The 124,746-nt window shown below is 39.0% G+C and overlaps 11 protein-coding genes across 12 annotated transcripts; 7 read left to right on the plus strand and 4 right to left on the minus strand.

Annotated features, from left to right (window-relative positions):
• The first annotated feature begins 296 nt into the window (after positions 1-296).
• Positions 297-4,225, plus strand: LOC141793716 (uncharacterized). Its single transcript, XM_074674558.1, has 6 exons — positions 297-345; positions 464-784; positions 2,786-3,142; positions 3,227-3,349; positions 3,526-3,572; positions 3,649-4,225. Exons 1-6 carry the CDS (start codon positions 303-305, stop codon positions 3,784-3,786), a joined length of 1,029 nt encoding a protein of 342 aa, XP_074530659.1. The 5' UTR covers positions 297-302; the 3' UTR covers positions 3,787-4,225.
• Positions 4,226-27,816: 23,591 nt separating this feature from the next.
• LOC141793798 (uncharacterized) lies at positions 27,817-29,537 on the plus strand. Its single transcript, XM_074674666.1, has 5 exons — positions 27,817-27,859; positions 27,939-28,259; positions 28,527-28,874; positions 28,959-29,089; positions 29,171-29,537. Exons 1-5 carry the CDS (start codon positions 27,817-27,819, stop codon positions 29,306-29,308), a joined length of 981 nt encoding a protein of 326 aa, XP_074530767.1. The 3' UTR covers positions 29,309-29,537.
• Positions 29,538-40,991: 11,454 nt separating this feature from the next.
• Positions 40,992-43,286, plus strand: LOC141793175 (uncharacterized). Its single transcript, XM_074673665.1, has 6 exons — positions 40,992-41,053; positions 41,171-41,500; positions 42,266-42,625; positions 42,733-42,855; positions 43,008-43,069; positions 43,164-43,286. The coding sequence occupies exons 1-6, from the start codon at positions 41,011-41,013 to the stop codon at positions 43,284-43,286; spliced, it is 1,041 nt and encodes a 346-aa protein (XP_074529766.1). The 5' UTR covers positions 40,992-41,010.
• Positions 43,287-44,855: 1,569 nt separating this feature from the next.
• LOC141793176 (signal-regulatory protein beta-2-like) lies at positions 44,856-47,107 on the minus strand. The gene is made up of 4 exons (XM_074673666.1): positions 47,065-47,107; positions 46,639-46,959; positions 45,943-46,299; positions 44,856-44,875 (listed from the first exon to the last, which is right to left on the minus strand). The coding sequence occupies exons 1-4, from the start codon at positions 47,105-47,107 to the stop codon at positions 44,856-44,858; spliced, it is 741 nt and encodes a 246-aa protein (XP_074529767.1).
• Positions 47,108-48,443: 1,336 nt separating this feature from the next.
• Positions 48,444-49,886, plus strand: LOC141793177 (uncharacterized). Its single transcript, XM_074673667.1, has 3 exons — positions 48,444-48,486; positions 48,628-48,945; positions 49,498-49,886. The coding sequence occupies exons 1-3, from the start codon at positions 48,444-48,446 to the stop codon at positions 49,884-49,886; spliced, it is 750 nt and encodes a 249-aa protein (XP_074529768.1).
• Positions 49,887-53,077: 3,191 nt separating this feature from the next.
• On the plus strand, positions 53,078-55,213 carry LOC141793178 (uncharacterized). Its single transcript, XM_074673669.1, has 5 exons — positions 53,078-53,120; positions 53,246-53,566; positions 53,955-54,311; positions 54,398-54,514; positions 55,152-55,213. Exons 1-5 carry the CDS (start codon positions 53,078-53,080, stop codon positions 55,211-55,213), a joined length of 900 nt encoding a protein of 299 aa, XP_074529770.1.
• A 927-nt stretch (positions 55,214-56,140) lies between these two features.
• On the minus strand, positions 56,141-59,697 carry LOC141793710 (uncharacterized). The gene is made up of 6 exons (XM_074674550.1): positions 59,655-59,697; positions 59,158-59,490; positions 58,729-59,073; positions 57,105-57,218; positions 56,919-56,983; positions 56,141-56,292 (listed from the first exon to the last, which is right to left on the minus strand). Exons 1-6 carry the CDS (start codon positions 59,695-59,697, stop codon positions 56,167-56,169), a joined length of 1,026 nt encoding a protein of 341 aa, XP_074530651.1. The 3' UTR covers positions 56,141-56,166.
• A 5,349-nt stretch (positions 59,698-65,046) lies between these two features.
• gask1b (golgi associated kinase 1B) lies at positions 65,047-74,503 on the plus strand. The gene is made up of 4 exons (XM_074674394.1): positions 65,047-65,929; positions 68,398-68,615; positions 71,506-71,732; positions 72,971-74,503. The coding sequence occupies exons 1-4, from the start codon at positions 65,047-65,049 to the stop codon at positions 73,176-73,178; spliced, it is 1,536 nt and encodes a 511-aa protein (XP_074530495.1). The 3' UTR covers positions 73,179-74,503.
• Positions 74,504-95,120: 20,617 nt separating this feature from the next.
• Positions 95,121-99,826, minus strand: tstd2 (thiosulfate sulfurtransferase like domain containing 2). The gene is made up of 9 exons (XM_074674314.1): positions 99,603-99,826; positions 98,631-98,923; positions 98,408-98,516; positions 98,162-98,281; positions 97,883-97,988; positions 97,611-97,726; positions 97,203-97,361; positions 96,880-97,018; positions 95,121-96,733 (listed from the first exon to the last, which is right to left on the minus strand). The coding sequence occupies exons 1-9, from the start codon at positions 99,768-99,770 to the stop codon at positions 96,504-96,506; spliced, it is 1,440 nt and encodes a 479-aa protein (XP_074530415.1). The 5' UTR covers positions 99,771-99,826; the 3' UTR covers positions 95,121-96,503.
• Positions 99,827-99,937: 111 nt separating this feature from the next.
• Positions 99,938-108,475, plus strand: ncbp1 (nuclear cap binding protein subunit 1). Of its 2 annotated transcripts, none has more exons than XM_074674313.1 (23): positions 99,938-100,124; positions 100,742-100,830; positions 100,926-101,026; positions 101,108-101,264; positions 101,342-101,449; positions 101,695-101,816; positions 101,932-102,001; positions 102,113-102,328; positions 102,412-102,509; positions 102,603-102,666; positions 102,755-102,865; positions 103,106-103,170; positions 103,281-103,343; positions 103,454-103,528; positions 104,881-104,984; positions 105,112-105,234; positions 105,655-105,757; positions 106,434-106,527; positions 106,651-106,754; positions 107,102-107,219; positions 107,308-107,448; positions 107,687-107,800; positions 107,903-108,475. In XM_074674313.1, the coding sequence occupies exons 1-23, from the start codon at positions 100,091-100,093 to the stop codon at positions 108,014-108,016; spliced, it is 2,388 nt and encodes a 795-aa protein (XP_074530414.1). In that variant the 5' UTR covers positions 99,938-100,090; the 3' UTR covers positions 108,017-108,475. The 2 variants fall into 2 exon arrangements, with proteins under 2 accessions (XP_074530414.1, XP_074530413.1); XM_074674312.1 differs by having other exon boundaries at positions 99,941-100,124; positions 107,305-107,448.
• A 322-nt stretch (positions 108,476-108,797) lies between these two features.
• slc49a3 (solute carrier family 49 member 3) lies at positions 108,798-121,784 on the minus strand. The gene is made up of 10 exons (XM_074673281.1): positions 121,372-121,784; positions 118,007-118,165; positions 116,724-116,940; positions 114,886-114,962; positions 113,585-113,722; positions 112,348-112,464; positions 111,961-112,113; positions 111,689-111,846; positions 111,419-111,522; positions 108,798-111,214 (listed from the first exon to the last, which is right to left on the minus strand). The coding sequence occupies exons 1-10, from the start codon at positions 121,534-121,536 to the stop codon at positions 111,048-111,050; spliced, it is 1,455 nt and encodes a 484-aa protein (XP_074529382.1). The 5' UTR covers positions 121,537-121,784; the 3' UTR covers positions 108,798-111,047.
• Positions 121,785-124,746: the final 2,962 nt, after the last annotated feature.

A 124,746-nucleotide genomic window follows, 5' to 3' on the forward strand; every position in this document is an offset into this window, starting at 1 on the left:
GTGTGTGTGTTTCTGCGCATGTGTGTGTGTGTAAAACTAGTGAATTTCTATCATTGTGTAACAACCGTGGGTAATTTCAGCGTAACAAAGCCAAATCAAAGCTTTGTTACACAAGACCAAAAGGTCCAGAGATGGTGAATGGTTTTACTCTTCTTGAAATCTAGGACAAAGACTGAGAGCAACAGGAAACGCTCTTTAGTTGAAGGTGAACTATAACCAATCAGATGCCTTTCATGGTTCGACTTCTAAGGTGCAGGTTTCACTGAAAAACCAATATGTTGCATAATGCGGGCAGAGTCAAGATGGTTGTGTTGTGGCTCACACTGCTCTTTCTTCAAGAGGGATGTAAGTGTTTCAACTAAATATGGTCCTATTATACAACAAATGTGGTATTTCATGTGATTGTCTTAATGATACAATGCATGTCTTTTATTTTTTCATTCACTGCTTTCTTTTGTTTCAGACACAATGCCTCGAGTGACCTCAGTCCAGCTGGGCGAACCGGCCATTCTGACATGTGTTTCTCCTGATATGTTGAGCGGTAGACTCTTCTGGTACAAACAGCGTGCAGGGGAAACTCTGACATTAATTGTGAGGCTGCAGACACACATCAACCCGGTGTTTGGAGCAGAGTTTTCACCCTCCAGATATGATGTTAACATTATCAAGACCATGAGTAACCTGACCATTCTGAAGACCATTGAAGAAGATGAGGGGATGTATCACTGTGGAGTCTCAGACTGGATTGAAGTTGACTGGAGTGGGACATACCTGTCATTGACAGGTAAAGATGTGACAAGTGTTCCTGTCATTTTCTCCTTTTTTTTTCTCGACCATTTAAGGCTTAAGAGTGGCACACATTGTTTTCCTGAGTGCACAACGCTAAAGTCTTTCTTCTTTTTCTATTTATGGTGGGTGACACTTAATTTTTAAGTACATTACTGTCACCTACTGAGTTACCAATACTACAACGTTAAATCACACAAACTAATCACAGACTTAAAACTCTTCTCTACAAAGGTCAAGTGTTGGCTAAAAGCAAATCAGAAATGTGATCATTCTTAGTTTGCCGAAAAAAAAAATATATATATATTTATTTATTTTGAACTGGTTTGTATAATTACTTGTTCTGATGTGAACATGTATTTTATTGTTGTTTTGTAAACTTTTTGAAATTATTTTATGCTGTTAAATATTGTACATTTTCTGACTTTTAAAGGCCCAACTAGGGACAAGAGTTGGAAATTAGCATTTGCTATAAACTCTCTGTGCAGCACATCAGATTCATACTTAGTGATGGAACTATGTTAAACTGCATCGTCCCTATTAAATAAATTCAATTCAATTCAATTCAGTTTAATAAATATCAGCCCCTTACATTTACAGTGAGTAAATGTAAGTAGTAGGAAATAAACACCCGAGATTCCTGACACTTCCAGTTTTAAGAGAGGTGATATCCATCTCACAGGACTATGTTTGTTTCCCAAAAAATTATCAAAGTCCATTTGAACCACTTCACCTTTTTCAAACAAAAGCTGATAATACGGAAGTGGTGTTTCCTTCAGCTTTACTTCTGCTCTACAAAACTAAAAACCAGTGAAGCGTATTCCAGAAAAGACCCGACAAAAAAACACGTACTTTCAAGGACATTCATATTTAGAACAGAATAAAACATTTTTTTTATTTTTTTGTCAATCTTGACTTGTATTTTTATTCCTTGCTTTACTTCCTGCCTCTCATAGTTAACAGTTATCCTTGGTTTAATTTTGCATGTGTCGAGTCCTTTATCTCAAGTTCACTCGTCCTCATTGTTGGTGTGTTTTCAACATGAATCAGTTTAGTACTTTGAGCTTCTTGTTGCTGTTATATAAGTAGCAGCTTTTTTTTTACTTATCCCTCAGTTTCCCTTGTGCTGTTTATCGGTAATGGATTTAGCATGTTAACTACTATTCATCACATTTCCTTTGTTTGTTTTATTGTTTCATTATTTCCCCAGTCCATCGGCTTCATTTTTGACTTTTTTCCTCTTTAAGTGTGTGCCTTTGGAATTAGTTTCACACATATCTCGTACTCTGGTTTAGGTTAGTGTATATATGAGTTGTGCCTTCGCTTTGTCACATTGTCATCAGATTCTTGTTGCATTCACATGTTTTTCGTGTCAGACTTTCCTCGGGGTATCGCCCATTTAAAAATGCGGTTAATTTTTTTTTTTCCTTTTAGTTTTATGTTACATAATTCTTAAATATTCTGTAAGAGGCTTCTTCTTCTTTGTTTCATTACTCAACATCACACTACATGATCAATAGAATTGAAGACATACATATATATATATATATATATATATATATATATATATTTATCTGCCAGATACATTACCTTTTTCCTCTGTGAAAAAAAATCAAAATAATTAAAAAAAAAACTCTTCATTTGCTTCATTTAGAAAACAACAAGGGTATGAAACTGTCCTTAGTCTTAAAATAAGAAAAAATAAATCTTATCATTTTAATAATTGAAAATACTCGAACTTTCTCTCAGAAAAAAAAAAGAAAAAAAAAGGTTGTTATTAAAGAAGTCTAAGCTCAGCTCAGCTCAAAGTCCCTGTTATCCACTAAGAAAGAAAGTGGTAGATGTAAAATCTTTACCAGAAATAGCAGCTGAGCAGCAGCTCAGCTGACAGCGTCCACTCTAATCCTGAATCTACCAAAGAATGTTGAAAAAATGCTCAGGTTTGAAACATGAAAATGTGATCGACCTTTTTCACTTCCTAATCTCTTTCCCACTGCAGGAAACTCTCAGAGGACATCAAACTTGACTGTTGTTCAGCAGCCATCAGTCATCGAATCTGTCCGTCCAGGAGCTTTGGTGTCTCTGCAGTGTTCAGTCCTCTCTGACTCTGAGAGTAAAACATGTCCAGGAGGTCACAGTGTGTTCTGGCTCAGAGCTCGATCAGATAAATCTTATCCGGACATCATCTACACTGATCAGAACAGACGTGATGAATGTGACAAGAGATCTGACGCTCAGAAAAGCTGTGTTTACCACTTCTCTAAGAACGTCAGCTCCTCTGATGCTGGAACTTACTACTGTGCTGTGGCTGCATGTGGACGGATCTTATTTGGAGATGGATCAAAAGTGCAGATTGGTATGACAATACGTACACAGCTGGAGTTGATATTTCTTGTCTTCATTACGTAAACATAAATTTAGGTTTTGTTTTTTTTTTTAGAGCAAACAGCAAGTCCTGAGTTGACAGGGCTGGTGATAACGATGGTCTGCCTGGTCATTTCTGTGATAGTTAATGTTTTCACCTGCTTCCAAAAGCCCAGAGATGAATGCAAAGGAGATAAAGGTAAGAGTTGATGACCAAACAAAAATATGAAGTTCAAATATAAATTTGGACAATTTTTTTTTTCAAATGTTGCGTCTTCTTTACTGAATTTACTGCTGTTCAAAGTCATATGCAATACTACTCCTTATTACTTAATTCCTAATAATTAATCTATTTACTTTCTGTTTCTCAACCAGCTCCTGTTGACCTGCGTTTTTACAGAGGTGCCCAATTCCATCAACAGGTAACGTTTTAAAAGTAGGTATAACTAAATCTATATATTATATATTTTTAACTTAGTCATTTCCTTTTATTCTCAGATGGATGACGGCACAAAATTGTACTCTGCTGTTGTCTTCACCATGATGAAATCTGAGAGTGGTACAGCGAAGGATTCAACTGCAGTGGCAGAGAGGAGAGTCTGTGCAGCTTTGAAAGCTTTTGGGTTGAGATACTGAGTTGATGCATCTGTTTTTTAATCTTTTTGTGGCACAAGATCTTACTAGTTTTGGTGTGTTTAAATCTAAATGTGTTAGCTGTATTGCACAGTATAAACAGTATAACCTCACAGGAACAACACTGTTGATAGTGTGTATCATTCTGGCCCAATACATACAATAACATCCAGAATATTAATTTCTTTCATGTAAGACACAGCTATTAAACGTTTTATATTGTGTTCCTACATAAAGGCCTTCATTTTGTTTAACAACATGCTCCTGTGTAGCTTGTAAAGTTCATTCTAGTACCATCATTTATTACCGCCCACAGCTACCTGTATGTTATTTGAGCTCAGCTTATAGTATCATTGTGAGAGTAACTCAGAATAACCATCAAGCCTTGTTTTATTAAAGGACTGTAGGATTATGGTTAACATGGACTTTAGAGACTGCATTATTGCCCTCAACATGTTAAAGATGGTCTGGAAGGCTTTGCTGCATCCTTATATGTTAACTGAAATAAGTGTATAAGTTGTCCAAAATTCCGATGTCAAAGCTATCAGGTTTTGTATGTCTGTGACTTATGTAAACACATTTACAAAAATATTGCACAATAAGCAATATCGTCATTATTTGTGAATATAGTGGTTTAATGGTTTTGACTTGAGCAACTTCGTGATAAAAGGTGATATTTCTCCCCATTCTTGGCTGTTTTCTCCAATCATTGTATTTGCTCCGTAAAAAACACATTTTTCTCTTTTTGGTGTTGTTGAAATTTTTCTCTTTCATTCATTTATATGGCATCATCAGCACCAAAAACCGTCCCAAGGGAGCATGAATTCATTTATGGCATGTCGTCAAAAGGTTTGACACCGGTCAGGTAAGTTCAGCAATGAGAAGCAAGATCTAGACTTTTCTCTAAAAAAAAAAAAAAAAAAAAAAAAAAAAAAAAAACACTTGGATTTATTTTGCAGTAATGGTTGACACTGGAGCTGGACTGGTAGAAAGAAAAAAATATATATGTCAGAGCAGAAGAAAGCAAAACAGGAGAGCGATAGGGCACAGCCAAACCACAAACTAAGCTGTTGGTTAAAAAAATGTTCATTCCAACCCACATGCAGCAGTTATTCTGCAGTGGTCTGTTCAAACTTGAGATTCTATCAATAAAATGAAGAATGAGGTTACATTCAATCAGGAGATTCTTATACATCAGAAAGAGTTATGAACAGATTTAATGAATAAATGCAAAGAAAGTTTGGCAGTAAGACTCCATCAAGCATTGAGCAAAATAATCAATTTAAGGGTAACAATAGTAATGAATTATGAATATCCCACGATGGAGTCTAGACAATGGTGGTGGTGGTCACAGTCTTGAGAAGGCTGGATCTGGGCTATTCGGTGAGGACTGTGGGCTGAGGACTGCGGGGCTACAGAGCATAACTGAGCAATGGAGACTGGGGGTGGCTGGGTACAAGGAGGGTCGTGACGAGAGCCTGAAAGAAAGCTGAAGGCACTAGAGACGGTATTTAAACTTTGACAGCTATGAAATGAGTTGCTTACTATTGAAGCGGAGTCACTGATTGGATAGAGAGAAAAGTTGACACGCCCCCTGGTCAGCTGATTGAGAGAAGCGGGAAAGAGTGAGTGAGGGACCTGAAGAGTGTGAGCACCCAGTCTTCCTGACTGAACTTTCGCTAAGCTTCATTACAGCCATGTCTTAGAGCACCAGGCTGTAAGTGACAGGAAACACATAGTCTGCTCACCCTCTGAACACTAAACCACAAACTGAGTTTACAAAGTTTGATTGTGGTCATGTTTCAAACAATACCTCTTTGAAAAACTAAGAAAAGCTTCTATTGTAATAAACATGATTTACTGATTCTTTGATTGTTGATCATTTGAACAGGCTGTAAGAGTAACACTGCCCCCAGTGATCCACAATGATAATAAAAGTCACCGTGTAACATCCCACTCCGGTCAACAGAGGAAGTGAATGATGGCTCCTCTTCTCTCAACAAGTATAAGTAAAAAAAAAAGACCAGTCACTGAAAAATATGAAATTAGTCATCATAGAAAAGGGAGACCATACCCTTTATTTACTCAAGATAGGTTTTCGCTGCTTTTTGTTCACTGTTACTAAAGCATGGGCCAGGCCGGTAAGGTCTCATGATGGCAATGAGGAAGCTGTGTTCACACCTCAGTTTGAAAACTAACTACAACTCAGCTAAAAGTTTCCATCAATCTTCTTCTTTTTTTTTTGTATGTGGTTACTTTGTACTTGAACCTTTGTGCATAAGACAACAAAAGTACGAGTTTCAGTGTGGCAGAGGCATTAGAACGAGGTTAGATTGAAGCTAAACAACAAAATGTATCAGTCTGACTCAGTTATTTTTTTGATCTTACAGATCAAAAAAATAAATGAGTATTAGTTTGTGCCTTTTAAAAATTGTTTTTGTTGTGTTTAACTCAACTCTGGTATCCTTACATAAACTTTGAGAATTAAAGCTGTTTTTCTTTATCTTGTGTTTCCCCACCAGGGTCACTTTAAATTAGTTTTTTTTTTTTTTTTTTTTTTTTCTGAGATAAAATCAATGAGTCAATTTAAATGCTTGTACAAAATAAGAAGCACAGACTAGCTCTTTGCTGGATTTTGCAATGTATTTACTCACTGACATGATGATGATTAGTTTACCGATGCAAGCTCACACAACAGCCTGACTTCCTATAGGCAGAGAACAGATTGAGGAAACAGGATGTTTAACACCCCAACAACATCCAGTTAAATCTCAGAATAAAACACTCTGGGCTCTAATTTTGTAGACCAGGCACAGGCGCACCTGCCCTGCACCGGCCTTCGCCGTGTGCACAGGGCGTGACCGGAGCACTTTGCAAGTTTCCTGCAGTGCCAAGAGAGGCGCAGTCAAGGCGCAGAGGAGCGCAGAGGAGCGCAGAGGAGCACAGAGGAGCGCAGAGCTGCGCGTCCACGCCTCCCTCCACGCAAATGGCAGAGAGGGAGGAGAAAAGCCGTGAGTGGGTTTACCACAGCCGAGCGCTGTTTTCGCCAATCAAATGAGCACCTCTCCTCACCTTTAAATGCCCTGCGGCCAAGGCGCAGCGTCTGATTGGTCTGAGTGATCTCTAGCACCGTGGAAACAGTGCTGGTAGCGGAGACAGTCAGAGCCGCTGTCCCTGCAGCAGGAAAATGGATAGCGGGGCACATCGGAGGACACGAAGCGCGTCACCGTGTGGGCCAGCTCCCGGGACAGATTTAATCTGTTCCTTTGTCATTAATAGGAGTACAAAATTAAGAGACAGTTACACAGCTGGCTTATCCATTCAGAATACTTTTGATCCACCTGCATCCCTGGTTTGTCATCGCCAAATAGCAGAGCCTTTGGTGATATACTGTATACTCTCCCGGTGTCTCCACCTCATCTTCCTTACAATAATGTACTCCATCTTTTTAGATCACGTTGAAAAATAAAGAGTAAAACAGAGAAATATGGGAAATCACAGGTAAATCCTGAGTGACATACATTTATTTTGTCTCTTTTTCTTCGTCTTTTCTCTCGCTCTTTTCTTTGAATTAAATGAAATGAGAGAACCAGCTTTATACTCTGTATCAGATGTCAAGGCTGTTTATTGTTTAATTGTAAGATGTGCATCAAACTTCCAGCTGCCGTCAGATTAACTTTCCATTATGACAAACGGCATTAATCTGACATCAGATGCGACGGGAAAATTAATATAGATATAAATGTATATGCTGGTTCAGACGGTTATATTAAATAGCGATTACTGTGATTGTTTACTGCATTAAAATGTGCCTGACACTCTGGAAACCTGCCTCTGAGGCTTTGATGACATGTGCGCACATGTGCGCCTGTCACCAAATTACAGCTGCGTGGGGTGCGCTGCGCCTTGCCCTGAGGGTAGACCAGGTTGGAGCTGGCGAGCTTTCAGCGCACTTTTTTGGCACGAAATTGTCACTGCGCCAACATGAATCTGCTGACACCTCCCCCTGGCACGCAGTCACACCCGTCTCTGCGCAGACGGTCTACCAACAAATTGTCAGCACTGGGTGGTGCGCCGCACAAAATTAGCACTGCGCAGGCTGCGCCAGGCTTGCGCCCCCTGCGCTGCGTCACGAAATTAGAGCCCTCTGTGTCGATGCCAGATTGTATTACATTTAACTTCTACAACAAACTGGTAAAAAACCCAAGTCAGCTCTTACTGTGAGCTTTATCACAAAGACAAGTTTGAAGCCTGGTCTGTGAAATGGAGGGAGAGTGGCTGTCCCCTGTTACCCTAACAGATAGATGATTTTAAAAAAGAAAAGCCTGATAACTGAGGGCTCAACCTCCCATTCAAGGGATAGTGTTATAGAGGGGCAGGGATTTATGAGCTTTTTAAAATATTACTCCTAAGAACTTAGTACAACTAAGAGATAGCTGGCTAACTACTAAGTTGTACTTGACAGGAGGCACCCAATAGGTTAACGCTTGCGAGTATTAATTCAGACCTCCTTTTTCCATCAGGACTGCCTTAATTCTTTGTAGCATAAGTTCAACAAGGTGCTGGGAACATTCTTCAGAGATTTTGCTATATATCAACATGTCAGTTTCACACACCTGCTGCTGATTTGTTGACTGAGCATTCATGATAGAAGTGTTGAGTAGAGGGTGGATCCATTCTTTCATGTTGTTTACACCAAATTCTAAGCCTACCATCTGAATGTGGCAACAGAAATCCAGAGTCATCAGACCCGGAGATGATTTTTTCAATCTTCCATTGTCCAGTTTTGGTGAGCCTGTGTGAATTGTTACTCAAGTTTCCTGTTTTTAGCTGACAGGAGTGAAACCTTGTGTGGCCCTCTACTGCTGTAGCCTGTATTAAACAGTATATATACATTATACATGTGGGTTGGAGGGCCCACCGTGTTGGAAAATGATCAGAATCATGGTGCATGTGAGAAAGGAGCTAGTATGCACCTGCCTTGTCCTACTCTGGTGGCTTCTGTTTGCATAAAAAAGAACAACATGGCAAAAAAAATGGGCTTCACAAACCAGTGGGTAACTCTCCTGTTTCACTGTAAACTTCTTTAATACAGTCTATAAATAATACAGGATTAAACTGTTCTCTGAGTGTTTCCTTTCAGGGATATTTATAAAACCAACCATGAAACTTGAATCAAAAGCTGGCAGCTGGCTGTATTTGACATGCCTTGGTTGATGCTGTTTTTCTGTTTCCATTGTGGTAGAACAGTGGAACACCATAATAACAACAGACCAATCAGATCAATTTCTTCTTGTCTCCTCCCACTTGATCAAATTATATCTAGAAGAACCAGCTTCTACGACCAGTCTATTTGAGCCTGCTGTAAGTGAATTTACAAGAAAATGAAGACTGCGTTTTTATTCCTGTTGGTGCTCAGACTGGCTCGTAAGTTTTTGTCTTTTTTGATGTATCAGGTTTCTATTATTGGCTTGTTTCATGTAGTTCAGCACAGAGAACACACTCACTTTTCTTTTTTTTCTAAACACTGGCATTTCTTTATTTTCTTCAGGGTGCACAGTCGGTGAGAACTATGAGACAAAGACTGTCAATGTAGGAGAGGCTGTGACTTTGAGGTGTCCTCGCATATACTCAGGGAGTGCACCACGGTTATTTTGGTTCAGGCTTGTTTCTGGAGCTTTGCCTGAAGTTTTGGGAGGAACATTTACGTTTAATTCAACAGAAGTTAACCAAACTCCCTACTGGACAGCAAAACAAGAACCCGAAACATTTGTTGTCATTCTTAATAAAACACGACTCCGTGATACTGGACTTTACTTTTGTGTTAAACAAACCAGGAGCGAAGCTATACTTTTGAAAGGAGTGTTTCTGACAGTTAAAGGTAGGTTAAATACATGTTCTTCACACATGAAATTCAAGACTTCTCAAAATAAAAAAAAAATACTAACGTGCAGGAAAACATTTTACATGAAGATTCTTGTAAAAATTTTGTTTCCATGAATTCAGGAAAGTGTCCAGTGATTAATCCTTACCTCGAATCATACGCGTTGTTATACCTTGAACTGATCAAACATGTCTGTCTTTGTTGAATTTATTAGAACCAGGACCTACCATCATCAAAGTCATACGGGACATTTCATCTGATCCAGCCCGTCTACGGGACTCAAGGTCTCTGCAGTGTTCAGTCCTTTATGACCCTGACAGTAAACCATGTCCAGGAGAACACAGAGTGTTCTGGTTCAGAGCTGGATCAGAAGGATCTCGTCCCAGCTTCATTTACACTCATGGAAACAGACATGATGGATGTGAGCAGAGCTCTGAGTCTCCCTCCCTGCAGAAATGTACCTACAGCTTCTCTGAGACCGTCAGCTCCTCTGAGGAAGAGACTTTTTACTGTGCTGTGGCTGCATGTGGGGAGGTCCTGTTTGGAAATGGAACAAAGCTCAAAGCTGAAGGTAACTTAAAATTTACTGTCAGTTTTGTCGTGATTTTAGAATCATTTTGAATTACTGTAAAAGAACAGTTTATCGCAACATTTTATTAAAGTGTGTATCCTGCTGATCTCTAATTTCCATTATATGTCAGGAAACAACAAATGTTCCATCAACACAGCTCTGTTTGTGGTTTCTGCTGCTCTGGCTATCTGTCTGATCATTATAGCCCTCCTGATTTATGTCATCAAGAAAAATTCTTCTTTTGACAGTAATACAAATTTTTCTATCATCAATTAATCTTACAGTAAATACCACATCTTGGTATAAATTAATTTAATACATCTTTGGTTTTACTTGATAACAGAAGCCAATGATTCGCACATAAACACTTCAACAGCAAGCACTGATCAGCAAACTCCTGAGGTAAGATTTATGAAGTAACTTTTTACACATTTAGTCTGTTTTAAAATATTTTTCATGTAATTTTTGTTGTTGTTGATCATCCTCAGAGAGCTGAAAGCTCACTGGTTTATGCCGCGCCAACATTTTCTAAGAAGAAGAAATCCAGCAAAGACGAAAGAAGAAAAAAGAAAAGAGTAGAGGACGAGACGATCTACAGTGGAGTCAGAGATGTTGTCACAAATTAACAGTTTACACGCTGGATTAATTAGGAGCTAAAAGAACTTTGTAATAGATGTGTGTGTGTGTGTGTGTGTGTGTGTGTGTGTGTGTGTGTGTGTGTGTGTGTGCGTGTGTGTGTAAGACTCATATTTTATTTGCTCTGTTTGCAGTCTTTGTATCTTTTTTCTGCTGTTCTTTAATGATGAGGTTGGACATCACAACATTGTTACACAATCAGCTCATCAGATTAATGTCTTTTGTAATGTTGCCTACTTTACAGTGGATAAACACCATTTTCTTCATTTTTGACATATGTTGATTTTTTAAACAAGATTTTTCTAATTAAAGCTTTTACGAATCCTTTTTAGTGTGAATTTTCTTAATTTAAAAGGACAACCAAATGTAAAGTGAATGCAAGCATTAAAAAATGTATTTGGGCACTAAACTTTGAGACACTCTCTGCCCTTGAATCTGTTCACCTAATATTTCTCAATGTTTACCCAGCTTCCCCCTTTCAACGAACAGCAACCTATTCACGTTACCCTCATTTTTCTGACTGGGGACTTGGAAACTCTTATACTCAGCTCACTTTCCTAGTTGTTATTAGATTACTTTATTTATGTGTGTAACTTCTATTCCTTGGTTACTGGCACAAACTGAAGGAACAGGATATACCAGCCGAGTCCCAGGGCCTTAGAACGTCAACCTGGACCTTTGTAGACACTGAACCTTTGAGCGTGAAACTCTGGGTTTCCTCCACCCACACAGGAGTGATAAGATGCCACCTATGATGGTGAAAGTTTCTTACACAGCACACAGCATATCAACAGACTTACAGATCTATAATCATATAAACCAGTTAGAGTACTGCCTAACTCAACTTTGTGTATGTTAATGGTAAAAACTGAACATTTTTGGGGAAATTAGAAGGTTATAACAAAAAAAGGAAAATTTCCAATACTAATAATTCTAATGCTAAATACTTAAAATAATTCTACAAACTCTTTTAATATTATTGATGAAGTTAACATCAAATGGATAGAATTATTCATCTTGGCCCATATTAAACACATTAAAATATGTTGTGTGATTAGTATGTTAGACATTTATTTTTTTGTCTTATTCTGAGTAAGACATACATGTGTGGGGATTGCAGTTTGTTTTTAACCTTTTGAAGAGTTCCCTTGTGAAGTCTTTCCCCTCTCTCAATAGGTCCAATCTGGACCTACCATCTGGTTTACCAGCCCTGACAACGTGTTTACTTTACTTGTATGGCACAAGATTTTTTTTTCCCTCTAAATAAGTCATGCATGTTCAATATGCCATCATTTTTGTTTGTTTTATGTAGCTGTGAGGTCATTTTCTCATCTGATCAGAAATTCATTCATTCGTTTTCTAAACGGCTTATCCTGTTCAGGGTTGCGGCTGGAGCCTATCCCAGCTGTCATTGGGCAAGAGGCGAGGTACACCCTGGACTGGTTGCCTGTCAACTGACACAGACAGACAACCATTCACACACACACTCACACCTTTGGACAATGTACAGTGACCAGTTAACCTGATGAGCATGTTTTTGGACTGTGGGAGGAAGCCAGAGTACAGAACCCACGCATGCACAGGGAGAACATGCAAACTCTATATAGAAAGGCTCACCGGACAAGCTGGGAACTGAATCTGTGACCTTCTTGCTGTGAGGCAGCAGCACTAACTGTTGTGCCACCATGCAGCCCCTAATTAGACATAATTCAAAAATAATCTGTTTTATAAATGATGTCTCCATAATCTGCTGCTAAAGTCTTTCAACAAAGTAGAATCTTCCAGTTATTTTTTACATCTGTACTTAAATTTTATTTGAAATTTAATGCTATTTAAGCTTTCACTCTTTTTTCAAATAAGTACAACAAGCCATCGAAAAAAGCTTCTGTAGACAGGAAATCACAGCTTGCTCTGGTGAGACACCAATCAGATTGCTCTCACGCTGATCCCTCCCCATTAAGAAGATTTCTTTACCCTGAATCATTTTATTGTTCTGTCAATATAAGAGCTGTTTCCAGGGGGAGAACATGAAAATGCTGGCTGTGTTTTATTTCCTGCTGATGCTGAGGGCAGCTCGTAAGTACACACTTCATGTCCCTTTTCAAATATTTGTTCGAAGTACTGTCATCCTCAGTCCAAGTTTTAAGGAAAGCAAATCAATGATTGTGTACATGTTAATGTGAAATAATGTCTTTCTAGGATGCAGTAATGATGAGATCCTTGAGACAAAGAGTGTTGGTGTTGGTGATAAAGTGGAAATAAATTGTCCACGTAAGGGTACAGGAAGCCTGTCCTGGATCAGGCTTGGTTCTGAAAAGTCTCCAGAACATTTAGGACAAACAAGCGGTACGTATAAAATGTATCAGAGAGATCGTTTCAAGACCACAGGACCAAAAGGAGAATTTATTCTGCATATTACCAGAGCGGAGGTGGGAGATACTGGACTTTACTTCTGTATAAAATATAATCAAAGCAACCTGACATTTTTGACAATAACAAATTTGACAGTTAAAGGTAAGTAACTTATTTTAAACTTTTTTCATTCTTCACATTACACAACACTTTTATTTAGCTTATGGAAAAAAAAGAGATTTGTTTCAGGAACAATTCCTGATTCAACAAAGAAGTCTGGTTTCACTGCCCCATCAGCAAAACCTGTTACCACTGCAGTCCCTACACCCAGGACTAATCCAGTCAGTCCAGGAAAGAAAACCTGTCCAGAAGAACACGGTGTGTGCTGTTTAGGAGCTGGATCACATCAACCTCATTCAGGACTGAATTCTACTCAAGTAGTCAGTCTCAACCTTACTAGATCCTTAAAGAAATGCAACTGCATATTTTTCAACACCAGCTGTTGTGATGATGGAGCATATTTCTGTGCTGTGGATGGATGTCAGGAGATTCAACCAGGAAATGGATTATACCCAAAGAAAAATGGTAAATGCTTCCTTTTTTGCAGAGTGGGGAAGTTTGGGGTCCTGTCTGAATTGGGACATTTTCTTTAAATCCATATCTTTTAATCAGGAAACTGTCTGCTGCAAGAAACAAATCCGTTGCAATACGCGAACCTGCTTGATGCAAAGTTTTAACCCATTTTTAATAATCAAGTTGTAAATTAGCCTTCTGAATGCAAACCAAGCAACATCAAGGAGTGGTTTTTACTTTTAAGGGTAAAAATAATTTACAGTTAATTTCTAAAACACACAAAAAATCAAACCATGCCTTAGATCTTTATGTCTGCTGGGACCTACTGCAGCGCTGTGCATGTATGTGGACAAACTTCTTATTTGAAGTCGGAGCTTAGCTGGAAATTATGATAGTATAAACAAATGTAGAATTGATAATTCCACAATAAATGTAATTTCCTTTTTTATTTTTTCTTATTTTTCAGAGCAAACAAGTCTTGAAACAATCAGGCTGGTGGCAGCAATATTCTCCTTGGTCATTTCTGTGATTGTTAATTTTGCTTTGATCTTCCTCCAAATTTCAAGAGCAGGATGTGAAAAGTTTGAAGGTAAGAGCTGCTCATTCAATGTGCTCTATAAATCTAAATGTTTTGAAATACTATTACAAAGGTTTCAGGCACTTGTCGCAGCCAAAACCACAAGGTCATGTGCCCTTGGCAGTATTATAATCAAAACTACTTAATCTCTGGTTATAATAAATGATGTATTTTCTTTCTAATAATCCAGCTGTTGCTGACCTGCTTCCTGACAGTCGTGTGCAAATACATCAACAGGTAGAGATTTTAAAATTTGGAAAAACAAAACAAAACATATTTGTTTCTAACTTCGTTATCTTTGTTTATTCACAGATGGAGAAAGACACACTGGTTTACTCTACTGTTATCTTCACCATGAAGTAAGCTGACAGCTGCAGTGAAGGATGCAAAAGCATATCAGGAGGAGAGGGTCTGTGCAGTTTTAAATGTTGAATTTCAGAGTGGGCTTATGTGCTTCATCAGTTCTCGCATTATAACTGCTCATTTTTATGTTTTCAGAGCTTCAAAATATTTTTACAAGATCCTCAACAAAGACCAATATCAGACCAAATATTAAATAGACTATTCACAGCTCTACATCTTTGAATCTGCTGATGGAATATGTCACTAAATGTGGGACAGAAACATCTGTATCATACAAAGACTATATAATAAATGGACGTAGTCTCCCGACATCACCTGTTGTGAAAACTACTTTACTTGGCTAGGTGTGTATGTGACTTCCAGTACATTCGGAGCTAGCCTTAGTCGGTCACTCGAGAAACAGCGGGTTTTAAAAGTTCCCCATTGTCTCATATTTTTTGACCAAAGGTTGCCGCTTGGTTTCATAATGCCATGTATAAAGTTTTTGTGAAATAATTTTAAAAAGTCTGTAAAATGAGGGAAAGTTTCAAGGTACTGTATAAAATTATAATCTATTGTTCTCCTGTTTGTGTGATGAATGTTTCCATGGTAATGTGGATTTTACAAACCAATGTTTTATCATTTTAAAGAGTGCTGTGGTTGACTGTATATTATCATCTAGGTTATTTCATTTTCTTGATTAAAGCTGATTTGTTTTTTTAATTCTATTCTTGTTTTGTCGAATCATTTTTCTGCTAAGTGGTGAAACAAAAAAAGTGCAGTTTGTTCAACACTGACTTACACTCACCATTGAAGGATATATGGTTTGAGGTCTCTGACAGCAGTAATAGATCAACCTGCTGTAAATTCAAACCAATCCTGGATCTGGAGCTTGTGAAGCGAAGCACTTCATTCAAATCACCAGTTCATGGAGGCTGAAAAAGAAAAAAAGTGCTTGAATGCCAAAAAAAGGTTTTCCTGAAGACTTTGGCTACTTTTGTATATGCAAATTCAAAACCACACTCAAAAGCCTGGTGCACTCATCAATGACAAAAAGGGTATTTGACATAGTATGAGTTTCTTCTAACATAAAACTTTATTAAGTCTGTGAGGAAAATGATCCAGAGCAACAGCAGCAGCTTCACTGAAGCACAGGCTCAGTTGACTAAATCTTTTACCCAAAAACCAAACTTGAAAAGAGTTTAGTAAGAATTGAGCTGATATAACCTTTAATGGGATGTCTTCATGAAGTTTTAGCAGAATCATTTACATTAGGGGGTAATGATTTTTCTTTTTCTCTTTCATTTTTTAATTAAATTAACAAATAATGTGTTTCATTTTCAAAAATGCCACCAAAGGTATTGATATATTCATGTTTAATTAATCTGATGATTGACCGTTTATTTGGACATGCTGTCAGTTTAACACAGCCCCCAGTGATACACATTATAAATAAACTGTGTAACATTCTGCTGTAGTCAACTGAGGAAGAGGGTGGGACTAGTGAGTTGTGGCCTCTCCTTAGTTTACAACTATTTTTAAAATGCACCATTTGCAATAAAAACAACAAAAAATTATAAAAGTCCTAATAATGAAGTAAGACTGATCTATACTAACTCATGTAAGGTATTGTACATTAAAAGAACACAAATACATATAACAGTAGTACCATTTGACTTGCCCTTTTATTAGCTAGTGATACTGCAGCACAGGCCAACTATCACAAGTCTCATAGTGAGAATGAGGAAGTTGTGTTCACACCTCAAGTTTGAAGCCTCACCACAATTCAGCTGAAAGTTTCCATAGATCAGTGTTACCCAACCCTGGTCCTGGAGGACCCCTGTCCTGCATGTTTTAGATGTTACCCCACTCCAGCACACCTGATTCAAATAGATGGCTCGTTATCAGGCTCCAGCAAAGCTTGATGACGAGTTGATCATTTGAATCAGGTGTCGGAGTCGGGTAACATCTAAAACATGCAGGGCAGGGGTCATCCAGGACCAGGGTTGGGTAACACTGCCATAGATCATTTGTTTGTCAGCAGTGGTCATTAGTGCATGTGTGTTTTAATGCAAAGCTCTGCGTACAAAAAGACCAAATGCAGACCAATGAAGCAGTAAAAATAACTCTGTGGTGAAACCATCCTTTTTGCTCATGGTTAGAGTGATGGTAAAGACCTAGATCAAACCACTGCAGAGTAAAGCATGTAGACATAAGGTTAGTTGCATCCACAAGACTGTGGTGATTCAAACACTACAAAATAGTGTTCTTCTGCCTTTGTGTGAGGTGGTTGCACACTGACATCAGTCATACTAGTTGTACCTCAATGCTTAGCTTGTTGGTGCTATCTACACTTGAGGTAATTTGTGGATATTTATCTTCCCGTGAATACTACTTTTGACTTGCCAACCAAGCTGTCAGTGAGTTTTTAAAGGTGACATATATAACCCTTTTTAAATTATTTAACGCAGTCAAATGTTGTCTATGTTATAAATCCTCACAATGTGTCAAACAGTTGGTTTAAGTGTGTGTCTCAACAAGCTTCTACCACCCCACCATCTCTTGTGGTGTGCCAACGTGAAGAATTGTGGTGAGTATGCTAAAAGACGTGGCTGCAGGAAAAAGCACAGCCCACCTGTAACTTTTCTGTTTCTGATTCCTAGAAGCCATACTGGAAATGAGGCAGGCTTTAAGGCCCCTCACTAAGCTACAGGGTGCCTGCTTGTCTGTCAAGTGATTAGTGCCTCTGACTAAACAAACTTGTGATCTTAAAATCTTCTAAACTCCAGAGTTAGAAAAGAAAATCAGGTCCCTGTACTCTGTGTGAGGGTAGAGAAGTGAGCTATTCAGACTGAAGTCACTTTTTGTACAGGTCTGTGAACAAGTTTATTTTTGCTGAAAATGTCACTGTTTTAGGCTTGGTGTATTCTCTCACTTTCTGTCGTTTCTTGCACTTCAGGAGCCAGCCTCAAGTAGACAATCATGAACTGCAGTTAGAACTTCCACTTTCACTGTCTCCATTTCTCACAGATAGAGGTTACCAATTTATGTAAATGTGAAATCACAAAATATATGGTCTCCCATTGGGGTTGGTTTCTGTGGACAGGATTCCACCGAGGTGCAGTGGTTGGTACTGTGGCCTTGCAGCAGGAAGGTTGCTAGTTTGAAACCCTCTGCTGGCCAGCTGCTGTTCTGTGTGGAGGTTTGGTGCTTCTTCCTACTGTCCCACTGTCTCTTCATGTAAGCCCTGTGATAGGTCAGATGCTTGACCAGGATGTGACCCACCTTGCGCACAGTGGTCGCTGGGATAGGCTCCAGCCAGTCAGTAGGTGACTAACTTGCTCCTTTGTAAACATATATCCAGGCCTGGAGTGGTTAATTGGGAGGATCTGGACCAATCCAGGTGGGCCATTCAGATTTAGGGCTGTGAGGATTGGTGTCCAGACCTTACACTAGTTTGAGATATATCACAGAAGCTGCTTACGCTCTTCCATATCCCTGGGTCACCCACACTGGCAGCTCTTTTTTCCTCATATGTAGTCAAACGTTACCTTGACCACATGTCTGTGCAGGCTCATGCGCAGCAGTGGTTGTCAGAGGATCATCAGAGCAAGTGCTAACAGCAGCAATCAAGAAACAAAAGTAAGAAAGTGTATAGAAAGTGCAAAAAGGCCCATAACAAAACAGATGACGACAGCTTCTCCACCATTCTCTGGTTCAGCCAGCCTCCACCTCCACAGGGTCCAGGACTGAGCTTATTCAGAAGTCTGTTCAGTCTCTGTCTCCTGGATCCTGTCTGCCCACAGCACGCGAAGCTCCTCCAATGTGGTGCTGGCGTCCGATGTCAGCTACATCAGCCACGTCCGTGAATGGCATGATGCTACTCTGCCCTCTGGTATTCTCACTGTTGCTGGGTTAGCACAGCTGGCTCGTCCATCTTATTGGAGATAGATCTTCAGTCCCATTAACAATGGATGGAAGGACAGGTTGATGTCATCACTTCTTAGCTCTCACCTGAGAACCAACACGTCGTCCTCACTTCTTTCTCCTTACCTTGTGGGAAATTATCTGGCCTTGCACTAGTTAACATTGTCATGCTACAGACTTCTAACAGCTGATCTCACAAGTAAATAATTCAGCTATGGTTACATGTAGGATGTCCAGACAAACACAGGAGCAAAAACGGTAAAAATATCCCTGATAACATAACCAGTTCGGTGTTCATGACCAACAAACAAACCATACAAAGTAATGATCCACTTCAAATGCAAAAATGATGACAAACATTACAAGAAACAGACAAGGAAGAGAGAGCTGTTGTACCAGGCAGCTACTACGGGGCGGCGCCTAGCAAGGGTTGGGCTACAAAAATGAGGATTGACAAAAGAAAAAAAATACAATCTGAAGCAGCCATGTGTACCAAACTTAGTAAGTGTTTCATCAAGACCAGTTCATGGGATGAAAAATTAACTCCAGATGTAGTGGATGAAACATGTAAGGCAAGATGTAAACAGAATATGTGGCCAGCAAACAAACATCCAAGTCTATGAATTGTGTGATATTATAACTTAATGGTATATTTGATTAGTAGTATGATGCAATGCCACATTACTTGACAAGTAAACGTCTTTCTCTGTAGTGCTTCAGTTGGCAATGGTAGCAGTGATTGTTAAGATTAGCAATTAATATAAGCTCTAACAATAACCAAGTTATGGAAATTCCTTGCTGCACTGTAGTTTATTGATTTCAGTGGTAAAAGAAAGTTATTACATTATTTTTTAAATATAATAGGTCATAATCCAAAGTGGACAGGTCCAAGGTGTGAAACTGGTTAGCTGAAAATGAGTCCCACCCTGGCACTAAATCTCATACAGTCTACGATTTAGCAAAACAAAGCAAAACAAACAAACACAAAAACTGTACAACTGTACAAGTGAAGTGTTTCCTTTCAAGGTCAATTACAGAAACCCACCCTAAAACACAAAGCTATGTGCTTTGAGTGTTGTACCTGCATTGACCTGAGATGATTGATGTTTTTCTGTTTCCACTGTGGTAGAACAGTGCAACACCATCTTTATGACAGACCAATCAGATTAATCTGCACTTGTCTCCTCCCACTTGATACTATCATATTTAGAAGACCCAGCTTCTTTGTCCTGTCCATTTTAGTGCTGTCGTAAGTGAAGTAACAAAAAAAATGTGGACTGTGTTTTTATTCCTTACGGTGCTCAGACTGGGTCGTAAGTATATTTTACATTTTCTTAAATGTAGCATATATGTATATTAGCTTGTTTCATGAGTTGTAAAGCACAGGGATAAAGCTTTCTGTCCTCTTCTCTTAAATAGTGAAATTATGTCTCTATATTCTTCAGGATCCACAGTTGGTGAGAACTATGAGACAAATACTGTCAATGTAGGAGATGCTGTGACTTTGTCATGTCCTCAAAATAACTTGGGGAGTCCATCACAGTTGTTTTGGTTCAGGCTTGTTTCCGAAGCTTTACCTGAATTTTTGGGAAGATCATCTGGCTCCAACAGTAACCAAGTTCTGGAAAGTCCTTGCTGCACAGCAAAACAAGAGGCTGATTCTTTTGATTTGGTTATCAGTAAAACACAGCTCAGTGATACTGGACTTTACTTTTGTGTTGGACAAACACAACCCAAAGTTACCATTTTGAAAGGAGTGTTTCTGAGAGTTAAAGGTAAGGAAGACACAAAATGATAACTTTTTCTCGCATATACAGTCATTGGAATTGACTTGAGAAGTTACAATGTTTCATTTGAATTTAGATATTATTATTGAACTTTTATTTTCATTAAGGAAAGATACAGTTGATAGATTTTAACTTTGAACTTAACTTTACACTGAGTAAAACACAAATGGTCTCTTTCTTTGTTTAAATCAAAAGAACCAGGACCTGACATCACTACAGTCATTCGAGACATTTCATCTGATCCAGCCCGTCCATGGTACTCAAGGACTCTTCAGTGTTCAGTCCTTTATGACCCTGACAGTAAACCATGTCCAGGAGAACACAGAGTGTTCTGGCTCGGAGCTGGATCAGAAGGATCTCGTCCCAGCTTCATTTACACTCATGGAAACAGAAGTGATAGATGTACGAGGAGCTCTGAGGCTCCCTCTTTGCAGAAATGTACCTACAGCTTCTCTGAGACTGTCAGCTCCTCTGATGAAGAGACTTTTTACTGTGCTGTGGCTGCATGTGGGGAGGTCCTGTTTGGAAATGGAACAAAACTCAAACCTCAAGGTAAATGAACATTTGTTTTCTGGCAGTTATAACTCTTATGTCAAAAACATGTTCAAAAATATATTAAGTACTGTCCATTATTAAGTCTATTACATTTTATCATAACTTTTTTTTTAACTTCTACTTTATGTCAGGAAACAACTCATGCTTGGCTGACAAAGCCCTGTTTGTGGTCTCCACTGTTCTGGCTATCTGTCTGATTATTATAGCCCTCCTGATTTACACCATCAAGCGAAAATCTTCTTTTAACAGTAATGTAATTTTCATTTTCATCAATTAATCAAACAGTAAACAATTAAGCTGCATTAACTGCATAAACTGTTTTACTATATTTTTAGTTTTACTTTTTAACAGCTGATGATGATTCCCACAGAAACGCTTCAACAGCCTGCATTGATGAGCAAACTCAGCAGGTCAGATACTTGAAACAAACACCAAGAAACAAACTTTTTTCAATTTTAGTCTTCATTAAAATCTGTCATTATATTTGCATATATTTTTGTTGTTGTGTATCCTCAGAGGGATGAAAGCTCACTGGTTTATGCTGTGCCAACATTTTCTAAGAAGAAGAAGACCAGCAAATATGAGGGAAGAAAAAAGAAAACAGCAGAGGACGAGACGATCTACAGCAGGGTCAGAGATGTCACAAATTAACAGTTTATGCGCTGGATTACTCTGTAGCTAAAATTTGGCAGACTTGGTCATGTGCATGAGTCAGTGGTGAAGGGCTTTCAGATGTATGGCCTCTCCAAACAGAAGGCTTTACCGTTTGCTAGATACTCGTCATTCCCAGCCATTACATGCAGACGCTCGATCTTGAGGAGGCATTGTTTTCTGTACCTATACAAACAGTCTGTGTACGTGTCATATATGTGTAACTGTATGATACTGTTAAAGCTCACCATGTCTGACTGCATTGTCACTGTTTATGTCCTTTGTACAAGTGTCTTTGTACTGTCTTTTATGTCGATATCAATAAACATTGCAAGTGTGTGTGTTCTAAATTCTCACTTGGTGTCCCCGTCTCATTTAACAACAGACAATTTACATCAACCTCATTCTTCTGTTCAGAGGACAGCTTTTGGCCTTCTTTCTCAGTCAAACTGAAAACTCCAACATTAAACCCAATTAGATCTTTATCAGTCGACTCAAGAAGTTTTATAGCTTTAATGGATTTTTGATTAAAACTTGTTTTCTATGATTACTGTCAAAGATGGAATGAAAAGACATTTTGACTAAACCCTAAGTACGGTGGCCGGTGAGTGTCAGGCAATTTGCAAAAGCCACAACATGAATGTAAGAGCGAAAACACAAATGCAAATGCTACGACACATCGAAAGTATAACCACAGCAAAAGTTAAAAGAGGTCAGCTATCCCAATGGACACTGAAAAGTTGTGAGAGTAAGTAAATGATTTCCTATTTTCATCCATGATAAATAGGGGTGTCACCTTGTGATAACCCTCGTGGTACTTATATTTTTTTATGTATCAGTAAAATGTCATCTTATATTTAGCTTTATAGATCAGTCATGTCATACTCTTAGCATTATAGCTATATTTATCATAGTTGAAGGTAAAAAAGAAAAGAATCATTTATCATAACAAACCAGCTGACAGCTAGTGGCCACCATACCTTAGGCCTTAGAAAGACAGAACAAAAATTAAAAAGAAAAGAAAAAAAAATGACATTTTGCAAATTCAAAAATATTGTCATGTTCCAGTCCATCAGGACAAAAGAGACAACATGTGGAGCCCTCTACACTCCCCCACTCCCAACAAAAGCCAGCTAAATACAGTTTCACAAAATAAAGCAGCAGTTAATTAACTTGGGGAAAGAGCAATGTCTGAATCAACAAACAAAAATCCTTTAATCCCTAAACTCATCTATGACCAAACCCAACTAGCTAACTTCCAAAAGGAGAATGAAAGCTCTCTCCACCACTAGACTGCTCTTTTTACTTGGCTCAGTTTCAAATAATCACACAAATCTCAAACTGAACAGAGTCTGGCTCTTTTCTCTGAGCAGCAGAGGTGACAGAGAGGGGACGGATGCCACTATAGACAGAGTCACTCCTCCCCCTCGTGCTCCACCAATTCTGCTCTAGTGCTAATCACCCCAGAGGAGCCAATCACGTCTCACAACATACAGTACACACACATGCTCGGAGACACTGTCACAGAGGAAGGAGAGACAGAGAGAGACAAACACAAACACAAATTTGCAGATACACGTATGTCCAGGGGTCATGACAACATGTACAAAGGTCTGGAACAAACATCAACAACACATCTCACAGCATGAAAGTCTCTTCTCAACATAAACCTTCTTTTAGCCTGTGAGGGAAACAAGCCAGAGAAAAGGCAGCAGCTCCACTGAAACAAAGCCTCAGTTGTCTTCCTCTCAGTCCTTTCACCAAACTTAACCACACTTCAGTAAAAACTGATATGATACACCCTTCAAAGGACATCTTCATGAGGTTTCAGCAGGCTCATTTCAGTTGGGGTGAAAAGATTTTACTAGATTAAAAGTAAAAATAAAATAATTAATGGTGTCAAATGAAACAAAAGGTTTTGTAACATTCATGTTACATTGTTTTAATGATTGATTATGCATTTGGACATGCTGTCTGTTTAACATGACCCCAATGATACACACTATAAATAAACACCACAGTGTAACATCCTGCTGTGGTCAACAGAAGCAGAGGGTGGGACTAGAATTAAGGTCTCTCTTCTTTTTACAGCTACAAGAAGAAAAACGAAATTGAAGTACATTTTTTTAATAAAAGTACTCATAGCAAAGTAAGACTACATTTACTCATGTAAGATATTGTGATTTTATTAAACTGTAAAGTCATTTACCTTGCCCTTTATGAATACTGCAGCACAGGCCAACTATCACAGGTCTCACAGTTAGAATGAGGAAGCTGTGTTCACACCTCAAGTTTGAAGCCTCGCCACAGTTCAGCCAAAACTTTCCATAGATCATTTGTTTATCTGCAGTTGTCATTAATACATGTCTCTTTGTGTGTTTAGACCGATGAAACAGTTAAAATATCTCTGTGGTCAAACCATCCTTTTTGCTCATGGTCAGAGTGATGGTAAAGACCCAGATCAAACCACTGCAGAGCAAAACCTGTAGAAAAAAGTTTCTCTCTGTTTACACCCACTGTTCAACTTGTATAGACTTTACTGTGGTGATAAACCTAAAACTTTCCTGAGACAAGGTCTGAGCGTTGAACCTGTTTTTCCTCTAGCTTGGTTGTCCACTCAGGGTCATTGGATAGGTCTGTATACATGCATGAAAACACATTTTCCATTGCTATGGTTAACTTGTTCTATTTAGTTGCGTCCACAAGACTGTTTTGTTTCAAAAACTACAGAATAGTGCTCTGTTGCCTTTTTGTGAGGTGGTTGCCCACTGACATTAGTCTGATTAGTTGCATCTCTGTGCTTAGCTAGTCAGTAATACTTCTCACAGTTTGGCAGCAAACAGAGAGGGTAACACAAGGACATGCGGAGAAATCAAACTGTACAGGGAGCAAAAAAACAAAAAAACAAATCCAGGAACATGAGGAAAACACAAGAATTACCAAATGTGGCGCTGGGGTCAGCCTAGGAGCCAAGCGAGGAGAAAGGGTTGGCCATGGGGTTAAGTGAGGAAAAGGAGCTGGCTGACCTCCCAGAGACTAGGCCTGCTTGGTTGTGCTGACCAGCCTAGTTGGGAGGTGATGCTGGTGGCCTCTTCAGGTCCCAGCAAAAATTGTAAGCGCCGCCCCAGGGAAACCCACCAAACTGGCCTCCCACAGCTGGTGAAGCTCTTCTCTACATGTTATATATATATATATATATATATATATGTATATATATATATATGTATATATATATATATATATATATATATATATATATATATATATATATATATATATATATATATATATATATATATATATATATATATATAGCTGATTTTCAGCTGAAAATGCAAAACTAAATGTATTAAAATCGTGCTCCTAACCCAGCAGGTGACTTGCTTGTTCCCCCATAAATGTGCATCATACAAGCTTTCAAGAATTCAAAATAAAATTAAAAAAAATGTACTCCCGGGGTTACTTCAAGCGTTTCTTTACGGGATCAGAAATCCTAAGACGCAGAGCTGTCTGCTAGATGTGTTTTATGTGCTTTGACCTGTGAGATGATTGATGTTATTTGTGTTCCCATTGTGGTAGAACAGAGCAACACCATCATAACGACAGACCACTCAGTTGAATCTGCAGTTGTCTCCTCCCACTTGATGCGATAATAAATAGTACAATCAGCTTCTTTGGCCAGTCCATTTTAGTGCTGACATAAGTGGACTTACTAGAAAATGCAGACTGTGTTTTTATTCCTTTTGGTACTCAGATTGGGTGGTAAGCATTTACAATTTCTAAATTATACCTGATTCATATTATTAAGTTGTTACATCTGGTTGTTCCTTTCAGAGCAAAACCTTTCCGATCTCTTTTCTGAAATACTGACGTTATATCTTTACGTTCTTCATATGGCTGCATGTGGGGAGTTAACGTGTGATAACAGAACGCTGCCCCACACTGAAGGTAACTAAACAAATTTTCCTCTGTAGCATTTCTAAAGACTTACTTAGAATCTAGTAGAATAAATTCTTGTTATGCTGCTTTTTTTAATCAGCACTGATATTTTATTATTAAAACTTTAAACTCCTCATTTCAACTTTTTGTCAGGACACAACTTGTGTATGACCAACACAGCTATTTTTCTGCTCGCCACTGTTCTGGTGGGCTGTCTGATTGTTATAGCCCTCCTGATCTACATCATCCAGACAAAACCTTCTTGCGAAAGTAATAACAACTTTTTCCTATCATCAATCCAAAAGCTAACATTGAAGCTCTTAATAAACAACTAAACTACATCTTTGGTTTTTAACAGTTGCTGGTGATCAACATAATGACGATGTAACAGCGATCTACAGACGATCAGCGAAGTCTGCAGGTACTTTACACCAGGATGGTTTAATCATAAAGAAACAGTTAGAAAACATTTGTCTTATTATGATGTGTTTGGCATTTTATATGTAGAGAGATGAGAGCTCACTGATTTATGCTGCACCAACTTTTTCTGGGAGGAAGACAATCACCGAAGATGAAAGAAAAAATGTAACAAAGGAAGAGGAGGAGGAAGAGATAATCTACAGCGGGGTCAGAACTGTTGAGACAAACTAACAATACAAACAATAAATGAATCATGAGCTAAATGAAGTTTTAAATGCACATTTATTAAATGTAAGTGTGTGCTTGTATACATTCTTCAGTATTTATTAATGTTATTGCTGTGATTACTGTTTGTTTATTCACCTTTTGTTTATTCACCCAAAACGGTTGCTAGGCGCTACCCAAGTAGCTGCCTGTTGCAGCAGCTCTCTCGTCTTTGTCCGTTTCTTGTAATTTTTTCGTCTCTTTTTCGTCATCTTTGTATTTGGAGTGGATCATCACTTTGTATGGTTCATTGTCGGTCACGGACACCAAACTTTTTGTGGCTTCGGCGATATTTTTTACTACTTTTCTCCTGTGTTTGTCTGGAGATCCTACATGTAACCATGGCTGCATTGTTTACATGCAAAATTAGCTGTTAGCAGCCTGTAGCATGTCAATGCTAACTAGTGTAGGGCTTGATGATTTCCCTTGAGCTGAGGAGGAGGCGGTGAGGACGACGTGCTGGTTCTCGGATGTGAGCTGGGAGGTGACGACGTGGACCTGTCCTTCCATCCATCGTTGTTGGGAACGTGGGATCTCGCCCCGGGGGATGGATGAGCTAGCTGTGCTAATCCAGCGGCATCGTGCTGTTTACGGACGTGGCTGACGGAGCTGACATCGGACGCCGCGACACATCGGAGGAGCTTCGCCTGCTGTGAGCAGACAGGATCCAGGAGACAGAGACTGAACAGACTTCTGGGGAGGCTCAGTCCTGGACCCTGTGGAGGTGGAGACTGGCTGGGCTGGAGAGTGGTGGACGAGTGGTGGACGGGATGTCGTCATCTAATTTCTTATGGACATTTTTGCACTTTCTATACTCTTTCTTACTTTTGTTTTCTTAAATGCTGCGGTGACTCCTGAATTTCCCCTCGGGGATAAATAAAGTATTTTCTATTCTATTCTATTCTATTTTGCTCTGTTATTCATTCATTTGTAGTCGATATCATGTTATGTCTGGAGATAAACAATCCTGGTTTCGGTTTTGGACGTTTGATGATCATTATAAGTCCTTTCTAGATCCATGTGTTGCATCTAATTTCTATTAAATGCAGGGTTTTGAAAACTCATTTCACAATGAAACAACTTTAACACAAAACAAAAACAGGAAATGAGGGGAGCAGAAAGCAGGAGATGACATGTAGCAGGGGGTCATGAAACAGCGACCACTGCAGCCTCTTGAATGTGTGCATGTGTTAACCACCAGGGCCAAAGCCTAAAAAGGCTTTTTGAAAGAGCTGTCAACTGTACTTGTTTAAAAACATTTCATTAAATAGAAATAATCTTCGATGCTTCAGTGTGTTTTTTTTTTCTAAATCCACTGAGAGGTGATTTCTATCGGCGCATCACAGCTGTGAGAGATCTTGGCAAAAATGAAAAAGGAATAAAAGAGGAAGTTTTAGTTTAGACCAAATGTTCATGTGCATCTTAAACTCAAGGGGGAGAAAAAGGGTGACAGGAAATGCACAGGTGATGGTTTTGATGGTCTGACACAGAGGACCAAGTCCACGCCCTCACTCGCTGAAAAACCTTCAAGTGTTCCTCTGAAGACGGAGTCAAAATGGTGGTGTTGTGGCTCACACTGCTCCTCCTCGAAAAAGGATGTAAGTGTTACAACTAGTTTTTTTCCTATTTCATGATTTTCTTCATTTGTGATGATACAACATTTCCTTTTTGTTTCAGACACAATGCCTCGAGTGACCTCAGTCCAGCTGGGTGAACCGGCCACTCTGACATGTGTTTCTCCTGACCTGTTGAGCAGTAGACTCTTGTGGTACAAACAGCGTGCGGGGGAAACTCTGACATTAATCGTGAGGCTGCAGACACACACAAACCCTGTATTTGGAGCAGAGTTTTCACCCTCCAGATTTAATGTAAGCATTACCAAGACTATGAGTAACCTGACCATTCTGAAGACCATTGAAGAAGATGAGGGGATGTATCACTGTGGAGTCTCAGAGTGGGCTGCGGTGACTTGGAAGGGAATGTATCTGTCATTAAAAGGTAATAATTTCTGTAATCCCTTTTTTTTGTACAAATCTACACTTTAGTTAAAGCCATTATTCAAAATGCAAGACTCAATTAACATTGCATATAAGTTTTTTGTTTGTTTTTTTGTCCTTTCACTGACCATCATGTTTCTGAAAGTCAGATTTTTTGACCATTTGTTTAAAACTAGATGACGTTATTTTTAGGAAAAGGAAATCAGCCTCATTTGAAAACTGAGGTGTTATCTACCCTTTTCACTTCCTGCTCTCTTTATTTTGGCAGGAAACTCTCAGAGAACATCAAACTTTACCGTTGTTCAGCAGCCATCGATCAATGAATCTGTTCATCCAGGAGCCCCAGTATTGCTGCAGTGCTCAGACCTCTCTGACTCTGACAATAAAACATGTCCAGGAGGTCACAATGTGATCTGGTTCAGAAGTGGAGCAGATACATCACATCCAGAAGTCACCTACACTGCTGAAACCAGATGTGACAAGAGATTCGACGCTCAGAAAAGCTGTGTTTACCACCCCTCTAAGAACGTCAGCTCCTCTGATGCTGGGACTTACTACTGTGCTGTGGCTTCATGTGGACAGATTTTATTTGAAGATGGATTGAACGAGCAGATTGGTATGATAATATTTAAAGAGCTGGGGTAGATATTTGTTGCGTTCATGACATGATCATTAATTCAACTTCTCTTTTGTTTTTCAGAGCAAACAGAAAGTGTCACGTTAACTTGGCTGGTGATAACGATAGTCTGCTTGGTCATTTCTATGCTTGTTAATGTTTTCACCTGCTTTCGAAAGCCAAGAGCAGAGTGTGGCATCAAAATGTATCAACAGGTAAAGTATGTTCAATGTAGATTCATCTTTAGAGAAAAAATCTGCTTTTTATTTTACTTAGTTATTTCTGTTAATCCTCAGACAGATGAGGATGCACAGGTTTACTCTGCTGTTGTCTTCACCATGAAGAAATCTGACCGTGGGGGTGTAAAGAATTCAACACCACAGAAGAAAAAGAGGATCAGTGCAGCTTTAAAGAGCTTTGAGTTGGTCAAATGAGTCGCCAGGTCTTTTTTTTTTTTTTTTTTTTTTTATTATTATTATTATTGTTATTTATCAGTTATTGGTGTGTGATCTTCTTGTTCAGTTTTAGATGAGAGTTAAAAAAATATTAAAATAACAAAAATGAAAAAGTACACTCATTTTGCAGTGCTGGATACACTTGTATTATTGTGTGTACGTTCAGTTCATGTGTCACAGAAATGTGTTTGTGGTCAGTTATGCAAATGCACACAATGTTTCTTTCCTGGAGCATTAATGTTGCTCTCCTACAGGTCTGAGTGGCTGAAGCTTTTCAACACTGGTTTTAATACTGTGATACTGTCTTATAAGATTTAACCTGTGTTGTTATTTGCTTTTGCTTTTGTTTTTGTATTGTGTTTTTTAAAACCATAATTTGCAAATAAAGACACAGGATAAAAATAAAGTTAGATCTGAAAATAAATGAAGGTGTATGTCTCACTTTATTAGCGTAAAACATGATCAAAAATGAAACCATCAGCAATGTTTACACTCAACAGATTTAGCACTCAGGCTTATTCTCTTGCTCTGACACAAAGCAAGAGTGCTACAATACGCAATTTGTCTACTAGCTGCTTGAGGCTGGCCCCTGACCTACCAAAAACCACAAAACAAAAGAAAAAAATCTTGCAGCAGAGTTCAACATGTTTACAGCCTAGTTCCAAAAAATAAGTAGCTGATTTCTCTAACGGCCCTCACTGTGCGGGGGTGACTTTTTTTTTCTTTTTTTTTGTAACTCTGCTGTGTAGAAGATACTAAGACGACGAGTGTATCAAATCAGAGACACAGCTCAGCAGATTGCAGGCAGGCACCCTATAGCTGTTAGTGTGGAGACTCATAGCCCGCCCCACTTCCAATAAGGCCCCACCTGTGACATCATGTAGACTATGTTCATGTATCATACAGTCTATTGTGTCCACATGAGGGCCTGTGAGCATGATTCAGACTCTGTTTGCAGCTGTCCGATGAGTCAGTCTGCTGGGAACACCTCTTCAAATACAATTTTCTGTTTATGAATTTTCCCCTCACTGTCATGAAATCACCCTCCAGCCATGCTGTAACGTTAATCTGTTTACTTAAAGTTCTTCTCTTTCAGATTCTTATTCTTGTGAAAGGTGACTCAGCCCCACCTTCCTGTTCTTCAGCCACTTCTTTCCTGCACATGCAACAGCTTCACTGAAACACGCAGGCTGCGGTGGGCTGATTCTCTGCCCTTTGACCAAACTTGAGGTCTGTTTACTCAGAAGGGGGCTCATATGAATTTTAACAGGATGTGCAGAGATGAGCTTCATTCTATGGCAACAGGATACACCTATAAAGATAGAGCTTTTCTTGCTTTTATATTTGCTTTTTACAAGCTCTGACTTTTTATTAAAAAGGACAAAGAACAGAAAAAAATAAAACATTACAGATGCATTTTATTTAAGCACATGTCCCCCTTTTTCAAAAGCTGTAGGCCTTGTTGCAGCAATCGCTGTTACAAGTGCAACCTCGACCACCTGCTGCATTAACTCCCCCTCCCTCCACTCCCCACATTTCCTGTCTCTCTTTAGCTGTCCCATCAACAAAAGGCTACAATGCCTTGCAGAAAAATGTATGTTACTACCTAAATATGAATCTATTATCAATTCAGCCATTGTTCCTATGTAAAAGTTGCCTGATAAATAAACATGAGGCAAGGTTAATGTGTAACATCCTGCTCTGGTCAAAATGGAGACAGGGCTGAACGAACAAAAAAAAGACAAAAAAAAAGGCACCAGATTACAGGAAATGTGACAAAATGTTAATGACAAACACAGACTTGACCCCTCATTAGCTTGTTTAAGTTTTTGTGGGAATTGAAACACCAAAAAGTTATTTGACCTGACGTTTTTTATTGACAGTGATACATGCTGACTATCACAGGTCTCATACTGAGAGTGAGGAAGTGAGAAAAGCCCATTCTGTTTTCACACCTCAGTCTGCCGCCCAACCACAACACAGCTGAAAGTTTCCATAGATCATTTTGTTTTTCAGCGGTTACTGTGAACGCATGTTTATTTGTGTCCTTTGGTGCACAAAGGACTAAAGCGTACATCTGTAGACTTCACAAAAATGTATTGGTCAAATCTTTTCTTGACTCGTGGTCAGGACCCTACTGACCATCGTCAAAGCCACAAACCACAATACACTGGTCTGAAGACTAGTCAGTGCAGATTTAAGTCCAGATACAGAGAGCTTATCTTTACTTTCACTCTCTTGCTTTGGTTGTCAAACTGGGCTGCACTTTACTCCCTTAGCTGAATCAAAGACTACAAAGTCCTTACAGGTGAAAAGTGATGTGACAGTCATATGTTCATGTCCCTGAGCAGAACTTCTCAGGTGAAGTGTGTTATGTTTGTCAAACATGAACCCACACAAGTGAATGACAGAGTAGACTTGTCTCTTATAAAGCTAAGCAAATGGTTTCGCTTACTCCAGTTGTAATCCCTTAACTTTGTGTATGACTGTCAGTATTTGACTGCCACGTTGAAAAAGCAAGCTGAATCATGTTATCAACACCCAGAACCTCCTTGTGGAACATTCATTTTGCATCAGTCTTGGCACCCCTGTGTGATGCAGTAACTTCCCCCTGATTCATCCAGCTAATGTTTAAGTAGTAGAACATAAATCCTCTGAGAATATTTTCTCTCAAAGTGTAAAGTAAATAAAAGTCTGTCAAGTCCCCTCCCACTGCTATAAGTTGCCTTAGCTGTCACCAGCCCAGTGGAAAAGATCAGAGAATTTAAAAATAACCTTGCAGAAATAATTTGTCTTCTTCCTGGTGGGGGTTGACTTTCCGTTGTTGGTCATTCTATCATGTTTGATTTAAAACCCAACTAAAACCCCCTCACATGAACTAAAAAATGGTTCACTGAGATCTGTGGTTTCAATAATTCCACTGACTACTTTAAAACACTCTTCATTTAGCGTGTAGGTTCCTCTTGATCTGCATTTGATATGGAATTAGGCATTAAAACAACTCACTGGGCAGCATCATGTGACAATTTACACTTAATCACAAACTAGCTGTAATATACTGTGTTAAAACCTTGACTGTATAATAAATGGACATAGTCTTTGTGATGTCACCCGTCTGTTTCTGAAACAAAGTTTTGATTCAAATCAACCAGAAGTGGGGCGGACTTGGAGTCTCCACGCCAACTGCTATAGGGCGCGTTAGCCATGTGGCGAACTCACAATCAAAATATCTTCTAAAACCAGCAATCCCCAACCTTTTTTGCGCCACAAACTGGTTTAATGTCAGATGATGTTTTCATGGACTGACCCTTTTTCTGCCTCCTCACTGGCTCTTTAACCCTGCCCAAAGAAACTTTCCAAAGATGTTTGTTTTTGGTCCATTTTGCTAGCTTGGGGATTTGGTGTCAAGAGTAGACAGGTATGACAGAAAGAATCCAGTCATTTTTCAAAATAAAACATTGTTCGGAATCAGACTATAAATTAAACTGATATCATGTTAATTCAGTATTTTTTATGTGTGGCCCAGTACCAACTGACCCACGGTCTGGGACCAGTCCATGTCCTGGGGGTTGGGAACTACTGTTCTAAACCACTGAATTAAAAAATAAAAATTCACCCCCTGTGTGCCACTGATGAAATTTGCATTTTATTTTTTTCAATTGTTTTTTTTTGGGGGGGGGGCTTGGTGTGTATGCGGTTTATGGTCTTTCTGTAGCCAGCCTCAAGCAAAATCTCAAAGAACTGCAGACTGTAGGTTGCTGCTTGGTTAAAAAAGAAGCCAACACAGAGGTATTAAAAAAAAGAAATCTGCAGTGCCTAAAGTGACTTGAAGCTGCCCCCAAAATCTGTTGCAACTCCATTAACACACTTGAGTAGAAATGCCATAATTCATAGGAGGCTTATGACTTTAAACTTTAATTATGACTGTACCTCTGCACAAAAAGTGCCTACCCTGCCAGGAGGCACCCTCTTGTTGCACCTCCACAGCTGGTTTGCAGACCTCAGAGCTTGACTGATTTGACTGAAGTAAACTGGAACCGTTGACAAGAGGTCAAGATCCACCTTAACTCCACCTCTTCAACGAGCTTTATAACACTTCTTCAGAAACCCATAGATGTCATCACCAACGACGTCCATGTATCTGAGGTCAAACACACAAACAAACCTCTTTCTGCATCAACTCCTTTGGTGACCAAGCATTTCCATAAATAAAAAAAAAAAAAGAAGAAGAAGAAGAAAAAAAAAAAAGTTTTTTTTATTTATTTTTTTTATCAAGCATAAAATGCTGATGCACAGAACTATTATTATCTATGTAGTATGACTGTAAGCCATGTTTTGTTATTGCTGGTGCCTGTTCAAAGTTAGGTTTGTCATGTCTTCAACCACTTCCTGACCTACCTAAAGTAGTTTTAGATGCTTAACCTAAATCTTCACTCATGACCATGATGCGTCATCAACAATCAACACAAAGTGAGATCGCTTGATGTATCATCAGAAAGAGTCACAACAATGTGTCTCCACAGAGGACTTGTGATTGTGTCGTTTCTTTGTTCTCAGCTATAAAAACCCCAGTGACACATGACACCAAAGCCTGCTCTGGTTTTGTTTTATGTTTTCAGGTTTAAAAGATTGCAGCTATTTCCATAGCTGTGGCGTATGCGTCAACGTTATCAAAAGCCAATCAGGTTGCTCTGACATTGATCCCTCCCCCTGAAAGGATTTCACTCTGTATCATTTTATTGTACAGTCAATACAACAGCTGTTTCCAGGGGAAGAACACGAAAATGCTGGCTGTGTTTTGTTGCCTGCTGATGCTCGGTGAAGCAGGTGAGTACATACTTGTGTGTCACACTTTAAGTATTCATTAAAATACCGTCATTTTCTTACAGAAGTTTAGAAAAGGAAATTCGTGATTATGTAACGGTTAATGTGAAATAATGTCTTTCTAGGATGCAGTAATGATGAGATCTTTCAGACAAAGACTGTTGGTGTTGGTGATAAAGTGGAAATAAATTGTCCACGTAGGGGTACAGGAAGCCTGTCCTGGATCAGGCTTGGTTCTGAAAAATCTCCAGAACATTTAGGACAAACAAGCGGTACGTATAAAATGTATCAGAGAGATCGTTTCAAGACCACAGGACCAAAAGGAGAATTTATTCTGCATATTACCAGAGTGGAGGTGGGAGATACAGGACTTTACTTCTGTATAAAATATAATCAAAGCAACCTGACATTTTTGAAAATAACAAATTTGACAGTTAAAGGTATGTAACTTATTTTAAACTTTTTTCATTCTTCACATTACAAAACACTTTTATAACGTTTATGAGAAAAAAAAAGATTTTTCAGGAACAATTCTTGATTCAACAAAGAAGTCTGGTTTCACTGCCCCATCAGCAAAACCTGTTACCACTGCAGTCCCTACACCCAGGACTGATCCAGTCAGTCCAGAGAAGAAAACCTGTCCAGGAGAACACAGTGCATGCTGTTTAGGAGCTGGATCGCATCAACCTCATTCAGGACTGAATTCTACTCAAGGAGTCAGTCTCAACCTTACTGGATCCTTAAAGAAATGCAACTGCACCTTTTTCAACACCAGCTGTTGTGATGATGGAGCATATTTCTGTGCTGTGGACGGATGTGAGGAGATTCAACCAGAAGGCCCAGCAAACCCAGTATTAGAGGAAAAAGGTGAATGGTTTCATTTTTGTAGAATGAGGAAGTTGTGGGTCTCAGACTTGGCTGATTTTTCTTTTCTTGTGTACCACTGTGTCATAAATTTAAAGTTACTTCCGCAAACAAGATAACTCTAATTTTCTGTCAGCAGCGGAAAATGACACACAGACGAACAACACAGTCCTCCACCTGTTGATTACAGCTCTGGCTATGAGTCTCATAGTTATAGCCTTTCTCCTTTACTCTGTGAGGAATCTAAAGAAACAATACTGTGGTTGCAACAAAGGTAAGAAAAGTCACTTACACATCAAACAATAGAAAAATTAAAGGCAGAAGTCAATAATGACAAAAGCTGTGTTTCTCTCCTATTATACAGTTGGTGTTACTCTGCAGAGTGAAGTAGAAACAGCCCGAAGAGATCAGCAAAATCAGCAGGTGAGAAATGGAGTATAGTCGGAAACTTGAAAGCTTGTTTTTTCTTCACAGTTGTGAAAATGCTGTATTTTTCCATAACTAAACTGCCCTCTATTTATTACATCAGGCAGATGAAGACTCTCTGATTTACTCAGCGCCAACCTTCATCAAGAGGAGTTCAAGCATAGCAGGAGTAAAGGCTGTACGACCAGCGGAGGAGGAAAGTATCTATGCTGATGTCAGGGTCCCTGAGGGGAACTGAAAGAAAACTTCAATCACAGGACGAAGAAAAAGACTTCTTCTGGACACTTACTTATTTTGGGAGTTTCATAAAGAGTTTCTGAGGTTTTTAATGTTTTTCTTTAACTCTGAATTTTTATTCTCACAATTTTGAGATCAAAATCAGATTCTGAATCCTTTTTTAATAACACTGAAACTAAAGTCAAACTTTTCTTTGTCAATTATAAAATGTTTTTCTAACATTTTTCAGAATTCCTTAGAATCAAAATTCTGATTTTGTTTTCTCAAAATACAGAATTTGTTTTACCAGAGCTCAAGTTTCTTCTCTGAGACTTTTTTTTTTTTTTTTGCTTTTTCATATCCTGAGATTAAAAACCAATGAAAAATATTTCCAACTTCTGACCTATGTTCACAGAGTTCATCTTTCTCAGATCTCTGAGTTCACAGTCAGGTTAAAGTTTAACTTAAAAGTCAAGAAAAACCTTTCAGTGGCTTTATCCAATCCACCTCCACAGTACTGGCTTATCGCTGATGAAAAAATGTTTTCACACTCTCCTGGGAATACACAGATGATGTAACAACGGAGTTTACACACCTCTAAAGTCTGGAACTACAATATTCAAATGCTGGTTAACTTAAAAAAAATGCTTTATGTATTTTTATTATTATTATTATTATTATTATTGGAGCATACAAAGCTTTGTGCAGTCAGGGAGTCATACTTTCCATGCTGAGCAAATTTTCTCCATTTTTGTGAGTCATGAATTTTCACACTAGTTCGCTTCATCCTAGCCCCCGACTTCAGAAATGAGTTTACTCTTCTTCAGAGTTTTGTCCAAAATAAAAGTGGTGGTTGGCTGATTTACTTTTTGTGCTCAGTAGAACTTTTTTTATGGAAAAGATATCACACCGGAAAATTAAATAACATGTGTACATCACCTAAGTATCAAAATCCCTGAGTGTATTAAGTCACAAAAAATCCTGTGAGATTCTGAACAAAGTCTTACATCTGTGTTATTGTGGCACATACATTTGTGTAAGCACACTGAGAAGCAAACACAAAAGTTAAAAGCCAGACTTTTTGGATAAATGATAATCCTTCTCTATATTTTGATGTTTTTATCTTGTTTTTAGCTGTTGGCATATTATCCTACAAGAGGATAATTGTTTGGTTTGTAACTACAGACATTCAAAGTTAATAATGTGTACAACAACCTATATACGTGGGTTAAGTGGTTAGTATCTGACTTATTAAATGTTGTCAGTCATTTTTCCTTTAACACTAAATCAACGTGGTAGAACATTGTATGCATTCTCTCATCACAGCTAGTTTGGGGTTTCTTGTTTGTCATTCCTTACCTGTTTCTCTAACAATAAATCCTCAATGAATCAAAATCTGATGTCCTCTTATTTGATTCCTCAGTCTGACATTTCACACAGAAATAACCAAGGTCACTCACTTGTGCTTTGCAAAAGTCACTTCCTCTCATAGCTGTAAGTCTCTGCTCTCTGGTCTCAGTCAAAAATCCATGTCTCACCTCAAGCTTATTCAAAACTGATAACAAAAACCAGAAGACAAGACCTCCTGCCTTGATTCCTTCATCTCGTCACTGGCTCCTGCTTGGGTACAGATATCAAACTCCTACTCATCACTTTTAAAGCTCTTCTTGGACTTGCCCCCACCTACATGATGAACTTACTTGCGCCCTGTGAGCCCAGCCGCCACTTATGGTCTCCGAGAAGATGCTTTCTCTGTTTCGACAGCATTCTTTCTCACTGTAGGTGACAGAACATTTGCCGTAAGAGCCCCTCATTTACTTTAAAGTAAGAAAACCTTTGTTTACAGAGATGATCCACTTGAAGTTCACCTGTTGGTTACCTTTTTTTAAACTATTCAACTTGGTTTTATTGTCCCTACTGTTTTATTGGCTCAAATGTCTTGTTAACGCTTAAAGGTTCCATATTATGCAACTTTTCAACAAGTTAAATCCAGTTATTTTCTGGACTCCTGAGAACAGGCTGTTTCTGTGGGCGTAGCTCTAAATGATAATGAGCTGCCCTGTCCACGCCTCCTTCACAACTTCTTTGGACGAGGGTGTGGCTTTCGCTCCCATACCATGCTGCGGTGTTTACAGAGTGTGTAGATATAAGTCATAGAAGCGCTGCGGTCCAGTCATACCAGTTTGATCCAGAGTCTGACCCAGAAGGAGAGGCGCCTGAAGAAATCCAAACTCCACGGCTGCAGCAGGACGTTTCTGAGTGGTTAGTAACAAATATCATGTGTCTTGATATTTTGCTGCAGTTACCATCAGGTAGATAAAGCTAACATTAGCAGCTTGGTGCTAACCAGAGTTATATGACCATACCAAGCAGAAAGAACTGCTTGCAGCCTGGACTGTTAGTTTTTCGAGGCAGTACCCTGAGGGACAACTATCAAGCAAACTATCAAGCAAACTAAACTGCAGCAGTAACACACACATTAGTGGTGACTGTGGTCTTAGCGTCCATAATAACAGCTGAGAGTGTGTTCGCTACCCTGTAGCGCAACATTAGCTCCGCTGAGGGCTACCGCGACAAGTAGTCACATCCGTCCAAACAAAAGATAACATTGTGTATATAAAGCTAGCTTTACATGAAACATATGTCTATATATCGTCTCTTTAATGTCCCCTGATATTATTTACTAAAGAGTGTTAACGTAGTGTAAGGAAACTAAGTTACAAACCGTAAATTACGTTAGCTGCCATGCTAAAACCATATTCATCAGGCTATCCACTAAGTAAAGCATAGTAAGCAACATAAATTAGTAAAACTTACAGCTCCCACGTCCAAAGTGAAATGGTGAGCACACACATACAATATTTTAGGAGTTGTGGGTGCATCTCCATCAAAAACAAAATTAAGTCACATCGCCTTCAAAACCTCATGAGATGGAGTTAAAATAAGACTTCTGTGCTCTTTTGTGCAGCCAACAACAGAGCAAACGCCGTGCTTGCTCGTACCTTCACCATGTTTATTTTACTGAAGCAGCCGAGCAGCTAAGGTGAAAAACACGCTGCACAGAAGGGGCAGTACAAGGGGCGGGCCTGGAGGAGTTACTTTTTTAGGTTCATGACGTCATGTAGGGCAGATCTCAACTCTGCGTGCTTGAGCACACATGTCCTGAAAGCAAACTTTGTCTGGAGCAAGCAAGAGAAGGAGACAAGAGGATTTTCTCATTTCAGAGGTGTTTGTAGACAGGCTGGGGACGCATAGTATTGTTACAAAACCAGTCTAAAGTGAATTTTGCATAATACGGGACTTTTAATTTCTAGCAGAACCTGACTCTATTTTATTTTGAACTGTTAATTTGATCGGTTTTAAAATAATTTATCATAATTAGTATTATGATCATAGTTATTCTTGGTCCCAGTTTAAATTTGGTCACCATCTTGCATTCAGCTCAAAGTAGTACACATCAGCACAGCTTTCACCAACAGATAGCTATAATTAGTGCAGATACTTTGAAAGAAGATCTGAAAATGAGATGTGGTTCAGCCCTTTGCTGTGCAGCTGGCTTTTACTATGAACAGTGGACAACATGTAAGTTGGTCTGAAAAAATAAGACATTTGTGTCTAACTTTAAACCATAGGCTGTATAAAACATGGACATAGCCTCCGAGATGTCACCCGTCTGTTCCTGACACATAAAATAACGCCAATCCCCAGACACAGCCACATTTGCTATGACGCTGGCTGTGAGTTTCATTTCGAACAGCTACAGGGTGCTTGTCAGCCACGTGACCTGAGCTGTGTCTCTGATTGGACAATAAAAAGATCCTAAAAACTTCTAAACTGTGAGTTATAAAAACATTTACTCACCGTACGGTGTGTGCTGATAGTGAAATCAGTGTTTTAGACCCAAGCTGTTTTTTGAACCAGGCTGTAAATATGCTTTTTAATGCTGTAAGAGTCAGTTTTTATGTCTGGGTGTGTACGTACCTTCCCATCGTCCTGCAGCCAGCCTCAAGCGGACTCTCGATGAACAGCAACATTTAGCATTCAAAGGCTTCATTTTTACCTACTGGATGTTGCCCTTTGCTTTGAACCCATGTTATTTGAATAACATGTTTGTTATTGAATTTCCCTCCGGGGATTAATAAAGTTTGTCTTATCTTATCTTTGTCTTATTTGATGTTTAATAAGCCAAACACACTCACATTCCACTTTCTTTCAAAGTTGATGTTTTAGTCCGACACATTTTTTCAGTGTCTAATCCAAACGTTTTGGCATAACCATAATTTGAATGCAAGATGTTGAAGTAACCAACACTGACTTGTGGCCAAAAGTTTTGAGTATGACACAAATTTTGGTTTTCTCAAAGTTTGCTGCCTCAATTCTTATTGTGACAATCTGTAGATTGCAAAGAGTGATCAGATGAATAGCTTTACATGCAAAGTCATTTCCTGCCTTTTTTACTGTCCATGCAGCAACCCCCACTCAGTTGACAACCTCTCTAACTTGTGGTTTGCAAAGTAAAAGAAATTCTTAAAAACATGAGTAAACAAAGTGAATGCACTATTAGAAGTACAAGAAATCCTGAAAGAAACTATTAACACCTTGTTTTACTACAAGACAAGATCTATTTCAAAAATTGAAATTGCACACGTTCTGTTGCATTTTAAACATTTTAGTAAATATGAATCAATATTGTTTATTGTTTATTAGAAACAGTGTGTTAAAACTTTAAAGTGGTAGTTTGAAATTGAAAAGCCAATTGCTAAATAAAATAAATTTATCTAAATAGTTGATAAATCCTTCAGTAATCAATGATGAGTTGGCTTTTAAAAAAAGTTTCTTGGGCAACTATTTTTCATCTTAGGACATCCGTCATTTGCACCTACATTTGAGATTTATTTGGACAATCTGTAATGCACATTAGCTCTGAACTATATCTCAGGCTGGATACAGTATTCATCTCAAGGGATGTGCCTTTGCTAAACTTGAACATCAGGATTTCTGAAGGACAAAGATTTGTCTGCAGCTCCAACAAAGTGGTGTAAGATGTGAAATATTTAAGTCATTTCTTGCAGTAAAAAGTGGAAACAGCATCAGTTACAGCTGTTGCTGCTTCTGGAGGAAAAAAAAAACACCCTCAGAGGGCAAATGTGCTAAAGTGGAGATCTTGTTGTTGACTGTAAGCGTTGTAAGAGCGGAGCCCAGATCAACGCCTCTGCGGCAGGATGTGCATTCTTGGTTTACTGTCTGTGGTAACCAATCAGAGTCAGTGGCTGGTTTGACCTATCAAGACCATCTCACTTCCTTCACTTACTGAAATATCAATAAGGTTTCTAAGAAGAGACAATGTCAAGATGTTCTTGTTGTGGGTAATGCTGCTTGTTCTTCATCAAGGATGTAAGTGATGCTCCAGTTTCTCCTTATGACTTCAAATACCAGCGGTCCTGTTAAATGCTGCTACTTTTCACACATTGGGCTAGCTCTGAGATATGTTCTACATTTTCATTTATTCAGGCACTCACGTTCCTGTGACCACAGTACAACTTGGAGAACCTGTGACCTTCATGTGTGTTTTACCTCAAACTGAGATAAGCCACCGAGAGCTCAGCTGGTACAAACAGAGGCCCGAGGACACGTTGAGGCTGATAGTGACTGTGCGGAAATCTGTAAAGCCTCAATTTTTACCAGAGTTTTCAGAATCAAGATGGGAGATAAAATATGATGATAATTTTACCAACCTGACGATTGTGAGAACGATCCAAGAAGATGAGGGCATGTATCACTGCGCAGTCAGCGAGTGGATGAGGAAGACCGAATGGAGTGGGACCTCTTTGTTCCTGAAAGGTAATTATTAGATGTGTCTCCAAATACGTTCACTGTAGACTGTGACCTGAAGCTTCACTATGTTCATACTTGTAGGACATATTTTCCTTTGCTGTTATAGGCCTGCTGGGAAAATTTGTAGATTTGGGTTCACTTGGGAAAGATTTGAGTTTTATACAAATATAATTTCCAGTATTTGCAATAATTCTGGAGTAGCAGCCTAATTTTTATTTCTTTCAGTCTTTATTGTTTTAGCTTAAGTGCCTTTGTTCAGAGAGGAAAAGACAGCGGAAAGAGTGGGACCTCTCGCCCGCTCAAGGGCTAGCATCATGGGGTGCAGGCATCTGGAGTGCTAACCTTTATGGTACCAAATAGGAGTCAAAACAACACTGTGTTGAGAGCTCAGAGTCACAGTAGCATGGGTATTATGCATGAATGTATAGAGCAAAAGTAGGAAGTCAAAAGTTAAAACTAAGGTTAAGACTGTATTGTAATGTAAGTAATACAAACCCCTCCGTTTTCCATCAAGAAACTTTCAACTGACCATTTTTATCACATACCTCCATCTGGGATTTTTACATGACAGCAAGGAAGTAGATCCATGACCAAAAGTGTTGCTGTTTAAATGAAGGACTATTTATGTCTACACAATTGAATATAATCATAGCGCTTGACTTCCTATAAACCTCTTTTTGACCTCTGCATGTTTGGTTTTAAGTCAAACATCAAGAATCTCTATTTATTGTTTTTAACTTGTTTCAACTGTCTGATTTTCTCTTTTGGTAGGAAACACTCAGGGAATTCTAAACTTGACTGTCAACCAGTCACCGGCAGTTTCTGATCCAGTCCGTCCAGGAGACTCAATGACTCTGCAGTGCTCAGTCCTCTCTGACACTGACAGTAAAGCATGTCCAGGAGGTCACAGTGTAATCTGGTTCAGAGCTGGATCAGATGAATTGTATCCAAAGATCATCCACACTGATGAGAACAGAAGTGGTAGATGTGACCAAAGATCAAACGCTCAGAAAAGCTGTGTTTACCACTTCTCTAAGAACGTCAGCTCCTCTGATACTGGGACTTACTACTGTGCTGTGGCAGCATGTGGGCAGATTTTGTTTGGAGACGGGATACAAGTGGACATTGATGGTAACTGCTAGATATATGTAATGTAAAGAAAAAATCATTTGTGGATATGAGAGTAAAATTATTGTGTTGACATGATGATGTTTTTTTTCTTTTTTAATATGTATTAGGAAAATTCCTGCTGGAGTCCAATGTGATTATTTTTCTGCTCAGCTCTGTATTGGCTCTCAGTCTGATCGTCATGGCCTTCCTTATTTATGCAGCCAAGAAAAAGAATGATGATCATAGCAATGGTCTGCTCTCTATCTATCTATCTATCTATCTATCTATCTATCTATCTATCTATCTATCTATCTATCTATCTATCTATCTATCTAGATTTCATATTTTGATTATCCTCTTTTTGTTTTATTTATGGATGCTTTCTTTTTCTTCTCTTCTCTAGGCTCTCTTATTGCGCAAAAAAACTCTATTGGTTGGCAAAGTCAATTGATTCAAAATTTAAAGGTAGGACTCTTTTTATGTTGTTCTTTTTCTCCCTCTGAATGACAATTTTTGTATTGATATTGAAATGTATTGTGTTACTCACACTTTGACTCAGAGAGAAGATGTTTATTCGGCTGCCATCTTCACCATGATGAAGAAAGGTGCAGTGAAAGGGGCAGGAGCAGCAGAGAAAGAGAGGATCTATGCCGCTGTGAAAGCTTTTGGTCTTGATAAGTGAGCTAGCAGTTCACTGGTACAAGAGTCTAACAAACAGAAATATGTTTGATGGGTACAGTTTAAGATTCCTTACTGTTATTTCTCTATTTTCTGTACTCGAAGAGAAAATGTAAATTTTCCCTTTTAGTAACTTAAAGAACTTTTGCACTGTCAAAAGTGAAACATTGAAAGTTCAGACCTGGCCTTCCTTTTAGAATTTTAATTGAAATATTATAAATGTAAAAAAACAGAGTCAGGCCTCTTCTTTTAAAATTGCTTTTGTCAAATGAGTTCTTAATTAAAAAAGACAAGTTAAACTCTTCAGTTTGTTTTTGTCCTGTAATGGTTTTATCAACATTTTCAACTTTTTGGAGTTGGGGTTGTCCTGGCAGAGATGTGGCCTTTTTGGATGTCTTCAGATACAGGTTTTCAGATGTTTTGTTTATGTTCTCTGTATTTGCTCTGTACAGACTGTTATACATTATTTTCATAATATTATCTAGTATTGTCTTCTGTTATTGCATAGTTTCAGGGTTGATGTATATTTATCTGGCAGATAGACAGATAGCTTCTGTCTCTAGCTTGTGTCTGTGAGACATCTCCCAGCTCCATGTTGTCTGAAAGATCAAACCTACACTTTGATAGCACATCTCACTGAAACCTGACACCAGCTGTGGGTTGAGACAGTGGTGTCAATCATAATGATGGCCAATTACTATTGTTTAGGTAAAATTAACATCCGTAAAGGTGTAGAAAATGACTGTTATAAAATTGTGTTGCTTCCAGACATCAGGACTCATACTTTTAGGACCAATGCTGTAAACTTTACCTTTGACCTGAATAAATGCTGAACTGGAAAATGGATCCTCCTCTTGTGTTCTTTGGGAACACAAGAAGAAATGAGTAGATTTAATCACAAGACTGTTTCAGCACATGTTTCTGCAAAAGGAAAATAAAGGAGCTTTGTATCTACATATCTACCTAACCTTAGTTTCTACTACATTCAAATTGTGAGACTTTCACTAACACAAGCTGTGTAAACATTGCACATATGTCCCACACCAAGAGATCTTAACTCTAGTAAGTGTTGCACATGATAGTAACATGATTGATCTCTGACATGGCGTTGAAAATGCCACTTTTTGTTTTGAGTTTGACATTAAAGATGATAAACTTTGCAATTGGTACCTGTCTACTTGTAGTCTGATTTGCAGTGCAGTAAAGTGCGATCAAAAGCAAAAGCTGAATCTCCTCCATGCTAACAGGCTAACTGTTTAACCACACATGACAGTGCAGGCTCGTTTCCTCTTCCGTTTCTTCGTCCATGTTGCATGGTTGTTGTCTTTTTCTTACTGCCCTCTAATGGTCTGGCAGTAAAGTACAATTACTATTACTGCATCTCCGCTGATTTGCATCATGTCTTTGTGATTCAAGGCCGAAGTGGAACAGATGAAATGTTCCTGGAATTAAAATTGGAACTATTCTGAACAGCACCTCCTCTCGACCAGTCCTGTGACGCTGCAAAAGCCCGCACTGTGTTGCACTTTTAGAAAGCTCTATGACTGATGCTTCCTTCACTGTGTCGTTTGTTTCAGTGCTCCTTGAAAACATCTGTGAAACCATAAATCGCGTACACATGATCCTTATTCCATATTTATTTGGTATACTGATGCGTGATCAGATTATCTGCAGTGTGTCACTCTTACAATCCAGGATTTTTCAACCTGGTCAGAATCAAGTATTTAACACAGCTGGGTACTTATAAAATCAGGCATTTTAGACAAATTAAGACAGAAGAGGCAGAAATACTCAACCTCTGATTGAAAAGTTTAGATACTGAAGGGATAAGAGCTATTTAAACAGATAGATATATTAAGTAAAAAAAAGAAGTCCGTAACTCAAAAAGGCAGATGTTAGTTTTATTATTTATTTCATTTTTATTAGTTTCAGATTAGGACAGCGACCATGTTAAATGTGGTTTGGTTAAAGCACAACAAAAATGATAGAAATTCAAATGAAGTAAGCAACAAAAGAATAATCTGATATCTGATCAGCTTAATATTTTCTCAGTGACAGAGCAGTTAGATGGTGGGTTAGCATTTAACCTGAGTGTACACACCATCCCCAGTAAACTCTCTCTTCTTTCTGCCTCGTGTTTTTTTCACAGACAAATCCAGAGCAGCGTAGTTCAGGTTATCATCAGCATCAGCCTGTGCAAAAAAAATAAAACAATAAAACAAATAAAATTGAAAACATTAGGTGGGTGTTTTGAGCGTACAGACTCATTGAGTGTTAATACCTATAGTATCACTTACTTGCAGACGTGCATTATGAACTTCTGCTTCGGAATTTTCTCTTTGCAATCCTAGTATAAAAAATTACACCATATAAATATATACATTGTGGATAAATATACCTAACTTATGACTGTATGCAAGAGTTTAGATTAAAACTGATGTTGGTTGGAGCTCTTACCTTTATGTTGGTGAAGTGCTTTTTGTTTGTGAAGGAGTACAGCATTTCCAACAACAGAGAAAACCAAGCACACTATCAATATCCCCAGGACAATCCATTCCAGAGGAAGTGTTTCTACTGGAAAACAGAGAAAGTGACTTATCAGTTGTGATGTTGCCAATATATTGTCAGTCTGTCTTCAAAAACTGTATTTAAAGTCATACCAATGTCTACTTTAACTCCATCTCCAAATAAGATCCGTCCACATGCAGCCACAGCACAGTAGTAAGTCCCAGCATCAGAGGAGCTGACGTTCTTAGAGAAGTGGTAAACACAGCTTTTCTGAGAGTTTGGTCTTTGGTCACATTCACCGCGTCTGTTTTTATCAGTGTAGATGATGTCTGGATAAGATTTAACTGATCCAGCTCTGAACCAGAACACACTGTGACCTCCTGGACATGTTTTATTGTCAGAGTCAGAGAGGACTGAGCACTGAAGAGTCATCGAGTCTCCTGGACGGACTGGATCTGAGCCCGACGGCCACTGAATGACAGACAGGTTTGATGTCCTCTCAGAGCTCCCTGTAAAAAAAAAAAAAAAAAAAAAAAAAAAAAAAAAAAATTAAAAAATGGCAAAAATCACACCAAGAGGTCTACCGACATTGCAAGCAAAACTTATGGAAGGGGACACCAGAGAAAGATTAGAAGAAATAAGACCCAAAAAATAACATTATTAGAAAAACTGACAATTAATAAAAAGTAAAAGTAAATTGAACATTCCAAAAAAATTCTTTTTAAAAATCAGTTTTAAAAGATTTTTCCAAATAATGACACTGAATAAACCTATTGTTCTTGAGACTGTTCAGAGGCATCAGCACGGTGTCACTGAAGTGGATGAAGTCATTCTAAAAACATTTTTACCTTTTATTGACAAGTAAGTTGAACTCCCAATTTTAATTGTCCACTCAGTGACTGCACAGTGATACATCCCCTCATCTTCTTGAGTTGTTCCCAGGATGGTCAGACTGCTCATATTCTCGTTTATGTTTGCATCAAATCTTGAAGCAGAAAATTCCTGACCGTGTTGAGGCACTGAATATTTTTTAAGTGTGACGATTTGTTTCAGCGTTTCCCCAGCGCTCTGCTTGAACCACTGGACAGTTTTGACCAAGATGCCAGGATAAGCGCACATAAAGGTCACAGCTTCACCAACCTGAACTGTTTTTATTGGAATCAGTGGATCTAAATAAGAAAGAAAAGGACAAACATTAAGCACTGTAACACTGGAAACAGAGTTTACGGTAAGATCAGAAAGTTTATAGTCAGACATCATTATTTATTACTTACACGCCTGCTGGAAAAGAAGCAGTGTAATCCACAACACAATCATCTTGACACTGTCCCTGTTGAGGAGACTTCACAATGATTTTTCAACCGAACATGGTGACGCAGACTTCAAAGTCACTCCTTCAAATGCACCTCATAGGTTATCTCAACATAAAAAAACAGTGCATTTCCGACCACAAAACATCAAACAATCCACTCAAAATTACCTTCATGTATCACCAGTTTAAAGGCCTCTGAAACTTATAGTCTAAACATGAATTGAGTGGAGAAAATTTTGATTCTGGTGACTATGATTGAACAAATATATGTGAATAAAAGTAGTGTTTAATGTTTTGAACACACAGTTGGATGCAAACCAACAGTACTGACACAAAGTCAGTATGTTTGTGCTGCTTTAAAAGGAAACACACATTATTAATTCTAAATTTAAAAAAAAAAGTCAATTTTAGGATTAAATGCTAAAAAAGTGATGATTGATCAGCAGGAAAATAAAAACAAATCCCATAGTAAGGCTAAATGTATCAAAAGTCTTCAAACTGATGATACTGGAAGGTAATTTCTGAGTGAAATGCTCAAAGGAGAGCATTTCACTTGACCTGTCAGATTACACCGTCCAGTGGTTCAAGCAGAATGCTGGGGAAACTCTAAAACTAATCGTCACATTAAAACAGATGTAGCACCTGCATATGACCTTGAGTTTTCTGCTTCGAGATTTAATGCAAGCATCAATGAGAGTATGAGCAGTCTGACCACCCTGGTACAACTCAAGAAGATGAGGGGATGTATCACTGTGGAAAAATGAAATGGACAAAGCCAACTTGGAGTTCAACCTATTTGTCAATAAAAGGAAATACGTTTTAGAATGGCTTTATCAGCTTCAGTGACACTGTGATGACGCCTCTGGACATTTACAAGAGCAGTAGCTATATTTATTGTCAGTACTGTCATAAGATTTGATATTCAGAAATCCAAACACGCTAAGGGGGTGAGCAAAACTTCATGCAATAGCAAATAATGACACCATTTTTAAAACTTTCAAAATGTGCACTTTAAACTAAGGTTGATCAAATCTAAGAGTGCAAGATGTATTTTTAATGTTATTTATAATTTAACTTTGTTACTTTAAAAATTGAAATGAAAGTCTACATTTAGGCTAAATGTTTCAGAGGTCTTCAAACTGGTGAGACAGGAAGGTAATTTCTGGGTGAAACGCTCAAAGGAGTGGATATGTTGAAGTTGTGTGGTCGGAAATGCACTATGATTTTTTTTTATGTTGAGATAACCAATGAGGTGCATTTAAAGGAGTGACTATGAATTCTGTGTCACTGTGTTCAGTGACAAAGTCACTGAGAAGTCTTATCATAGAGGACAGTGTCACGATGATTGTGTTGTGGATTACACTAATTCTTTTCCAGCAGGCGTGTAAGTAACAAATTATAAAGTTTATATTGTTTTTTTAAACCTCTTTTCTGAAAGTTCATAGTCTGTGAAACTCTGTTTTTAATGTTTCTGTGCTTTATGTTATTCAATTTCAAATCTTTCATCCTTTTTATTTGTATTCAGATATGCTGATTCCAATGGAAACAGTTCAAGTGGGTGAACCTGTGACCTTTATGTGCATTTCTCCTGACCTGAGAGATTACAAAGTCCAGTGGTTCAAGCAGAGCGCTGGTGAAACACTGAAACTAATCGTCACATTGACAAAATTTATGCTTGTGTATGAGCCAGAGTTTAATTCCTCGAGATTTAATGCAAACATCACTGAGAGTATGAGCAGTCTGACCATCCTGAGAACAGCTGAAGAAGATGAGGGGATGTATCACTGTGGAAAAATGAAATGGACAAAGCCAACTTGGAGTTCAACCTATTTGTCAATAAAAGGTAATTTTTTTTGCTGTTCTTCTACCTTTTATGAATTCTCTCATTTCACCAAGGATCCTTCCAACCCTCTGACCTCTTGTCTAAATGTAATTTTTTGCTCAAGTTACATTCAAGCTATGAACTGTTCACTTATCCATTACATTTTTTACTTTAGCACAGATCTAATACAGCAAGTGTCTATTAAGTGTTACCATGCAAATTATAAAAAGGGATTTTAGATTAACTGTTAAAAAAAAGTCTTAAGATTCAGCTTGGATGTGAAGCACTTTTTGTTTTTTCAATGCTAATAATTTCTAAAGAATTTTTCTTCTTCTTCTTATCTTTCACTCATGTTTTATCGGACTTAAAGCTCGATGTGTTATGTCTTGATGTTCAAATGACATCACAAAAGAATGAATAAAGTCTGCTTTATTCTCTGCCACTCAATTTGTCTTCTGACAGATTTTGTCTTCTTCATCTTTTCACACACTGAAAGACAAAGTTTACACTAACATACCATAAAACTACTTGACATGTGTAGACTGGTTGTGTGTATTTTTTGTTTTCTTACAGAGAGCTCTGAGAGGACATCAAACCTATCTGTTGTTCAGTGGCCGTCAGGCTCAGATCCGGTCCATCCAGGAGACTCGATGACTCTGCAGTGCTCGGTCCTCTCTGACTCTGACAATAAAACATGTCCAGGAGGTCACAGTGTGTTCTGGTTCAGAGCTGGATCAGTTAAATCTTATCCAGACATCATCTACACTGGTAAAAACGGAAGCAATGGATGTGACCAAAGACCAAACTCTCAGAAAAGCTGTGTTTACCACTTCTCTAAGAACGTCAGCTCCTCTGATGCTGGGACTTACTACTGTGCTGTGGCTGCATGTGGACGGATCTTATTTGGAGATGGAGCAAAAGTGGACATTGACGGTGATTGCTTGATATTTATTATGAAGTAATTTGCAGATTCCATTGAGAAATTATTTTGTTGACATTGTGTTTTTTTGTTTTTTAATATGTATCAGGAAAATTCCCGCTGGAGGCCAATGTGATTATTTGTCTGCTCAGCGCTGTATTGGCTCTCAGCCTGATCATCATAGCCTTCCTTATTTATGCAGCCAAGAAAAAGGACTATGATTATAGCAATGGTAGTAAGATAATTCCTATGTGTCTTTTAATTCAAAATTAACATACTTTGTTATCTAATGTTTCATTTATTTATTCATTTTTTTTTGTTTATTGTTTGATCCCAGGCTCTTTTATTGCACAAAATAACAGCAGTGATTGGCGAAGTCAGCTGATTGAAAATTTAAAGGTAGGAATTATTTTCTTTTGTTCTTTGACTGACCATTTGTGAGTTTTTATTGAACATTTCTTGTCTCATTCACACTTTCACTCAGAAAGAAGAGGTTTATTCGGCTGCCATCTTCACCATGATGACAAGACGTGCAGTGAAAGGTGCAAGAGCAGCGGATAAAGAGAGGATCTATGCTGCTGTGAAAGCTTTTGGTCTTGATAAGTGAGTTAGCAGTTCACTGGTGCGAAAGGCTAACATACAAAAACTCTTGGATGGGTAAAGTGAATGATTCTTAAGTGGCAGTTTGTTACTTTCTGTAGAAGAAGGTAAAAGAAAGGAAATTTTAGCTTAAGTTAGTAACTTAAAACAAAATAGACTTCATATCCTTTGTGTTTAAAAAGTGAAAATTATAGGGTTAAACAAGTTTTACACTCAGTAGAAAGTGCAGCATTGACAGTTCAGACTTATCGGTCTTCTTTACATTATTTTAACTTGAAACATTATGTATTGTAAATCAATGTGATAATAATTCTAGAGTCATCAAAGTAGAAGTGAGCAGGATCAGATTTTAGCACCCTCAAAGCACCGAATGCAAATTATTCTTTTCAGTGGTTAAATATTTAGCGATAGGAAGGAGAATTCAGGCTGCACAAAAAACAGAAGGTTAGAGTTCAAGAAGAACAGAGTTGTAATACGATGATTGTAAATGTGAAAAACAAAAAAATACAGTCATAGTTTTGAGATTAACATTACTCTGAAATATTATGTGGGGACCATAGATAGAACTGAAAGTGCCGAACTGTTCAGTACAAAGATGTGTACTTATACACCCTTGTTAGATGCCGTATAGTCCATGTAACTTTGGTAGTTTTTGTGCTATGGGTTCAATATTGCTATTTGAAATCATTTGAATCTAATTTTGTTGTTTTACAGTTGAACTTGCTGTTTTAATATCAACAAGTTTGCACTTCATCCTTCAGATGAGGTGTTTTCCCTTTAACATGAAGAGTCAGTCTCTCTAAGATGCCATTTTTATATAGTCATATTACCAATCTCTTTCAAAATGACAGAACAATTCTTATCTTTGAACATGGGATGTTTTTCAGTTACTCTTTTTTAATTCAAATTGAGTATAGACATGGTAATCAAACTATCATCTTCTGGTTTTATCAACATATTAAACTGCCTCCCAACTTTTTTGAGTCAGGGTAGTACTGGAAGAGATGTGGACTGTGTGGATTATGTCTTTCAGATACAGGTGGTTCAGATGTTTTGGGTTTATCTTTTGTGTATATGCTCTGTACAGACTGTTATACAACAAATTTTGCTGTTAAGAAAATAAAGAATCTTTGTATCGACACATTGATCTTTGATTTTTTTTTTCTTTCCTGTGATCAACATATTTTGAGACTTTCACATAAAAAAGTAGTTATGTAAAAAATGACATCTCCCTTAGCAATGAATATAAACTCTAGTTCCTGTCACACTTCCCATTCTTTCTTTCTTTCTTTCTTTCTTTCTATATTTATTTATTTATTTATTTATTTATTTATTTATTTATTTATTATCTTAGAAAAAAATGAGATTGCTTACATTCTTGGTTATCTTTATTTATCAGTGAAGAAACTCTTACTCAGTGGGTACATACGAAATTATGTTTTTAAGCCATGTGGGAGCAGTACTTTTGACCGTAAATCTGCAGCTAAGACCACTCAGTCTCTTTCATGACACTGAAAATGTGTCCTTTTATTTTCAACTGTGCATTTAAAGTGTAATCAAACAGCACAAGCTGTATCTCCTCCACGCTAACAGATTTTCTGTTATACCACACATGACAGTGCAGGCCTGTCATCTTATGTTGCTTCATCTTTATTGTATGACTTTTCTCTTTTTCTTATCGCCCTCTACTGGTCTGGTGAACAGTGCTAGTGCAACTACCTTAACTGCATCACCACAGGTCACCAGCCTGATTTGCAAAATCTTTTCACAGATTTCAAGCCTGCAGTGGAACAGTGTAAAACGTTCTTGTAAAAAAAGTTTCGGGTACTTGTTGAAAAGCATATAATGGCTGACAAACAGAGACAGAAAAGAACCATAAATATAAACTATGATCTCAAAGGTCGCAGTAACAGCTTTGTGGCTGACACTGATAGTGAATTTCTTGCTAGAGGGAGAGAGGATACTCTGTTCCAGGAGACACCTTGGGGCTGAAGGTTGACCTAACTTGCTTTAGCTTAATCTTACAGTGGGAGACTTAAGGATAAACAGTGAGACGCTTAAATTATCCATGGTAATATTAAACTTCCACCACACTCCAGCCTTCATCCTCACTGTTCATTTTCTGCTTCCTGCCTATGTTAACTGCTCCTTTATAAACCTCCTCCACTGAGTTGTTTCAGGGCAGTGTCAGTCCCTAAAAGTAAGATTTGATATTCAGAAATCCAAACGCTAAGGGGGTGAGCAAAACATCTGGCAACGGCAGATAATGACACCATTTTTAAAAACTTTCAAACTGTGCACTTGAGATGAGGTTGATCAAATCTAAGAGAGCAAGATACATTTTTAATGTTATAAAAAATTTAACTTTGTTAGTTGTAAAATTAAAATGAAACAGTCCACATTTAGGCCAAATGTTTCAGAGGTGATACAAACTGGTGATACAGGAAGGTAATTTCTGGGTGAAATGCTCAAAGGAGTGGATATGTTTGATGTCGTGTGGTCGGAAATGCACTATGATCTTTTTTAAGTTGAGATAACCAATGAGGTGCATTTAAAGGAGTGACTTTGAATTCTGCGTCACCATGTTTAGTGACAAAGTCACTGAGAAGTCTATTCACCAGGGACAGTGTCAAGATGATTGTGTTTTGGATTACACTGCTTCTTGTCCAGCAGGCATGTAAGTGTTAAATAAAGTCTATCTGAATATACATTTTCTGATCTTGCTGTAAACTCTGTTTCACTAATGTTGCTTTACTTAATGTTATTTAGTTTTAAATCTTTTGTACTCTCCTTTTTTTCTAGATTCACTGATTCCAGTGAAAATAGTACAACGTGGTGAACCAGTGTCCTTTCTGTGCACTTATTCTAAGATTTCAGAATACCCCATCCAGTGGTTCAAGCAGAATGCTGGTAAAACACTGAAACTAATCGTCACATTGCAAAGACATATATCACCTGCATATGACCTAGAGTTTTCTGCTTTGAGATTTAATGCAAGCATCACTGAGAGTATGAGCAGTCTGACCATCCTGAGAACAACTCAAGAAGATGAGGGGATGTATCACTGTGGAAAGCTAGATTGGATAAAGCCAACTTGGAGTTCAACCTATTTGTCAATAAAAGGTAAATATGTCTTAGAATGACTTCATCCACTTCAGTGACACTGTGATGATGCCTCTGTACATTTACAAGAGTAGTAGCTATATTTAGTGTCATTGTTTAGAGAAACGGTTTTAAGCTGACTATCAAATAGGTCTTTATTCAAGAACATCTAATTGAAATGTTCAGTTTACTTTGACCTTACATGAGTGTCATCTTTTCACCATAAATCAAATCTGACTGCTCGATCAAACATGATTTTCAACTGAAGTTACATTTAAGCTTTGAACTGTTCATTAATCCTTTCTATTTTCTAAAACCCGCTCATTTTGTCCCCTTTTGTCATTCTTTGCCCACTATTGGTGTGTTTTTGCTGTTTTATTTTATTTTGATTTTTTTTTTTTTTTTACAGGGAGCTCTGAGAGGACATCAAACCTGTCTGTTGTTCAGTTGCCATTGGGCTCAGATCCAGTCCATTCAGGAGACTCGATGACTCTGCAGTGCTCAGTCCTCTCTGACTCTGACAATAAAACATGTCCAGGAGGTCACAGTGTGTTCTGGTTCAGAGCTGGATCAGTTAAATCTTATCCAGACATCATCTACACTGATGAAAACAGAAGCAATGGATGTGAGCAAAGACCAAACTCTCAGAAAAGCTGTGTTTACCACTTCTCTAAGAACGTCAGCTCCTCTGATGCTGGGACTTACTACTGTGCTGTGGCTGCATGTGGACGTATTTTATTTGGAGATGGAGTCAAAGTGGACATTGGTACGACTTCATATACAGTATATGAGGAAAGACGGTCAATATCTTGGTAACATTACGACAGATGAGTCACTTTCTCTGTTTTTCAGTAGAAACACCTCCTCTGGAGTGGATTGTCCTGGGGATATTGATAGTGTGCTTGGTCTTCTCTGTTGTTGGAAATGCTGTACTCCTTCACAAACAAAAAGCACTTCACCAACATAAAGGTAAGAGCCCTAACCAACATCAATTTTAACCTAAACTCTTGTTTACAGTCATTGGTTAAGTAAATTTATCCACAATTTATAGATTTTCATGGTGCAAATTCTGAAGCACAAGTCAACAACGCACGTCTGCAAGTAAGTGATAACGTGGGTGGTAACAATGAATGAGTCTGAACGCTCAAAACACACACCTAATGGTTACTCTTTTATTTGTTTTATTGTTTTATTTTTATGCACAGACTGATGCTGATGATAACCTGAACTACGCTGCTCTGGATTTTTCTGTGAAAAAAACAAGAGGCAGAAAGAAGAGAGAGTTTACTGGTGATGGTGTGTACGCTCAGGTTAGATGCTAACCCACTATCCGAGGAAATATCAAACTGATCAAACATCATGTTTTATTTTTTTGATTACTTTCCTTTAATTTCCTTCATTTTTGTTGTGCTTAACTAAACTGCATTTAACATCATCTCTATGTTCTCATCTGGAACTCTGTGATCAAAAAGACAAACTATTATTTGCATTTTGGGCTCCCAGCATTTTCACACGTTAATATCTTAATAAATTGAGCTTTTTAAACAGCTCTTTGTGTGAACTTCTTTTAGTTTATCTAAAGTAGGTTTTCATCCAAATCTTGCAGTCGGCCTCAGTGTAAAGGAGGTTTACCCCTGTGAAGGGAAGAGTGAGAGGTTACCTTTGTAGGGCTAAAGCGGTCTTGTTCTGACACACACATACACGCACAGACTTTTATGAACATACAGTCATACCAATGTAATGTTTACTATTGTTCATTATATGATGATGATGATGATGATAATTATTAATGTATGTATGTATGTATGTATGCATGTATATATGTCTAGATTCTAACATCTGGCAGACACTGTAGTAGCATTTGGTCCAACCGCAGAGAGAGGAAGTGTATTGTGCTTCTAGTGCTTAAGAGATCTGTATGTAATCTGAAGCACACGGGGGGGGGGGGGGGGGGGATCTTTGTGAGTCTGGCTGCAGCTCTGCCCTCACAGGTCTCCAGAGGGCTGGCTCAGAGGGGAGGAGGTTTGTGGACCAGGGAGTCTAAAAGAGGCCACACCTCTCTAAAGTGTACCAGAACAGAGAAGTTCTGCTGTGACTGCACACTTGCAGTCATAGCAGCAAAATGAACTGGACTTTAGGGTTTAAGAATTGGGTATGGTAAGGATAGCCAGTGTGACTGTGCCCTGACAAGAAGCTTCAACGATAAAGCAAAACCAAATGAAACTGGCTTCTTATCATAAAATAATAATAATAATAATGATAATAATAATAATAACAACAACAACAACAATACTACTAATACTACTTCTACTACTACTGCTACTACTACTACTTATAATAATAATAATAATAATAATAATAATAATAATAATAATAATAATAATAATAATAATAATAATACCCCATTGATAATCTACAAAACAGAAGACACTGGTTTCTTCTCATATCTTTAATGGTCAAAACAATACATTTATGAAGTACTACTTCAACTGCAATCTAACAAGCATAACAAAACTAATTAAAATGTAAATACATAAATATTTGTTTGTTTACCCAGGAGAAGCTCAAATAATAATGCCGTTTGTCCTCCATATATAAACTCCCAGCTGAGAATCCAACAGTCACAGACATTCTCCAACACCAGAGTATAGACAGTCCTGTGGTAACTCACTGGTCTTCTTCAATCTTTGACTTCTTCTTGATGCAAAATTCAGTGCTACATAGTTCAAGGTTGCCCCTTCAGCATCCTGCAAATAAGATATATGACTGTTATATATAGGAGCTGACAGCACAACCATTTATATTATATCGGGTTAATGTTAGATATATAAGTATTTGATGTGCTTAAAGATGCAGTATTTGTATTTGAACATCATAATCTCTCAGACATTAGATGTTTGTTAGAAGAGAAGATTAAAGCTTTGATGATCAAGACTGGTGCTGCTTTTCTTCCCTTACCGCAGTCAACACACTTTTTATTTCTTTCTTTTTTTTTTTACCTTTGACCAAATTGTTCCATAGCCTTCATCTCTTGTTTATTGCAGTAACCCTGACAACAACGGTCCACAGAGCTGAAGGAACCACTTCCTTTAACCCAAACCACAATGTTTACCAAACCCAGCCACTGAGCTTCAGTCAAGCAAAAACAAAACTGGTTTGATTCAGAAAATGATGTAGTACTGTCAAGAGGGGCATCAGATCAGAAAAATACTGTTGGACTCAAAATATTCAACCCGTCTAAAAAAAAAAAAAAAACCTTTTAGCTGTTTGCACACATTAAACTTCCATTTAGCAAAACTTGATGAATCACTTTAACAGGTTTGCAGTTTTAACTTAAAGTAGCCTCAAGGTCAAGATGTGCTGTCATATTTACCTCAGAGTTTGGTTGATCCTCAGCTTCTCTGTGACATTCAGCTTGACTAAAGGCAGATACTTCTCCTTTCAATAAACGCAAGAAATAGTAGTGACAAAGATGAATAAAACACAGCTTTTAAAAACAGTGTTTGCTCAAGCCTACGTGAATGAATTGTGTATATTTGAATGCATTGTGCTGCATTACCTTTACACTGTTTACAAACTGGCCTTTGGCATCTGGAGATAATCAGGGCAGCAGTGACAAATACACAGTAGAGCAGTAGAGTCCCAAGTATGATGTACAGTTCTTTTCCTTGGACTGAAGAAGAATCACCTAGAAACAACATTGGTTTTACTCCATCAATATTCAATTACATTTTTAAAAAGCTCAAAACTCAAAGTGTAGTACAGAAAAAGTCATTTGTTGTGCTAATATCTCTCTAAACTTCACAGCATCAGCATACATGCGCCCTTTACTGACGACTAAACATGTTACTGACAGTTCAAAGATGGGTTTTGTCTCAAACTTGACCATATTAGTCGATACCCACAAAACCATCTGTAATATGTAAATAAAAATTGTACTTCTAAAATATAATCGTGCTTGTGTTTTCTTTATTAACATGTTAGGCTTTGGATCTTTGCATGAAACTAAGAGCACAACTGTCTCACAAGCCTTTTCTGTCATGGTGTTAATGTCTAGTCTTTTAAGTTTGATCCAAGGAAAAAGTTTCAATTAAAGTTTTATTTCAATAAAAGACCAGAAATACCTAAATAATCAACACATGATCCTCATTTCCATTGAAATTGTTCTATTTCCTTTCAGCGATGCTTTAAAGCAGAAATGCAGAAGTAGTACCACACCATGATCTGATTCCTCAGGCCTCCCCTTTATCTTCTTTTCTTCCTGTCCTTAATATTCTACAGGCAACATCATTTAACATCAAACTCAAATTCATTAGTATTGGACAAAATGCATCCCGTTGATGGGGTGGGTCTTGTGAGTGAAACATATAAATAAGTAAAAAGGAATAATAAATGGGTCATGTTTCATTTTATAGTTTAAATATACTGGCATTCTCACAGTGTCTCACACAGTGAGGAGTGTTGTTTATTACCTGCACACTTGTGTTTGAAGGCCCACCAAGTTTAAAAAAAAAAACAAATTTAAGTTTAGAAAGAAACTTTCCAGTTCTCGTGAGATTTTAAGTGCGATATTCTGAAAAACATGTCATAAATGCCTGATGACTGCAAAGTTGCACTTTAAGATATTTTAGCACATTATTTAGTCAGTGCATTGCCCTAACATCTAACTTCTACATCCCTTAACAAACTGCAAACTTTTTATGAAGGAATTAAAAAAAAGTTTGGGAACTAAGAACATTGCAAAAAAGGCACATTATTGTCTCTCACACACATACAGAGAGGAAAAAACAATGAATAGAAGGGTGGAGACGGGAAGAAAAGGCTATGAAAGTACTGCACTGCACTTATTGTGTGGGTGTTTCTTTTCAAAGTTCTACATCTGTACTCACACTTGGAAAGACTTTGACCTTTGTGGCATGTAGCACCTCGAAATGTGAACTTAACTCATAACCCACCACATCAAAAGTAACTCAGTGTTATAGAGTAAAAGTATTCAAGTAGATCTAATGTAATTTTTAAAAATGCAGTTTTGAAAGGGAGAAATACAACCACAAATGTCTTTAAAACTGAAGAAAAATCTTCCTTCTTTTTTTTTTCTTGAAGTTTTTACCTCTGTTCCCTGAAGGCAAGGATATCACAAACGTAAAGGAGCATTACTACTAATTTAAGACTTTAAAACCTACTTGTCTCCACTGTAGTTCCTTTGCCGAACAGGATTTCTCCACATGTGACCACCGCACAGTAGTAAGTCCCAGCATCAGAGGAGCTCTGGATAGTTTTAGAAAAACTGTAGACACAACTTTTCTTGTCTTGGCTGAAACTCTTGTCTTTATGGGTGTAAAGAACACCTGGATGAGATTCCCCAGCTCTGAACCAGTACACGTCATGTTCACCTGGACACTGGGTTCTGGTTTCTTTATGCTTGGAGAGAAGTGAACACTGGAGAGTCACTGAGCTGCCCTCCTTGACCGACTGTGTCTCCTCCGGTGTTTGTTTCACATAGACATATTTCTGGCGAGTTTTATGATCTGTGTGACACACAGATACAGTATAAACTGGTTTTGTGAGTACTAATCAAGAAAAAATCAAACAATGACATGAGAATACTTTACCATTCACTGCCAGGAGCGTGCCATTGATGATATTCATTTGATATGCTGTTCCAGCTTGACAGAAGTACGTTGCCTCTTCCTCTTTGCTTACATTTCTGATTTTGAGGATATACTGAGTATCCTTTCTTTCAAATGTAAATCCCAAGTTTTCAAATTGTTCTTCAAGTTTTACAGTTTGAAAACTTCCTCCTGCAACTTTTTGGACCATGTATCCAGTCTTCAGCCTGTACCAGTAAAACAGCCCGGCTTTATTCTCCGGGACTGAACACACCATATTGAAATCCTCACCTGGTTGAACCACAGTCACAGAGATCTGGTGAGAAATACTTTGACCTTAAGATGAGGGACCAAACAAATCAGGGTTGGGAAACAACACAAGGGAAAGAGTTAAAACTTCCAACAAAGAGCCTGTTTGTGTCAAATTGTTAAATACATTTATTGACATTATCAAATTCCTCATTTGTTTAAAGTGAAAAGTGTCAGACAGTTGTACTTACACACTGTACTGAGTAGAATCATAGCAGCCAGCCTTCGGATCATTGTGGTTCATCACCCTAACACTAACACAACTGAAGTCTCCCACTCAGACGGAAGGTTAAGTCACCAAGTGATCAAGGTTTCCAAAGAGCAAATCACAGTGATTGGCTGAAACATAGAAAATGCATTTCCTTCCTGCAATTTTGCAAGCAAGTGGCCTATTTACAATGAGCATAAACTGAATAGACAGGGCTTTTAGATGACCGAGCAGGTGATAATTCTAAAGCAAGAATACAACTTTAGAAGATAAATATATATATTATTATTCAGAGAAATACATGGATTTGGCTGTCTTTGAAAATATTTTATAGTTTTTGCAGGGGGCTTTAACACCTGTTGTAAGGATCAAAATATATTAAACTTAACTTAAACATAAAAGAGCAAAGAACTAAAAAAAATAAAAGATTTTCTTTTTAAACTGGATCCAGCAGTAATGTGACTTTGTTTTTTTTGTTTCTGGTTTCTTGTGGACCTTTTTGCACTTTCTGTACTCTTTCTTACTTTTGTTTTCTTAAATGCTGCGGTGACTCCTGAATTTCCCCTCAGGGATAAATAAAGTATTTTCTATTTCTCTATTTCTATTTTTTATCAACAACCAAATGCTGAATTTAACCTAACCTTGTTAAAAATAGGATGAGGTGAAGAGGCCGAGTTACAGCAGGCTTTTGGCTATTTTGCATACAGTTAAGTCACACATGCCCTTAAATGGACAAAACGTCCAAGTTTGATAAAGTTTGAAATAACGAGGTATGAAAAAACTCACCCTTACAGCTGAAACACACCAGATGAGTCTGCAGTCCATCTCTGCTCTGTCATGGCAACGGGTCAGATACCTCACCATTTAAGTTAATCTGTCATCTGAAACTGGATCCGTACCGTAGCTGGTCCGTTATGTCACAGGTAATACCCAGCCAACCTATTTTGCCAGACGGGGATCTGTAATGCATGATTTCAGCATGGAAAAGATTGAGCGGTAAAGGAAGTCGCAACCAGAAATTACTTAAAATCACCTAGTGACTTTCAAAATAAACAAACCAATGTCGGAATTTGTTAGTATTTAGCTTGACCACCATGATAATCGGACATGAGTGCACGAACAGTGCATGAAAGCATACAGGGTAATGTTGTCCCAAATCAAACACTGTGGCTTCACACTTACAGAAACTATGACCACATTTCACAACTGTTTACAGCTGGTCTTGTGCTTTCATTGATTGCATCCATCAGCCATTGTTCTGTTCTCTAACCTTCCTCTACAAAGCCAATATGGTGACCGTTGAGTCGATAAGTGTCCAGCGTTCCACACTCAACTTTTTGACTGTTTTGAGAGTGTCAGCAGAGAAATCAAAGTGCACTGGGTTTTTCCATACTGTTAGTATGAACACACTTCTTCACTGCTAATAGTGAATGTAAGTGCAGAACTACACGATTTGGGACACAGCACTGAAATCACCAGGTTTGAGGTTTTACAGCCCAACATGAATAAAGAGTGGCCTATCAGTGGAGTGGGAAGCACGAGAGCTTCTTGATCTTGCGACTCCAGCTGTCCAGCTATGCAGGTTGTCGGACTGAACGCAGTCAACATGTAACGGAACGAAGTTGGACTGTAGACGTATGTGGTGTATGAGGCATCATACTGTGTATGCCACCAGAGGGCTCCTCAGCATCTCATCAGTAAGTTTAGTGCATGTTTTGTCAGCGCCCAAGTGGTCAACGCTGAATGTCAATGTCAGTCCAAAAAAACAAAACAAAACAGAACAAAAAAAACCATCAATTCAACTTGGCAGGACAGGTGTACAGAGTCAACAAGCAAAATCCAAAAAAGAAAACAGGCAAAATTTAACATCCAGGAAAAGGTAATATGTCCAAAAGGCTGGCTCAATGCAGCTGCTAGCACAAATGATCCAATGAAAACAGCTGAGACTGACTGTTTTAAATACTGACAGGTTGTCAACAAACTGGATATGGGTGTGAGCGGTAGGTCGGGGCTTAGGATGAACAGGCAGCACCAGCAGTATCACTGACAGTTAGGGGTGGGCGACACCGGGAATTTTGGTATCGATCCGATACCAAGTAAATACAAGGATAGTATCGTCGATACTGATACTTTTTGCATGAAATGTAATGATCATTGAATGATTTTGTGATTTTGCCTTGAGTTGGTTGATTATGATTATGATTATGGTAAAACACGGCACAAAGATTTTAGGCTATAAATATGCTTTTTTTAACTATCCACAACAATAGAACAACATTTTAACTGTACAAAAGTAATAAAATGATTATTCTACCACCACAATTGTTCAGGGAAAAAAAGGGCAAAATAGCAAAAAGCTCCCTCCCATTTGCACAGAGAGGCTGCAGACTGAGGAAAGTAAAGTAAATTGCTGGACGACATAAGAGAAACTGCAGTATTGCTCTCATCACGCTAGTATGGCTCCGATACCAATACTCATCTTGGTATCAATACGATCTATATTTAGATCAAGACGCCCACCCCTACTGACAGTATCCATTACATTAGGAAAGTGTAAGGCCATGTCCACTCGTAGCAGGTCCTCCGGTAATATTACATTTTTGTATGTTTAGGCCTATTTTCCACACAAAACCGCAGTTTTATGTCCCTTAAAATGATTTTTTCTGAAAACTCCGGCCAAAGTGAAGATTTTGGAAAACTTGTGTTTTGTGGTTTCATGTAGACCCCAGGAAACAGAGTTTTTGGTTCTCAAAAGTCACAGCTGAATAATGTAGGTTCATCTTAACTGGATAGCACAGGTTTCACATCTGAAAAACACTGCCAAATATTGGTGGACAAAAGTATTTTGAAAAACACATCGGGGGGGATATATGCATGTCTGCACTTGTAAATCAACAAGTAAGCCCACAACAGCAGCTCAGTTGTGAGCTGCAGGCTGTGGCTGGCCATTTCCTTGTGGGGTTTTTTTTTTTTTTTCACACCATCATGTATGTTTACTCAGAATTTAGAGGAACGTAATTTACTGCACCATCACAAATTTCATCCTTCATTATAGAATAACTTTAAAGAAGCTGCAAGTGCAGTGCTGGGGATCAGATCTTTCACTGGCTTCCTACCAGGAAGTGAAATTAAAACTCTATTTGAACAACAGTTAGACAAACATCTGACATAGATGTTACTGTAATATATACTGAAGATCAGCTTTTGGCTCTCCCCTTGCTGGTCTTTGCCTTTATTTGAATTTGTCAAAAAACTGTCTTTCTTCTCATAATTATCACAACAAGTATTGAATAGGCAACTTAGCTCACTGCAATTGTTTTTTTGCTTGCATATTGAGGATTTTTAGAATCAACTGAATGCTATACAACATGTTTTGAAAGAAAATATGTTTCTGATTAAAAGAATTAAACTCCTTGTTTATAAGTTATTAAGTTATATTTTGGTTCTCTTGCAGTGACTAAAGAAACAGGAAGCTTGAAAGAACAGACAGTTGATATGTTTCACAGGTAGAAGCGCTAACAGCAATGTGACATTTGCTGTTAACTTTGCACGCGCCTGTTGATGGCCAAACTACTTCAGAGATGACACATCTTTGTCTCATCTCAGGAAACGCGTGAGACACTGCCCACTAGTAGTCTATATGTTTTGAAATATTTAGACAATGACCACACCTGTTTTTGATAATTCGAGTGACATTTTCTACCTGTCAACAATTAAAATTTACAGATTTTAAGGAATCCACTTTGATATAAAACTGTGTTGTTGAGTCGTAGTAGTAGTAGTAGTAGTAGTAGTAGTAGTAGTAGTAGTAGTAGTAGTAGTAGAAGTAATAGTGTTAAAGAATTTTGTTATATAAACACATCATTTTATCCCACCACACAGTATGTGAAACTTCACATACTTCATATTTTAGTTCAGTAAAACATAAAGAAGTCAGTGTCATTGTGTCATATCAGGACGTCATAAATTACTTGTTCTTGTTTTGCAGCAAAAAGGAAAGAATCACAGAAAGATCATTTTTCATCTGTATTCTGGGTTTACAAAACAAAAAGTTCTATGTGAAAGCTCTCAGAAATGGACAGAATGTGACAAAGGTTGTACATCAATGTTTTCTCAGCACTGTGGTATATGCATGTCTGCGCTCATGAATCAACAAGTAAGCCCACAGCCTACAGCTCAGTTGTGAGCTGTAGGCTGTGGTTGGCCATTTCCTTGCTTTTTTCACACTACAATGCACGTTTACTCAGAGTTTACAAGAAACTGGGCAGCCACAGGATACAAAGCAGGGGTACAAGATGTCTGAGAAGGCTATGTTTAGCAAAGACAATGAGAATCTGAGAATCTATAGTTCTGGTTTGCAAGGCTGAATTAACCTTTAGGGCAACTGGGCAGTTGTCCTGGTGCCTTTTGATCTCAATAGAGCTCATAGCAATATGGGTACAAGCAAGAAACGTTTAAATCACTTTTAATAATTTTTGAGTCCAGCTCAGATCATCACTTTTCATGATAATTTTAAACCCTGAGGCTGTGGAGGTCATCCTCCGTGCATTCATTGTTCCAAGGCAGGATGAGACACTGGTTTCCTGCACATGTGTCGTATTGTATTGTATTTTGCTGATTCAATCCAGTCTGTTTTACTCTACCTGTTCTGGCCACTACCACAGGAGGGACCTTAGTGTCTGGCTGTTAAAGTAACTTCTATTCTATTCTGTTCTATGTCCCCAAGGCCAACTTCTGGCTCCAGGCCAATTAAGAATAAACTGAAATTGACCAGCAGATGTCGCCGAAAACCCATAAATGTCTGATGCAGCCAGTAACTCATCACCTTCTTTTTCAATCCTTGCTGAATTATGACATTATGACCTCCTGATGATGGGTTTTTGTCAAACTTTAATTTTTTGTCTTTTTTGGATTTCCTGCTAAAAGAATCCCTTATATTCCTGTAGGACTAATAAAGACTTGGATGGGAGGCGTCAAAATAATAAAAAAAACGTTTGGCATCTTTTAGAGCCACTTTTTTATAACCAGGTGGTTGCTTTTTTTGCTATTGCAGAATGCTTCAATGCAGTGAACTTTAAATCTATTTTTATTTTCTTCAGAAGTTGGCTGCACTCTTTTTGTAAGATAAATTCCATAAAGCATATCTCAGACCTTGATTTTATTTTTCTAACTGTAAGTCGGGTTGTATGAGAAACATGAACTAAAATAGCATCCACATCCCTTCATGACAAGTTGGAGGGTGGTTTCCTTTCCTGTCCATCCCCTGCGCAGTTGTCTGAGTGCACAATGTGGTCATAAATCCACCCTTCCAAAATGAGTTTCCGAGGTCGAGCGCTCCCACTGGTTTGAGTTTGGCGCTATAAAGACACTCAACCATGATAATATCATTAGTTCTAATGGGGAAGTCTCGTTTTCACTGGCTCTGCTTCCCTTTTCTGAGACTGACCGGCAGCTTCCGGAGGTGTCCTCCCTCCAGACGGACTTTGATCATTGGGATCGTTTGTATTATGTATTTGTTTTTTGTGGTTTCACAGTTGGGATTCTCGCAGCAGAGCCAGGACAGAAGGACAGATAGAGACAAGTACAGACACACCCGTGGATTGTACAATCTAGAAACTACTGATGCACTGCTGGACTCTGTCCCCACGCGATCCAACGTGGTGTACATCACCCTGAAGACAAAGCGCCTGAAACCAGCAAACATTCGTGGGACCATCAGACCTAAATTGAGGAGAAAGGTGAGGAGGAATATCACAGCTGGCTCAGCTTTTACGCAGCACAAACACGTCAGTTTGGAGCAGAACGCGGACCAAATCAAGCGCAACTTTCAACGAAACACTTCTTCCTTTGGGGAAATCAGGGATGTCAATTATAAATCTCTGGATTTATTTCATAAACACCTCGCAGATGAGCAAGCAGACCCTATCATCAGTTCTATTCGGATTTACAGCCAGAGGGCACCGCCATGGCTCAGCACACAGGACGTGACAGCCATGCGCTTTCTCGCGGATGCCAAAGTTTTGCGCGTCAAGGAAGTTTCTCACGGAGACTCTTCGTCATTCTTAATATTTGAGGGGGAGACCGGGGATTCTTTGACCGACCAGAAGTACACAGAACGACACGATGTGTGTGGAGGTCGTTGTGGCGTAATCAACAGTCCCGTGGACAATACGGAGGTCTTCGCTTTCCACCTGGATAGGGTGCTGGGACTCAACAGGACGTTACCGGCAGTTAGCAGAAAGTTCAGCTTTTTGCACGGTATGCCAAGAAACTAGGCCGAATATCCCATTCCTTTACTGAGCCTGGATAAATCTAACTGACGTTTTAGATTATAAGATTACTTTACAAGTGAGTTTCACCATACACTGTGAAAATCAAAGGGGTTGTTCAGGTCAGTGGAAAAATAATCTAACCGGAACAGTCGGTTTTCTTATCACCACTGAAACCCTTTGCAGTTAGGATCCAGATTACAAACACCACAGGTCTGTTATCAGATAACAAGAGAACTAGATATTACTACCACTTCCCTCAAGTTTCAGCACTGCTTCATGACAGATTTGGGCAATTTTTGGAGTATATTGAAGTCCATATTTGTTGCAAAAGCCCAAATAAATGTAATTTGTTGAATACATTGTTGGGTTTAAATGCTTGGTTAAAAACATAAGCAAACAGAACAAAGGATCTATTTAATCACAATCTTTGAGGTTGTTGTTGTGCAGTGGAAGAGGGCACTGATAATCTTTGAAGTCATGAACTTTACACTCATCTTTTGTCAGTTAGCATTACGTATGGGTACCTTTCACATTTGAAACAATACGGTACCGATGCCCGGTACCTGGCAATCAGTATCTGTACTCAACGGTACCATTTTTTGATACTTTTTTGTGTTAATGTGGCAAAAAATATAAATTTGTTTTATAATAAAACTTCATTTTTTTCAATTTGACACACTTATTCTTTAGTAAATAACCTTGCAATGCTGTGTTTAAGTCCAGCATGGAAAATTGCCTACTCTTCCACTCTCTCACAGTCACAATAATGCATTTAGGTACCTGAACATGGTACCTTTTGGTTTTATGTGAATCAGTACCCGTTACTTTGACAGAATTTGGTCGGTACATATAAAAGTACCTGTTTCGGTACCCGTTCCTAGTTGGCATGTCCACAAACAGGGCGTCATGAGTGAGGACCAAATTAAAGAAACACAAGAGAACAAAAACCTTACCAAATTAATGTAGCTAACTATGGCAGAATGTAAAGAATAATGGGAGGGAGGAAGCTTATCCTGCAGGGTCATGATGCTGTAAATCTCTTGAATCTCTTCATGCTATCAGTCATAAGTCCCAAAGCAACATTAAACATATCATAACTAACAGGGAGGTCAGAAAGCTGCTTCATGACAGATTTGGGCAATTTTTGGAGGAAATATATTCAATATTTGTGGCAAAAGCCCAAATAAATGTAACTCATGGAATACATTGTTGGTTTTAAGTGCTTGGTTAACCCTTAAGCTTCTTTAAAGTCAAAGTTTTACTTCACAAAACTTTTGAAACTACAGTGAACTTTCAATGTGTGTAGACTTCGAAGAGCCTGTAAGTGTAACAGCTTCAGATTTAAGCTTCCTTTTCCTTCTGATCTCAATCTCACTGCTGGACAAACAACCATGCAATCCTAACCCCTGATGACACAGAATGTGATACATGGTTCTTTACTTCTGTTTTATTAATCTCTTTATACCATTGGCCATTTGTGCTGTTTTCTCAGAGTTTACATTTTTTGTACATAATTAAAGCTCCTGTGAGGAATTTTCCATTTTCATTGATTTTGGCGCCCCCTTTAGACATTGGGAAACCTCTAACATCTTTGTAAATTTTACCCTAGTCATTTTTACAAAAATTAAACTGTAAAACACGTCAATCATTGTGATACACAGACAAGCTGTAACAGGAATGTTTAAGTAGTAAAATCAACAAGCACATGCCCCTACCAGCAGTTTTAAACATTAAAAATTTATACAGGAAAAAACTTCTCAAAGGAATTTTAAGAAACCCACTTGTTTATTAATATATAGGTACTTGTTGGTGCTGATTATTGCTGCCTTGTTAACTGCTTTCCTGTTTACAAGTTTCACAGACAGGTATGTGACTCTGCACTGCTGCTTAAGGCAAATGTCTGTCAGGAATAATTAGGTACATTTCATCTCTGGTTTGGTTATGTTGCTCCAGGAAACATGTCTCAGAGAGTTTATGGGAGTCTGATTTACCAGTCTTTATAAAATAAGAATTAAGAAGACTACTTTGCAAAATCACAGTACACAATTTTGATAATGTTTACAGCACTATAAACAGCATGGTACCTAAAGATTCTTGAGCACACCCTTTGGTCAAAGTGTTATGTTTGATATAAGCAGATCTTGTCCTTCATATCAAAGTAGTGTTTGCTTACAAAGAGAAAACCTATACCCACACACAACATATCACTTACTGTAAATATAAGCTCTGAGTATAAGAATGTAGCTTTAAGATTAGACCCTTAGATTGTCACAAGTTTACTTTTAGAGAAAACTGCAATAAGTCCCAGCATTATTTGATCCGTGTATTTGTAAAGGATGTGTGTACCCAGAATGCTCATGGAGATTTTTCTGCTTAAAGACCACTTTAAAAGCTCACTGTGACTAAGCGGTTGCTGAAACATGATCATAAAATCTGTCCATCCCTCTGCTTTAGATGGTCAGCCCTGTCCGGTGGTCTCATGGGATGCTTCTATCTACCCAGAAGGCCTTGCTGCAGGCTCTTCCGCCGTGAGGTTAACGTGGGGCGAGTACCAGAGCTCTCTGAAACAAAGGTGTTGGCTTAAAAATATCACCCCGAAGCCTGACTCTGGCTGCTCCTCGGTTCATCATTATGAGTGGAGTAAATTGGCTCTGTTTGACTTCCTGTTACAGGTAAAATGGGAGAAAGTAACCCAAAAAAATCGGATCTGATTGATTTGTTTCATAAAATGTTTTATTTGGCATGAGCAATATTTTCCAGCAGCTGTCTTTGATAAAAGAAAAAAAAGTAGGTTTCATATTCTCAGAGGCATTGTCCTTTGGCTGAAAACACGTCCTGTTTCCTGTGTGGGACGCATGTCTGTCTGCTCAGATTTTGGGATGTAGGACACATCACAGGTGAAGCAAAAGAAGTATGGATCTGGAAAAAACACAGAGAATAGGTTCAGTTAGTCTTGGGAGTTGTTGCTTTTATGGTCACACAATATTAGAGCTCCTACCACCTCCAGTTCCCGGTGAAGCAGATCATAAAGAAGTTAGGAGAAATCAATAAGGTGCAGTGAATAAAAAAAAGACTTTCCACAGGAAATACAGCCATCATACAGAAAGGAATTGTTTCACTGATTTATTTGGTTCAAAACAATAGACAGAGCAGAACATTTCATGTCAGGAAAAGTTATTTCCTTGTCCTCAACTGACCCTTGAATAATGTGCATACCAAAGTGACAACAGCCCCAGCTGGAGACTGAGGTTAAATGTGACTGATTGTGTAAAGCCGCTTTTTGTCAGTCACTCAAAAACTGCAGCACAGATTAGTTAGAAAACATGCTGCTGCATAAAAATGTGTCACTTTTATCTTTTCAGATTGTGGATAGTTTGAGGTCTTTTATCAGAGCCATTGTGGAGTTTAAATTTCTTTATTAGACAGATGTGGCAAGAACTACATCTGTATCCAGAAATAGATGCTGGACAGAATAATTGTAATCACGTCAATGTAAAGAGACTAATCCAGTTGATTTCATTTTGTTTACAACAGGAAAACTACAAAAAGAGACAGACACTGTAGGCCAATGCCAGGAATACACCAGATGCATATCCGGACAGGCTCCACTCTGTCTCGACACCAAATCAGATAGGTTTCTATTCAAGTCAATGAGTCGACTCACACTGAATCCACTTCAGAGACTCAAGTCTCCTCATTTTGCCGGATGTTGGAGTTGTCATGCATGAAAAAAACAAAAAGCAGATTGAGTGGGGCAGGAAGTTGTGCATGGGAAACATTGAAAAACGCCAAGGGACTTTCAAAATAAAACTGCTGAAACAGAATTTAACTTGACTATAGCAAAAAAAAAAAAACCTGAGTGTAGCCAGGCCAGGAGTAAACAAGTCTGAGGTTTTACAACCCAACAGTAATAGGGAGAGGCTCATTGAAGGAGTGGTAGTGCAGAAACTCCTTCGTCTTCAGACTCAAATTGTCTGGCAGTCCTGCAATGTGCCAGAGTTGTGAGTTACCAAAGGAGGAAGTACTCAGTCAAGATACAATGTGCGGCGTCGCATCTAGTGTATTCCTGGCATAAGACAGAGAAATCTACAATATTGAAACCAGATATATGGCATAAAAAGTTAACATCAAACATCATTGCAGAAGTGTAAAAACTGCAGTTCCTGAAATGTCCACTTGAGGCTGGATCCAAAAGCCCTGGAGGCCCCATACACACCAATTGTAATAAGACAATCTTAAGGCCTGAAATAACAGCCTACCTTAAATAAAGAAACAAAGAAATAAATAATATTTCATTCTGAATGGCTCATTTATCTGTCTGTACACATTTAACAAGGAGATACAATTTCTGTAACACTTTACTTTAGAGGTCCACAAATTTTATCACACTTAATAATAAGAAAAACTTTTTTTTTCTTATTTCATTGAAATTATCACATAACGTCCTTAAATTAATGTCCAAATTTAGTGTTGCTTGTCACAATTGGTAGGTTACTGTTTTTTCCAGTTTCTTTGAAATTCACTACAAATTGCAGGGTAAGAAGGTGACAATTAGCAAATAATTTATTTGAAACCAAATCACAACCCACCACAAAATGTTTTTAGAAGGTATCCCTGAGTTTCTGCTATTTCCAGAGAAGGTAATAAATAGCTGCTTAGTTCTTAAATACAGAAGTTAGGTTCATTGTTTCCTCTGATAATACCTTAGAAATGTTGAGTGAATAACTTAATTTCCCGATAAGCAGTTGATAGTTAGCTATTTGTTATTTAATTTCACCAAGTTCTTTAGTACCAAGTTTGTTGATATGCATAATTGAGAACACATGCAAAATGCTTTATTTTTATTATTAGGCCTATAATGTTTTACTTTATACAGCTGAAGGCTTCAGGTGTGATATTTACCAAGAGTGGTGTTGTAAATTGGCGTTGCCTGATTGTGATAGACACTACTAGTACAGGGGCACTGCAAAACAGAATCTGACCAGCAGTCATGTGCTCATTTTCACCAAATTCTCATGAATTTCAGGGGGGGGGTTCTAAGTGCGATGTAATTTGCTGTCCTTTACAGTAAAGTGTTACTGAATTTTCTTAGTAGCTCATTAACTTTGAATTGGGATGCTCTGAAGTGACTAATTTCTGAGTTGTTTAAACAGTAATGAAGGTAACAAAGCAACTAAAAAACAGTCAAATCAGTCATCCCAAATGTAACACCTAACAATGATCCAGCTTTATTCGTCTCCACAAACAAGCAATGTTCCAGTTTTAGATGTTGTCTGTCCTCATCTACTCTGTTCTCATGATCCAGTTTCTGGTCAGACTGTAAATATCAACCAGGGCATGGAGGAGAAAAATCTTGGCTTAGATATTATTTATCAGATTTTTAGACATTGCTGGCGGAATCAGAAGCTTCATTATGTTGGTTTGGAGATTGTATTGGTCCATCTGACAGCTTCAGCTACTATAAAAGTACTTAACTAAAAATTCATACATGCCCCATGTCACAGCTGTTATTGTATTCTGAAGCGATTACCTACTCGTAACAAATGTAATCTCTGTTTTTAGATTAACAGCCGACTGGACCAGAGCTGCTGTGGCTTCAGGCCCAGGTTGGAGGATGTGTGTGTTAAGCTCAGACGCCATGCTGAGTGTGTTGACCAGAAACACACACAACTGGCGAACATTGTTCACAGAGGTCATGACCCCAGACACCTAGTCTTCACCAACAACAAGGGGTTCTTCGACCGCAATGAGGACAACCTGGACTTTCGACTCCTGGAGGGAATTAAAGAGTGAGTCTTTGGTTGTTGACAGCAGATGTTTTCCAGATTCTTTTTTACACATGAAGGTCTACATGTGCTGTATCTTAGTCTTGACCACAAAGTGTGTCTGAAGTCTTAGTAAATACTTAAATCGGGTTCACCAAAGTCAATTTTGGTTTTGGACTTAAGCCTTAGGAGCATGTTATCAGTTTATTTCCCACAGATCTGCTTTGTCTCCAAACCACACAACACAGGCCCTGATTTATTTTCATCCACTACTCAGTCTATAAATCATTGAGTCACACCTTCAGAGAGACTGGAGGGAATTTGTGGTTTGGCAAGCAGGCTTTTCATCTTCTTCTGATCCTTGTGATCCAGCTTCTGCTCTGCATTTCAAAACAGATTTACGGACAATATAAGTCTAAAACAAGCTTTTCTCAGATCACCTGAGGCTCAGCTGTCATCACTCACAGATCTTATGACATGGTGTTGAAATCTTTGCTGTCTTTATGCTTTTCACGCTCATTTGTGAAAAGAAAAGAACATGATGGTCACATTTTGTCTCAACCACAAAGTGGAGATGAACATTTCTGGAAAATGACTCAAACTCAGAGAAGTGCACTCAAACCCAGCAAGCAAATGCAACTTTCTGTTTAGTTTATTCAGAAACATCTGTGCTAAACATTGGTACATCTGTCATAATCATGATACAAACACTCTCCCACATTTGTACCTCAGAGAAAACCAAACTTGTCTTCAGCTTTATGCGAATTTCAAGTTTTACTTTTTATTTTTGATTGGGTTGAAGATTCTATCCACATGATAACTTTTTTTAATGTCAAGAAAAAACAACAAAATGTGCAAACTTTAAGCTTGCAATTGTATTTGAGAATGGAGAAGTTTATTTACCTTGTTGCACAACATTTCACCCACACACACACAGGAAAAGAGGATGATACACCAGCGTTAAAAGCTTTTTCCTTGTTCTGAATATTCTTTGTGGTGTATCTACAATTACAGCTCACATTAAAAGAAACATACTGTACAAAGAAGCAGCAATGACAGACTTAACTGCACCTTAGTGTCCAGGTTTGTCTTTTCATAGTGTGTTGTTTTCTTCTACAACCTCAGCCCTGAAAACTGGATGCCAAATGGCAGCATCCGTTAGAAACAATCCAGAAGAACAGCTTGACCTAAGAGAAATGTGCCCTTATTGAATTCAAAAAAGGTTAAACATAGTTTTTGTGACTCACTGTTTGTCCTCACAGGCTCCCAGAGCTTGCCGTGTCAGTGCTGAGGAGCAGGAAGCTCAGAGAGAAGCTACTCCAGTCTCTGTTCCTGGATCAGACATACTGGGAGAGCCAGGGTGGCCGGCAGGGCATCGACAAACTGATCGATGTCATCGAGAGGCGTGCCAAGGTGCTTCTCACCTACATCAATGCCCACGGGATCAAAGTCATCACAATGAATGGGTGATGAGAGACAGATCAGTGTGAATGGTGGAATTGGACGAGCAGTTGAATCAAATTCACTGTGATGTTTAAGACTTGCATTGAAGGCACACTGGAGCTTTATAAAGTCTCTACAAGAATCTAAAAAAAATAAAACAGCAACATATTCAAAAGTTTAAGTAATGGGTGGGTTCTTAAAGGCGCTTAGAGGACTTTTTTTTAATTTATTGTTGACTGCAGTGACACCTGTGGCTGGAACTGGTAGTGTCTTTTTTAATACAACATTTCTTTGTTCAAGAAAACTTTCGGCAGGACAAAAAGTGACATGGTATTTTATTTATTTTTTATGTAATTTAGTGAGGTAATTTAGTTATGTAAAGCCACTGTTTGAAACATGAGCAAACTATGTGAACCTAGCTCTTCATTTTACTGATAGACTCTCAAGTTTGAACAGACCACCGCAGAATAAGTGATGCTAGTGAGGTGGAAGGAACATTATCACAAACAGCTTAGCCCATGTTCTAGCCTGTGCTCTATCATTCTCCCACTTAGCTTTCTTCTATCTTCTTTCTTTCCAACAGTCCAGCACCAGTGTCCACTGTAACTCCAAAATAAACGCGACAAATCTGTTTCTTAAGGAAAAAGACAGATCTATCTTCTCACTGCTAAACTTAGCAAGTTCTCACAGGGCCTTTAAATATCCCCTCATTTCCCAAGAACGTGACAGCGTGTTCAGTACTCTGTCAGTAACCCATCCTCAAGGTCAGTTTCATCTCACAGATAAATACCAGAACCATGATGATGAGTTTATTTTTTCTCCAGCTTTTTTTCTATGACTCTGTTAAAAGATTGATGAAGGACATTTTGTATATTTTCCACAATTCTTCCAAATCTGGTGCTAACAGTGCAAAAACAAGCATTTCAGGTCAATCAAGGTTGTAGTAAAGCGATTTATATATACGATGCTCTTTACATCTCTTCTCCTGAGGCCTTTCAGTGAGTCTGATTTACATTATTTATGAGAGACATGCACTAAATAAGTTATTTTCTTCTCTGCTCTCCTCATAAATCTCTGGAACTGAAAAAGCCTCTTAGCATCACAGACAAGTCACGACTGAGATCAGCTCGCTGTGACTGGGTTCTCACATTTACACTCAACCCTTAATGTTTAAGTTATTTAATTTGTTCACAGTCTTAAAGCATATCCAATGGTTTTAGATCTCTCACCAAGTTGTTTTGAAATGTGTACAGAATGAACTCAAAGTGACTGTACATTATAACCCAGGAGCTATGAGAGAAGTCACATGATGCTACTCGGTTTAAAATGCACTTGTTTCTCACTAAAACCTATATCCATGTCTGCTTTATTTATTTTTGTAAAATATTTTTTTGTCTGTATTTTTGTGTTACATTGATGTATGGTGAATAAACAATCTGTTAAATATCTGATATGTATCATCCAAATAATTTTTAAGGAACTCATGCTCACTTTTAACTCATCAATGAGGTTTTAGGGAGACCTTCCAGTCACTTCTTTCTTCCGGTCATTAAAACATTACTTGTGAGTGTGTTAACCTAACAACAAATAAATAAATGCACCCTTCTCCTTCCCAGTCAGAATCTGTCAAAGCCCGGTCAGAAATAGTCTGCAGCTCTGAAACCCGACCTCGAGCGTGGTGTCTGCCTTTCATGCTGTCGTAAACAGCGAGCTTTGGGCTCTGAGAGTTGGAGTCGACAGGGCTTTGTGGGTTATTTTCTGGTGTCATTCACACGGCTGTTGTTTTAACCCTTCTGCACCCGCATTAGTACGTCAGTCGGGTTCACGCCTCTGGGAACAGGAGGGGTCTTTCAAACAAACACACAGACAGCTCAGCAGCGGAACTTTCTTTCTTTACGTGCATGTGTGTATACGCTCATGTGACAACATACACATAGACAAAAGAGGACTTTGGACATTAATAAAGGTATGCAAAAGCAAGTGTAAAGACACACAGGCATTGTGACCCTGACCTTTTTTATAGTCTACACCACATTTAGTTCTACACTGTGAAACCTACTCACAGCTCTGCAGGTCAAGTGCAACAAGCTTTAACAAGCCTCTAGGTCAGCTCACACAAGCAGCCAAACTTTAGATTTCACTTATTAAAATATCACAACAGAAGAAACTAAAAAAAGTATGCATGTTAGTACTCCTATGAAATAGATTTAATTTTATTTATTTCAAATCATCAATTTAATGATCCTGAAACTGTTTACAACTGAGGGACTCGTTATTCCTTTTGCTACATCCGCACATACAGCAGATTTCCCCTGTCAGAACTCTCAGTTAAAAAAAGTTTAAGACACACTACCAAAGCAGACTCAAATCAAATCAAAAGTAAAATGCTGATAAAACAAATGCTGTGCATCTCTTCAATGCCTCAGAAGAAAGTGCAGATTCAGCTAAATGCTTCGCCTCAGGCAGTTTGTTCCAATTTGAATGCCTTAAGAGGTGGTGGGCTTTTTAACTCTTCCTCTCATTTTGTTTGACAGATTTCGTACACTGGGAGTGTTTCTAATGAGCCAACACACCAGGTGAGTTATTCTGGACCAAAAGTTAAAGATAGAAAGGATCACAAGGTTTCAGAGTCATGGTTTGTCAAATGTGTATATGTCCTCCTCGTGACTGGGTCTGCTGCCTCTATAACACCTCGACATGTTCGCTCTTGTGGAGATAATGAGCCTGTAGCTCTACTTGTCTCTCAATGTGTCGGCTTATTATTTCTCCTCACCTCATCCTCTCGACCTGACTTCAGCTGAACCGTTTTTGTCTCATTCCCAGGGTCAATGAGACTTAAGAGGATTTCTGTTTTTGAGGTAAACTGGAACGGTTGATGTCAGCTCAGCTCAGCTGGCTGCTGTCTGGTCAGACTCCAAACAGGGGAACTCTTTATTCTCGTAACCTTGACTCAGAGATGATTCTCTCTCTGGTTCACCATGACATTCAGAGGTTTCCACTGGCCTTTACCGAACTCTTATTTTAGGAAATATGTGCCTCCAAGCAAGTTTGTTCCAGTAGCTGCATAAGAAATTTATTCATTTGTGTTTTGAACATGTTTCCTATCAATAAACACATCTTATTATAGCTACAAAAGAGCTCTGTAGGTACATCTTGTGACTTCGTTTTTGTGTCCTGGATATTAAATGTAACAGCGTCTTTACAGGTCTCCCTAAAAAATCAGTCAGACAGCTGCAGCTGGTTCAGAACGCTGCTGCTCGAGTCCTCACGAAGACCAAGAAAGTGGATCACATCAGTCCAGTTCTGAGGTCTTTACACTGGCTTCCTGTTTGTAAGAGGATAGAGTTTAAAACACTCCTGTTGGTTTACAAAGCTCTGAATGGACGAGGGCCAAAATACATCAATGATCTTCTGGTCCCTTATGAACCACCCAGACCACTTAGGTCTTCTGGATCAGGTCTGCTTTCAGTCCCCAGAGTCGGAACTAAACATGGAGAGGCAGCATTCAGCTTCTATGCTCCAAATATCTGGAACAAGCTGCCAGAAAATATTAGGTCTGCTGAAACTCTGAGCTCATTTAAATCCAGGTTGAAGACCCACCTTTTTACAGCTGCCTTTTATTAGAGCATTTTAACAAATCAGTTTAATATCTTGTCTTTAATTTTACACTGCAAATTTTATCTTAAAATCTGTTTTTCAAATCTGTTTTAAAATCTGTTTTAAAATCTATTTTAATCTTGTTTGTTTGTTTTTTGTCGTTTGATTTATTGTATCTTTTTAATTAATCTCATTTCTAATTGAATTTTAATTGTTTTCTATAACTTGTTTTGTCTGTAAAGCACTTTGAATTGCATTGCTGAAATGTGCTATAGAAATAAACTTGCCTTGCCTTGCCTTGCCTAAAGGATTTACACTCACCTGTCCCTTGGTTAGGTAAACCTGTTCAACTGCTCATTAACTAAATATCTAATCAGCCAATCAAACATGGTGAAGACCATCTGCTGACGTTCAAAACAAGAATCAGAATGGAGAAGAAAGGTGATTTGAGGGACTGTGAACATGGTTTGCTGTTGGTCTCAATATTTCACAAACTGCTGATCTACTGGGATTCTCTCTCACACACACACACACACAACCATCTCTGGAGTTTACAGAAAATGTCTTGTTGACGTCAGAAGTCAGAGGAGAATGGACAGACTTGTTGGAGATGACAGAAAAAAAACGAGAAAAACTAATAACCACTTGTTACAACCAGTGTCTACAGAAAACCATCTCTAAACACAAAACATGTCCCACCTTGAGGCAGATGGGCTACAATAGCAGAAGACAACAGCAGGTAGTACTCCTGTCAGCTAAGAACAGGAAACTGTGGCTACAATTCACACAGGCTCACCAAATATAGACAATAGAAGACTGAAAAGTGTTGTCTAATCTGCTGAGTCTGGATTTCTGCTCCATATTCAGATGGTAGGCTCAGGATTTGGTGTCAACAACATAAAAGCATGGATCTGTCCTGCCCAAAGACTGTATAAAACATGGACGTAGTCTCGCCGTCACCCGTCTGTTTCTGAAACGGAAAATGAAGCACATCAGCTATAGTGGCCATATTGGTAGTGGCAAGGGCTTCGCCTACAGCCATAGGGCGCCGGCCGTCACGTGACCCTCAGCTGTGCCTCTTATTGGGGGAGCTCGCAATCTTAATATCCTCTGTACGGCCGCGTTAGAAAAAAATTAACCCCCGTACAGTGGGTGTCCTAGTAGTAAAAATAGCGATTCAGACAGGAGACGTTTTTTGAACCAGGCTGTAAATAGGTTAATTTCTGCTTTAAAAACTGCTTTCTTTGGCTTGGTGTGTATGTGGCTTCCGCTACTTCCGGAGCCAGCCTCAAGCAAACACTCCAGAAACAGCAGATTTTAGCACTTCCACATTGTCTCATATTCTCAGACCGGAGGTTGCCGCTTGGTCCTGCCTTGTATCAACAGTTCATGTTACTGCTGATATTTTTCAGGCACACTTTGGTCCCCGTAGTTCCATCTGAGCATGGTTTAAAGCCCACTGCCTGCCTGAGTATTGTTGCTGACTATATCCATCCCTTTATGACTACAGTGTACCCATCTTCTGATGGACACTTCCAGCAGGATAGTGCTCCATGCGCCAAATTTAAGCAATCTCAAACTGGTTTCTTGAACATGACAGTGAGTTTACTGCACTTCATCAGTCTCTATCAAATAGAGTTCCTTTGGGATGTGGTGGAACATGAGACTCATCAAGAATGTTCAGCCCACAAACCTGCAGCAACTGTACAATTATATCATGTCAATGTAGTAAAAAAAATCTTGTCTTTTTTGTACAGAGACCATTTTCCTAAAACAGCCCCAGGCTGTCTTATCTCCAAGAGAGTTCATGTGTAGGACTAGTTTTAAAGTGGGGGTTTACTCTTTTGGGCACTCAGCCTTTTTATCACAGTCACTAATTTCTCTGGCTAACCCTGCTTTGACATTTCCCCATGAGCAGGTCAGTAACTCTTTACAGCTGACAGGTTATGCTGTCTCCTCTAAACATTATTTACAGGCCCTACAAGTATCTGGGACATAACTACTTTCCACAGCTTCCAGAAATGTTTGAACAATAACAGCACCTGGGCCGTCACTGTCTGAACACTGCAAAGGGAGATCAAACTGAAGCAGCACTTTAATGGTTTGATTCAGTCTCTTTCAACACAAAAGCGAGCAGACACAACAAAGCGTTCTTCAAGGTTTTCCTCTGACATGGTCGGAGGGAGGTTTCTTTATTATGCTGATAAGGAGAAACAGAAAGAATGTCAACACATGTCAGATGAAGTCATGTCAAAGCTTGCTGTTTTTACAAAAAAATCCACTTCAGTTTATGCCTGCACGTTCTCAGTACCAAGGCACACAATGTGTATAGTTTTCTTTATGGCTTACGTGTAGGAACATTTTCTGCAGGCACGCTGCCAGAATCTTTAGATCTCATCCCTGCTTTGTGAGTGTGAGAGAGCAAGTCCCAGAAACATACAGAATGAAAAGCTGCATGACAGAACTCAACTAACACATTTGCAATGTGAAAGCCTGGATTCAGACTTTTCACTAAGGGTTTAAAAACATTCAGGCTAACTAAGCTTTCTGATTGAAAGTCAGACCGCAGACAGTTCAAGGCAAAGAACAGTCATGGCAAAGCAATCCTCATCTTCGATAAAAAGGACAGATCTTAAATCTTACTTTTCACTGCAAAACTATGTTGGCTGGTGTAGTATCATAAAAGAGACTTTCAGTCTGTGTGTTTTTGAAATGGATTCATGTTCTTTCGTGTGTGTGTGTGTGTGTGTGTGTGTGTGTGTGGGTGTGTGTGTGTGGGGGGGGGGGTGAGTGTGTGTGTGTGTGTGTGTGTGTGTGTGTGTGTGTGTGTGTGTGTGTGTGTGTGTGTGTGTGTGTGTGTGTGTGTGTGTGTGTGTGTGTACTGTATAGATAGGAAGTAAGCCATCTTTCTTAGCAGCCAGGGGCTCAGCTTTGTTTTTGTTTAAATTTGTTGTTCTCCAAAAACATTTGATGTTTGACTAGTTGAAGGTACTGTGATGTCACAGAGGAACAGAACACTACAACAAAAGACAACCAGCCCAGATGATTAGACCCATTGTTTGAGGACACAAGAGTCTGAGGACGACATGATGTGGCCAGAAAAGAGGAATCAAAATTTTCAGGGATTTTGGAAGAAGTCTGCAAAAGAAGTAGGATCTTTTCCTGAAAGAGGGTACACTGACACCTTACCTACAGCTTTAACAGTCATGGGTTGTTCATGGAAGGATTTCTTTTAAAGCAGGGACACTCAACCAAGGTTAAGAAATGCCTAAATCAGAAAATAGTTTATTCCCCTGCTTTTCTACAAGCTTTTGGTGTTGTCTTTCTCCAGTTCTGAATAGATTCTTTCTTAGCAGCCAGAGGCTTACCTTTGTTTTTGTGTAAAATTGTTGTTCTCCAAAAACATTTCATGTTTGACCTCGCTGGGGTTGGGCTTTCATCCCCAAAATGCCAAGCCAAGGTGCTCAGATCTGCATCTTGAAAACTGGACCCACCAGGAGCAAAAGCAGCACTGACATATACTTCAAAGTGCCCCAGAGCCATAATAAGTACAAGTGAGAACCATTTCTGTTGAATGTCAAATTTCTGAGAAAAATAAGAAACTGGATGCTCAACCCAATCAAACTTTCTTGTAGATGAACAATTAGGAAATAAAGACAACGTGCTATAGCCTGTTGCAGCAGCTCTCTCGTCTTTGTCCGTTTCTTGTAATTTTTTCGTCTCTTTTTCGTCATCTTTGTATTTGGAGTGGATCATCACTTTGTATGGTTCATTGTCGGTCACGGACACCAAACTTTTTGTGGCTTCGGCGGTACTTTATACTACTTTTCACCTGTGTTTGTCTGGAGATCCTACATGTAACCATGGCTGCATTGTTTACATGCCAAATTAGCTGTTAGCAGCCTGTAGCATGTCAATGCTAACTAGTGTAGGGCTTGATGATTTCCCTTGAGCTGAGGAGGAGGTGAGGACGACCTGCTGGTTCTCGGATGTGAGTTGGGAGGTGACGACGTGGACCTGTCCTTCCATCCATCGTTGTTGGGAACGTGGGATCTCGCTCTGGGGGATGGATGAGCTAGCTGTGCTAATCCAGCGGCATCATGCTGTTCACGGACGTGGCTGACGGAGCTGACATCGGACGCCGGCCCCACATTGGAGGAGCTTCGCCTGCTGTGGGCAGACAGGATCCAGGAGACAGAGACTGAACAGACTGCTGGGGAGGCTCAGTCCTGGACCCTGTGGAGGTGGAGACTGGCTGGGCTGGAGAGTGGTGGACGAGTGGTGGACGGGATGTCGTCATCTAATTTCTTATGGACATTTTTGCACTTTCTATACTCTTTCTTACTTTTGTTTTCTTAAATGCTGCGGTGACTCCTGAATTTCCCCTCTGGGATAAATAAAGTATTTTCTATTCTATTCTATTCTATTCTATGTTGTCTTGTTCCAATCCTGAATAGATTTCAAAATAAGCCATCTTTCTAAGCAGCCAGGGGCTTACCTTTGTTATTGTTTAAATTTGTTGTTCTTCAAAAACGTTTGATGTTTGACTAGTTTAATTAACTATGATGTCACAGAGGAACAGAACAGTGTAACAAGAGATAAGCAACCCAGGTGATTAAGAACATTGTCTTCCCAAGTTTTTCTGCAAGAGTTTGAGGACAACATGATGCAGCCAATAACAAGGAATCAAAATGTGATTTTTGAAGAAGTCTGCAAAAGAAGAAGGATATTATTCTGGAGGAGGGAAACTGACACTTTTCTTCCAGCTTAACAGTCAAAGGTTGTTCATGGAAGGATTTGTTTCTAAGCAGGGACACTCAACAAAGGTTGCGAAAAGGCCAAAATCAAAAAACTGTTCATACCCCAGATTTTCTAAAAGCTTTTGAGGTAGAGGGAGTATGGCCAAGGAGAAACATCTAGCGTCCAACTAGAGCTTGTTTGGTATTGTGCTTTGAGTTTCTGAATAATTTGCAGGGGTTGTTTTTCCAGTGCAATCTGGTAAGATTTAGATACTGTCAATTCTAGTTATTTGTCTGTAATTTTTTCAATGCTAGATTTCTTTTTCAATTTTCATTTTCAGGTAAGTTTTCAAAAATGTTTTGTTGTGAACAAAGTTGTGTTTCGGGAAATCATTATGACCTGGCCCGAGGGTCATGACAAAAAGGCAATGGACATTTAAGTCAGTGGCAAAATCATGATTGTTTATTGTTCAACATTTAACTAAGAACACATATGAGATAATTTCACGGGATGAAACTAAGACAAAAGGTGTGCCGGATGCTGCTGAGGTGTGTCCTGATGGAATGATAGAAGTAGCGTATCGCTGGGGTTGGGCTTTTATACACAAAATGCCAAGCCAAGGTGTTCAGATCTGCATCTTGAAAACTGGACCCACCAGGACAAAAAGCAGCACTGATATAGACTTCAAAGTACTCTAGAGCCGTAATAAGTGCAAGCGCCTCATTTCTAATGTTTGAGAACCATTTCTGTTGAATGTCAAATTTCTGAGAAAAATAAGAAACTGGATGCTCAACCCAATCAAACCTTCTTGTAGATGAACAATTAGGAAATAAGGACAACAGGCTATAGCCGTGTTGTCTTTTTCCAATCCTGAATAGATTTCAAAGTAAGCCATCTTTTTTAGCAGCTAGGGGCTCAGCTTTGTTATTGTTTAAATTTGTTGTTCTCCAAAAACTTTTGATGTTTGACTAGTTGAATAAACTGTGATGTCACAGAGGAAAGGAACAGTGTCCCAGAGAATATTTAAATACCTGGAAGAGGAACTTTTGCATGATGCAGTTTTAACCTGGATAAAGCAACAACTTGTGCTAATAGTAAATAATTTTTGAAGGGGAATTTTTGGTCCAAGCAGCTAATATCTAGCAGAGCCACGTTAGTATTCATTGCAGCCACTTTAGGGCCAGAGGATCACACCCCCTGAGTACTTGTTCTTTGCCTGTTTTTGGCCTTTTTGTGAGGAAAATTCTTCAAAATTGGGAAATGACAACAGGCTATAGCCATGTTGTCTTTCTCCAGTTCTAAATAGATGCCAAAACGAGCCATCTTTCTTAGCAGCTAGGGGCTTAGCTTTTTTTTGTCTAAATTTGTTGTTCTCCAAAAACATTTGTTGCTTGACTATAGTTGAATGTACTGTAATGTCAAAGAGGAACAGAACAGTGTAACAATAGACAGCCAGAGCAGAAAATTTGAGAAAAAAAAATTTCCAAGTTATTCTGCAAGAGTTTGAGGACAACATGATGCAACCAGGAACGAGGAATCAACATTTCAGGAATTTTTGAAAAAGTCTTCAAAAGAAGTAGGATCTTTGCCTGGAGAAGGGAAGCTGACACATTTCCTGCTGCTTAACAGGCAGAGAGTTGTTCATGGAAGGATTTCTTTTTGAGCAAGGAAACTCAACAAAGGTTGAGAAAAACCTAAATCAGAAAATTGTTTATAGCCCTGCTTTGCTACAAGCGTTTGAGGACGACAGGACATGGCCAGAGAGAGAGTTTGAAGAGAGTTTGTTTGGTTTTCTGCTTTGAGTTTCTGAATCATTTTCAGGATATGTTTTTTTTTATTTTTTTTTCAGATGCAATCTGGTAAGATTTGGATGTTATCAATTGTGATTTTTCGGTAATTTTTTCATTTCAGGATTTCTTTTTCAGATATCTTTTCAGGAAGGTTTTTTTTTTTTTTTAATGTTTTGTTGTGAACAAAGTTGTGTTTCAGGAAATCATTTTGACCTGGCTCAAGGGTCATGACAAATAGGCAACAGACACATAAGTTCATGGCAAAATCATGATGGGCTTTTTGTCCAACATTTAACTAACAACACATATGCGATGATTTCACTGGATCAGATATGTCCTTTTGGAATGACAAAGGTAGTGCCTCACTGGGTTTGGGCTTTTATACACTAAAATGCCAAGCCAAGGTGTTCAGATCTGCATCTTGAAAACTGGACCAACCAGGAACAATTGCAGCACTGACATAGACTTCAAAGTACTCCAGAGCCATTAAAAGTGCCAGCACCTTCTTTTCAATGGTTGAGAAACATTTCTGATGGACCTCGGGGATTTTGAAAAAAGAAAAAGAAACTGGATGCTCAACCCCATCAAACCTTGAAGATGGACAGCACCAACACCAGTATCTCTCACAGCCAGCTTAAAGGGCTGATCAAACCTGGGCGCCACAAGAATAGGAGTATCACCAAGAGACTATTTTCTGAACTCCATCTGGCAGGCTATGGGCCAAATCAAGCTTACCTTTGGGCTGAACAAGTCAGGAAGGGGGAAGCCAAGGCAGAAAACCTTTTTTCTGAAGCACCTCATCTGACCAACCATCGTGGTTAAACAAGAAACCCCTCTCCGGTTGTATGTCAGAGGAAAAGCCTCAGTGCAATCCACATTTTATCTGCACAGGCAGGACCTGACCTCCCACCACTTTTTCAGAAGTCATGGCACCATGACCTTCCCGTACTCACCTTTGGACTAGTTCAGTGTCAAACCTGCCTCCTTCAAGTGACAATACACTTCACGCAAGTGTTCCACAGGCTTTAACCATGACACTGGACAGACAACCAAATCAACTGAATATGCTTCATGAAACTGAACAATGGACACAAGAAGTCCAACTTTGTCAAGAACCTGAACCCTCCAATGTGATCCACAGAGTCTTCCATCCTGGGAAGAGGGTAACAGTCAGGTTTTGTCACACCATCTAACTTGCAAAAGTCTGCAAGATACAATTTTTACCATTAGCAATGTCAGCAAGCAAGCATAGGGAGCTCCAAGCACTAGTCCTGGGCTCAGCAATATTATGCTGCATCATATACTCCACCAGCTGCTGACACTGACAGCACTTGTCTGGATTCACTCCAAATAGATGCTGTAAAATCAGCAGTGAATGTTTTCCAGGATGGCACTTCTTAATGCACTGGGGCCCAGAGAATATATTAATATCTGAAAGAGGAACTTTTGCATGATGCAGTTTTAACCTGGATGCAGCAACAAATTGTGTTCATAGACAATGGTTTTGGACTGGGATTTTGGGTCAAGGCAACAATTTTTCAGCAGAGTCCTGGTTGATTTTTATTGCAGCCACTTTAGGGCCAGAGGATCACAGCCCCCGAGTACTCATTCTTTGCCTGTTTTTGGCCTTTTTGTGAGGAAAATTATTTAGAATTGGGAAATGAAAACAGGCTATAGCCATGTTGTCTTTCTCCAATTCTGAATAGACTATTTGTCTAAATTTGTTGTTCTCCAAAAACATTTGTTGCTTGACTAGTTTAATGTACTGTAATGTCACAAAGGAACAGAACATTGTAATAAGAGACAACCAGACCAAAAGATTGAGAAAATAGTTTTTCCGCATTATTCTGCAAGAGTTTGAGGACAACATGATGCAGCCAGGAACGAGGAATCAACATTTCAGGAATTTTTGAAAAAGTCTGCAAAAGAAGTGGGATCTTTGCCTGGAGAAGGGAAACTGACACATTTCCTGCTGCTTAACAGGCAGAGAGTTGTTCATGGAAGGATTTCTTTTTGAGCAAGGAAACTCAACAAAGTTGAGAAAAACCTAAATCAGAAAATTGTTTATAGCCCTGCTTTGCTACAAGCGTTTGAGGACGACAGGACATGGCCAGAGAGAGAGTTTGAAGAGAGTTTGTTTGGTTTTCTGCTTTGAGTTTCTGAATCATTTTCAGTATATATTTATATTTTTTTTCAGATGCAATCTGGTAAGATTTGGATGTTGTCAATTGTAGTTTTCCTGTAATTTTTTCATTTCTAGATTTCTTTTTCAGATATCTTTTCAGGTAAGTTTTTTTTTTTTTTTTAATGTTTTGTTGTGAACAAAGTTGTGTTTCAGGAAATTGTCATGACTTGGCTCAAGGGTCATGACAAATAGGCAACAGACCCATAAGTTCATGGCAAAATCATGATGGGCTTTTTGTCCAACATTTAACTAACAACACATATGAGATGATTTCACTGGATCAGATATGTCCTTTTGGAATGACAAAGGTAGTGCCTCACTGGGGTTGGGCTTTTATACACAAAATGCCAAGCCAAGGTGTTCAGATCTGCATCTTGAAAACTGGACCCACCAGAAAGAAAAGCAGCACTGACATAGACTTCAAAGCACTCCAGAGCCATTAAAAGTGCCAGCACCTTCTTTTCAATGGTTGAGAAACATTTCTGATGGACCTCAGGCATTTTGAAAAAAAAAAAAAGAAACTGGATGCTCAACCCCATCAAACCTTGAAGATGGACAGCACCAACACCAGTATCTCTCACAGCCATATTAAAGGGCTGATCAAACCTGGGCGCCACAAGAATAGGAATATCACCAAGAGACTATTTTCTGAATGCCACCTGGCAGGCTATGGACCAAATCAAGCTTACCTTTGGGCTGAACAAGTCAGGAAGGGGGAAGCCAAGGCAGAAAACCTTTTTTTCTGAAGCACCTCATATAACCAACCATCGTGGTTAAACAAGAAACCTCTCTTCAGTTGTTTGTCAGAGGAAATGCCTCAGTGCAATCCATATTTTATCTGCACAGGTGGGACTTGACCTCCCACCACTTTTTCAGAAGTCATGGCACCATGACCTTCCCGTACTCACCTTTGGACTAGTTCAGTGTCAAACCTGCCTCCTTCAAGTGACAACACACTGCACGGAAATGTTCCACAGGCTTTAACCATGACACTGGACAGACAACCAAATCAACTGGATATCCTTCATGAAACTGAACAATGGACACAAGAAGTCCATCTTTGTCAAGAACCTGAACCCTCCAATGTGATCCACAGAGTCTTCCATCCTGGGAAGAGGGTAACAGTCAGGTTTTGTCACACCATCTAACTTGCAAAAGTCTGCAAGATACAATTTTTACCATTAGCAATGTCAGCAAGCAAGCATAGGGAGCTCCAAGCACTAGTCCTGGGCTCAGCAATATTATGCTGCATCATATACTCCACCAGCTGCTGACACTGACAGCACTTGTCTGGATTCACTCCAAATAGATGCTGTAAAATCAGCAGTGAATGTTTTCCAGGATGACACTTCTTAATGCACTGGGGCCCAGAGAATATATTAATATCTGAAAGAGGAACTTTTGCATGATGCAGTTTTAACCTGGATGCAGCAACAAATTGTGTTCATAGACAATGGTTTTGGACTGGGATTTTGGGTCAAGGCAACAATTTTTCAGCAGAGTCCTGGTTGATTTTTATTGCAGCCACTTTAGGGCCAGAGGATCACAGCCCCCGAGTACTCATTCTTTGCCTGTTTTTGGCCTTTTTGTGAGGAAAATTATTTAGAATTGGGAAATGAAAACAGGCTATAGCCATGTTGTCTTTCTCCAATTCTGAATAGATTATTTGTCTAAATTTGTTGTTCTCCAAAACAATTGTTGCTTGACTAGTTGAATTTATTGTGATGCACCAGAGGAACAGAACATTGTAACAAGAGACAACCAGACCAAAAGATTGAGAAAATAGTTTTTCTGCGTTATTCTGCAAGAGTTTGAGGACAACATGGTGCAGCCAGGAATGAGGAATCAACATTTCAGGATTTTTTGAAAAAGTCTGCAAAAGAAGTGGGATCTTTGCCTGGAGAAGGGAAGCTGACACATTTCCTGCTGCTTATCAGGCAGAGAGTTGTTCATGGAAGGATTTCTTTTTGAGCAAGGAAACTCAACAAAGGTTGAGAAAAACCCAAATCAGAAAATTGTTTATAGCCCTGCTTTGCTACAAGCGTTTGAGGACGACAGGACATGGCCAGAGAGAGGGTACAAAGAGAGTTTGTTTGGTTTTCTGCTTTGAGTTTCTGAATCATTTTCAGGATATGTTTTTTTTCTTTTTTTTTCAGATGCAATCTGGTAAGATTTGGATGTTGTCAATTGTAGTTTTCCTGTAATTTTTTCATTTCTAGATTTCTTTTTCAGATATCTTTTCAGGTAAGTTTTTTTTTTTTTTTTTTTTTTTTTGAAAAATGTTTTGTTGTGAACAAAGTTGTGTTTCAGGAAATTGTCATGGCCTGGCTCATTGGTCATGACAAATAGGCAACAGACACATAAGTTCATGGCAAAATCATGATGGGCTTTTTGTCCAACATTTAACTAAAAACACATATGAGATGATTTCACTGGATCAGATATGTCCTTTCAGAATGACAGACGGTCATGACAAATAGGCAACGGACAACTAAGTCAATAGCAAATCATGATGGTTCATTTCTCCAACAATGAACTTACAGAGCATAAGAGGTGATTTTTCTTGAGAAAACCTAGATAAAAGGTTTGCAAGAAGCTGCTGAGGTGCATCCTGGTGAAATGACGGAGGTAGTGCCTCACTGGGGTTGGGCCTTTTATCCCCAAAATGCCAAGCCAAGGTGCTCAGATCTGCATCTTGAAAACTGGACCAACCAGGAACAATAGCAGCATTGACATAGACTTTAAAGTGCTCAAGGGCCACAAGAAGTGCCAGCACCTCCTTCTCAATGATTGAGAACCCATTTTGGTAAACAACAAGTTTCTGAGAAAAATAAGAAACTGGATGCTCAACCTGGTCAAACCTTCTTGAAGATAAACAGCACCAACACCAGTGTCGCTCATGTCCACTGCCAACCTAAAGGGCTTATCAAACCTGGGCATAACAAGAATAGGTGCATTCACAAAAAAAATTGTCAGCTCAAATGCCAACTGGCATGCTTTGGGCCAAATCAAGCCTACCTTTGGTGCCATACCAAAGTATGGCACCATGGCCTGCCCAAACTCACATTTGGACTGGTTCAATGTCAAACCTGCCCGCTTCAAGTGACAAAACACTGCACACAAATGTTCCACAGGCTTTAACCATGACTCAGGACAGACAACCAAATCAACTAGATATGCTTCACGAGATGAAACACCAGACAGAACAACAATAATCAACTCCTGAAAGGTGGCTGGTGCATTACACATTCCAAAAGCCATGTCTATTTACTGCAGAAAGTGATCTGGTGTAACAAATGCAGAGATCTCTTTTGTCTGTTCATTCAAAGGGACCTGTTCATAACTTTTCAGCAAGTCCAACTTTGTCACAAACCTGACACCTCCAATATGATCCACACAGTCTTCCATTCTAGGAAGAGGGTAACAGTCAGGATTTGTTACACCATTTAACTTGTGAAAGTCTGTACAGAGATGATTTTTACCATTAGCATTGTCAGCAAGCAAGCATAAGGAGCTCCAAGCACTATTACTGGACTCAGCAATTTTATGCTGCATCATATACTCCACCTGCTGCTAACGCTGACAGCACTTGTCTGGATTCACTAGATATGGATGTTGTTTATTCGGCATTGAATGTTTTCTAGGTTGGCAATCCTGGAGCCGCCGTAAGCTGTTTCTGGCCTTTTGTAAGGAAAATTCTTCAATATTGGGGAATGACGACAGGCTATAGCCATGTTGTCTTTCTCCAATTCTTAATAGGTTCTGCATGATATGGCGGCGCTAACAAAAGCTGCTTGTTGAAAACAGATTTATGGACGATCTTAAAACCAGATATGACTATCAGGAACTGCTCTGGATTGGACAGGAGGTCACACAGAGTGTCACTGCTGATTTTTTTTACTCACACAACATCCCAACGGACATAGCAAGAACTCCTGTGTCCTCGTGGATCACCATGCTGGCGGAGAGGCAATGTAGGCGGAGAGAGAACGCAGAAGCGGGGCTGCAGGGCCGGAGTGCTTACACGGCTAAGCACCCCTTACCCCCCCCTTCTCTCTATACTTCTCTCTCCTACTCTCTCCTCTATCTGTTTCTCTCTAACCCCAACACAGTCGAGGCAGATGTCTGTCTAACATGAGTCTGGTTCTGTCCGAGGTTTCTGCCCGTTAAAGGGAAGTTTTTCCTTGCCATTGTAACTTGCTAAATGTTGCAAAGTCCTGTACTCATGGTGGATTAAGATAAGATAAAACTCCTTATCTTGTCTTGATTTTGGGTTTCTGCTAATAAAATTTTATTTGGGTCTAGACCTGTAAATGTTTTTGTAAAGTGTCTTGAGATGACGTTTGTTATGATTTGGCGCTATACAAATAAAGACTGATAAATTGATAAATTGATTGATTGATTGATTGATTGATTGATTGATTGATTGATTGATTGATTGATTGATCTCCGGAGGCAGCTACACCACACCCTGCGGTCCAGAGCAACTCCAGCCTCACACTGGAGAAGCACGACATGAGGTGCACACTGCAGGGGGGGTCAACCTATGGAAGGCGGCCGGACCTGATGGTGTCTCTGGACGGGTACTGAGGGACTGCGCTGACCAGCTGGCTGGAGTGTTCACTAGAATCTTCAACCGGTCCCTGTTCCAATCCATTGTTCCACTGTGCCTGAAGTCCTACAACATTGCCCCCCTGCCCAAATAAATCAATGGCAAAATCATGATGGTTTATTGTCTGATGTAAAATTAACAACATATAAGAGATGTATTCACTGGATAAAACCAAGATTAAAGGTGTGCCAGACGCTACTGAGGTGTGTCCTGGTGGAATGACAGAGGTAGAGCCTCACTGGGGCTGGGCTTTTATCCCCAAAATTCCAAAGCCCAGGTGGTCAGATCTGCATTTTGAAAACTGGACCCACCAGGAACAGGAGGGGGAACAAGTGCTGTCAGCTTAAGCACTTCATCCTTAAGCTGACAGCACTTGTCTGGATTCATTCAGTATGGATGTTGTTTAATGCTGAACTTAACATAAATCCTAACTCTTCTTTACAATAACCCCAATCCTGAACCCACTTTACAATAACCCTAACCCTAAACTAAATGTTACGGTTACAGCAAGGGTTACAGTTACAGTTCTGGGTTAGGTTCAAGATTAACTGTAATTCAATGCAATACTAACTCTTAATTTTAATCCTAACACTTATGCTGACCCTAACTCTAATCCTGACCTTAAACTAAATAGGTTGGGTTAAGGGGTTAGGTTAGGGGAAACTGTCTCGATGATTCCCCCCACTTTGTCCGACAACTGGGTGGTTGAATGGGGAATCAAAGGAAATGCACTGGCCGGCGCCCCTCGTTCATGACTCTCTTGTCCACTAATCCTGAGGGGGTTCTGCTTTGTAGGTTTGGGTAAGGGTAGTGTTTTGGTCAGGGTCAGGGTCTGTGGCTGACTTCAATCTGGGTTTGTAGAGGCCGGTGCGGGCTCGGCGGTGCGTGAGGGCCTCCAGGGGGGCTTTGAGCCAAGTCAGTTCGGGCCGGTAGCTGGCTTCGAGCTTTGTCCAGGAATGTGAAAACCTATTTCTAATTGGTTATCAAAAACCCGCGTCTTCCTACCAGGGGCGCAAGGTTTTTCCAGATGAGCTGATTGGTTTAGTCCGTGGAGGGGGGCTTAAGTTTGGGCTCCCCGGGACCCCGTGGAGAGCAAGGCATGGGTGTGAGGGTCAGGTCCGGTGGAGAGCAAGGTGCAAGCTTTGGGTTGGTATACCTGGAGCGAATGGTGATCCGGTGTGAGTTGTACTAGGATTAGACTTAGGGTTCGGCTTAGGGTTACGTTAAGGTGAACTAAGGTTAGGGTTAGGTTTAGACCTGGGGTTTGGGGGGGTTAGATTTAGGCTTGGTTGGGGAGGGTTAGGTTTAGGGTAGGGGTTGGGTCAGGGTTAGATTTAGACCTAGGGTTAGGGTTAGGTTTAGGCATGGGATGGAGAAGGTTAGGTTTAGGCTTAGGTTTAGACCTAAAATTCGGGTTAGGTTTAGGCATGGTTGGGAAGGGTTAGGTTGAGGGTAGGGGTTGGGTTAGGGTTAGATTTAGACCTAGGGTTAAGGAGGCTACCTGTTGAAAGAACTAACTCTTGGACACCTCTGGTTGAAACACAGCTAATGTTCCAAAGTGATGCTGTTTTCACTGCTGTAAATATGAGTTTAGTTTTATCTGCATTGAGAACAAGTTGCAGCTGATAAAGCTGATCTTGAAAAAGCTTGAGCTTTTTAATCTGTCTACTCAGAATGTAGCAAATAAAAAAAAGGACTACTTGGAAGTACTTTTTTGGTCATGTGAGTTTTACTGAATGAATGTTGAGTTTATTTGCTGCACAGAAACCAGACTTCATTCAATCTAAAATATCTTTCAGCTAAAGTATCTTTCAGGTAAGGAATGAAATAGCCAGAGGCAATGCAAGGACCCTCCATCTCAATAAAGCCATGACCAAGAAAAAGTTCAAGAACGCGATGAATCCTGGATCAACTTGACCTCAAGGTCTGAATTGGAGACGGGTTAAACATAGGGAAATCTGATTCCAAGCAGTCTGAGGGTTCATTCATAATGTGGGGTGAGATTTGATGCGAGGCAGTGATAGTATAATAGCTTCGAGCATTACCGTGCCGGCCAGCTTCCCTTCGTGCAGATGGCAGGTTAATCTTTGACTGTATTCAAGGACGGGTATATTGGGAAGCAGAGTGTAGAGGCTCCTGCCATCTGCAGATATAAATTATTGGACTGTGGCATGTAACCAGAATACATTATCATAGTTGTTAATATTGATGATTTTGGACCAAACATCCAGGTCACAGGAAACAGCTTCCTTTGCAGATTGATCAAATTCAGTTTGCTGCACAAAAATTTCTGTTCCCACATGAACCCTGAAGATTAATGAATAAGAAACATTTTCACAAACGCATAAAAAGTAACAGAGTATCATACCAGCCAGGGGTTAGAGAAGAACATGTCCATGAACTCTGAGACAGTTGTGGTGGTGGATTAGAGGGATGGGTGCACGCTCTAAAAAAACGTGTGAGGGACCCCCATGGCCTGGCATCTGAAACATCTGCTCCCACAGATATACGGAGCAATCACAGCGCTGTGGGCTGAATATGTCACATTCTATATTTAGAAATCCCGTGATGAGAGGGGTGTGGAGCTCACAGCAGACTCTGAATGGGACTATTCAGGAGGTTTAGTTGAACAATTTTAGGCATTACATGCTTGGGAAGTTATGGTGTTGCTGTTATTTTTAACGATTTCAGTTCAGGAACCAAAATTAATTAGATTAAAACAGACTCAGTGCTGGAAGTATTACTGATAACTCTGTGTTTCTTAGTTTAGAGTTAAAGTATCTGAACAGCTCAGCAGAAAAGGAAAAGCTTTTTATAACTCCTCACAGAGAAAGTTTCAGCTCTGCTTGGCTGAGTCTTGGGAGCACGTGATGTCCACCTCTCTAAACTATCTGGCACATGAAGCTTTCATCTCAAACCAAAATGACAGGGAGCATGATCCAAGTGAAAATCATTAGCTACCAATTTTCGAAAAGCTCTTTTCCAAGTCACAAGTATTTATAGTAAGAATGCTGGAGAGGGAGAGGAATGGGACTTTTTGGCTGCAAAACGCTCCAGCAGTGAATGTGACTGACTTTTTATCTCTCTAGAGATGAGCTGTTAAGTTTCAGAAGTAGAAGAAACAACTGCAGATTGGTTACTGATTTTAATGCGAGGGTGTCCAAACTTTTTCAAAGAGAGATTGTATATTTATCAAATGTGTTAGTAAGATATGAATGCTTTATGTGTGATTATTTATATAGGTGATTCTGGTAGAAAAAAAAGGTATTAGGTGGCGTCATCATTACAGACTTATGTAGCAATCATTTGATTGTCTCTTGTTACCAGATGATAAGTGCTGCGTAAACACCAACAAACTCTGCTTCTTCTCAAGAGAAATGTTCTCCATTAGGGGGCAATATGTAGTAAATATGTCTGGATTTTTTTAGGTCAGGATCTGGATTTTGTCAGTTTTTTTTTTTTTATATTCAGACTTTTTTGATCAGCAAACACTTAAAGCTCCAGGTATTTTTATCTTGCATTCTGACCTAGTTTAGCTAAATACGTTCATTTAAACATTTCATGCGTAAGAGTTCTTGAGTTTCTGCAAAATGTACAGAGCCCTCAACTTTATACAAGTAGCCAATGCACAGTTCAAATAGTTTTTGAGCTGTTACTAAATAACTTGGGATTTGTTTGTGTACTTGACAGAAAATGTAAATGCACACATAATTTACTGCATGATTAGTTTCAGTGACATAGTAACAGTAACATATCAGATTCAAGTCAAGGTTCAAACAGCTTTGATTGTCTCCAGAGATGCACACCCCTCATGGCTCCACTAACAACTAAATCCTTTGATTGAGTTCTATTCAGGAGCCAGAGACTCAGCGAGACCATGAACCAGCCGTCTCTGGTGACAAAACACCTTAGCAAACACTTGAGAACCCAGACGAGAGGAAAAGACAGAAAAACAACCCCCTGCAGCACTCACACTGCTGAAATGATTCACTGTGAGAAACTGACTGAATATCCTTCTGACGTACTGACACAAGCATGAGCAGCCAGTGAGCGTCGGTGGGAACTGTCTGCAGAAAGAGGCACCAAACATTCCTCACCTATCCCATTCCTCATTCGCCTGTCTGAGGTCAGAACTGCCCCTGCAGCCATACTTTCAACTTGGCCGAGCTATACAAAGATCTGAAGTCATACATGAAGTATTTAGTGTATATTCTATACCATGGGGTGTATGAGGGGAAATCAAAGCATGCCTCAGGGTCATGACAACTCAGACAACCTCAGCGTGTCCAATAGCACAGCAAAGAGTATCAAATAGCATTGGTCTCTTCTGCTGAGAGAGTAAAAACAGAAGTTGTAAACTCTGTAGCAGACTGGCCTGCTTCTAGATCAAACATTAATTCACGGCAGGTAAACATCCCCAATTAAGCTCATCTAACAACAGGCAGTTTAAAAAAGTATAAAATAATCCCTTTTCCTTTTTTTACACTGTTAGTTAAAAGGGCATGCTGAGGTTATTCTTGTGTTATAAGCACCATCATAACCTGATCTGGCAGAGGGTTTTAAACCTTTTCGCTCTGAAAAACAACCCAATTATATGTCATAGTGAACAACAGTCAAGGCACATCTGGGTCATCTCCTGATCTGACAGAAGGTACCCCAGGTGTGATTGTTATCTCTTCCTCTTTCCTACCTCATCACTCCTTGATGATGAGATATAGGTACCACCATGTTGTCCATCATGTGTGTCAAGTCATGACATGAATCGAAGCTCTGTGATGAATGAAATGTGAAACATACAAAGCTTAGAGGCTGACCCTGAACAATGAACACCTGTAAGAAAAGGGAAATATAAGCATCACAGTTTGCACTTCTTTGCCATTTCTCAAAGAATCCTTTGATATGGGTTTATTAAAATGACTAATAGAGGAAAAATAATTTTGGTATTAGAAATGGAGAAATAAGCTTCAACATGCGCATGACAGAAGCAGATGTTGAAAACTGTCTTTTTCCAGAGACAGTGCCGACTAGCACTGAAGCAGTGCATCATGTTGATGAGAAACTCTTTTAAAACTGTATTAAAAGAAATTTGCTCCATCATGTCACTCTGAGACTTTCATGCCCTCCATATAAATCGTCTTCACCTCTCCGGCCTGTTTGCAGAGGGAAGAGGAAAGAATGTGTCACCGCTATGGCAACTCTTAAAAAAACGAAATCTTCCCTGGTCAGTCTGACCCAATCCTGCAGGAATCCAAACAGGAACAGCCTGGTCCAGCTTGAGCGGAGAAGGCCAAAGAGGAAATGAGCAGGAGCAGCCTCGGGTGTGGTGTGTTCATGCCCAAACGTCTCCGGCCTCACTGGCACCATAGGCCAAGAAAAAGCTGATCAGACAGACTTAGTTTGTTTCCAGTTTCCAGTGTTTTCATGACCCAGAAACAGAGTCTGATTGAAAGTTAATGAAAAGGGGGTAGCTGCAGCCATTCTAGAGACTCCAAATTAATGGAAACATCATCATGTTATCCTGAGGAAACAAGCTGTATTTTCTAAAGATGTGAGGGTAGATAAGAGATAATCCATTTTGAGCACCTTATGTGCCACTTCAAAGCTCAAAACTATCATTATTAATCAATGAATATTGCAAGATTATCTCCAACAATGGTAGTCACCATGAAGCCTCAAATACCCTGCAGACACATTAGATGCATCAGCACATGCCCTAATGTATCTCTATACCTCAGACCGTCAGCTGATTGGGCTGTTCTGAGGTTTGTACGGGAGACACTAACCAAAACTTCCTGAGTAATGTTTAAATCTACACCTGAAGAAAGTTTGTTAGCTGCAAGAAGTGGTCTAGTCATTTTAAAAAGCAGCTCTGGTGACCTCTGGTGGTTAAATGTGGGGAATGCTTTTCTCATAAATAAATTAAGGGACTTCTAGCAGCAGTTCAGACACAGAATCTTTATGCTGACAGTCAAGATGGATTAATAATAATCAATCCAACTCTATGAATTCTTAAAAGTATAAAATTTTACATGTTAAAAACTGACAGTTGTTTCCATACAACAACGACATAAATGTTATAATGAAATTGTAGATTGTACTTAAAACACATAAAGCATTTTTCCACCTGTTCTGGGTTTGGTTGCAACAGTTCTCCCAAAAACTTGAAAATGTTTTTAAAATAACATTTTAACCTGAAAATCTTGGTGTCGCGGTTGCCAATTCTTTCATTCTAATGTTACATGATACTTAGATATGACAGTACTTGGAACCAAACTGTCAGACACAGTAAATCTGGTAAAAAAAAAAAAAATGAAAAAAAAAAAAAAAAATTACAGGAAACCCTGAGTCGATCATGTTTGTACATTCAGAGAAATATCTTCCTTTTTCTTTACATTTTGCAGTGAAGTGCAATCATGTCCACCTTGTTGTTATACATCCTGAGGGATTCTGGGGCGTCCACCTGTGCACTCACACTCTTCTTTATGATCCTGAAGAGTGGTGGATTCCTCGCTCTGAGTCCCTCCTTTGGTTTGGCAGGTGGGGCAGCAGGCAGTGTGTCCCGCCCCTCTGCAGCTGGGACAGGACAGAACCAGCTGGCAGCAGAACTGGGTGGAGCAGAGCTTGTACTGGTCCCAGGGAGAGCCACAGTATCTGCAGTCTATACACAAACACAGTTTTTCATTTGTTTGATTCACTGATCTCAACAACTAGTTGGTGTTAGGATGTATTAATGTTTTTATAAAATGTCATTGGTTGCTAAATATGATTTAACATGCTGAAAATTAGTTTTGTGAACATTCGAACCTGAGATGATGTCATTGTTGGAGGAAATGGCGTATCTTTCGTCAAACACAAAAAGTTTCCCACGGTAAAAACCGTCTGGAAACTGCTCCAGATATTTGTGGATTCCACCTTTTAGTTGGTACACCTCCTTACACACATCCTATGGGCAGGTCAGACAAACATTTTCACAGCACAAACTGATTGTTTTTCCTTTTTTTTTTCCTGATTAGCAATATGTCTGAAGTCAAAGCAGAAAATGACTGAACAGTTCCCTCTTGTGGAGAAACAGCTAAATATGAGATACTTTCAGACACTTTAATATAAAAATTGTCATGTCAGTTTACTTTTGAGCGAAGATAGGCAGAGCCACGTTCACAGCGAATCCCTCCTGTGCAGTACATCAGAACCTTCTTGTCTCTGAACAGCTCGAGGTTCTGGTCCACGTAGTCTGGGAAGTAGCTGAATTTACGGATATCAGGGGCCAGACATTGTTGAAACTGTCCCTGAAGTGAAAACACTCGTGTTTAGAATGACAACTAAAGCTGTTTTATTGCTGTTATGTTTTGAGAACTGCAAAGAAAAAAATCAGCTTTCCCTACTGAAGGTAAAACTCTGCGTAATTTTGTTGGATATCTGAAAAATCTCACAAAATATAAATCTTGTGTTTTTATAATTGGAATTCAACATTCAACAGGTGGTGTTGACGCACAGCACAGTTAAGTTACTTACTTAATATGCCATAAGTTACTTACAATTTTACTCTCGTAAAAGTTGCGGCAGTCCAGGAGTATGGTGTCATTGTTCAAGTTCCCTTTGGACAAAAGAGCCTTCACTTCTTTATGAAATTCCTCTGGCTCCAAATGAACCCCTAAGAGGTTTGACAGAGTTTAAACAACTATGGTACAAACTTCACTGGCTCTGAAGGAACTTATGAACACTTTTTAATGCCAGTCATTATTTACAATACTACTGAGGGTAAATAATAAATTTTTATGTTTCTCTTTTTTTTTTTTAAAGTTCATACCTGCCCGTTTGTAAGAGACAACGTCAGGATCCACTCCCATTGGGACAATTTCCTTATAAACTCCCACCCTTAGGTCTGTAAAACACTCTGCACCACCATCACTTGTCTGAACACACAAACGTACAGAGAAATTAAATTAAATCTCACAATGCACAAGCATGACAACATAGTCATTTTAACAAATGTTTGGTGCTGTAAGTGTTTTCCCTGAAAACTTAGGCTTCAAATTTATGACTGAATCACAAAACATCATGACTTAAATAACTGATCAGACCTGACCTTAAAATCCTCTTCCTTCATTTTGAAAACATGGTGTGAACACATGGCTTTGACATAGAGGTCCGTGGCCGTGTTAGTGCCGCCAACTGTTCCATTGATGCCTTCAGTTGCCACTCTCACCTGGAGAAGACACAATGTAGTATTTTCAATAATTCAACAAACATTTCTTTTCAGATTCATAATAGCATGTTTTAAAATCTTTTTCATGACAAACATCTTGCATCCACAGTAGATAGATTTGTTCACCTTGCCAGTTAAATGAAGTTTCTCACATAAAGCTTTTTGCCAAGCACAGATGACATGTGGATCTTCCACTTGGCAGTAGTGATAATAAAGAAGAACCTTCCCTGGCCCCCTCAGTAAAAAATAAACAAAACAACAATTAGGGACTTAATCTGGGTTTCCATCTATGACAATACATACATGTTAAAGAGGAAACTGAACCTGAAAAAATAAATTTGAGCTGTACTTTTTAAGTCGTTCTTCAGAGATGTGATCAGTTTCAGGTATCCATGCAGAGATGTCCACAGTTTTAGTCTCACACTTGCGTGTGTGATGTGTTTCAGCTTCCTCTTCTTCAAGCTGCTTCAATAAATGCTCATATGTAGCCTGTGCGAGCTGCTGGATTTCAGCATCATGAGTCCTGGCGACATGCTTGTGAATGGCAGACTGTTCACTGAAGGTCTCACCACAGCAGCACCAAAATGGGTTTCCTTCCTCTGGGTTGCCGTCCTGCTTTGATGCCACAAAGGCGGCAAATGACTGCGGAGAAGAGATGGCAAAACATATTTTTTAATCAGATGCGTTTGAAGGGAAGTAACAACACAGATGTGTTGTTGCTCCTTCTTGTCTAATATTTCATGGAGAATTTTGTCTTTTAGTAAAGAGCTGAAAAATCCAATGTAGATGTTCTTTTGTTTTACATTGAATAACTGTATGAGAACCAATATAGTTTAATTTATTTAAAGGTAAGGGGAAATTTAAGCACAGTGTGGTTATTTACATCCTTGCAACACCTTAAACTCAACTATGACCCTTTGATAAATTATAACCACCTGATCATAATGTGTGTCAATTGATTATATCCCTATAATGATTATATCCTATAATGTTTCCCCAAAAGAAACACTGATTTTGCAACAGAAAATAAATGTACAATGGCTCTCTTGTGGAAAAAAACAAACAAACAGATGATGTGACCAGTATTACTGTGGGATTTCTTTCAAAATATTCAATCAAGATGCTACACTTAACTAATAACAGTGGCTTTCACAGGGTATGACTGGGAATTCTACGGTTTTGGAAAGTGATAGGAGGCAATTTCTCTTTTTCATTTGGTATGATATGACCCTCCAAAGCTTGCTCATGTTGGTACCTGATCACAAACCACCAAAGCCATATGTGTCTCTTTATCAGTCAGATTTTGAGAGTTGTCACCTACCTTCCTCCTACAGAAGCTGTAATATCTTCTTTGTGATGCAGAAAGTTGCCTTTCTTGCCTGAGTCCATTCGGTTTCGCAGTGTCAAGCGCTACGTCCAGAAACTCAAAGTATGGGGTGTCATTTAGTTCCATGTTCTTATCAACTTCACAATCGGTCTTAATACACATCTAATTTAATCTCTTTTTAATTTGACGTCTAATTGAGTTGAAGTACGACATCACTGACTGATTGGAAGTTGATAAGTATTAAATATATAGCCTAAAGTATGCTCTGTGGATACATCCAGCAGTCGCCAAACGTGCAGCAGAAATTAGACGACGCGATTTCCGGTTAACCCCCGCGTAACCCGGATGTGCTTCACTTGAATCGGACGCTATTATTTCTCTTGCACTAGCTTTTCGCGACAAGGCTTAACTCAACCGAGTTACCCATTTTTGCTTTGTAGTAACTTTCTTATCAAGTAAACCTGCAATTATAACGACTCAAAATGTCTAGGAGACGACACAGTGACGAAAACGACGGTGAGTAGACTTTAAGTATGTAAATCAGCCGCTGGGCTAACGGGTGGAGGCTAGCGACCGTTAGCGTGTTATGGTAACGTTAATTCACGCATGCTGATTGAATGATCATTTCACAAGGCCGGTACTTAAAATTTTAGTATTTATCCAAAAAAGCAAAAAGTATAAATCATTTGAAATTAATTGTATTGATGTTGATAGCATACGAACGCCAGAAATCATTGAAAACAGCCGACCGGTGAATGAAAAGTAGCTAGTGTTACAATTTATTTGTGAACGCAGTTTGCTGCTGCATTCATGTATGTTGCTTAAAGCTGCACCTTGCAAAGAGGACGCCATATAAAAGATTTAAAAAAATCCAGAAAAGCTTCTTATTGGAAAACGTAGAAGTCACACCCCCAGCTGCAAAGAGTGGAGGGACCACCCGGCTTGTCATCAATGCTTCCCTAATATTTGCAAACATTTCCCTAATGTAATGGAAATATCACGTTTCATAGATAACCGATATAACACACAATCTTTAGGCCAGGTAAGATCTTAATGTGTACATCTGGTGAAGTAACTCTTATATGTTTATCATTCCACTCACTTCTGATTATGTTGATAACTCATCCTTTCAGGAGGTCAGGCGCACAAAAGAAGGAGAACATCAGAGCCAATAGAAATTGAAGACCGGTTGGAGTCACTGATATGTCGTGTTGGGGAGAAGGTAAACATACCAGATATGTCTCACTATGGTAACTGCTTTTACACAACTTGCCTTTTCAAATCTAGCACATACTAAAGTGCATCATCTTGTTACAGAGTACATCATCTCTGGAGAGCAACTTGGAGGGCCTAGCAGGCGTGTTGGAAGCTGACCTTCCAAACTACAAAAACAAAATCCTGCGCATTTTATGTGCTGTGTAAGTTCAGACCTACTCATTCTTTACACTTGATATGATCTGTGTTTGTGTAGTCGGTTTGACTTTTTTTTTTCTCTCCAGCGCCCGCCTCCTGCCTGAGAAGCTGACCGTGTATACGACTTTAGTCGGCCTACTGAATGCCAGGAACTACAACTTTGGGGGCGAGTTTGTGGAGGCCATGATTCGACAACTCAAGGAGACACTGAAGAACAACTTGTACAATGAAGCTGTTTACTTGGTGCGTGGACCTTTTAATGACTGACTAAAATGAATCATATCATTATTCTTTTAACCTTGTCTGCCTTTTTTCTGTAGGTGCGTTTTCTGTCGGACCTGGTCAACTGCCATGTGATAGCTGCTCCCTCAATGGTGGCCATGTTTGAAAATTTTGTCAGTGTTACACAGGAGGAAGATGTACCTCAGGTATGTAAAAGGGTGAAGGTGCAGGGAAAATGTGCTTTGATTAAAAGATAAAAATTCAACAACAGTATTTAACTGCACCTCCTTGAACCTGCCTACCACCTGGCATCCTTAGAAATCATAAAAGAAGCACCAGTGATACGTTATCTTTGCGGTTGATGACAAAAACACCCAAATACAAAAAGGGTGCTGTTCAAGTTTGATAAAGGATTATTTGATGCATGACACAGTCTTGTTTTTCCCCCTAGGTTAGGTCAGACTGGTTTGTGTACGTGGTTCTGTCTTGTCTTCCATGGGTTGGTAAGGAACTTTATGAGAAGAAGGACGTGGAGATGGACCGACTTCTCAGCCAGATCGAAGGCTACCTCAAGTACGATCAAAACCATGTTTTTTTCTTCATTCTTACTCTTAAATCACCTCTAAGGAATAATTACGTGTTTATGACTGGGATCTTTATTTATGTTGATTTTCGTTTTAATTCCAAGGGGCCGAGTAAAGACACATGTCCCCATGCTGCAGGTGTGGACTGCAGAGAAGCCTCATCCACAGGAAGAGGTGAGAGATGGAAGGAGAACTCCTTTGTTGTTACAAGTATAACTCAGGTGAATCATATACTCAACAAGGACCCTGTGTGGTAACTTTTGTCCCTTTCTGTCCATCACTCAGTACCTGGACTGCCTCTGGGCTCAGATCCAGAAGCTGAAGAAGGACCGCTGGCAGGAGCGACACATCCTTCGTCCATACATTGCTTTTGACAGCGTGCTCTGTGAGGCTCTGCAGCACAACCTGCCGCCTTTCACTCCACCAGGCCACATGCCTGATGCCCAGTACCCTATGCCCCGGGTTGTCTTCCGTATGTTTGACTACACTGATGCACCTGAGGTAGCTTCAAAGAAGTTGTGATTCTAGTGAAGGCTCCATTTATGTTCTCTTGTGCAAAGTTGATAACATTCTACATCCTTCAGGGTCCAGTTATGCCTGGCAGCCATTCTGTGGAGAGATATGTCATTGAGGAAAATTTGCACTGCATCATTAAAACTCACTGGAAAGAGAGGAAAACATGGTGGGTAAAAAGATTAATTCAGTTTTAATTTGTCATATTTAAAGGAGCATGTTGAACAGAATTGTTTTAACCTTTCCTCTCGTCACTCCTCAGCGCTGCCCAATTACTGAGCTATCCAGGGAAAAATAAGATTCCACTGAACTATCACATCGTGGAGGTATGATCATATAAAAACTAGTTTCTGAGAAGTATTCATGGAAATGTTGAAAAACTGAATCATAACCTGTGTCTCTCTTTCTCCTCAGGTCATCTTTGGAGAACTGTTCCAGCTGCCGTGTCCGCCTCACATTGACGTCATGTACACCACGCTGCTCATTGAACTCTGCAAACTGCAGCCAGGATCATTGCCACAAGTTGTATCCTTGATTGCCCGAGACCACACAGTTATTTAACATTCACACATCTTTTCTCCCATGTTGCAATTCTACTCTCTGTTTCATGAAAGTTAGAATTGTTGTTTTGATAAACGTAACTGAGAAGCTCTGGGGACAATGATTTGAAAAGATTGGAAAACAAAGTAAACAAAAACTTTAAAGATTTAATTGGGGTTAAAGGCTATTGTTGATCATGACTTTGCCTTAACAGCTAACTAACAGTTGGCTCAAGCCACAGAGATGCTTTACATGAGACTGGACACCATGAACACCACCTGCATAGACAGGTGACTAGCACAGCTCCACCTTTTACATCAAATGGATCACTGAATTAAAAAAAAAAACTTAAATCATAGTGTTAATTTTCGTATGTTTTTGATTTTTTTTAAATTTCCAGACTAATCAACTGGTTTTCTCACCACCTGAGCAACTTCCAGTTTCGATGGAGCTGGGATGACTGGTGAGTGATGCTTTAGAAGCCAGAAAAGTTATTTTATGGTAGTCTTTTGCACCTGTGTTGAGCAGATAAAAGATGTGCAAATCACAATATGACTGTTTTGTTTTTAACAGGTCTGACTGCCTGACAGTTGATCTGGACAAACCAAAACCCAAGTTTGTCAAAGAGGTTCTTGAGAAGTGCATGAGGTATCAAAGCATCATCTATGTTTTCTACACATTTAGCACTCAGTCCTTTCATTTATGGCATTTCCTTCAGTTTAGGGAGTATTGCAACTGAGGTGATATTACCGGTGGTAGAAATAAAAAATTAATGTATCAAAGTATCTGATTTTTTTTCAACAAGATTTTTATTCAAAAATTGCTGCTTCTTTTTTTTTTCAAATCTAAGGACGCGGTCACACTGGCCAATCGTGCCGTGCCTGAGCACGCTTCAGCCCTAAAGCACGTTTGGAAAGGCCAGTGTGACCGCAACTGTGCCGTGCTCAAGCACGATTCCCTTCCGTGCTTCGGCACGCTTCGAAGAGGTGGGCTTCGGCACGGTTTACTTCATGCACGAGCACAAGCACGCGGACAGCGCGTGCGATCCATTACGTATAATCACCGCGAGCGCATCTCTACACAGTCATTTTAAACAAAGCAGGGGTGTTAGAGGGCTGTGTCGGGCCAAAACGACTTACCATAAGCCCAAAAGTCTCTAAAGTTGTAGCAGTGCTCTCTGTGTCTCATTGTGCTGACTCTGATGAGATCGCGCTTCATGTAAACAAATGCTTCATGTTGGCGTAGGCGGGCTGTGCGCGTGTGTGATACCCGCTAAATTCTGGTTCATATTGGGGTAGTGTGACCGCCGGCCGTACTCTCCAGCTGGGGCACAGCAGGGGGGCAATCGTGCTCAAGCACGGCACGTTTTGGATGGCCAGTGTGACCGCATCCTAAGTCCTTCATTTTAGTATTTGTTTGTAAGCTGGGTTGTAACAAAACTGAGATGTCAGATTCCCTGAAAAAATCTTAAAAACTAACTTCTGAAAATATGACTCATAATACAGTCAGTAGACAACATCATCATTCAGCTTTTTCTCATGGTCTGGTGTTAAAAAAGCAATCTAATTTGGAACTATAAAAGAATCGCATTTTAAATTGAATCGGCACCCCCAAAATGGTAAAAGAATCACATCGGGAGAAAAGTATAATATCTCATCCCTTAGTGATATGGTAGCAGAAGACACCTAAACGTCCAAAAATGAAACTTAATTATTCAAAAAGTTTGGAGAAGGTTGCTTTGACTCATTATCAGAGCACTAACTGTAGAAATCTTGATTGTTTCATAAAGTTCATTTATTTGGGATTTTCAAATTCTAACTTTATGCTTTGTTCAGTTGATTTTTTTGTATTTCTCAACTTTTTCTGGTATACAATCCTCTGCTCTATGAAGAAACTGAGCATGACTGATATTTTTCCCACTCATCATATTATGTTATTTTTCTTGAGTGTTGAAACTTTCCCTCAAACTTAAACACATCTGTTTCCTCCTCACCTGGCAGACTTTCATATCACCAGAGGATAGTCGACATCGTTCCTCCAACATTCTCAGCACTTATCCCAGTTGAACCTCAGTTCATCTTCAAATATAATGAAGAAACTTCTGGTAAGAATGTGTTAGATTTTTTAGTGTGTGCTTTTTTAATTGCACAACAGTAAGGGTCAAATAAGCCTGAATTTAAATGTTAAGGTTCAGGGATGAATACATGGACTAAATCTCTTCTGCCTCACAGCTGCATTACCAGGCTTTCCAGCATCAGTCACCGTCTCAAACGCCATCAAGAACCGAGCATCCACTGAAGAGATTCTGACCATCCTTAAAGAAGTGCCCAACCCCAACCAAGAAGACGACGATGGTTTGATTCATTTGATTTCTCTTTAAGGTTCTGTGTTGTGTGATCATGCCAGAACAATAACTTTCAAAGTATTGATGGCAAAATAAGATGTTCTTCTGAATCTCACCGCTTCAAAAAAAAAACAAAACAAAAAAAATCTTAAATTTTATTTTATATAAAAAAAGATGCTTGATAAAGGATGAGTTTTTCAGAGATCACCTTGAGCAACCTTTTTGTATATGTCAATGTGTTGAAGGCACTGCCTCTTGTTTCTGTTCCCAGTGGGTGGACGGCACAACCTGAAATCTGCCGTCTTCTGCATTCTAATGATTCTGACATTAAGCTGTTATCAGACTGTCTCGTTCTTTGGTTAAATACCATTTCAACATGTTCCCAGTATTTTCTTCCTCTTTATATTCCTCTCTTGTTCTCTCTCCTCAGACGAGGGTGAGAGTTTCAACCCCCTGAAGATCGACGTGTTCCTGCAGACTCTGCTCAATCTGGCAGCAAAATCCTTCAGCCACTCGTTCAGTGCCCTCGGCAAGTAAGTTTGCCCGGCGTGAGAAGAACCCTTTTCTTTCACTTCAGGAGTTTTCAAACTCTTGAAGAATATACCTAAAAAGTGAAATCTGGGATTGAAAGTTTTAAGCTTTCTTCACCCTTTGCCTGGAGAAATCTAAAGTATAGAATTACATTACCTCAAACTTAGTTTCTCTACAAGTTTTATGCACTTTTAGTATTTATTTTTAAATACTATTTATTTTTCATTTTAGTATTTACATTCTCTTTGCATGAGCCTTTTTAATCCTTCAGGGTGGGTGGCTGCTTTTGTGCATGAAATGTGCCATATCTACCTAAAACCCTTTTTGAATTCTTTTAAACCCAGGCTTGCTGAAAGCTTCTGTAGTACCTGACCAGTCGAATGTTTTCTCGTTTTTAAATCTAGTTTGCAAGTTTGATCAGTTACTGATTTCCTAGGTGTCCCTTTGAAAAGATATGTTATGGCACAAACCTAGCTTAATAATATCCGGAAGTTATAAGAAAACCACAAAAATACATAGGAAACAAAAGTTTTGTTTTAAGTTTTAGACAAGCTCTGTCAAACCAATTACTGACCAAGTGAAACTATATAAAGTATCTGCTTCTGCACTCTGGACCACAAAAGCTTGGTACCTGATGAAACCAAACGTGTTTGCCTCACCTCAATCTAACCCCGCCAGGTTTCATGAAATCCTGAAGACCCTGGCAGACAGCGATGAGGGCAAACTTCACATCCTGAAGGTGGTTTACGAAGTGTGGAGGAATCACCCACAGGTACTAACAACACAGAGAGATACATTACGTAAATGATTTCAATTTACATGTTCCTTATGTGAAAAGTTTGAGTTTTTTATCTTTGAGTTTGTCTGGCTTAACATGAATATGAATGTCTTACAGATGCTCTCTGTGTTGGTGGACAAAATGATTCGGACGCAGGTCGTAGATTGTGCTGCTGTTGCTAACTGGCTCTTCTCTCAGGACATGGCTCATGAGTTTACCAGGTGAGATGTCAGGTATTAAATAAATCCAAACTAAATATGTAAATAAATTAAATATGGGCAGAAGCTCAAGTGGTAGATGTGCACCCTATGCATAGAGATGTATAGAGTTCTAGTCAGCCTGGGTGCACGTCAACCTTATACTCTCTTCTTGTGTTACCTGCCTTTCAAAAGCCGAAATAAATGGGCAGGTATTTACTTCATTGAAGAAATTAATTTGAAGTTTTCACGAGCGTAATTGTAAAAATAATTCCTGCACATTTTCTGACAAGGTTATCGTTTTGTTGCATTGAGAGCTCTTTTTTTATCTCCATCTGCTTCTGTTAAATATAACGTTCTTTCCTGCTCAGACTTTTCATCTGGGAGATCCTTCACTCCACCATCCGAAAAATGAACAAACATGTCCAGAAGATCCAGAAGGAGCTCGAGGAGGCCAAAGACAAACTGGAGAAACAGCAGCATAAAAGGGTGAGTATGTCCACTGTGCTACGTCACCTATTTGCATCAATCAGTGTTGAAGAATACAAGTGAAATGTTTTTCTGTCTTCCTCAGCAGAGAGATAGTGGTGATGATGAGGACATGGACAAGAACAGCGAGGATGAGGAGGGTCAGCTTGAGGAGCAGATTGAGAGGCTACAGGAGAAGGTGGAGTCGGCTCAGAGCGAGCAGAAGAACCTCTTCCTTGTTATCTTTCAGGTACTGAAGGGAGATTGGAGAGGTCTCAGTCTTTGACAGCAGGGGTTTTAAGTTTGAAAAAGTTTCCTTCAGCAGTTGAGCAAACCTCAAGTGGGGAGACTGTGGCTTTGACAAAGAAGAAAATCAGACAAACTTGGCTGATTTGTTTTGTGACTGAGAGATGTTGTTGCATGCACAGCCTGCTAAAAGCAGCTTTGAAGAAGTGTTTGCTCGGCTTTAATTGTTTCCTTTCCTGCAGCGTTTCATCATGCTGCTGACGGAGCACCTGGTTCGCTGTGAGACGGGCAGCGTCGACATCAGCACGCCCTGGTACAAAAACTGTATTGAGAGGCTGCAGCAGATCTTCCTCATGGTAAATACACACACACACACACACACACACTCAGTCAGTCACACTACAGTTGTAAATAGTGTGTATTCTCTGAATGACATCATGTTTCTCCTCTTCCTGCAGCATCATGTGACCATCCAGCAGTACATGGGAACCCTGGAGAACCTGCTGTTCACTGCAGAGCTTGACCACCACATCCTGGCTGTCTACCAGCAGTTCTGTGCACTGCAGCTCTGAGAAACACACACTTAAACACATACACACACATGCATATACACACACCTAATTGGATGAAGTGAAATGTGTACTCATGCTCTCACAGTACCTGTGCTAATCTTACACATTAGAAACCACCAGCTCTTGCATCAAGAATCTCATTTACTGTTTTTTTTTTTTTTAATTTCCTTTTTTGTGTTTCGGTGCCATTCAAAGTGTTTCTGTGCAACAGCAACTGAGGACATTTTCAGAATAGGAATTTAACCTTCAGTCTGTTTGAAAAATTTGCCGTAGTGATTTGTTTTCATTTAGTTTCCAACCTACTCGTGTTCTTATGAATGGGTCTTTTTAAACAGTGCTGATACGGACAGAGGAGGAAGTTTTTAGGTTGTTGCTGATTAATTCTGAATCAAGAGAGCGCTCTACTTTTTTATATTTGTTTTATGTGGAACTGGGGAAGAATTAAACTCTGCGGAGTCTTTATCTGCCTGCTCTGTGATGTCTTGTCTTTTCTTTCTGTCGATGAATGCCTTTTAGAAAATTACACCTTTGGTTTATTTATCTCACTCTGGTGATGCAGATTATCTAACCGAGTTCAAACAGAGTCATCTGGTTATTTAAAGTAACTCTGGTAACCGGTGTCAGTGGGGGGAGGAGAATTTAGATGCTTTCCAGAGCTAGGACAGCTTGAAAGTCTCATACAACACTTTTAAAGTCTGAAAGTTGGCCCCTTATGGAAGGACATGCAAGTGTTGAGTTCCCTGCCTGTGTGTGCATTTTAAAATATCAAAGAAAAACACTGTATAATTCAGACATTTATTGACAACTGAAGACAAACAACAGCCTGAAAATCTGTTGTTTTTTACTAATAGATTAAGAAAGGGTTCCTTAACTTCTCAGGCCAAGACTCCTGAAATAGTGAGAGTGGGGACAATTCTAGGCCAATCTAAAAACAAAGAGGAGAAAGGCCCAAGATACATAATTTAGCTGATCAGTGTGAAGTTTGACTATCTTAACTGTTGCCACTAATACAATCATCAGGGTTTAGTCCCCCAGGGTCTGTGGCAACAAAGAAATGAGGAAAAAGGGTCAAACATTTTTTGTTAGCATTGTTTTTACATCAAATTTGACACGTTACTTATATTTCCACTATAGTAGATGAAATACACATTCATAAACAGTTCTTGATTTTGAAAGGCATTTCGCCATACCCCTATCAGTGTTACATGAACCACCAGGGGGGGGGGTCTTGAAATTACTTTGGGAAGCACTGGGTTGAAAGAGTAACCAAACCAAACCTTTGAAAATCTTTCAGCCTCTCAGTACCCATGTTAACATTGTGAAAATATGACTACTACAAATTCAAAGACTACTGGATTCAGTAATTAAACATTCAGTGATCCTGTAAACACACTGTAAACATGTCAGTCAAACTGTATTATTTTAAGTGGGTTTATTGCACAAAACCAACATGTGGCCCAGCAAAACTTCAACATCTGTTCAAAAGTATGCAAAACAGATTATTAAATGTTTTCAGAGGTTTAATTCCCCAGACAAACAGCAGTTACTGAATAATAAAACATGTGGTGCCATTTGGTTCTGTCTGGTAGACAGAAAAGACTTGTTTAATCGGTGAAATGAAGGCTGGCGCTGACTTGTAAAGCCATTCTATAACAGTGAATTCATTTTTGTGCCACTGGAATGTAGAAATTTGGGGAAAAAAAAAAAAATTAAAACCAAACAAAGAAATCAAGTTAAAGCTAGCTGACAAAGCCAAACAAGAAACGAGAAAATTCAATAAACCAAGTCGTAAGTGGTTGATCTAATCTTTGACATATAATCAAATTACCACAGCTTGTCTATGAGACTTCCTCGGCAGAGTGAAAGGAACCTACAGTATGAGTCCTGTCTTAACATTTTAAGTCTTCCTCTTCCATTTTTGTAGCGTCTGCTCAGTGCCTTCAAAGGTTTTCATACATCAGTTTATTTAAAGCAGCTTCAGTGCAGTCTGATGGCCACAATGTGTCAGTGATAAAACAAAAAATCCTCACCACCTGAAAGTTTAAAAAAGCATCTCCACACAGGAGATGCAGCAAAAAGACTTGTGCTGTATCTCAAATTGGATACTTTTGTAAGTACACTTATATGAAGTACATCATGCACACACTGTGCCTACTGGAACAGTGCGCAAAGTCTTACAGCGTAGTGTTGTCTCATATCAAACACTGCTGCTTCTCTCTTACTGTCAATGACAATCACATTTCAGAACCATTCACAAGTTTTTTCCATTATTCATGACTTGTAACCAACATCCATTGCTTGATCTTTTCCCGCCACTTCCTGTACGTAGCCACATAGGCGGCCAATGAGGGCGAGACGTGTCCAGTGTTCCTCACTCAACTTTTTGATAGTTGTGCACCAGCTGAGAATTCAGTGCTATGTTTTTGCATGCTGTCTGTGTGAATGCAGTTATGCACTCAGAATGGAAAGTGTCAGTACAGGAGTTCATGATTTGAAACACAGCCATGGTCACATGACGAGAGGTTACTAAAGGTCAAACAGTGAAGCGGCAGATTTGGCTTTTTAATTGAGGAACAATGCTGCATAGTCTCATCTGACATTGGAGGGCATCAATATTCAGTTTGTTATGATTTTACGTAATGTCAGAGAAAACTTGAGTTGGAGAAGTAGAAAGTTAACATGAGGAATAAAATAGAAATACACATTCAGGAATGTTGACTGTCCCTGCTTCGTGGGATTTTGAGAACAAACTTATTTTCCAGAAAAGGAACACACTCCTCTTCCGACAATCTTGTTTTGTACATTACAATTACACAACTAAAAGTATGTACATGGCATTAATACATTAGTTCATTTTTTTAACTATAAAAAATGCCAACTGTGAGCAGCAATAGTACCACTGTAACCATCTGTTATAAACAAAGTGGAAGAAAGGTTTGGCCCCGATTTCACTCAAACAAATCAATGTGGAAGTCCTAGGACAATCTCCCATAATGCCCTGTGCCTGTTCAGTCAGCAGTCTCTGAGGACTTTATGTGTTAATACTCAGAGAGTGCTCGGTGGTCGTAGAGCCGCTGGCCGGTTTGATCCCGTACATCGCTTCCTCTTCAGCCTCCAGACGTTTGTAACGCGTGTCGAAGAAGAGCACGAAGATGCAGGTGAATAAACTGAAGAGGCCAGCCATCACCATCAGGGGCACTGCAAAAGAGGAAACATCCTCAGCGAGATACTACAGAAGTCACGTTAAGTAACTCTAATAGTTGAAAAGTATTTTTTCTTTTCTCAGACTTTGTTTTGAAAAGATATAGTGCCAAATTTGAGAAGTAGATGCTGAAACACCACAAAAAAGGAAGCAAAAGAAACTCTAACTTTTAGCCTGCCATGTTTGATCATGTGACCTACCTCTCCAGTTCAGGACATCGTCCCCACATGTTGCTAAAGGAGAGTCTGCAAGCTTGGTGGTCAAACCCTGAAGCAGGACGATGTACGCAACAGACTGAACCTGCCTGGAAAAGACAGAAAGAAAAGGATTGTCACCTGTGTGTAGCTTGAAAGTTTAATAAAATAAAAAAAAGATCACTCTTAAAGTAATATTTTGTATCATTGAATTGTTGAATTAAACAAGTCTCTTTTATATACATGTGTTGTATGTTGAGCTGAGACTTGTATTACCCAGATATAAAGAGGAGTCCGGCTGATGTGGCCTCTCCTACAGGATACGAACACTCCACAGACAGCTCCATGGCCACTGGGTAAATTGCGTAACCGAAAAAGCCAAAGAGGGAGCAGACAGCGGCGATAGCAGCTTTCTGCTCCCGCAACAGAGACACCTAAATTGAAGAGAGCAGACAGGAGAAACACGATAAAGCGCTACTCAAAACGTCAGTGGAATAAAAGAGCACCGAAACTCATGATAAACTCTGTCCTCTATCTCGTGTTCTCACCACTGAGAAGGCGATGCAGGCCAGAGCAGTCAGGCTCAAGTTGATCTTTGTTACTTCAATAAAGTGCTTTGTTTTATCCACGTACACACCAAGAACACCAGCACCAACGATGCCAAACACGATGAAAAGGGCGCCACAAATACCAGCAAAGTCCTGCAAATGGGAGATTTGTTAAGTTAAAAAGGATTAATTAAAGCAGCTCTGTTCACTTTTTGTTCCAGCGGTTACTTAAGACAACCTTTGTACATGTGCAACATTTATAAAAAAAAAAAAAAAACTCATGATCCTCCTCTTAAGTTTTCCTACTTTAACATTTTACTTGATATATTTTTAACCTCCTTTCCCCCCACATAAACCAATATCAAATCTTTCCTCCAGTGTACTTACATTAGTGTAGCCCTGCACGCACATGATCTGCTCCAGTAGAGTGGAGAAGCTGCTAAAAACAGCCATACCGGCTCCAAAGCACAGCAGCAGAATGAGGTAAGATTTATTCTTCATTAGCTGAAGAAGAGAAAGATATAAGAAAAGGATTTGTGAGGAAAACTTCTCAGGGTAAAGAAACACTTCGGGAGCAGCTTCATAAAGAAGAGAACCAGGGTGCTGAGCCTGTGACCACAGACAGCAGTTAGAGGGGACTTTATGTCTGCTTGCTTTAAAATGGATTTGTCCTCGATACTGAGAAATGGTATTTAGAAATAGCAGATTCTGGTGCTAATAATCTCAGATTAAATTCTGATTATGAACAGGTAAAAATAAAAAAAGTGAGAGTGTTTAAAGATCACTTAAAAAAATGTCTGCTTTTTGTGACTGATTTTTAACCTGTTTCACAGATATGTTATGTATTAATACCCATTTTATACCTCTATATAATTAAAAAAGATATTAATGCAAAGTTTTACAAACATAGTGTTACTAAGTTTTTCTAGCAGATCAAGAATAGCCACCAGAAAGCCAAGTGCAGGACAAAGACTTAGCACATCACACTGGCTGCAGCCTGAAATAAAGTATGAGCGTCACATTCAGGTGGAAATGTCACAGGCGCGGTTGACAACACCATCACTGCAGGTAGAAATGTCATCACCTGGAAAAAAACTCATCATCTGCTCAGTTAGAGCCGTCATAACTGCAGATAAAAATGCCAACTACTACAGGAGGAGACCTGATCGCTACAGGCACACACAGAGTTACCAGGGAGCGTCTGGGAGAGCAAGATGCATGGTGGCTATGGGTCTATGACCAGGTTTTATGTTATTCTGTCCATCAGTAATGCAGTTATATCCTGCACAGTAAATGTAATTAGAGCCATAAAGAGCCAATCTCATGTTGTGTCTGGTGTTGTGCCTCCTGTTGTTCTTTCTTTGTCTTACAGAAATTATGACAAGACAAACATGTTGATGCTGCTCTTTAGACTGTGGCCCAGGTTTGAATCTTGAGGCCTCTTTTCTGCATGTCATTGCCCACACTCAACCTGCTCTGTTTATGGTCCTGTCTTCTCTAAAAGAGTCAGAAAACACCTAAAAATACCATAAAAACGTCAAGTGCCAGTTAAGTTTAAGCTCATGTTCGAGGGGTTATTGAGGTTTAATCTGTCCTCCTCAGTGGACAAACTTCTGTTTCTTACCAGTTTGAGCCCCTGTAAGAACGGCTCAGAGGTAGAAGCCTCAGCACTGGCCGACGGCGGCGTTGGTGGCGTGCTGCTCCGTATCCCCACTGTTGCTAGGAAACAGATGATGCACGTAGGGATTGCATAGCACAGCAGCTGCAGGAGGGCAGAAACACACATAATGTGTTGATAAATGAATGTCAGCACCTTAAATCAGACCCCGTTTATCATCATTAGCAGGTGAAGCGACCTGAGCGAGGGAGACGCTCGGTTCAGCTGCTGCAGCACTCTCTATTAACAGCTGACATCCCATAAAGCCCTGTGGAGGACCTCTAATGGCAGGCCAACAGATTGATTATCTATTTCAGATTATTGGAGCATTTTTGTCTTTGAAATGGAGTCTTCACCAGGGAGAGAGGAAATGGTTTAAATGCTACAATGTTGAGGCTATTGTATTGTATCATGTGCGCATGTTTTAAAACACTTTACTCCTTTATTTTAGTGTTTTATTACAAGCAGATTATATTTCACCCATGAAGCCAAAAACGGTGGCTTTAAATGTTTGATTCTGAAAATAAAATATGGCATTGAAAAACATATCCAGAAACTGAAAAAAGTAAAATTGGCATTGAAAATATGTATAATAAAAATTATAATGGCATCAAAATAGGTAATGGCATTGATAACGGTCTGCTGAACTTAAAAACACAATCATGAAATGTTTTATGTTATTTCATTTTTATAGATTTTTGTATTCTGATGTTTATTCAAATTCGAATAATATTAGATTTGATGTCACTGTTTAATCAATGACAGTTTATAATTTTAACGACATTTTTCTTCTTTGATCCCTTGTTTTCTGGCTTACTGTCTTTTTTCAGTTTTCTGTAGATTGGTGCTGCTGAATATTTTGACATAATACGTTTATGATGCATTGTCAGCAATAACGTTGGTCTAAATCTCCAAGAGAGATAAAATAAAGTGCAGAGACAGACTCTTTCTTGATCATAATTAGCCGCAGGCTAGCTGGATATCGCTAGCCAACACTGGCTAGCTTGTTTCGGTGGATCTCTGCTGGCCAGTGTTCCTTCTTTCAGTTTCAGGATATGCTTTTTAATGCTTTTTGCAGTACCAAGCATTAAAGTCAACATTTTGGCTCCATATTCATACATCTTCTCTCACTGTATAAAAGACATGAAATTTTCCCATGTTGTGCTTAAGATGTGCTGTTTCATGAAGAAAATATTGAGATCAGCAATTTTGTGCTTAACCAGGCTCTGCCATGGATTTGTGGTTTTCACCCTCTTAGTCTCACTCACCAGGGTTGGGATCTGTGCAGGTGTTCGAACGATTACAGGAGAGATGATGTTAGCCAAGAGGATACCCAAGGGATTGGCTGCAGAATAAAAAGAGAAATGGGATTCAGGCTTGTTCTGTTTCTGGTCCTGTTTAGAATCAATGCTGCTGTTCCTTGTTTCAGTTGTCCTTTTCATTATCTTTGTATCTGTTTGGGTGTCGTGTAACTGTTTTTACAACGTGCTCACATTATCTGTATCAATGGTTTACAATGAAGACATCTAACTTTATCACATATTTCTGGACATACCTTCAGTTTTGCTGAATATGCATGAGAATTTGCTGACATCTGGCTCCCTGTAACTGAGAGCATGTGCTAAAACTGACCCACTTCCTTCTTATATTTTTACCCAGAGCATGAAAACTGCACGAGACCCGACATTTAAACACATGACCTGAGGCGCTGCATTAACCACTTCTTCTTACAATCCCAACCGGGGCATAGATTAGGAGTTCAATCATCATATATTACCAAAATTGAGACAGCTTGAAGCACATTCACACTTCTTTTTTTTTTGGTCCTTTTTTTTAACAAAAGCCCAGTTCACGTTGTTGACGTTAGATGGACTCAAACTAATTCATTTTTCTTTCCAACAACCAGTTTTTAGTTTGGATCCAGTAGCCAAGATTCAATCAAACCTTAAAGGGGAGGTATTACGCTCAATTCCAGGAAGCTCTGTCATAGCTGAACATGATATCAGGTTTCTGGAACCAAGCATTCTGGAATACTTCTCCACTGTTGCCATCTCACTCGGTAGTGTCTTTTTATTTGAAGTACAAATTCTGAAATATGGCTGTATGTTTTGGAGTCCAAAAAGCTTGGAAAGGAATGTGAACAATTAATCCTTCAATAAAGATCAGAGCAGGATGTTTCTGTTTCATTTCCTTTTAAGGAGATTTACTAATCTATGATGTCACTCATTAGGTAAATCATGTGACTTTTTGAATATGTTGAGTTCATCCTGAGGTCTTATCCTGTACTTCCTCAAACCCACATGTGCTTCACAAAATGACACTTTGCTCATGTTTGATAATAGAATCCATCATTTTTGCTGCCTACAGGTCCATGGTTCCAAAGTTTCCTGCTTATTTGTCAGATACTGCTTGAATATCCTATTCAAGATGGTAATTGTGAAAATATTTGTATGTGGACTTTACTTTACTGGTATGAAATAGTTTGGGGTGCAGTGTCTTGCCCTTTTGCGTGTGACTGCTGGAGCTAGGATCGAACTGCCAACCTTTCAATTCAGAAACAACTCTCTCCACCACAGAGCCACAGTCACCCTGGAGTGGTAAAATCCCTTCAAGAGAATAAAGGTTTGATTCATCCATTAAGTAAAGCTGATAATACCTACAGTTGTTCATGGCCTTTTATAAATTTTCTAAAAAAAAATAAGCACCTTTTTGGGAATCCTCTTAATGACATAATCCCTGAACATAATCCCACATCTTGTTACCGGGTGCCTTAATAGCTTCATTTGTGAAAATTTAAGAACCATTTAAGCTGCAACAGTGGATTTCTTGAATGAGGATGGTAAAACAAAAAGTGTCGTCACAGGTTACTCTTGTACTTAGTTGTTCTGACAGATGTGTCTCCAGAAATGACATACATGTACTTTTTATCTTGAGTTTTTTTTACTTTTTTGAAGAAGTAACACATTTCCACAGACTGCTCCTCTGACAGATACACAATCTGCTTTAATTTTCTGCTCACCTTTGTTGTCTTAAAAATACCTGACCCCCTCAGTTCCAGATTCATTTACACTGAGCTCTGAGTGATGACGAACAGTGAATCACTCACACATCGAGGCAATGGTATTAGCTGTGGCCCGCTGGTGTTCTGGAAACCAGAGCGCTGCCAGCTTTGTTGGAGCGAAGATGATGAGGGGCTGAGCCAGGGCAGTGAGGGTCTGACCAAACATCACCAGAGGGTACCGGATTGTAATTGGCTCACCAGCTAGGGTTCCACAGAACCGCAGCAGAGCTCCAAACATATTCAGCCAGGATCCTAGAATCAGCTGCAGAGAGGAGAAGGTGGTCAGTTTGTGGTCAAGCCTGTTTATGATTGTAATTGGTGCATAATCATTTCCTGAGCAGAAAAGAGTGGTTTAAGGAAAGCATCTCAACTCTAAATTAAAACACTAGCACAGAAACCATAGCCAGTGGGGGCACAGGTGAATTTCTTTTTGAAGCAGTGCAACAAACAAGTGCAAAGTTTCTATTTATGCAGGATTTTATAACGTCAACTTCTCCGTGAAGCAGATCATGAAATAAAAATGAACTAAAATGAAAAATTAAGCAACTTAACTTTTTTTTAACATTTTGAAGTTTCACACAATCGCTGGTGTTCAAAATAATCTGGAAGTGCATACAATTGCAGTTCCAAGATTGTCCACTTGAGGCTGGCTCCAAAAGCCAAAGAAATGTCTTTGGTTCCAGTTAAAAATTTTCAGCAGCAAAACTAAACATATTAACAGGCTGATACAAAGTTTTGGACTACCTCACTATTTCACTCGTAAATTACTGGAGGATTTTCTTTTATGAGCCATTTTTTGCTTTGTTTTGTTTTGTTTTTTTTAAGGCTAAGGGTTTTGCAAGGATTTAGACCAAAAGCCAAACTCAGCTGCTTTAAAGCTCACTAAATGTAAGTATGAGTCAGCATGTTCAATAAAGAAACAGTTGACTGGTTATGTTTTGTGCCCATATCAAGATGCTCATTGTTTGAACAGATTTCAACTATTAACAGCCGGTTACTGTTCCGGTTTCAGTCTCTACCCTTTCCCTTTCATTGAGACAAGTAAATAGACTGCACATCTCAAAAAAAACAATGACATAAAAGCTCAGATTAACGTGTAATTAAACATAATTATGGGCATGGTTGTAATGAAGTCATAAACCAAACCACACATCATCCCACTGTGAGAGCTGGCTCTACCAGTTGCTGTCATTTCAGACAGATGTCTTCCAGTGAAAAAAGAATGCTGCATTAACCACAGACACTGTGTACTGAGGCTGATGCCTATAGCATGATAAGAATAGAGCCCCAGGTGAGGCCTCAGGTATAAAAGAGAGTGAGGGTTGTACCGTGATTCGCAGCCCGAGGGTGTCTAGCATCCACGTGGTCCCAAGACTGAGCGGTACAGCAACCACCATGCAGACCAGGGACAACCAGTTGATGTCCTCCAGAGAGACACCTAGATACTGGGCAGATTGGTCGGCTACTGGAGCAAAGGTCAGCCATAGCTAGAAGGAATGACATGTATGGAAAAATTAGATGTGAACTATTAAAGTAAGAGTTATCTACTCTTACAATGTGCACAAATTCAAAACTCAAGACGTACAATTTAGCTATTTGTTTCCTGGATTGGTTGCTCACTAACTGAGATCTGAACTTAGAGCTTCTTAGCTCTTGCAAGGCCACCTCATAAAACCTGTGAAGTTTCATTAACCCACATTCAGGGGTATTAACATTTCTTACTAAAACATGACTAATATTTTTCTGCATAACAACCAAATTATTAATACATGAGGCCAAACATCCTGACAAACTTTCTGTGTTGGATTTTGTCCTAATACTCTGCAGCTTAAGCAGTAACTGCATAAAAACAGCCCACAGTGTGCAAAAATATTTAAAAAATCTGGAATTATCTGATAATGAAAAGGTAATCTAGGCTTATCAGATTCTGGGCTTTTTGTTCTTTGTATTCATTGTGTGGTAAAATTAAAATATTTGCCATAACAAAGTTTTCTCTGTAAACTGTGTTAAGAATGTGACCCAGCATCCAATGCCAGCTTTGTGTGCGTGACAGTTATTAAAACTTGGTGGTAAAGACACAAATGATTCTTATGTTATTGGTGTTTGCTACCAAGCCCGTATGGGAAACAGCTCAGCTATCTTTTAGTTGTTCTTAGAATTGAAAAAAAATGTTTTCAAAACCCTGATGAATTTTTAGAAGATATTTTGGATGTACAATTAAAAACTATTTGTGGGTGAAAATAACAAAACTATGCACATATTGTTCTCAAATTCATTAACAAGACCACATCAAAACTCCACCATGTGATTTTTTTGTTGATTCCACCCTGATCGCTGCTAACATCCGCCAGATTGATGTCTAACAGGCTCGTCAGCTGGATCATGAATGAGCCTTGGCCAGCTGAGGATCCTTTGTGAGCGTGAACACCAGCCCAATGCAAACAATAGCTCCCATAGACGAGACCAGGGACCCCTGGGAGCAGTATATGTGTGTGTGTGTGTGTGTGTGTGTGTGTGTGTGTGTGTGTGTGTGTGTGTGTGTGTGTGTGTGTGTGTGTGTGTGTGTGTGTGTGTGTCACTTTGCATGACACAGAGGAGCACACTTGCCTCCAGGCACACTCTGCTTTACAATGACAACATCTCCAGGGAGTAATATCAAGTTTCAGAGAACATAAAGAGACACCTCGTGTCAAAACCAGCACATCTGCTGCTTAACGCTAAGTTTGTCTGACATCAAATAAAAATGCATCAAGATGTCAATTCATCGAAGCATTTAAAGTGGCAGCTTTATTTACTCATAAGAAAAGCAGTGGCACAAGATTTAAATGTGTACGTCCATTATTTGGTTAAAGACAGTGGGCAGGGCTACATCTGACCCCATGACTAAAACAATTATCTGTCATCTGGTGGGAGTTTATCTTTGGGTGCATGGGTCTAAATCAACATTCTGGCCACAGGCTATTGCATGTCTGTAACCTTTCAAAGGATGTATTCATTGAACATATGAATAAAAACTTAACAAAAAAGTAGTTAGCTAAGGAAAGAAGAAGTTATTGTTCTATGCCACCATGGGGAGCTGTTTGTTGCGACGCAAATAGAGTTTTCATCATCAATTTAAAGATAAAAGCTAAAAAAACATTATGTGATTGTTAAAATTCAAATCACATCTTCAACAATATTTTTGTGCTGGAGAGATTTTAATGTGTTATACAGATATATTTTATCTTTTTAACACCCTAATGCATATACGTATTACAATGCTGTGATAATAACTTCAACTTGTATGGCACCTATAGATATGCAGCTCAAAATCCTCCTGTGAGGAGTTTTTATTTGGTTATCAAACAGGCTGAGATGTTTGCTGTTCTACCCTTATCACACAAAGAAACAAACAGGATAATAAAAATGTAAGACTGACATGTTCTATACATTGATTCTTCTTGTGGAAGGCCAGTGGTGGGGGTTGGGGTCAGATCATGTGGTTTACTGCATGCTACTGATAACAGAAAAGTTAAATGGGTCACTTTCTAAAATCTTTTCAGTGAAATGTTTTAAAACATGATGGGTTGAGATTATTTGTCAAGAAACACTAGTTGTGTCATCAGAAAAGGCAGCTTTGTACACATTGGATGCCAAAATCAACACAAACAAAAAGTTCCTTACTGGAGCTTTACCTAAACAAGACTGAAAACATCATTTCAATAAAAAAGAACTCCAAAATTCTTAAATAATCTGAATAAATAGAAAAACTTCTCAATATGATGTCAAAGATCCTTGGCAACTATACTTTGCAGTCATCACACTTGCATCATAGAGGTTTGTGTAATCACAGCAGGGAGATTATGCTCAACAATGACACAGCATCAAAGTTAACACGTGTAGGATTTCTACATTAACTGTGCTGGAATTAGAATCCTTTATTCTGAGTAATTATACTGCAGTCTGAGCACAGTGTTGTATAATGTTGCTTTTACCCCCTGATTTTAGGTAAACTTCCTGGTCCTATTATTCAAACACTGTCCAGATCAATTTCTTAAAGCAAGTTCTGTCATTGTTTCTTTTTAAGCAGGCGAAACAATAACTTATCCGTGTCCTGTCAGTATAAAATAGTTCTTAGCAACTATTACACAGACTGAAATCTATAAAGGCTCCATAAACAAAAGGAACCAGCACAAAGACTGATTTTTTTAGCTACAGCGATTAACTGCATTCAGACACAGGGGAGCAAGACTCTGAAGTAATCACATGCAAAGATTTATGGAGAGTTATAGGGCTGCACAATGAGATTTTTGAGTAGCATTTGTAAAAGCATGCTCAGCACAGAGATAAGACTTGCAAGTTCATCCACAGGGGGCGCCAGAATCAAAACGGACTCAGAACTGCAAACGGGAGCTTTAAAGCTCAAAAAGACTACTTCTTTCAGTGATTTGGAAGCAACATTTATGTTGGGCAGAGTATTTTTTACGCATTTCTTACACTTAATGTATGTTTAATGTATGATTACACAGTATCTTTTTTTTTTTTTGCTGACTTTATGGCACCTTTGGGCTTCCATACATTAATAAATACACTGTTTCCACTATAGATAGCATGACAAATAAAGATTCACTTGATATTAAAACCCACTAGATCAGACTTGGAAACCAGGTGCGTTGTTTTGGTTTCCGGTAACAGGAACACTGTGTGCACTCACCGTTGCGTTGGAGCAGTTCAGCAGACACAGAACCAGCAAAACAAACCACCTTCTCTTGTAAACTTTAAAATACAAAAGTTTCCTCAGTTCTGGGTTTGATCCTTTTAGAACTTTAACAGCAGAGTAAACAGTGTGAAACTCCGGTGATTCTGCTGCAGCCTCCATTAGAACAGGCGGTGCTGAGGTTTACCGGTAAAACTCGTTAACAAAGTACAAATATTCGAGACATCACACAGTTTATACTGGCGCTCACAAAGTCCCCAAAATATAAAAGAGAGTTATATTGCTCGTTTTTTACAGCTGGCAATCCATTCAGTTGTTTTTTGGTAGATTATAAAGTCATTTAAAGTCACAATAAACCCATGAAGAGCTGTTTGACGGCTGGAAGAAGTCGGAAAAACACTCCTTCATCATGTGGGTCAGCCGCCGGGAGTGTCATTGTACTGTAACAAAGATCTTCTATATAACAAATGTACCACTCTGATTTTTTTGTTTATGTCTTTAGCAGTGCACAATTCTCATTTACCATTGAAATAGGAATGCAAATGTTTTACAATTAAAAAAATAATAATAATAAAAAATAACAACCTTTATTGTAGGTGTGAATTTCAGAAATTTGTTCTGAACAATGTTAAAACGCTTAACAGAAAATCTGTAAGACATAAGGAAAAAGGTCCAAGAAGCACATTTTCCTTGTTTACTTCAGATGTTGGATTTTCATCTGTTGGATCACAGTTTCCCTATCGACGGTACCTAATGAAAATCTTCTGTGTATAAAAAATAAATAAATAAATAAAATACCTGCAAAACTTTATTCTGTATTTTCATTCTTTGTTGGCATCAATCCTCCCTATTAGTTTTGCTGGGAAAAATAAGGGGCTCTTGATGCTAATTTTTTAGTCCCCCAACTTAAAACAGGTACAGGTTTCTGTATGGAGTTGATAAAGTTTACTCCAATGTGCTGCCTTTCAGTGGAGGAATAGAAATTTAACATATTTTCGGTAAACTCACCCACACAATCTTTTTGTACTACTTGAATGATCACTTGGGGAGTTTCTAAAGGTAAATGTACCATGCAAATGCACAGTGGTGTCATAATTTTCCATCATCCCAGCAACAGGAATGACTCTGAGATTGCTAAATGATGTTGTGCCACAAGGGAAAAAAATAACACCCAATTAAAAAAAATAACCATTTAATTTTAGACCTTAATGCCAGAGCAATAAATGTGTTAATGCTAATAGCCCTGCAGTCTCTCGATCAGTTAACATTATTTCTTGAGGTAATGCATTCAAACAGTTCTCCTGTCAGTAGTTTTTCCATTCTGTACTTTCCAACCACAAAGGAGTGAGACGTCTTACTTTCTCCTCTCTCTCTGTGCACACAGGGAAGAACAACACACCGCTCCCTCTCTTTAACCCTTTAATGTTCAGTTTCTGTTTGAGGAACGTTATCAGAAAAGAAAGAGAGCGAAACTAAATACATAAAAATCCTTTAATAAATTGGAACCACAATTGTCTGTTTTCATGTGGTTTGTTTCCTGTTTTCGAAACAAGGTATATTTTCGTTTACACATGCAGACAGTTTCAGCCTTTGAATGCAGCTGTATGAGTGCCTTTTTACTACAAAAGACCTGATTAGAGGAACTGAAACTAGAAACAAAAAAACGTTTTACATTCAATAGACCTTTTTGAAGGATATTGAAGTTTTAGGAGACAGACACAGGAGAACTTAAAGTTTGTTGTCTGGAAGTTTTAATTCTAGACAAATAACAAAATACTGTCAACTAGAAGTGATGGAATTACATAAAAGAAGCCCACAGGTTTTTATAAAATCAGTATCTCAGATAAGATAACCATTCGTCTTTAACTTGAAGATCTTACTGTACGAAATGAAAAGGGCGTCTTTGTTTAGCATTAAGACAAAAATACAGAAGGAAACGCTTATTGATACTCTTTCAAATTGCACATAATACACACAATACATTTTTATAGCTTGAGAGATAATCAAAAAAGAATCCATACACCCTTTCATGACACATTCAATTGACTGATTCAAAACAAAAATGAAAAAGCGAATTTTTTATAACCTTGGTTTGGAGTCTCTTGAAAGCAACTTGTGCTTTATTTAAATCATCGTCACTGCACAGCTCTTGAAAACTTGAAAATGGGTAGCTATCTCATCCTGCACAAAACATGACTATGTCTGTATGGTTTGTTTATAAACTGTATGTCTGTAGAATCTGGCTTGTGGCATTTCTGTAACAGAAAATTTTGATATTATCTGTATATGACTATTTACAGTCAGTCTACAGTAATATTTCCTGATGGAAGTTCAATCACATCATAATAACATCCATACTGTTACTTTAACCAAAATCAAATTGGTTATATTCAACACTTTGTACGACAATCTTAAAGAGTTGGAACTGAATGTGATCAGTTTTAAGTCTGCTTGGAATAACATTTCTGGGCGTTAAGCCTGCTGAGATTATTACTTTTGCAACAACCACAGGCAGAAATTGCCCCAAAGGTATTTTTATTTTATTGTTTAATCCATGGGTGAGTTCAGACATGCAATTTTCTTATTTTCTCTCTGCTTAATTCTGAAGTCCCATACTTTTCATTTACAATACACAATTAAGGGTTCTATGGAGGTATCATTATTCTAAAAATCTAAAGTCACAAGGCAACAGGTGACAGTTTAAAATATTTTAAAAAGCAAAATTGTGTTAACACTGAAAGTTACATAAAAACTGGTATATGTCCTAAAGTTTTATCCTTTCTACCCCATAAAAATTGAAAAGTGGAGTCATTTTTATACAGTCAAATGATGTAATGTTCCAGACACAGATACCAGATGTTATAACTTTTCAGAGCAATTCATTCACTGATATATTTTATAAGTCGTGGAGAATGTCAACCAAGCCAGTATCTCAACAAAATCTTTAAGAAATTAGTTGATAGAGATCACACAAATGTCTGTGAATGATTAGTAAAACATGTTTCCATCGATTAAGATCTGCTTTTTGTACATTTATCATTTCCCTGGATCAGAGAAAGGAATTTCCTCAGAGTGGTAGATGTACTGGGTGAACCCCCTTTGTGATAAAATGCACATTAATATGATTGTAATTCAAAGTACATAGATTTTTCTGCTTGATTGTGTGTTGCTGAATATGCATGTTTCTATTCTGTGTACTGTTGTCACTGTATAAGTCCTATCCTATTTGTTGTTACTCGGTTGTGTTGAAAGAGGTCTCTAAGGCACAAGGTTAATTGTAATGACCACATTGATTTATTGTAACTTAAAAAAAAAAAAACAAAAAACAAACAAACAAAAAAAACCAAACAAATAGTGTAATCTTGGTTTTTT

The sequence above is a fragment of the Halichoeres trimaculatus genome, unplaced genomic scaffold (genome assembly GCF_033239565.1).
Source record: "Halichoeres trimaculatus isolate MK-OKI-2021-1 unplaced genomic scaffold, fHalTri1.1 fHalTri1_scaffold_7, whole genome shotgun sequence".
Lineage (NCBI taxonomy): Eukaryota > Metazoa > Chordata > Actinopteri > Labriformes > Labridae > Halichoeres > Halichoeres trimaculatus.

Bases quoted from the DNA above. Each gene is read 5' to 3' on its own strand.
- LOC141793716 (XM_074674558.1), top strand. From the start codon at position 303: ATGGTTGTGTTGTGGCTCACACTGCTCTTTCTTCAAGAGGGAT. The intron at 785-2,785 runs GTAAAGATGTGA...TTCCCACTGCAG, and splicing joins GACATACCTGTCATTGACAG to GAAACTCTCAGAGGACATCA. The intron at 3,143-3,226 runs GTATGACAATAC...TTTTTTTTTTAG, and splicing joins TGGATCAAAAGTGCAGATTG to AGCAAACAGCAAGTCCTGAG.
- LOC141793798 (XM_074674666.1), top strand. From the start codon at position 27,817: ATGGTGGTGTTGTGGCTCACACTGCTCCTCCTCGAAAAAGGAT. The intron at 27,860-27,938 runs GTAAGTGTTACA...TTTTTGTTTCAG, and splicing joins GCTCCTCCTCGAAAAAGGAT to ACACAATGCCTCGAGTGACC. The intron at 28,875-28,958 runs GTATGATAATAT...TTTGTTTTTCAG, and splicing joins TGGATTGAACGAGCAGATTG to AGCAAACAGAAAGTGTCACG.
- LOC141793175 (XM_074673665.1), top strand. From the start codon at position 41,011: ATGTTCTTGTTGTGGGTAATGCTGCTTGTTCTTCATCAAGGAT. The intron at 42,856-43,007 runs GTCTGCTCTCTA...TCTCTTCTCTAG, and splicing joins GAATGATGATCATAGCAATG to GCTCTCTTATTGCGCAAAAA. The intron at 43,070-43,163 runs GTAGGACTCTTT...ACTTTGACTCAG, and splicing joins AATTGATTCAAAATTTAAAG to AGAGAAGATGTTTATTCGGC.
- LOC141793176 (XM_074673666.1), bottom strand. From the start codon at position 47,107: ATGATTGTGTTGTGGATTACACTGCTTCTTTTCCAGCAGGCGT. The intron at 46,300-46,638 runs GTAAAAATGTTT...TTTTTTTTACAG, and splicing joins AACTTACTTGTCAATAAAAG to GGAGCTCTGAGAGGACATCA. The intron at 44,876-45,942 runs GTATGACTTTAA...ATGGTTTCACAG, and splicing joins TGGAGTTAAAGTAGACATTG to ATGTTTTCAAGGAGCACTGA.
- LOC141793177 (XM_074673667.1), top strand. From the start codon at position 48,444: ATGATTGTGTTGTGGATTACACTAATTCTTTTCCAGCAGGCGT. The intron at 48,487-48,627 runs GTAAGTAACAAA...ATTTGTATTCAG, and splicing joins AATTCTTTTCCAGCAGGCGT to ATATGCTGATTCCAATGGAA. The intron at 48,946-49,497 runs GTAATTTTTTTT...GTTTTCTTACAG, and splicing joins AACCTATTTGTCAATAAAAG to AGAGCTCTGAGAGGACATCA.
- LOC141793178 (XM_074673669.1), top strand. From the start codon at position 53,078: ATGATTGTGTTTTGGATTACACTGCTTCTTGTCCAGCAGGCAT. The intron at 53,567-53,954 runs GTAAATATGTCT...TTTTTTTTACAG, and splicing joins AACCTATTTGTCAATAAAAG to GGAGCTCTGAGAGGACATCA. The intron at 54,515-55,151 runs GTAAGAGCCCTA...CAAATCTTGCAG, and splicing joins AGCACTTCACCAACATAAAG to TCGGCCTCAGTGTAAAGGAG.
- LOC141793710 (XM_074674550.1), bottom strand. From the start codon at position 59,697: ATGATCCGAAGGCTGGCTGCTATGATTCTACTCAGTACAGTGT. The intron at 59,074-59,157 runs GTAAAGTATTCT...TGTGTCACACAG, and splicing joins CACGCTCCTGGCAGTGAATG to ATCATAAAACTCGCCAGAAA. The intron at 56,984-57,104 runs GTAATGCAGCAC...GTTTATTGAAAG, and splicing joins AGTTTGTAAACAGTGTAAAG to GAGAAGTATCTGCCTTTAGT.
- gask1b (XM_074674394.1), top strand. From the start codon at position 65,047: ATGATAATATCATTAGTTCTAATGGGGAAGTCTCGTTTTCACTGGCTC. The intron at 68,616-71,505 runs GTAAAATGGGAG...CTCTGTTTTTAG, and splicing joins TGTTTGACTTCCTGTTACAG to ATTAACAGCCGACTGGACCA. The intron at 71,733-72,970 runs GTGAGTCTTTGG...TTGTCCTCACAG, and splicing joins CTCCTGGAGGGAATTAAAGA to GCTCCCAGAGCTTGCCGTGT.
- tstd2 (XM_074674314.1), bottom strand. From the start codon at position 99,770: ATGTGTATTAAGACCGATTGTGAAGTTGATAAGAACATGGAACTAAAT. The intron at 97,362-97,610 runs GTAAGTAACTTA...TTTTCACTTCAG, and splicing joins ACTTTTACGAGAGTAAAATT to GGACAGTTTCAACAATGTCT. The intron at 96,734-96,879 runs GTTCGAATGTTC...GTTTGTGTATAG, and splicing joins CAACAATGACATCATCTCAG to ACTGCAGATACTGTGGCTCT.
- ncbp1 (XM_074674312.1), top strand. From the start codon at position 100,091: ATGTCTAGGAGACGACACAGTGACGAAAACGACG. The intron at 100,125-100,741 runs GTGAGTAGACTT...TCATCCTTTCAG, and splicing joins ACACAGTGACGAAAACGACG to GAGGTCAGGCGCACAAAAGA. The intron at 101,450-101,694 runs GTATGTAAAAGG...TTTTCCCCCTAG, and splicing joins AGGAGGAAGATGTACCTCAG to GTTAGGTCAGACTGGTTTGT.
- slc49a3 (XM_074673281.1), bottom strand. From the start codon at position 121,536: ATGGAGGCTGCAGCAGAATCACCGGAGTTTCACACTGTTTACTCTGCT. The intron at 118,166-121,371 runs GTGAGTGCACAC...CATTCCTTCTAG, and splicing joins TGAACTGCTCCAACGCAACG to CTATGGCTGACCTTTGCTCC. The intron at 114,963-116,723 runs GTGAGTGATTCA...TTTATTCTGCAG, and splicing joins TAATACCATTGCCTCGATGT to CCAATCCCTTGGGTATCCTC.